Genomic DNA, 144179 nt, shown 5'->3' with positions numbered 1-144179 from the left:
TGGTCTTCTAGTTCACTATAGGAGAACAACTCCCTATATGATATGTATGCCTCCACTGTACTCTTGCCCCAGCCCTGCAAATGTTAGGGAAAGATGACTTTCAGTCTATGGGCATACTTTTGAAAAACAATCAAAGGTATTTCAAAAAAACATACAACTTAAAAATTTTTTCAAACTTATCTTCTAATAGCATTTGCTTACATTGTTGTGAAGTTTTTAGAATGCTATATATATATATTGGATCGGGAAGATGCTCTGGAGGAGGGCATGGCAACCCACTCCAGTATTCTTGCCTGGAAAATCCCCAGGGATGGAGGAGCCTGGTGGGCTACAGTCCTTGGGGTCACAAAGAGTTGGACACGATTGAGCGACTAAGCACAGCACACATACACACATGCACACATATAAATATATATTACTAGATTATTTATATGCCTTCATTTTTTTAAGAAAACCATCTTTTTCCTATGCTATTTCATTTATCAGAAATTTCTTTTCCTCTGCCATTCCCTGTGCATTGTATGCATCCCCAGTGCTGTTCTCCCTCTCACTTCTCATACCTTTTACTGTCACAACTTAGCGATAAGATCGCTCATCCCTAGAATTGGCCAAATCCCCCAGAATTCTGCTTCCTTCAGTTTTGTTCTGTGTTTTATGGGACACTGTTTGAAGTATTATTTCTTAATATCCTTCTTTTCAATGTCACTCTTTTTTTTTTTTTTAATTTCATCTCTATCTTGAATATGCATTTGTTGTTATTGCCCAGTCACCCAGTTTTATCCAACTCTTTGCAACTCCATGGACTGCAGCAGCCAGGCCTCCCTGTCCCTCACCATCTCCTGGAGTTTGCCCAAGATCATGTGCATTGCATTGGTGATGCCATCACCCATCTCATCCTTTGAAGAGACATATGTATATATTCAGATATTTATATGCATGTAATTTCTTTTTATATTCATTTATTCCTCCTTAGTTGTAAGTTTCCTTCAGGCCAAAAACTATATCCAGTTATTTCACTTATTCATAGCACCTAATATAGTGATTGTCACATAGACAGTGAATAATTTATACTGTTTAAATACTATAATAAAATTGTTATATACTAAGATTGTTATATACTGTTAGAATAATTTGAGCCTCCCTGGTGGTTTAATGGTAAAGAATCCACTTGCCAATGCAGGAGATGCCAGTTTGATTCCTGGGTCAGTAAAATCACATGAAGAAGGAAATGGCAACCCACTCCAGTATTCTTGCCTGGAAAATTCCATGAACAGAGGAGTCTGGAAGACTACAGTCCATGGGGTTGCAAAAGATTCAGACACAGTGACTAAATAACAACAACAATTAGAATAACTTGCAGAGAGAAGGAGTTGCCTGGATATTTAAGATTCTCAACACGTATTTCAATAATAAAAATAGAGCATAGAAAAGTCTATAGGAAGTAACAACATTTCTTCTTTACCTCTGATAAAGTTGAATGTCAAACTAAAAATTAAAAAGAAAAAAGCCAATAAAGAAGTAATGTCTTAAAACTCTGGAGAAGCATTAGAATGGGAAAATAATTTTTTATTGTCTTTGTCATTGTTTTTCAAAAATGGGTGTCTTCATTTTTAAAATGTATTATTTTAGGATCTACGGGTTTCCTGCTAATGCTAAGTTATCTTTTTTTATATATACTTAAATCTGGCTTACCATTGAAACCATTCATTTATTCTGTTTCCATAAAACCCCTAATAACTATTTAAATTTTTTCTGTTCTTGGCTCTTTTCAAAATCATAAATACCGGTTTGAAAACTAAATTTGATTTCTGTGCAAATAATTCTCCTCCCTGTGTCCATCCCCACTAATTGCTAAGGAACTGTGACTATGTCCATCAGTTTTATTTATGATAGGCTTATTCCTCTCATCTTATTCCCCAGGAAATGGAAAGCTTGCTATGGATCAGATGATACTGAATCATTGTAACTACCTTCTCTCCAACTTAAACCAAAGAAAATATGTGAAAATAAGAGTGAAAAGAAATTTGCTTTTAAGTCAAGAAAATTAAATGTAATTTTCAAGTGCCTCTATTATGCTTGCTTGTTTGTCATATCAAACAGCTAAATATCCCATTTTTTAGGATATTTATAGCTAATGTAAAAGCAACTCATGAACAAATTAAGCTAATAATATGCTAATTCTTATGTTGTTTTGTTTATTAACTATTATATGGTCAATTTTTTCCACAAATATAGGTGAATTTCTTAGGTATAAAGTCACTGTTAAAATTTATATATACCAGACAGAACAAGATGGTGGAGGAGTAGGTGGACATGAAATACATCTCTCTCCACGGATACATCAGGAATATACCGTCTGACACAAAAGTGCATGCAGAGTATCAGCTGAGAGTGGGCAGGAGTACCTGACCAGTGGAAAAGAATGTATAGAACCACAAAAACTTAGTAGGACAAAGGAACTAGGGGGGAATACAGGAGTGTTAGTAAGACTAAACCTGCCCTCCGCTGGTGGGGGAACTGACGCAGGGGTCCAATCCCCACACTGGGGCAATTGTCTGAGTCAGAGGAGAAACATTTAAGGCTGAGAGTGAAACAGCTGATCTATGGCAGCCTAAATGGAATGAGAATCAGACAGTCCTTGCCGCAGCCATACATATACCAGACAAGAACTCTGGTCCCCTAGAAGGCACAGCTGCTGGAAGCTGGAGTTTAAGGATTGTGGAGCAATCCCCGGGCAAGGGCTGCTGTTGACTGTGGAGAGACGGGTTGAGGGGATGTGAGGAAGGAGATCCAGAGAAGGCGATGGCACCCCACTCCAGTACTCTTGCCTGGAAAATCCAATGGACAGAGGAGCCTGGTAGACTGCGGTCCACGGGGTAGCTAAGAGTTGAGCATGACTGAGTGACTTCACTTTCACTTTTCACTTTCATTCATTGGAGAAGGAAATGGCAACCCACTCCTGTATTGCTTGGAGAATCCCAGGGACAGACGAGCCTAGTGAGCTGCTGTCTACAGGGCCACACAGAGTCAGACACGACTGAAGCGACTTAGCAGCAGCAGCAGAGGGAGGAAATCATGGTAGGAAATGCTGGTGGAGGAAAGCCAGGCAGCCATGGAAGCAAGGCGGTTCTGCTGAGTCACACGCAGGGGGTGGAGCCATCACCATAACCTCTCTCCCCACATGCCAGCATTGGCAGCTGAACAATAGAGAAGCTAGGCCATCAAACACCTGATGCACAGAGTAGGATCCCACCCAGGGTGCCCCTTTAAGTGCCTGACATGCCAAACAACAGAGCAGGACCCCAGGAAAGGGAAGCCTCTAAGTGCCTGAACGGCAGAGCTATGGAGAAAGACTGGTCAAAGAGGCCTTCTGATCGCCAGCTATAAGAGGCTTGAGAAAAGACTCTGATAGGGCCATAACTCCTGTGGTGGAGGCAGTCGGTGTCCCTGAACACTTGGTGCCACCAGGGTCCCTGCAAGCCAAGCAGTTGCGCCACTTTCATGCTCAATCTCACTGGGGCAGAGCTGCCACAGGCAAAAAATATCTTACATCTACGCAGGCAGGGCCACTTCTGTCATGTCCAACTCTTTGTGACCCTGTAGACTGTGGCCTGTCAGGCTTCTCTGTCAGGGAGGGGGTTCTCCAAGCAAGAATTTTGGACTGTATTGGCCAATACTGGTTGCCATACCCTTCTAGATCACTATATTTCCTGCTGCCCTAGCCGCCAACCCTCCTGAGTACCTGGTGCTGTCAGAACCCCTGAGACCCAAGTAGCTGCACCACCTCCATACTTGGCCCCCACAGGAGCAAACCCTAGTTGACAACCCACATATAGAGGTGGAAATAAAACCACAGTTGAAACCCAGGAGCAGTGTGGCTAAGAAAGAAGATCCAAAATCTTTCCACCAGCTGTACAAGCTGCAGATTAAATCCACATGATCAACTAGGCAGACTCTGTGTCTATGGAATATATAAAAGGCCATTGAGAGCTCCCACAAACGAAAACACACTAGTTCTGATAGCTGTGGACATTGGAGGCAAGAACACACAGGAGTAGGACCAGGTTAGAATCTGAGCTGCCCCCACAGCAGGTCTAGAAATCAGCATAGTATTAGAGGGCGTCTTAGGGAGGTGAGGTGGACTGTGACTCCCAGCGAGGGAAAGGACTCGGACAGCAGTGACTCAAGAGAAACATTTATTATTCTTATGTTCTGACTTGTTCTGTAGATTCTTTTGGATTTTTTTTTCTTTTTCCCCCCTCTGTTATAGTTGTCAATTTTATTGGCACTAAGAAATCCAACTGAGCTTTTGAGCTTTTTCAAATTTCTTTTCTTAGTCACATTTTTATTATTGTTATAAACTTCTGCCTCTACATTGGGATTTTGCAGTTCTGTGGAGTTTTCCTTTTTTTTTTTTCTTTTTCTTTTCTCTTTTTTTAATTTTAATTTTTTAAACCTATTATTTTTTCTACATTTATTCCTTTGTTTGCTTTTCCTACTGTTCTTTTCCCCTTGCAGTTAATCTTTAATGTATATAAATCTTCATCTGCCTCTTTAGCTTTGCATATCTATTCTTTTTTTTCTTTTCTTTCTTTCCTTTCTTTCCTTTCTTCTCAACATATTTGTTAGTTTAGTTTTCATTGCTTTTTTCCCCATTTGTCACCTTTCTTTAGTTTTGTTTTCCATTTTGTGCTTTAGTTAGTTTGTTCTTAACAGGTAAATATAATTTTTGATTTCCTTTGTTCACCGGGTCAATCTACTGTACTTTATTTTTGTTGGACTCTTTTGACTTTGCTCATGGGTGTGTATGTATATGTGTATATTACATTATTTCAATTATTATTTGCCTGATTTTGTAACTGCCATTTGTCTGGGGTTCATCTTTGCTTTCTCATTTGTGGATATTTGTTTTAATCTCACTTAATGCCATAACAAACCACTTGTGGAATCTTTGTTCTTGAACAGAGATCAAGCCCTGAGCCTTTGGAGTGGGAGCACTGACTCCAAGATGCTAGACTACAAGATAACTAACCCTAGGGAGTATCAAATAGTGAGAACTCACACAAAGGAAACCACTTGAATACAAGACCCAGCATCACCAAACCAGCAGTAGCACCCTGTGCAGGACACCTCATCTAAACAACAAACAAAGCAAAAATACAAACCCAGTCATAAGCAGCAGGATTACCACCTCACTCAGCCTTGTTCATGAGAGGACAAACAAACAAGCAAAACCTCAGTACAAACCTCATCCTATACAAGGCTTACATAAACCACTGAACCAGTATTAGGAGGGCAGAAACCAAAAGGAAGAAAGAATTCAACTTTCTTTAAGGAAAGAATTCAACTTTCCTTGAAGCCTGGGAAAATGAGACCTCAAACACAGTAAGTTTAAAAAAAAAAAGAAAAGGCAGAGACATACTACATAAATTAAGGAACAAACTAGAAACATAGAAGTCCAAATAAATGAAGAGGAAATAGGCACACTACCTGAAAAAGAATTCAGAATAATGATAGTAAAAATGATCAAACACCTTGCAAAAAAATGGAGAAAATGCAAGAATCAATTAACAGACACCTAGATGAATTAAAGAATAAACATACAGAAATAAACAGCATAGTTACTGAAACTAAAAATACTCTAGAAGGAATCAGTAGCAGAATATCTGAAGCAGAAGAATGAATCAGTGAGCTGAAAGATAAAATGGTGAAAATAATTTCTGAAGAGCAGAATAAAGTAAAATGAATGAAAAGAACTGAGGATAGTCTTAGAGAATTCTGGGACAATATCAAATGCACCAACATTTGAATTATAGGGGTCCCAGAAGAGGAAGAGAAAAAGAAAGGGTATGAAAAAAATTTTGAATCAATTATAGTTGAAAATTTCCTCAGTATGGAAAAGAAAACATCCAATCAAGTCCAAGAGGCACTAAGAGTCCCATTCAGGATAAACCCAAGGAGAAACACACCAAGACACATACTAATCAAACTAACAAAGACTAAACACAAAGAAAGAATATTAAAAGCAGCAAGGGAGAAGCAACAAATAACATACAAGGGAAACCCCATATGCTTAACAGCTGATCTTTCAGCAGAAACTCTGAAGGCCAGAAGGGAATGGCAGGATATATTTAAAGTACTGAAAGGGAGAAATCTACAACCAAGATTACTGTACCCAGCAAGAATCTTATTCAAAATTGATGGAGAAATTAAAAGCTTTTCAGACAAGCAAAAGTTAAGAGAATTCAGTACCACCAAACCAGCTTTACAACAAATGTTAAAGGGACTTATATAGTCAAGAAATACAAGAGAAGGAAAAAGATCTACAAAATCAACCCCAAACAATTAAAAAAATGGCAATAGGAACATATATATCAATAATTACTTTAAATGTAAATGGATTAAATGCTCCAACCAAGAAACACAGACCAGCTGAATGAATATAAAAACAAGACCCATATGTATGCTGTCTACAAGAAACCCACTTCAGACCTCAAGACACACATAGACTGAAAGTGAAAGGATGGAGAAACATATTCCATGCAAATGGGAAGCAAAAGAAAGCTGGAGTAGCAATCCTCATATCAGACAAAATAGACCTTAAAATAAAGAAGATTACAAAAGATAAGGAAGGACACTACATAATGATCAAGGGATCAATCCAAGAGGAAGATATAACAATTGTAAATATCTATGCACCCAACATAGGAGCACCTAAATACATAAGACAAACACTAACAGACATAAAAAGAGAAATTGACAGTAACACAATATTAGTAGGAGACTTTAACACCCCACTCACACCAATGGACAGATCATCAAAACAGAAAATTAATAAGGAAACACAAGTCTTAAATGATATATTAGATGAGATGGATCTCATTGATATCTTCAGGACATTCCAACCAAAGGCAGAATACACCTTCTTCTCAAGTGCACATGGAACATTCTCCAGGATAGACCACATCTTGGGTCACAAATCAAACCTCAATAAATTTAAGAAAACTGAAATCATATCAAGCATATTCTCCAACCACAATGCTATGAGACTAGATATCAATTATAAGAAAAAAAACTAAGAAACACAAACACATGGAAATTAAACAACATGTTTCTAAATAACCAACAGGTTACTGGGATTTCCCTGGTGGCTCAGACAATAAAGCATCTACCTACAATGTGGGAGACCCAGGTTCAATCCCTGGGTTGGGAAGATCCTATGGAGAAGGAAATGGCAACCCACTCCAGTACTCTTGCCTGGAAAATTCCATGGGTGGAGGAGCATAGTAGGCTACAGTCCATGGGGTCGCAAAGAGTCAGATATGACTTCACTCTCACTTTCTTAACAGGTTATTGAAGAAATCAAAAGGAAAATCAGAAAATTTCTAGAAACAAATGACAATGAAAATAGGAGAACTAAAAACCTATGGGATGCAACAAAAACAGTTCTAAGAGGGAAGTTTATAGCAATACAATCCTACCTCAAGAAACAAGAAAAACATCAAATAGACAACCTAAATTTACAACTAAAACAACTGGAATAAGAAAAACAAAAAGCCCCAAAATTAATAGAAGGAAAGAAATCATAAAGATCTGAGCAGAAATAAATGAAAACGAAATGAAAGAAACAATAGTAAAGATTAATAAAGATAAAAGCTAGTTCTTTGAGAAGATAAGCAAAATTCACAAACCTTTAGCCAGACTCATCAAGAAAAAATAAGAGAAGAATCAAATCAACAAAATCAGAAATGAAAAAGGGGAGGTTACAAGAAACAATGCAGAAATACAAAGGATTATAAGATACTATTATGAACAACTATATGGCAATAAAATAGATAACCTGGAAGAAATGGACATATTCTTAGAAAAGTTAAATCTTCCAAGACTGAACCAGGAAGAAATAAAAATTATGAACAACCCAATGACAAGCACTGAAATTGAAGCTGTGATCAAAAATCTCCCAAAAGACAAAAGCCCAGGACCAGAGGGCATCACAGGAGAATTCTAACAAACATTTAGAGAAAAGCTAATGCCTATCCTTCTAAAACTCTTTCAAAAAATTGCAGAGGAAGGAACATTTCCAAACTCATTCTCTGAGGCCACCATCAGCCTGTTATCAAAATCAGAGAAAGACAACACAAAAAAAGAAAACTACGGGCCACCGATGAACATATATGCAAAAATCCTCAACAGAATTTTAGCAAACAGAATTCAGCAACACATCAAAAAGCTCATACACCACGATCAAGGTGGGTTTTTTCCAGGGATGCAAGGATTCTTTAATATATGCAAATCAATCAATGTGATACACCATATTAACCAATCGACAGATAAAAACCATATGATAATCTCAATAAATGAATAAAAAGCCTTTAACAAAATTCAGCACCCATTTATGATTAAAACTCTTCAAAAAATGGGCATAGAAGGAATCTATCTCAATATAGTAAAAGCCATATATGATAAGCCTACAGCAAACATTATTCTCAATGGCGAAAAAATGAAAGCATTCCCCCTAAGATAAGGAACAAGACAAGGGTGTCCACTTTCACCACTATTATTCAACATAGTCCTGGAAGTCCTAGCTGCAGCAATCAGAGAAGAAAAAGAAATAAAAGGAATCCAGATGAAGAAGTAAAGCTCTCACTGTTTGTAGATGAAATGATACTGTACATAGAAAACCCTAAAGATAGTATCAGAAAATTACTAGAGCTAGTCAGTGAATTTAACAAAGTTGCAGGATATAAAGTCAATACATAGAAATCACTTGCATTTCTATATACCAACAATGAAAACTCAGAAAAAGAAATTAAGTAATCAATCCCATTCACCATTACAGCAAAAGAATTAAATATCTAGGAATAAACTTACCTAAGGAGACAAAAGAACTGTACACAAAAAATTATGACACTAATGAAAGAAATTAAAGATGACATAAACTGATGGAGAGATATTCCATGTTCCTGGGTAGGAAGAATTGATACTGTGAAAATATCTATACTACCAAATGTAATCTACAGATTCAATGTGATCCCTATCAAATTAGCAATGGCATTTTTCACAGAACTAGAACAAAAAATTTTCATAATTCATATGGAAACTCAGAAGACCCTGAATAGCAAAAGCAATCTTGAGAAAGAAGAATGGAGCTGGAGGAATCAACCTTCCTGACTTCAGATTATACTACAATGCTACAGTCATCAAGATAGTATGGCACTGGCACAAAAACAGAAATATAGACCAATGGAACAAGATAGAAAGCCCAGAAATAAACCCATGCACCTATGGGTACCTTGTTTTTGACAAAGGAGACAAAAATATACCATGGGGCAAAGATAGCCTCTTCAATAAATGATGCTGGGAAAACTGGACAGCTACATGTAAATGAATGAAATTAAAATATTTCTTAATACCATACACAGAGATAAGCTCAAAATGGACTAAAGACCTAAATGTAAGACCAGAAACTATAGAACTCTTAGAGGAAAACATAGGCAGAACACTCAATGACATAAATCAAAGCAAGATCCTCTATGACCCATCTACTAGAGTAGTGGAAATAAAAGTAAACAAGTGGGACCTGATTAAACTTAAAAGCTTTTGCACAGCAAAGGAAACTATAAGCAAGGTGAAAAGACAACCCTCAGAATAGGAGAAAATAATAGCGAATGAAACAACTGACAAAGGATTAATTTCCAAAATACATAAGCACCTCATACAACTCAATGCCAGGAAAACAAAAAACCCAATCAAAAAGTGGGGAAAAGACCTAAACAGACATTTCTCTAAAGAAGACATACAGATGGCTAACAAACACATGAAAAGATGCTCAACGTTGCTCATTAATAGAGAAATGCAAATCAAAACTACAAAGAGATACCACCTCACACTGGTCATAATGGTCATTATCAAAAAGTCTACAAACAATAAATGCTGGAGAGGGTGTGGAGAAAAGGGAACACTCTTGCACTGTTGCTGGGAATGTAAATTGATACAGCCAGTATGGAAGATGGTATGCTGCTGCTGCTGCTGCTGCTAAGTCGCTTGAGTCGTGCCCGACTCTGTGCGACCCCATAGACGGCAGCCCACCAGGTATGGAGATCCTTAAAACACTATGAATAAAACCACGGTGTGACCAAGCATATACCCTGAGGAAACCAAAATTGAAAAAGATACATGTATTCCAATGTTCATTGCAGCACTATTTACAATAGCTAGAACATAGAAGCAACCTAGATGTCCATCAACAGATGAATAGATAAAGAAGATGTAGTACATATACACAATGGAATATTACTCAGTCATAAAGAGGAACACATTTGAGTCAGTTCTAATGAGGTGGATGAACCTAGAACCTATTATACAGAGTGAAGTAAGTCATAAAGAGAAAGATAAACATTGTATTCTAATGCATATATACAGAATCTAGAAAAATGACACTCAAGAATTTATTTACAGGGCAACAGTGGAGAAACAGACATAGCGAATAGACTTATGGACATGGGGAGAGGAGAGGAGAGGGTGAGATGTATGAGAAGAGTAACATGGAAACTTTCATTACCTTATGTAAAATAGATAGCCAACAGGAATTTGCTGTATGGCTCAGGAAAATCAAACAGGGGCTCTGTATTAACCTAGAAGAGTGGGATGGGGAGGAAGATGGGAAGGAGGCTCAAAAGGTAGGGGATATGTGTATACCTACGGCTGATTCATGTTGAGGTTTGACAGAAAACAGCAAAATTCTGTAAAGCAATTATCCTTCTATAAAAATAAATTCATTTAAAAAATTACATGTATAGTGTTCTTGAGATTTTTATTAATTTAAAAAATTGACCATAAAAGGATACATTAACTGTTCTATTAGAAAATGAATATTTTCCTAGTGTGTGGCTTCAATTTAATTTCTAGCTACTTTAGTCTATTACACTGAGAACAATTTGTAGGTAAATGTTTTTAAATCTTTAAATCTCAGAAGCAAAAATGCTCCCTGGGAGAGGGACAACACTTTTTTAATACTTATATTTTTAGTATGTTTAGAATCAGTAAAAACCTGTTAAAATATCACATTTTCATTTTATTCTTTTGCAGAATTTATTAACTTTTCCTTGCAAAATATAGCCAGTTATATGAACAGTAAGGTTTGCAACATAATAATGATGAATATTTATTGTATGCTACCATGTAGCAGGCCTAGCACTAAATGCGGTACCAACCTGATCTTATGTAACCATCAAAACTACTTTATATGATAGTCATTACCATTTTCCATATTATCTGGATCCAAAAATGAATTCTTATGAGAGCTTAAATAACTTCATAATGTCTCTCAATGTTAAGTGTATTTGTCTACTAATTATCAACTGTATCACAAAGCTGGTAGACATTTCAGTAAAATTAGGGTTAGCAAATTATTGAATGTAACTCCATCTTAAAATATATGCAATTATATTAAAATTTGTTGTTGTTCAGTCACTAAGTCACGTCTGACTCTTTGTGACCCCATGAACTGCAGCACACCAGGCTTCCGTGTCCTTCACTATCTCCCTGAGTTTGCTCAAACTAATGTCCATTGAGTCAGTGATGCCATCCAACCATTTCATCCTAATACTAAACACACTTACACTTGGGGAATTCCAAATACTTAAAAAATATTATTTGTGTTAATTCATGAAAAATATTACTTGTGTTAATTCAGGAAAATATTATTTGTGTTAATTCATGAAAATTTGGGGGCTTCCCTGGTAGCTCAGCTGGAAAAGAATTTGAGACCCTGGTTCCATTCCTGGGTCAGGAAGATCCACTGGAGAGGGATAGGCTACCCACTCCAGTATTCTGGCCTGGAGAATTCCAAGGACTGTATAGTACATGGGGTCACAAAGAGTCAGACATAACTGAGAAACCTTCACTTTCATGAAAATTGTTAATGTAAATTTCTCATTCAACTTGTATAAATGATTGTGCACTATGTATGTCATAGCAAATCATGGAATTCTAAACAAACAAACAAAAACCCTCCAAAATTCATATTTTTTAACCCCAAACTTGGGAGGAGAAAGCTTTAATTGTAATTTATTTATGTTGCAGCTGTTCCACAAATATTTGTTCTTGGCTGCTTTCTAAAAGACTCTCAGGGAAATTTTCATACCCATAACAAAGGTCAACCATAAGACTTAACTTACTTAGGGCTTTCTAATTTCTGATATAAATCTCTTTCTACAGTTTTAACATCTTTCTGAGGCTACAATATTCAATCAATTAATCAATCTACCCAATGCCATCCTTATAATAATTTTAACACACTCAGTTTAAATTTTTCCAGAATCAATTACCTAGGTCCCAGTTGGATTAAATACTAATAAACAAATTCACTGTCTACATTAATGAGATGCCATAAAAATAAAATTATGACTCAGAGTTACTTTAAAAGACTTGGAAGATTAAAAATGCTATATTTTATCATTTTTGTTTGACATACTGATGTTATTTAAATCAGAATTAGTGTTGATTATTATAGTTATTCATTTTATACTGATATAACTTTACTGCTTTTTTAGGTAGAACCAAGTCTTTGTCCTGACAAATCACAGAAGAATAATCATAAGGGCAAAAGATACTGTGTGCTAAATAAAAGCCTTCCCATTCAGAAACCTCCTGACGTATTAATACAGGAATTGAAAGCTCTTTACCAAATGTAGGCAATGAGTGAGTGAAAGTCACTCAGTTGTGTCCGACTCTTTGAGACCCAATGGACTATACAGCCTGTGGAATTCTCCAAGCCAGAATACTGGAGTGGGTAGCTGTTCCCTTCTCCAGGAGATCTTCCCAACCAAGGGATTAAACCCAGATGTTCTGCATTGCAGGAGGATTCTTTACCAGCTGAGCCACCAGGGAAGCCCAAGAATACTGGAGTGAGTAGCCTTTTCCTTCTCCAGCAGATCTTCCCAACTCAGGAATGGAACCTGGCTCTCTCGCATTGAAGGTGGATTCTTTACCAGCTGACTTACCAGGTGTATACATTGGGCCAGGCTGTATTCTAGGCACTTAGGTTTCAGCCACAAATATAACATAAAATTCCTTCTTCTCGTGGTTCTGTTGAAAAAAACAGACTTTAATAAAGTAAAATGTAAACCAGTATACTAGAATCACTGGACATAGGTTATACATAAGCTCACCTTTAATCAATACTAACAAAGAGTTGTTCAAGTAATTGTGACTGTATATTTCCATGCAATGGCCCCACTCCAGTACTCTTGCCTGGAAAATCCCATGGACGGAGAAGCCTGGTGGGTTGCAGTCATGGGATCGCTAAGAGTCGGACACGACTGAGTTATTTCATTTTCACTTTTCACTTTTCACTTTCATGCATTGGAGAAGGAAATGGCAACACACTCCAGTGTTCTTGCCTGGAGAATCCCAGGGATGGGGGAGCCTGGTGGGCTGCCGTCTGTGGGATCGCACAGAGTCGGACACGACTGAAGTGACTTAGTAGCAGCAGCAGTGTATGAGAATTCCCATTGCTCCACATCCTTACCAACAGCAAATATTGTCTATCTTTTGATTTCTAGTTGATCAGTGTGAAGTAGTATTTTATTTGATTTTCATTTCCTTTTAATTGATCACCATTTGAATACTTTGTTGTCTGTTTGAATATCCTCCTCTGAAGTGCTTAGCCAGTAATTTTATTGTCTTTTTCTTACTGAATTATAGGAACTCATCATATATTCTAAATATAAACTACACTGTCATATGAGTTACAATCATTGTATTCAATTCTGTTGCTTTTCACTCTATTAATATTTGGAAGGAATGATGCTAAAGCTGAAACTCCAGTACTTTGGCCATCTCATGCGAAGAGTTGACTCATTGGAAGAGATTCTGATGCTGGGAAGGATTGGGGGCAGGAAGAAGAGGGGACGACAGAGGATGAGATGGCTGGATGGCATCACCGACTCAATGGCCATGAGTTTGAGTGAACTCTGAGAGATGGTGATGGACAGGGAGGCCTGGAGAGCTGTGATTCATGGGGTCGAAAAAAGTCAGACATGACTGAGCGACTGAACTGAACTGAACTATGAACAGAACTCCTAAATTTTAATAGAGTTCAATTTTTCAAGTCTTTAATTCTATGATTAGTATCTTATTGTGTTTTACTTAAAAAAATCTTTGCCCATCCACAGTAATGAAGGTGTTCTCCTGTTGTTCTGTGTCATAACATGTATCGTCTTTCACATATATGTCTGCAATCCATTTGGAAATGGTAAACTCTAAGGTATAGGTCAAATTTACTTTAATACAGGTTTCCAGCTGTCTCAGTATCATTTATTGGAATAGTAAAAGCACTTTGTCCTCCATTGCTGTGGCACTTTGTATAAAAAAGACATTTGCTTAAAATGGTACAAGTGTCAGCAAGTTTGAATGCTGATAGCAAAATATCCAGTAGAGAGTAGAAGACGACGATGAGGGAAAGGGAAAACAGAATGAACTGGAGTAGGCTACTGTGGATGTGAATAGAAGTGTAAATGGAGATGGTTACCTTAGCTGAAAACATAGATAGTCATTCATAATGGCAATATTAGTGATAATAATTAGTAATGCTTATATTATTTACTATAAACCAGATAGTTACTGTTCAAAGCACTCACACACACATATATACCTATGAATTCATATAGGTATATGTATTTTATGTCTAAATGTTTATAAACTCATATACATATATTTATATAAACTAATTTCATTTTCTAGCAACACCATGTATACATGTACACAGATGTACACATACAATATTGTTAGATAAAATATATGTGTAAGTGAAATTAGCTCATATATTCTATTCTGCATTTAATTTAAAATATACTATGCTATAGACATGGATTTTATGCAAGAAGTATCTTAAACAGAGTATAAAAGTAATTTGGCCAAGAGTGGTGAAGCTGGAGCTGAAATCCTGGCAAACACATTCAAATTCTCTAGGTTTAAAATTTTATGCTATATTTACCTATAGATATATTTTTATTCAGATTAGATAATAGTAAATTGACAAATACTTATTAATCATCTGTAGCTAACAGAGATTTAGCCAAATATCTAATTTTGGCTATTTTGGCTATTTAGATATTTTGGCAAACATCTAATACCTATTTTCCTGTGTTTTGAGATGTCTTACTAAGTTTAAATTAAATCTCATTTGTAGTATAACTTTCATAAATTTAGCTGTTAAAAGTAATGGGAGAAATGAATTTGATCAGTCACTTTGAGTTTCCTATGTAATGTATTTTTTAAGGCGAATATTCCTCCTTTATCTGAAACCTGTCACTCACAAAATTACAAGCCAGTTAATAGATTCAGCATTCAAAATTCCATTTTTGGTTGCATCCTGCCACACTCTTAAAATGTAAAGTGAAAACTGTGTAGAATGAATCCAAACACCACATTGGAATCCGCTTTAAGCACATGCACAGTTGCTCTAGTGCTACTTGTTTTATCTAATATCATGTTTGGATGGAACATACACATGGTTTTTTAAACACACATTTTAGTCAAATTGTAGACACTAACGTCAGCATAATGTTTGTGTGGTTTTGCAACAGCAAATTCCAAATAAGCTCCTTAGCCCTCTAACCTCTGGAAAGCAAACTAGAGCATGATGCCCATCAGACATTATATTTCTCTGTTGCCCATGAAATCACTGGCATTTATCAGCCGGTTCTGTGAAATTCAGACCAACGCAAGCAGAATGAAACTTGAACTTGTGTTTAATGTCACATAGGTTTGAATCACTTCCCCTAGTTTCCCTACAATTTCTCTGAGGCTTTTCATTTATATGTCCTTTAAAAATGTATACATTGGTCATTGCATTTCAAGATTTAAAAATACTGCTGTAAATAGAGAGTTGCTAAATATACCACACATCCACTACTAATTTTCAAAGCAGAGAGACAGCATTCTAAGCTAAGAGAAAAGCCCAAGAAACGGAATAAGCATGTCACAGCATGTTTGGGAAAAGAGGCAATAAGTTAGCTGGCACAGTGGGTGGCTGTTTAAAACCAGAGTAGGAAAAAAATGCAGAACTTGTGTTAAGTCAGATTATAAAACTCTGGAAATTAAGTTGCAGTATTTAATTAATTAGCTAATTAATTTTAATAGTATTTGGAGTACTTACTTTAGAAGGCACATTGCTATGTACAGATGATTCAGATTTGAACATGATATGATATCTGCTCTCAAGGAACTCAGCATTTCATAGGGAAAAGATGCATGAAAACAAGGTAACACTATATGATAAGATCTATAAAAAGGACATGTTTAAAATGCAATGAGGATTTAAGGTTAAGGCTTATTCAATCTTCCTAAGGGAAATGAGAGAAGTGTTTCCCAAACAGGTTGCAGTTGGTCTGAGCATAAGACCAAGTAATGGTTTACTGTTCATTTCTTGTGGAGGGATCAGCAGTTACAAAAATCCAGAGGCAGATCCCTCCAGAGGCAGATATTTGAATTCAGATGGCACACTGTCAGATAACACTTTCTATTGCTCCCTTCCGTCTAAATATCACAATGACTGATAAAATATACATCTAAAAACTTCAAACAGAAACAGGTTTGTTTGACCAAAACAAAAATTTGCAACTGTGGACTTCAGCCAGTGTTTTCTGCGCTCTGATACCAAGAATAGACTGAGACAGTCAATTTCATCTACTACAGGGTATATATGTATGTCAGGTGACACAAGCCATGTTTATTATATTAAATCAGAAGCCAGAACTGGTTGCTCCAAGAGGAAGGCTAAACCACTGTGCCCACTTGTGATTACTTCTCCAGTAGAAATAGGTTGGTGAGAGAAAGAAAACAAAGCCATACATATAGGACATGGGTCAAGAGATCTGGTGTTCAGTGAATGGATAAGTCTTTTCATGGTTTTGTCACAGGAGAGAAGGGCCCAGTTGTAAATACTGGATCTCATACCAGACTGGGAGATGAGGATACAGGAGTGTATCTGCAAAATGGCTATATTGGATGCAAGGACTACAGAGATCAAGAGCAATATAACAAATGACAAACAAAAACCTCCTGTTCAAACTGAGCTTGAAAACAAAAGATCTAAAGCACAGAGGACTTCCCTGGTGGCTCAGATGGTAAAAGCATCTGGCTACAATGTGGGAGACCTGGGTTCGATCCCTGGGTCGGGAAGATCCCCTGGAGAAGGAAATGGCAACCCACTCTGGTACTCTTGCCTGGAAAATCCCATGAATGGAGGAGCCTGGTGGGCTGCAGTCCATGGGGTCGCAAAGAGTCGGACACGACTGAGCAACTTCACTTCACTTGAAGGAAAATTAAGAATAAGAGTCACTCTTTTACTAGAGCATAGATAGCCAGGGTGACCTTTTTAAATAAAACCACATAATGATGAAATGCACATTCACAGACATCTTTTAAAGCTAATTTTAAGGAATTTCCCTGGTGGTCTAGTGGTTAAAACTTTGCCTTCCAATGCAGGTGGTACAGGTTCTATCCCTGGTTGGGGAGCTAAGATCCGATATGCTTCATGGCCAAAAAATCAAAACATAAAAGAAGCAATATTGTAACAAATTCAATAAAGACTTTACAAATATATAAATAATAAAACTCATTTTAAAGTGATCTGAAAAATAGGAATATGTTGAGAAGAATGAACAAATAAAACAGAAATCCTGGGATGCATAGCGTTAGTATAGCCATTTACCCTGAAAGTGTCTGCCAAACCTCTGAGAAGGCACTTTGATGACTACATGTGATATGGGGGCATAAGGTGAATTTCAGGAAACTCTCAAGTTGCCATTCTTCAGCTAAAACTAGGACCCCAAAGAGCTCTACAGAAAGTAAGGGTGAATCAAAAGCAGACACATGGCACAGTCAATAAGAATTTGAATTTATTATCTCTGGCACTAGATGGAAGGGAAGGAAAAAGTGATATCCCCCTAGAAATCTTTTTTTTTTAAACATTTTTAATAGAAGATAACGTGAATATATTAAATTTCACAAATCTAAAGTGTACAGATGTTTGAATTTCACATTCAACTACAGCAGAGATGAGAATACAGAATATTTCTATCACTCCAGAAAATAACCTCGGCTTCTTCCCAGTTAATCCAGCCTTTATCCTTGGGGTAACTATTATTCTGGCTTCTAGCATTATAGATTCCTTGTTGCTTGCCCTTGAACTTCATATAAATGTAATCATACAGTGTGTCCTATGCGTGTCTGGCTCCCTTCACTCACTGTGATAGGAAGAATAATGAACCTTTAAAGGTATCATCAATCACTTCAGCTAAAGTCAAGGGCACATTTCTTGTCACCTTTTCCTGTTGAAGTTAAGATGCTTTCAACAGTGTGGAAGTCTTAGCAGGCCATTTTCCTCCATGAGGAAGGTGACAGCGGTGGATATTAAAGAAAAAAAAAGATCATTAATGTATCTCTTTCTGCTATATTCTGGAGGTTTTTATTGTTCCTTCCAGAACTACCTGGTTTATTATTTCACCATCATTGCTGCAAAGTTGGTTTATCCCATAGATATAAAACTTATTTTTCAGCAGTTACCTGTTCATGCCACACCTGTGATCAAGAGAGTTCAAGTGCAGTAAGGACAAAGACATTTTTGTAAAACTTACAGAGATTCATTATGTCATCCACTTTGGCTCTTGTACGTTACTTAGGGGCATTCAGTGGGTAGCATATTAGCATTTTGTTTTTAAAAATTGCAATTTGTTTCAATAATACATAGTTCCAAATATGCTACGCTATGCTATGCTAAGTCGCTTCAGTCGTGTCCAACTCTGTGCGACCCCATAGACGGCGGCCCACCAGGCTCCATTGTCCCTGGGATTCTCCAGACAAGAATACTGGAATGGGTTGCCATTTCCTTCTCCAGTGCATGAAAGTGAAAAGTGAAAGTGAAGTTGCTCAGTCATGTCTGACTCTTAGTGACCCCATGGACTGCAGCCTACCAGGCTCCTCCGTCCATGGGATTTTCCAGGCAAGAGTACTGGAGTGGGGTGCCATTGCTTTCTCCAAGTTCCAAATAAGAGTATCTTAAATCTGTTAATCTGTATTTCTTCAAGTGGAAGACCAAACTGCTCTATCATGGCCAACTGAACCAAATATAGCAAGGTTCCTTCAGGGGAATATGGCCAGAGTTATGAGAAAGGACTTGATTTCTGCCCACAGAGAATAGCAAACACAGGCAATTTGGATTCTCCATTTCTAGCACCTACAGTTGAATAGTTGTAGCAGCCCAGAACACACTGTTGAATAGCAGTTTAGCTCAACCAGCAGTGTACATGGACTAGGTATTTGGGAGACCTCTGTGAATCAAGGGCTTCATTAAGCTAGTGACTTTGCATGAGACAGCAGAGTGTAAAATAGACTTTCTCCCAAATGCAAAAGGTAAAGCTGAGATGCCTTTGGGATGAAGCTAGCTACATTCTTTGATATACTGTTTCCATTTGATAAGCAAGATTTTTGAATCCTTCCTACCATATTATTCATGTGTTCAAGTTGACACACCTTATCAGCCTACCAGGCTGAAGACTAACAAGGAACCCATGAGTCAGGTATTTCTATAGAAAGTTAACAGCTAATTTTCAAAGTGGACATGACAGATATGGCAGAGGGACCGTTAGTCCAAAATCTCAAGGGGAGCCTCCCAGTGGAGCTGCTTCACTTGCCTGAGTCTGTAGCTGGCAAAATCATCAGTCACAAAGTGGTCATTACGACTGTGGGACGCCAAAGGTACTAGTGCTTCTCTACATGTGACTCTGTCCAACTGAGAGAGTCCACTTGGTCACAGAGGGAGTTGGGAAATAAAAGCATACAAACATCAATCCCTGTCATATATTTAGTTGTATGATAAACAACAACAATTCATCGAGTTGGCCCAAAGATACTCTTCCACAAGGTCACCTTAGTTTCCCTTCCACATCGTGAACTCTGCCCAAACTCCCATAAGGTGAATCTAAAGACCTCCTCCCACAAGGGGACTGGGTAGGATGCTGACTTCTGGCACCTGCGGCAAATAGAGTTGTAAAAGTGTGAGTTTCTCCTTTTTCGGATATTTTTTAGCATATTGAAATCAGTGCATTTGAACTTTAGTCCACTTTGGGGACAGGGAGAAATTGTCCTGCCCCTAAGTATTATTCTTTTTATTTATTTATCTATGTTTTATTTTAATTGGTGGCTAATTACTTTACAATATTGTGGTGGTTTTTGCCATACTCTCACATGAATCAGCCATGGGTGTACATGTGTTCCCCATCCTGACCCTCCTTTCCACCTCCCTCCCCATCCCATCCCTCAGGGTCATCCCAGTGCACCAGTCCTGAGCACCCTGCCTCATGCATTGAACTTGGACTGGCGATCTATTTCACATATGATAACATACATGTTTCATTGCTATTCTCTCAAATCATCCCACCGTCACCTTCTCCCACAGAATCCAACAGTCTGTTCTTTACATCTGTGTCTCTTTTGCTGTCTCGCATAGAGGGTCATCATTACCATCTGTCTAAATTCCATATATATGCATTAATATACTGTATTGGTATTTTTCTTTCTGATTTACTTCTTTCTGTATAATAGGCTCCAGTTTCATCCACCTCATTAGAACTGATTCAAATGCATTCTTTTTAATAGCCGAGTAATACTCCATTGTGTATATGTACCACAGCTTTCTTATCCATTCATCTGCTGCTGGACATCTAGGTTGCATCCATATCCCGGCTATTGTAAACAGTGCTGCGGTGAACATTGGGGTACACATGTCTCTTTCATTTCTGGTTTCCTCGGTGTGTATGCCCAGCAGCAGGATTGCTGGGTCATATGGCAGTTCTATTACCAGTTTTTTTAAGGAATCTCCACATTGTTCTCCATAGTGGCTGTACTATTTTGCATTCCCACCAACATTGTAAGAGGGTTCACTTTTCTCCACACCCTCTCCAGCATTTATTGCTTGTAGACTTTTGGATAGCAGCCATTCTGACTGGTGTGAGATGGTACCTCACAGTGGCTTAGATTTACATTTCTCTAATAATAAGTGATGTTGAGCATCTTTTCATGTGTTTGTTAGCCATCTGTATGTCTTCTTTGGAGAAATGTCTGTTTAGTTCTTTGGCCCATTTTTTTATTGGGTCACTTACTTTTCTGGAATTGAGCTGCAGGAGTTGCTTGTATATTTTTGAGATTAATTCTTTGTCAGTTGCTTCATTTGCTACTATTTTCTCCCATTCTGAAGGCCGTCTTTTCATTTTGCTTATAGTTTCCTCAGAGAATTCAGTATTATTCTTTTTAAAGTGATCAAAAGCAGGATAAAAGGGTAGGCGAGAGCTACTATATGCCAGGAAGCAAGTGCATCCACTTTCCACTTTGTGCTACATAACAACTGCTTGCAACCCAACCAAATGAATTTCCAGTGTTTTGTCCACCCAAAACTCTATATATTGAGGGATAAAGTCATCATGGGTGACACCATCTATTCCAGCTTTGAGAGAACTTTCATTCAGCAGTCATGGCCATTTTGCTTCCATCTGAGACTAGGATTTTGGATCTTTGTCTTATTTGAACTTGAATCACATAATGACAGCTTTTCAAAAAAAGAATCTACCTTAATATGGGGCATTTGCCGATCCATTTTCATGATAGCATCTTTTCATTTTTCATCAGTTTTAAACATAAGGGCTAGAGGACCTGTTTAGTGTGGTGGATCTGCCTGCAAACATGTACCTATATTTCTTTGGGTAGTTTCTCCTTCTCCAGTGAGTCATCATCATCAACATTGTACCAAATATAGGGCAGTAAGAGCTCAAATACTAGCCAATGCCTTATTTATAATTTCCCATGTGAATTGGTCTCTATAAATTCTCCCCAAGAGGGTCAAAATTTACTTATAGCCATCAGAACTTCAAAACTGCACAACTTTGAAAAGTTTTACAAACTGTATATTAAATAATATTATTGCATTACTGATTACCTTAATTTGGAAATTATGTTTTAATGCTGGGCTGGAAGAAGCACAAGCTAGAATCAAGATTGCCAGGAGAAATATCAATAACCTCAGATATGCAGGTGACACAACCCTTATGGCAGAAAGTGAAGAGGAACTAAAAAGCCTCTTGATGAAAGTCAAAGAGGAGAGTGCAAAAGTTGGCTTAAAGCTCAACATTCAGAAAATGAAGATCATGGCATCTGGTCCCATCACTTCATGGGAAATAGATGGGGAAACAGTGGAAACAGTGTCAGACTTTATTTTGGGGGGCTCCAAAATCACTGCAGATGGTGATTGCAGCCACGAAATTAAAAGACGCTTACTCCTTGGAAGAAAAGTTATGACCAACCTAGATAGCATATTCAAAAGCAGAGACATTACTTTGCCAAAAAGGTCCATCTAGTCAAGGCTATGGTTTTTCCAGTAGTCATGTATGGATGTGAGAGTTGGACTGTGAAGAAAGCTGAAGGCCAAAGAATTGATGCTTTTGAACTATGGTGTTGGAGAAGACTCTTGCAAGTCCCTTGGACTGCAAGGAGATCCAACCAGTCCATTCTAAAGGAGATCAGCCGTGGGTGTTCTTTGGAAGGAATGATGCTAAAGCTGAAACTCCAGTACTTTGGCCACCTCATGCAAAGAGTTGACTCATTGGAAAAGACTCTGATGCTGGGAGGGATTGGGGGCAGGAGGAGAAGGGGACGACAGAAGATGAGATGGCTGGATAGCATCACTGACTCTAGGCACGTGAGTTTGAGTGAACTCCAGGAGTTGGTGATGCACAGGGAGGCCTGGCATGCTGCAATTCATGGGGTCGCAAAGAATCCGACACGAATGAGCTACTGAACTGAACTGAACTGAATGTAAATTAAATATCCTTTTCTTTGGTAATATACACTGAATTATTTAGGCGCAAAAGGACATCATGCCTGTAGCTTACTTCCAAATGTTTCATTGATAATATGAAGAAGGAAGAGCAGCAGAAGGAGAAAAACATATACATGGAGAGAAAAAAAATGTGACAAAATATTAATAGTAATTAATCCAAATGAAAAGACCATGAGAGGTTATACTTTTTTTGCAGGGCCAAAAATTTTTAGGCAAACTGGAAGGAAGGAAATATATAATATATAGCATTTAAATTTTTTCACAGATACATGAGATGCATTTGCCAAGAACACTTGATAAATGATACACAGTTAAATATTATTGTAGGTTAGGGTAAAAAAGAAGAAAAAGATAGTAATATAGTTGAAGAGAAAATTATGGAAAGAAGATGGAACTTTCACCAAGAGTTGATAGATTGCTTCACCAACTTGGGAAGTAATTTTACTACATTCCTAATTTAGAAAACATAATTCTGGTGGCAAAGAGGGTGACTGGACATATGTTGAAGTTGGAGAGAGGAAGGCAAATTAGAAGGATATTATAAAAGTTCAAGTATGATATGATGCAGGCCTACTTTAAAATGAGTACAAAAAGGGGAAAATGTCAGAGGTTATTTTAGAGGCCTCATTTTTATTTCTTTCTCACATGATAGCATTTCAGACTGCTTAATAGTACGTGGTCATCTTCTTTGCACTTGCTTGTCTGTAGTCTATAGCACCTAGATATATTAAACTTCCAGCTGCCTTTCTGGAAAGCCAGGTCTTATCACTAGCAAAAGAAAAGGTCACAGCTTAAGTGCTTTTCTAACAGTAGTTCTGTTCCTTTAGGAACAGACACGGTTGTATTTTTATTTTTTATTGGAGTATAGTTGATTTACCATGTTGTGTTACTTTCTGCTATACAGCAAAGTGAATAGTTTATACATAACAGAGAGTCACAACATATATAACTATCTTCTGGTTTGTTTTCAAGAGCCTGAAACTTAACTTCTCCACCAAATAGAATAGAAACCACTGTAAAACTTCCCATTTATAACATACACTTATTCCAGTACCAATAGAACTTTAGATCTGTGCTATGAAGTCACTTGCTTGGCTGAAATCCATTTAATTTTATTTTTCATCCAAATGTATGTTGTAATAAACACCTGAATATATATACAATATCTTCTGTATAAGAGAGAAACATTTTAAATATAATTAAAGCATATTTATGTCAGAATCATTGACTGAAAACACAGGCTACCTAGATAGAGTCTCCTTTCTAAATTTATTTTGCAAAATGAAAGGAATGCAAATATTCCTTTTTCTTCTTTAGCAGGAAGTCAGGGCAGTTGGGAATTATTTTCAGTTATGATTCTTTTCTATATAAATTTACAGTGGCATATACTGGGGAAAATAAAATACTTGCTAAAGGAAAAAAAGAAATATGCTCAATGAATTAAAAATGGGGAAGATTCACCAAACCATCCAATTCTTTCTTCCCACAGTTGAATTCAGGAAGACATTTTTGCACAGCAACCGCAAATTTTACACAATGTTTTATAAACATTGTCTTCAAACTCAATGAAAAAGTATGTGATACCTATTTTTTACTTTAAGAAATTACATTGTGCTTAGAATTTGTCTTCTAGAAGATACAAGAATTAAAACATTGGCCTAGAATTTGGGTATACATAGTCACATATGGCACCCCACTCCAGTACTCTTGCCTGGAAAATCCCATGGACAGAGGAGCCTGGTAGGCTGCAGTCCATGGGGTCACTAAGAGTTGGACATGACTGAGCAACTTCACTTTCACTTTTCACTTTCATGCATTGGAGAAGGAAACGGCAACCCACAGTGTTCTTGCCTGGAGAATCCCAGGGATGATGGAGCCTGGTGGGCTGCTGTCTATGGGGTCACACAGAGTCAGACACGACTGAAGTGACTTAGCAGGAGCAGCAGCAGTCACCTATTTAAAAAGGCATCTTCGGAGAGGACTGAAATGCATTTTTTAAAATTACTTTGGACTTTGTAATAAATAGTTTATCAAACTCTTAGCTACAGACTCTTGTTAACTGAATTTAAAAGGTTGGCCAATAGAATAATATGTTAAATTGTGTCATTTGTGGTAGAGCATTTTAAGTACCTCAGTTCAGTTCAGTTCAGTCGCTCAATCGTGTCCGACTCTTTGTGACCCCATGAATCGCAGCACGCCAGGCCTCCCTGTCCATCACTAATTCCCGGAGTTCACCCAAACTCATGTGCATCCTGTCAGTGATACCATCCAGCCATCTCATCATCTGTCGTCCCCTTCTCCTCCTGCCCTCAATCCCTCCCAGCATCAGGGTCTTTTCCAAAGAGTCAACTCTGCATGAGGTGGCCAAAGTATTGGAGTTTCAGCCTCAGCATCAGTCCTTCCAATGAACACCCAGTACTGGTCTCCTTTAGGATGGACTGGTTGGATCTCCTTGCAGTCCTAGCTTCTATTTAAACTCAGAACTAGTTTAAATCATTAAAAATTAATTTTAGCATATTCAGGCATCTACTTTCCCTGTAGAAAGAGGGCTGAATACCTGTGCCCAAACTCTGCACCTCCTCTCAGTGGGTGTGCTGCATGAGCCCATTCACACATGTGCACACACACATGCACGCACACACGTGAGCACACACACACAAACACACACACATGCATCAGCCAGGCTTGATCTAATTTCTTTTTTGCTCTCTCTCTCTTTCCAGAATGATGGTGCTGTTACAACCTCATGAATTTGCTTCTCTAAATGCTACTTTGTTGTTACCCTGGGCTTAGGTTAGTGTGGCATTTCTTCAGAGTTTTAAATAACACTGATTAAGGCCTTGGATTTCTTTGGAAGGAATGATGCTAAAGCTGAAACTCCAGTACTTTGGCCACCTCATGCGAAGAATTGACTCATTGGAAAAGACTCTGATGCTGGGAGGGATTGGGGGCCGGAGGAGAAGAGGACGACAGAGGATGAGATGAGATGGCTGGATGGTTGGATGACATCACCGACTTGATGGACATGAGTTTGGGTGAACTCCGGGAGTTGGTGATGGACAGGGAGGCCTGGCGTGCCACAATTCATGGGGTCGCAAAGAGTCGGAGACGACTGAGCAACTGAACTGAACTGAACTGAAAGAACACAGATACAGGACCAAAATGCTGGGACACGTATCTAGATTCTGCTGCTTACTAGTTGTGGAAAATTTGGAGTTACTTTTTAAAAAATTATTATTTATTTATTATATTAAGGGGGGGTGATAATGTAGTACTTCCTCATATGTTATGAGGAGTGGGTAATATTTATAAAGCAATTATTACAGTATCATGTGGCAGAGCACATGATGAGCACTATCATGGTTAAACACTGTGCTGCTACCATAGTTGTTGATTTCACCTTGGCACCTTCAGAGATGTAGTGATGCTTCCTATACAGATTTCACTGACACTTGTTCCATGAGAAGAATGCTGGTTCTACATTTCTGAAAAATAAGCCTAACTCTGAGGCCTCCATTTTCTTGATGAATGGAACACTCTTGCTTGTTGCTTCATATTTTGAGGTCTGGAAGATATGTACATATCTCAGAAAAAAGACACAGAAACCAAACATCTGCTGCTAATTGATAGGGAAGTAGTTGCATTGAGATATTGGTTCTGAACCATTTTGTGGTCACAGGGCATTCTGCTTTTTCATGGTGGAGAGTAGTAACCTACATAAGACAAAGAATTACCTATCTTTTCCACCTTTTTCCATTTTTGGTTACTTGCCATTTTGCTCTTTTGCAGGACGAGTCAGTTTGCAAACTCCTCTAGCAATGACAAGACTTCCTTTCCCCTGTTTGTGTGTGTGTTAGTCACTCAGCTGTTAAACACAGTCTGAGTTGGAGGCTTTGAAACAAGATAAATTCTCCATATAAATTAAGAAATGGGAGCTTGACTCACTTTTTGGTGACAGAAATGATTAATTAATTCATTCAGTCAGTATTTTAGCAAGCATTATTTTTAATGTCTTCTCTGAACCTGAGTTGGTGATGGACAGGGAGGCCTGGCATGCTGTGGTTCATGGGGTCACAAAGAGTCGGACACGACTGAATGACTGAACTGAACTGAACTGATTAAACCTAGGAGATATTCTGCCCTCTTCCAATAAAGGATGGTTAGTTTTAGCTAGAGAACTACTTTATTTTTCTCATCTCTATATCCTTGGTGGAAGGAGGTATCTATCAGGTGTCTATGTGTTTGAGTGAACTCCGGGAGTTGGTGATGGACAGGGAGGCCTGGCATGCTGTGATTCATGGGGTCGCAGAGAGTCGGACATGACTGAGTGACTGAACTGAACTGATGTTCCATAATAATTAGAAAAAAGAAGAACCAAGTGTAAGAATGGACTAGAATCATTTCGAAAGAGATTCGTGACAAAACTTTCTCCATTAGATGTCTATTTTATTGCTAGCTTCCTTTAATATCACACACTCTGTGCTGGCTTCATAATCAAGCAAAAATCTGACATCAGGTCAGTTTCCCAAGCACATATCTCTACTTAGAAGACAATAAACTCACTGACTGATCCAGATACATACACAAACTTTCCAAGTCCTGGATTCTTTCTACTGTATCAATCATTCCAAATTTACCAGTGCAAAAGTTTAAAATGCTTGTCACAGTTTTTCTTTAGACAAAATATAGCAATATGTTGAATATTAGGGGGTAATACTTTTCAAATGTATTTGAATGCTACTGTAATTAATAACAAAAATTACTTAAAGCATTGCTGAGAATGTAATTGCCAGAACTTAGAAGCAATCATGATGGTCTTCAGTAGGTAAATGGATAAATAAACTGTGATACATCCAAAGACTTAAATGTCATTCAGTGCTAAAAATGAGTTTTCAAGCCATGAAAAGAATTACACAAAATTCTGGAAAAATCAAACTATGGAGACAATAAAAAGATCAGTGGTTTCCAGTGGCTAGGGCATGGGTTGAGGTTGGGGGATAATAGGCAAAGCACAGAGAATTTTTAGGGAAGTGAAAATATGATACACATAGTAATTTCACATTGTGTGTGTCAAAGACATCAGTAGGGCCTACCTATTGAATGGTGAATATAGCTTTAAAGATTAATAACCTAGGTATAATTCTGAGTTTTCTTTAAAAATTTTCCTTTTCAAATATATGATATGTCAATGTTGAAATATATTGAGCCATTATTAATTATCATCATTCTATTATTTATCATGTCACTTCTCAAGGTGACAACTAACTTTGAAACAAGAATTTCAAACTTAGGATTAATTCTGACAGGAAGAAAGGAAAAGTTTCAATCTGTATCATCAGTTACAGAGAATTGTCAAACAACAACTAGATAAATGGGTGGATAGATTAAAGGAAAATAGAAGAATTTTGTTTTATGTAAATGATAAAGTAGATTCTATTATTCTAGGGGCAAAATTCTAGTGGTCTTAGTATCTAATACTGAAATATTAACAGTACTATTATCTCATGCTGAAACATTAATATTAGTATCTAATACTGAAACATTAACAGCATTAATATTTAAGTAGTAGTTAATATTTGTCTGCTTTATAAACTCTGAAGAAATTTGAAGAGTACAATAAATGATCATGATGTTGAACATACATTTAGTGTAAATACCAACTGCTTATTAGAATGGTCATAAACTATACATTATTAACATTGTACTCAATTTTCTTTGGATCTCGAAGTACCACTTATGCTTAAATATCCTATCTACTGCATTCTGCCATTTTACAAGTTCCTCTTTAGCTCCCATTGCTGTGTCAGGCACTGGGAATTCAAAAAGTAAGTCACAGTTCTAAAGCAAGGCATTCTAAACTTTGTGGTTGTGATGAAAGGGGTACCCAGCATAGCCTGAAGTGGTCCAAGAAAGACAGACTTCAATGCATACTCAAAGCATAAATAGAAGTTGGTCTTCAGGATAAGCTAATAAGTTGAAAGCCCTTTCATGCAAATATTCCTTAAATATCCGACAACCTTAGCAGTCAACGTGTTGAGTGGCTAATAACATAGACTGGACTCAGGTTGTGCTATGCTCAGTTGTGTCCGACTCTTTGCGACCCTGTGGGCTGTAGCCCACCAGACTCCTCTGTCCATGGGATTTTTTCAGACAAGAATACTGGAGTGGGTTGCCATTTCCTTCTCCAGGGGATCTTCCCAACCCAAGGATTGAACCCGAGTCTCCTATATCACAGGTAGATTCTTTATCAGACTCTACTATTATCTGTGTAACTTGAGCTGGTTACTAAAACTCTGTGGACTTCATTTTCCTCACCTATAAAATGGAGATCATATTACTAGTTCCTACATCAGAGGTATTTCTGTGAGGATTGAAAGTGTTAATGCATGTAAAAACTTAGAACAGTTCTTGCCACATAATAAATGCTGGTCAGGGATGGCTGTTGCCATTTATTTTCAGGAGCTAACTAAATACTCTTAGTCAGCTTGGGGGACACTCACAAAAGCAACCAGCCACTCCCCTGTTGCCATGAACAATCTGGCTCTGTCCCCAAGTTTTCATATTCCACACAGAAATTTATATCCCCTGCATTTGTCTGGACTCAGTGTCCTAATAAAGTAATGTAGAACTCTATCGGTTTAGGACTTTGTTCCTTGGGAGCCCCACCTTTACTCCGACCTCTAGTATTGAGTGTTACTGCAGCCTATAAACATTACTCTCTGTGGTAAAGTCATTTTTTTCTCATATGTTACAGTTTTACTGATTATGTCTAGTCCCTTACAGCCTAGGACTCTAGAAATGGTCTGACAGGTCTGCTCATCTGCTGCTGCTGCTGCTAAATCGCTTCAGTTGTGTCCGACTCTGTGCAACCCCAGAGATGGCAGCCCACCAGGCTCTGGGATTCTCTGCCGTCCCTGGGATTCTCCAGGCAAGAACACTGGAGTGGGTTGCCATTTCCTTCTCCAATGCATGAAAGTGAAAAGTGAAAGGGAAGTTGCTCAGTCTTGTCCTACTCTTAGCGACCCCATGGACTGCAGCCCACCAGACTTCTCCATCCATGGGATTTTCCAGGCAAGAGTAGTGGAGTGGGGTGCCTTTGCCTTATCCGGGTCTGCTCATCAAGATAGGCAAATCTCAGGGTGTGTGTCTCTCAGAAAGGGGAGCAAAAGGGTCTCGAGAAAGGTGGGTAAAGAGTGAAGTAGTGGGATGGAGAGGGTCTTAGCATTCTAAGGAGAAAGAACTGATTTCTTTCTTTCTTTTTTTTTTTTAAAGAAGTACTTCAACTTGGACTTAATGATTTCTTTGAGTTTAGTCTTGAAACATTCTGGTAAGTTCCTATTTGTTTACAGAAGGTAACACTTAAATTTGGGTAATTGAGTTCACATTTGACCTATCACAGCCCTCTGTTCTGTTTCTGCACCCATCAATATCCAAGAGCTATTTGTCTGACCTAGGAGCCATGCATTGGTGTGCATTTGGCTAAAATACATGAGAGAATTTTTTAAATCTTCACCAAATTAAATTCTTTGGGAGGAAGGCTTTCATATTTCTTATTTGTCTCTTCAAGCCCCATACCTAAAAGAGGTTCAGTTCAGTTCAGTCACTCAGTTGTGTCCGACTCTTTGTGATCCCATGAACCACAGCATGCCAGGCCTCCCTGTCCATCACCAACTCAGGTTCAGAGAAGACATTAAAAATAAAAATAATGCTTGCTAAAATACTGACTGAATGAATGAATTAATCATTTCTGTCACCAAAAAGTGAGTCAAGCTCCCATTTCTCAGTTTATATGGAGAATTTATCTTGTTTCAAAGCCTCCAACTCAGACTGTGTTTAACGGCTGAGTGACTAACACACACACAAACAGGGGAAAGGAAGTCTTGTCATTGCTAGAGGAGTTTGCAAACTGACTCTTCCTGCAAAAGAGCAAAATGGCAAGAAATCGAAAATAGAAAAAGGTGGAAAAGATAGGTAATTCTTTGTCTTATGTAGGTTACTACTCTCCACCATGAAAAAGCAGAATGCCCTGTGACCACAAAATGGTTCAGAACCAATATCTCAATGCAACTACTTCCCTATCATTTAGCAGCAGATGTTTGGTTTCTGTGTCTTTTTTCTGAGATATGCACATATCTTCCAGACCTCAAAATATGAAGCAACAAGCAAGAGTGTTACATTCATCAAGAAAATGGAGGCCTCAGAGTTAGGCTTATTTTTCAGAAATGTAGAACCAGCGTTCTTCTCATGGAACAAGTGTCAGTGAAATCTGTATAGGAAGCATCACTACATCTCTGAAGGTGCCAAGGTGAAATCAACAACTATAGTAGCAGCACAGTGTTTAACCATGATAGTGCTTATCATGTGCTCTGCCACATGATACTATAATAATTGCTTTATAAATATTACCCACTCCTCATAACATATGAGGAAGTACTACATTACCACCCCCTCCTTAATATAATAAATAAATAATAATTTTTAAAAAAGTAACTCCAAATTTTCCACAACTAGTAAGCAGCAGAATCTAGATACGTGTCCCAGCATTTTGGTCCTGTATCTGTGTTCTTTCAGTTCAGTTCAGTTCAGTTGCTCAGTCGTCTCCGACTCTTTGCGACCCCATGAATTGCAGCACGCCAGGCCTCCCTGTCCATCACCAACTCCCGGAGTTCACTCAGACTCACGTCCATCGAGTCGGTGATGCCATCCAGCCATCTCATCCTCTGTTGTCCCCTTCTCCTACTGCCCCCAATCCCTCCCAGCATCAGAGTCTTTTCCAATGAGTCAGTTCTTCGCATGAGGTGGCCAAAGTACTGGAGTTTCAGCTTTAGCATCACTCCTTCCAAAGAACACCCAGGACTGATCTCCTTTAGAACGGACTGGTTGGATCTCCTTGAAGTCTGTGTTCTTTACCACTGTAAAAATGAAAGTGTTAATTGCTCAGTCATATATGACTCTTTGTGACCCCATAGACTGTAGCCTTCCAGGCTCCTTTGTCCATGGGATTCTCCAGGCAAGAATATTTGAATGGGTAGCCATTCCCTTATCCAGGGGATCTTTCTGATCCAAGGATCCAATTCAGGTCTCCTGCATTGCAGGCAGATTCTTTATCCTCTGAACCATCACTATACTAAAGAAGAAATATAGTATACTCTTACAATTTGGAAAACAAATGATACCTCTGAAGCTTTTAACTAAATTAATTGATAATGTCTCTCGAGCTCCTGCCAAAAAATTTAACAAACATATATGCCAAGCAATGTATTCAGCACTCATGGTGATGGGTAAGGAATCATCTCTGTGCCACAATGAGTGATGAGCTATAAAGGGCAGGTGTGTATAACCAATGGCAAGAGGAATCAAATGAAATAAACACAATAATGGAGAAACATTTTTTGATGCAGGAAGGAGGCCAGTGTTAGAAACAATTGACAGTGGGTTCCAAGGCTTTTGATTTATCTCAGATATTTATTTATTTGGCAGTACAGCATGCAAGATCTTAGTTCTCCAACAAGGGATCGAACCCAGGCCCCCTGAAGTGGACACACAGTGTTAACCACTGGACCATTACGGAAATTTCTAAGATACTTGTTTAAATTAAGAGTCCAGCTTTTGAGGGCCTAAAACTATAAACAGAGGGTCATAATATTTGACTAGTGGAGAGAGCACAGATCAGAAATTAAAAGATCTTTAAGACTAATTCTTTCATTAATTAGTAATCTGAGTTTCAGTTACCTTATCTTTTGTATAGATATGTAAGTCCTCCTCCCATATTTATTTACCCTTTTTTTGGTTCATTATTTTAGGCAATATTCAGGTAGACAATGTGTAAGGATACACAGAGCAATCAGTAAAATACTGTGAGTGTTAGTATTCTTTGTTTTTTCTCTACTTGGTATCACGCAACAAAACTCGCTGTAGCCACATGGGATGAACACCATTCACAGCTTCAAGGTAGCATTCATATGGTTAACGGAAAGAAGGAATAGATCAAATCTCTTACTATACTGATTTTTTAAAATTATTTAATCACTCAGTTACTTACTTGAAATGATGTGGTAAAAGATGTGATACATGTATACAATGGAATATTACTCAGACATAAAAAGGAATAAATTTGAGTCAGTTGCAGTGAGGTGAATGAACCTAGAACCTGTTATACAGAGAGAGGTATGTCAGAGGAGAAAACCAAACATCATCCATTAACACATACATATGGAACCTAGAAAAATAATAGAGATGAACCTATTTGCAAGGAAGAAATAGAAACACAGATGTAGAAAACAGACATGTGGACATGGGAAGGAGGGAGGGGAGGGTGAGATGAATTGGGAGAGTTGCACTGACATGTATACACTAGTTCAGTTGCTCAGTCACGTCTGCTCTTTGCAACACCAAGGCCAGGCTTCCCTGTCCTTCATCAATTCCCCGAGCTTGCTCAAACTCACGTCCACTGAGTCAGTGACGCCATCCAATCATCTCATCCTCTGTCATCCCCTTCTCCTCCTGCCTGCAATCTTTCCTAGCAGCAAGGTCTTTTCCAGTGATTCAGTTCTTCACATCAGGTGGCCAAAGTACTGGAGCTTCAGCTTCAGCATCAGTTCTTCCAATGAATATTCAGGACTGATTTCTTTTAGGATTGACTGGTTTGAGCTCCTTGCAGCCCCAAGGACTCTCAAGAATCTTTCCCAACACCACAGTTCAAAGGCATCAATTCTTCAGTGCTCAGCTTTCTTTATGGTCCAACTGTCACATCCATACATGACTACTGGAAAAACCACAGTTTTGACTAGATGGACCTTATATATACACTATCATGTGTAAAACAAATAGCTAGTGTATATCTAAAACAGACCAAGATGTGGAGAAATGGAATCCTCATACATTGCTGGTGAGAATGGAAATATACAACTACTGTGAAAAGTGGTATGACAGTTTCTCAAAAAGATAAACATTGCATTTCTGTATCATTAAGAAAGTCTACTTCTGGGTATACACTCCAAAGCATTGAAACGGGTATTCCACAGGTATTTGTACACACATTCATAGTAGCATTAGTCATGATAGCTAAAACATGGAAGCAACACAATTAATAAACAAAATATGGTATATACATACAATGGAATATTATTCAGCCTTTAAGAAGAGGGAAATTCTGACACATGCTACAACATAGATAAACCTTGAAAACAGTATGCTAAGCAAAACAACAAGTCACAAAAAAGACAAATGCTGTATGATTCCACTTATATGAGATAACTAGAGTAGTCAACTTTCTAGAAACAGAGTACAGTGGTGGTTGCCAAGGACTGGGGGAGGACGGAATAGGAGTTAGCATCTAATGGGCATGGAGTTTCAATTGGGGAAGATGACAAAGTTCTGGAGATGGATGATAATGATGGTTGCACAGCAATGTAAATATATTAAATGCCACAGAACTGTACACTCAAAGTAGTTAATTTTATATCTGCTGCTGCTGCTAAGTCGCTTCAGTCGTGTCCAACTCTGTGCGACCCCGTAGATGGCAGCCCACAAGGCTCCCCCATCCCTGGGATTCTCCAGGCAAGAACACTGGAGTGGGTTGCCATTTCCTTCTCCAGTGCATGAAAGTGAAAAGTGAAAGTGAAGTCGTTCAGTCGTGTCTGACTTTTAGTGACCCCATGGACTGCAGCATACCAGGCTAAGTCAAGATTAGAAGACTAAGGTAAATTGCATGGCATATATTCCTCAACTAAAAATAAATACAAAGCAAAGAGATAAGTTAATACTGGTTGATGCATGTGTTGATAAGACAAAAAAATAATAATAATAAAATAAGCTACTAACCCTAACTGGAAACCTATAACTTCTACCCTAGTCTCTTAGGTATTTCTCTTGGCAAGGTTCTGTAGCACTTTATATTTGACAAGAGATCAGAATTTAGTAGTGATTCAATAACAGTTTAATAAAGAAGACTTTTTTGGTACCTAAGTTTGAGCTTTGAGCTATATAATCTATAAAATCAACTCTCTTAATATGTCCATCCTTTCAGAAAATAACTAAATAATATTACTGGCCTGTGTATGGTATAGTTGGGCTTCCTAGGTGGCTTAGAGGTAAAGAATCCGCTTGCAATGCAGGAGCCACAGGAGAAGTGGGTTCAATCCCTTGGTCAGGAAGATCCCCTGGAGGAGGGCAGGGCAACCCTCTCCATATTCTTGCCTGGAGAATCCCATGGACAGAGGAACCTGGTGGACTACAGTCCATAGGGGCGCAAAGAGTAGGACATGACTGAAGCAACTTAGCATGCACGCACACACATATGGTATAGTTACCTTGACTCGTTAATTAAATCTTCTTACCTGATACCTGTTTTCTTTTGATAGTAGATTCTTCAAAAAGCTGTGAAAATCTTTTATTCTGAGGATGGACATCACATCTGACATAGTCACATAATGCTAAATCGTTACTCTAGATCAATTGTCATTAGCAACTTTATAATGAAATTTCCTAAAACAAAATCAGATGAAATTTAAAATTGATTTTGTGACTAGGCTCTGAGTCATGCGATCCATTAAAACAAAAACTTTCTGATATTTATACCTGGGATCTAAATCTTATATACTGTCAAATGCTCTAGTCTATAAGTCTAGGTAGCCAGCAATATTTCTAACAAAATACAGCTAATACATGCATGAATGCACAGAAAAATACACATGTACAATCCATTCATTATTGTCACTTTTATCTTGGGTATCAAAAAGCAACAAAATCTTAGTTTATATACTTCCCCATATGAAAAAAAATTACTTGAAATATTGCAAAAAGCTTATGAAAAGGTTTTCCATCAGTTGTCTCTAGCGTATACTCCCTGATTATTTTCCTAAAGCCCATCTTTGATCACATCACTACATTTCACAGAAACCATCAAGAGTTCTTTATGGCCTGAGAAGTGAACCCAAAAACCTCACTCAAACAGCCCAGTGCCTGGAACAGTCTGCAACTTCCTTCTCCAAGTGCCCTGCACTGCTTTTCCTTATTCAACCTCCTCTCTAAACAAAACAGGCAACCTGCCATTCCTGAACAAACCGAAAATTTCCCGTCCCTAGAACTACTGATTCTGCTTGGTTGCCATGCAATTTTATGTGTCTATATGCCACTCTTCCACATCTAAGTGTTCTATAATCATCTTGCTTAGCTGTATACTAGCGTATAGAAAGGAGTACACATACAGATGGGCTTTCCTCCACTGGTTTATAAATTAACACTAAGTACTTTGTGGTATTTGTTTAAAACTTACAAAGCTAGACAGATATTTTGGCTTTCTAGGAATCTGGAAATCAAAGTTCTACATGATTTTATGCAAGTTTCTCTTTCTGGAAGTAAGTTTAATGAAAAAAAATGCAATCATTTTCAACTTGTTTCTCTGGGAATTTTGACCTTTGAGGAATAAAAAGAAACCACATACACAAACGTTATTTGTATATTCCACAAACATTTATTGAATACCTTCCATATGCTTCAAATTATTGAAGAAGAAAATGGAAACCCACTCCAGTACTCTTGCCTGGAAAATCCCATGGACAGAGGAGCCTGGTAGCCTACAGTCCATGGGGTCACAAAGAGCTGGACACGACTGAGCAACTTCACTTTCACTTCACTTTCACTTCAAATTATAGATGGTAATTTAAAATGATGGAAAAATATTAATACATTCTTTGGAGTAAAGAGACATAATTATAATACAGAGTAGACAGTTCTCTTGCCTGGAAAATCCCATGGGCAGAGGACCTGGTAGGCTGCAGTCCATGGGGTCGCTAAGAGTCGGACACGACTGAGCGAATTCATTTTCACTTTTCAGTTTCATGCATTGGAGAAGGAAATGGAAACCCACTCCAGTGTTCTTGCCTGGAGAATCCCATGAATGGAGGAGCCTGGTGGGCTGCCGTCTACCGGGTCGCACAGAGTCAGACACGACTGAAGTGACTTAGCAGCTTAGCAGCAGCAGACAATGACATGTTGTAAAAAAAGAGAGACAGAAAGATTGTGCCTGCTTGGGAGGATCCCAGAACGCTTCGCATTAAAGCAAGTTGTTTCCATTTGTCTTCAGCAAATGTCAACCATAATGGAAAACCATTAAGACATCTAAGTATAAAACCTTTCATCATGAATCTGTTTCCATGGTGTCAGTTCTATATGTTTATATAGACTATTTTCTTGGTCTCATGAAAAAGATTTTAATAAATTTATCCACACAAAAACAGTGAAAGTTGCATTTGCCACAAGATAATAGCATTCTTAAATATTAGTGATTTGGAATATTACTGTGTATATTCCTATCCTGGAATAGTTCTCTCTTTGAGATTTGGGGAATGTTTTCAGATTATCTTGTCCTCACAAACTATTGATGTTGTCTGAGTTCATCAGCACAAAATAGGTCCATGAGAGGAAGATAAGCGCTTATTTCAGGAACTACACTTGTCTTTCACACATGAAAAGGGCTAGAGGTGACTTTATGAGTTAATTGCAACTCATTTCAGGACTCCTCTTGCCTTTAGTGAGTATCTTAAGAGATATACTCCAGATGCACTTTCCTTCTTTAGAAAAATATATGAATTCCTGTGATGCAGGGAAAAGCAACCAAGAAATCCTGCTTAATACATGCTGGAACATTGCCATTAACGAAGGATAAATATAGTCGTTTTTTTGAAATGTCAAGCAGAGCAATGGATTTTTTTAAATATAACAAATATTTATTTAGTTCCTAAAAGTGCCACAGTGTCAGGCACAAGGGACATTGCAGTGAAATAGGCAAATGGTCCATGCTGTCCATACAAGACACGTTGCAGGTTTATGATCTATGGGTTACAAGAAGAGAGAAGGTAAGAAGTTGGAGAAGAGAGGAGATAAAATGCAACTGATTAACAAGCAAACAAATTTCAAAAAATAATTTAAAATAGTGATGAGTGCTATGAAGACAATAACTCAGGGCTATCTGATAAAGAGGAAATTGGCAGAGACCTTTGGTTAAGTGGGTATGGAAGGGAGTCATATATAAGAAGGTGATGTTGGAGCTGATGCCTGAGTAACCAATTTACAAAACAACAGCCATGTAACAATCCAAGCACAAATGCAGTTAGGGCAAAGATCCTAAGGCGGAATATAGGTTGAAAGATTCCAGGGAAAAAAAAAAGGCAGTAGAACAGAAGCATGGTGACTGAGGTGCGGGGTGCTCCAAAGTGTAATTGTGGGGTTTAGCAAGATCATTTAAGATTATGTAGGAAGATCTTTTAAATTTGTGTAGTATATGTAAGTAGTTTGGATTTTATTTTGTAAAGCCCTGATTTGAAGTCATGGTAAGGATTTCTGTATACTTTTGCATACATTAGGGAAGTGAAAGTTTGATGTTTATATTTATTCAAGCAGCAATGGATGAGGAATTCCTATGTTCTAGAGTCTGGAATTAAAGCAGAAAGTAGACAGGAGGATAGACTTAGTACTTACTCTCTAAGAATTTATAGAGTGATAGAAGAAAAGCACTAAAAGTTCCAAGCATATTATATCACATTTATAAAATGGTTTGGATCATCTAAGGACTGATATACCTTCTAGTCAGTAATATATTTTCATATAATATGGCATATAAATTGAGCCTTGAAATATAGATGAGTTGAGTATGGAAATAGAGGCACAGGGAGGTTCTGGAAAATGGATTATGACAGAAGGAAAAATACAAGACACTTTATGGAATGCAGTGAACAGCATTTAACTAAGTGTGGTTGATACTGGCCTTATATATGAGACAATGAAGTGAAATTTGTTAATTCACTCATGTATTTGGTGAATATTGAGCAAGTACTATGTAAGAGGAGCCATACTAGCTGCTAGTGAGCAGTAATGAATGAGACAAAGTTCTTGTTCTTATGGAGGGGTTCAGTTGGTGGGAGGGGTAGATAGACAATAAATAAATAAGTAAATACAGACTGCAAGGTGATAGTAAATGCTATGGAGGAATATCAAGCAGAGAGGAAGAGAAGGTAGTTTGTAGGTAGTTAAACTTTCACGAAGAGTAATAAGAAAGACTCGTCTAATAAGTGACATTATAGCAAAGACCTAAAGGACATGAGAGAGTGACTCATTCAAACACCAAGGGAAGAGAATCAGAGCAGAAGAAGCAATCAGTAGAAATGCCCTCAAGTGAGAGCATACTAGGAATGTTCAAGTACAGAGACAGGTGTAACTACAATATTGGATGAGTTGAAAGTGATAGGAAATGAGGTTGCAGAAGTGCTTTGGGAAGGAGAGGATATAGACATGAGCATCTGGTAGGTGATAGCAAGTTGGGAAGCCAGTGGAAGGCAATGAACAAAATGGTAGAATGTTCTGAATTTCACTGCCAAGAGACACAATGACTCATGCGGTGAGAAGATGAGCATGAAACAGAAGCAGTAGGCTATGGACATTATCCAGGTGAGAGGTGGTGGTGACATGGATCTGGATCTTGATGGAGGAAGTGATGAGAAAGGCCAAATTGTGGAAATACTTTGAACAATAAAGTTTAACAATGGGTCAAATATTGATAAAAGTAGAGTCAGATTGACACCAAGTTTTTTAGCTGAAGTAACTAGAAGGATAGAGTTGACATTCACTCAGAAGAGGAAAACCCCAGAAGAACAGGGATTTGTTAGACAATCTAAATGACAGTTATAAACACAGTTTAAGATGCCAATTTGTAGCTAAGTAGAGATTTTGATGGGCAGTTGAATGTATGGGTCTTGGGTTCAGGGCAAATGACTTGGCTGGAAATAAAAGTTGGGGAGTCATCAGAAGATACATGGCCTTTAACACCTTGTGACTGGATTATCTGAACAGTGGGGTAAATCTAGTGAGAAAAGATGAAGTTTGAGTCCTGAGGTACTACAGATTTAGAGGCCAGACAGAGGAGGAAAAATCAGCAAGGAGAGGAGTTCTAATGATGAAGGAAGTAAAAAGTGAGTCAAAAGGAATTAGTGTGCCAATAGATTAATGAACATAGAGTAATCAACACCAACAAATGCATTTAAGTAATATAAGAATTGAAAAGTCCCCATAGCATTTGGTATTGGGGAAGTAATTAGTGACTTAGCAAGAACAGTTAGAGTGGAGTGGTAATAATTAAAACTTCACTAAAATAGAATTAAGACAGAAAAGACAGAGAAGAATTAGTGAAAGTTAACTCCTCTGAAGAATTGATGCTTTTGAACTATGGTGTTGGAGAAGACTCTTGAGAGTCCCTTGGACTGCAAGGAGATCCAACCAGTCCATCCTAAAGGAAAGCAGTCCTGGGTGTTCATTGGAAGGATGCTGAGGCTGAAACTCCAATACTTTGGCCACCTCATGCAAAGAGTTGACTCATTGGAAAAGACCCTGATGCTGGGAGGGATTGAGGGCAGGAGGAGAAGGGGACGACAGAGGATGAGATGGCTGGATGGCATCACCGACTCAATGTGCATGAGTTTGGGTGAACTCCAGGAGTTTGTGATGGACAGGGAGGCCTGGCGTGCTGTGATTCATAGGGTCGCAGAGTCAAACACCGACTGAGCGACTGAACTGAACTGAAATGAACTGAACTGAACTCCTCTGAGTGGGGCTTCCCTGGTGAAGAATCCGCCTGACCATACAGGAAATGTGGGTTTGATCTCTGGGTAGGGAAGATCCCCTGGAGAAGAAAATGGCAACCCACTCTAGTATTCTTGCCTGGGAAATCCCAGAGAAGCCTTGTGGGCTACAGTCCACAGAGTCGCAGAAGAGTCAGACACAGCTTGGGGACTGAGCACGCACACAGATGGGATAGCAAATGTTTGTAGAAATTTTTTTTTTTCTAATTGCTTTTTGCTGCTCAATGAAATAGAAGGCAATTTTATCAGCTGAGAGTGAAGCCAGAAAGGAGGTGGTTATAGAGAAGATTTAGAGGAGACCTCTAAAGAAGTAGGAAGAAAAAATGGACGTTTCCCTAAGTGGACTATAAGTCAGTGTAAAATGTCTAAGATTAGCAGGCATGTATTTAAAAGTGGTGTCATTAAGTAAAGAATATGTTTTACTCATTATGATTGCAGAAGCAGTAATGAATTTAATCAACTTTAATTTTGTGAAATTAGTATGAAGTGAGGGGCAATAAGGAGATCAGCCCTGGGATTTCTTTGGAAGGAATGATGCTAAAGCTGAAACTCCAGTACTTTGGCCACCTCATGCGAAGAGTTGATTCATTGGAAAAGACTCTGATTCTTGGAGGGATTGGGGGCAGGAAGAGAAGGGGACGACAGAGGATGAGATGGCTGGATGGCATCACTGACTCGATGGACGTGAGTCTGAGTGAACTAAGGGAGTTGGTGATGGATAGGGAGGCTTGGCGTGCTGCGATTCATGGGGTCGAGAAGAGTCGAACACGACTGAGCGACTGAACTGAACTGAACTGAGGGGCAGTATGATGCATGGAAGAATTCTAAACTATTTGAAGACATAAGGGATATAAGTACAGTGAAAACATGATAAGATCTAAAAAGTATAGTTCCTGAAATACTGGAGTTTAGATACAAGGAAGACAGATTTGGAGCTGATAAGTTTGAAGATATTTTGATTACTCATATTTGATAAAGTCTAGTTGTTTTCCTCAAAGTGACTGGTCAAAGTTAGACCAAAAAATGAAATCATTTACAAAGCGGTAAAGAAATCAGGATAAAATGATTAATTTACAGTATATGAAATAAGGGCCACAGATTTCATCTTAGAGTATGTGAGATATGCTGAAATTTTTAGGAAAAGTGCCATGATAAGTATTTTGAAACAGGTAATCAGGGGAAGGGGATGTGGACAGAAACTGAAAGTAGGAGAGAAAAATAAGCAGTCTGATAACACCTTATGGAGTAAAAATGCAAAGGCAAAAACTGAGGAGAAGTTGGGTTGTATAAAGAAACATACAGACTGGACGCATGGTCTCAAGAATTTGGCATTCAAATCAGGTAGACAGGCTTGTAAGTAAATAATTTTGACCAGATGTGATAAACGCTGTGTCACAGATATGCACAAAATGTTATATAGACACGAAAGGGAATTAAATAATTCTGATGGTTCTGCAATGAGCAAAATTGAGGGATAAAGGAAAAATTTAACTGAAGACAAAATTGTTAGTTGAAAGCGGAGTGGTCATTTTCCAAGCAGAGGAAGGTAGAACTGGGTGTGCTCAGTAGAGAGAAGAGAAAGCTTAATATCTAAGCAGTGCAATAATATGACATGTCTAGTAGATAGTGCTGTTTTGGGTACATTTTAGCATGGATGCTAGAGGGGGCATAGTGGGAAATAAGGCCAGACTTAGAAGTTGAAGGCAGTTGTGAGTAATTTGGAATGGCAACCGAAGGGATTTGGACCCTTTTCCTATGGGTACAAAGCTAGTGGAGGTGATGGAATTCCAGTTGAGCTATTTCAAATCCTGAAAGATGATGCTGTGAAAGTGCTGCACTCAATATGCCAGCAAATTTGGAAAACTCAGCAGTGGCCACAGGACTGGAAAAGGTCAGTTTTCATTCCAATCCCAAAGAAAGGCAATGCCAAAGAATGCTCAAACTACCGCACAGTTGCACTCATCTCACATGCTAGTAAAGTAATGCTCAAAATTCTCCAAGCCAGGCTTCAGCAATATGTGAACTGTGAACTTCCTGATGTTCAAGCTGGTTTTAGAAAAGGCAGAGGAACCAGAGATCAAATCGCCAACATCCACTGGATCATCAAAAAAGCAAGAGAGTTCCAGAAAAACATCTATTTCTGCTTGATTGACTATGCCAAAGCCTTTGACTGTGAGGATCACAATAAACTGTGGAAAATTCTGGAAGAGATGGGAATACCAGACCACCTGACCTGCCTCTTGAGAAACCTATATGCAGGTCAGGAAGCAACAGTTAGAACTGGACATGTAACAACAGACTGGTTCCAAATAGGAAAAGGAGTACGTCAAGGCTGTATATTGTCACCCTGCTTATTTAACTCATATGCAGAGTACATCATGACAAACGCTGGACTGGAAGAAACACAAGCTGGAATCAAGATTGCTGGGAGAAATATCAATAATCTCAGATATGCAGATGACACCACCCTTATGGCAGAAAATGAAGAGGAACTAAAAAGTCTCTTGATGAAAGTGAAAGTGGAGAGTGGAAAATTTGGCTTAAAGCTCAACATTCAGAAAACTAAGATAATGGCATCCAGTCCCATCACTTCATGGGAAATAGATGGGGAAATAGTGGAAACAGTGTCAGACTTTATTTTTCTGGGCTCCAAAATCACTGCAGATGGTGATTGCAGCCATGAAATTAAAAGAAGCTTACTCCTTGGAAGAAAAGTTATGACCAACCTAGATAGCATATTCAAAAGCAGAGACATTACTTTGTCAACAAAGGTCCATCTAGTCAAGGCTATGGTTTTTCCTGTGGTCATGTATGGATGTGAGAGTTGGACTGTGAAGAAGACTGAGCACCGAAGAATTGATGCTTTTGAACTGTGGTGTTGGAGAAGACTCTTGAGAGTTCCTTGGACACCAAGGAGATCCAACCAGTCCATTCTGAAGGAGATCAGCCCTGGGGTTTCTTTGGAGGGAATGATGCTGAAGCTGAAACTCCAATACTTTGGCCACCTCATGTGAAGAGCTAACTCATTGGAAAAGACTCTGATGCTGGGAGGGATTGGGGGCAGAAGGAGAAGGGGCGCCAGAGGATGAGATGGCTGGATGGCATCACTGACTCGATAGACGTGAGTCTGAGTGAACTCTGGGAGTTTGTGATGGACAGGGAGGCCTGGCGTGCTGTGGTTCATGGGGTCGCAAAGAGTCAGACACGACTGAGCGACTGAACTGAACTGAACTGAATGAGTATTCACTAAAAGTTTTAATTGTGTACTTTCAGAGGTTTTGTCTGTATGTGTGTATATTTGTTTGTGTACAGTAAGCATGTTTGCCAGTGTTTAAGACAGTGAATGATGTTCTCTCTCTTTTTTTTTAATAAGTCTGAACTTTTTTGGTCACGCTGATCTCCCATAAAATGAGTGATAACTTAAATTGATGTTGTGGTAAAAATACTTGCCCATTAAGAGGACATAATGAGCCTTCCTTTCTAGTAACCCAGTTGGAAACATTGGCCTCATCAGTATTACATTCTCATAAACTGAAACTGATTAACAATTATGTGATTGGGCAAAACCAGAGCCTGGCCAATATCATCCAGCATTTAGATTCTCTTTGAATCCAGTTCCACATTTGTATAGTGGCAAGATGGATATGGACATATTTGATAATTGTAAGATTTGTTTCATGTCTGAAAGTGTGATGACTCCATACAAAGAAGGAAAAAGGCAAACTATAACTAAAATTTCACTATGAATATCCACATATCAAAAAAATGAAAGCAGTTATCCTGTTTTTCCAAATCAGGAATAAAATGTAAAATACTGTTGCCCAAAATAGAAATTGGTTAATATCCTATTAGGCCAACATTAAATAGGCACAAAATTATTAATATATTGAATGCTAGTACCTATATATTGATTTTCAAGGATAGTTGTGGCACATTGGTGTCTGGTCTGGTTAGAATAATTTTCTTGATGTTCAGTTCTTACTGGATTTATTTCATTTGAACTCAAAGGAATAAACCAAAACTTTAAAACAAAATTGGCCAGTTTTTCCTGTGTTTATACATTTTTGTAAATTTTGTGACAAAGGTTTGTAACAAAACCATAGGTCTCAGTGGGTGCATGAGGTTTAAGTGGTTTCATCTCAAACTGGAACCAGATGTGAGGACTGGTGAAGTGACCAAATGTCATATTACAAAACCAAAACAAAACCACTGTTCACTGTCTTCGTCTCTGCTAAGCACCAAAATGATGTGTTTCAAGGACCAGCAAGTCTGAATGAAATTTGTCTTCATTGGGAATTAGGATTTAATCCAAGACCAGCAAAGAGTAAAATCATCCAAGGTATTTGGGTGAAAATTTGCACCATAGATTTCAGAGGAAACTGTTTACCAAACGCTTGGAGCCTGATAATTAATGATACGGAGGTATTTTCACAATTCTACATACCTTATTCATATCCTTTTTAATATTCTTCTTTTATACCCGTAAGTGAGACAACTTTCACTTTTCCTCTCTTCCAGTTTCATCACTGCTCATCACTAGCACTTGCCATGAAGATTCCATTCTTTCATTAGAAATCACTGAATCCCTTTACAAGTGGGAAACTATGTCTCAGAGATATTTATTATATTATTATGCATAAATATTTGTTTATATAAAGGTAAATTACATATATAATTTTTTGGTGAAGTCATACCATTTATTGGAGGCTTAGAATTCCTCTAAATTTCTACAGCTTTAAGCATGTATAACCAAATAATATTTACCATAACTAGAGAAGGGCACATCCCAGATTATAAACATTCAAGCTCGAACAGTATAATCCCACATTGAACATTGAGGGAGATACCTATTAAAAATTCTAGGATGTGATAAGTGTCCCCTGAATTCCACAATGTTACCTACACTGATGCTTTCTTCATAGGTCCAGAAATATGGAGGGGAGCAGCACTCTTTTTCATGTCTCTAAATGGTTTCAAAATCTGAAACTAGCACTTTAATTTCACAGGTTCTCTACTATTGCACCAAAAGATATTTTTATTCTTGTAGCGTTCAAACAACCTAAATTTTCTAATTTCTTCTCATCAATTATTCAGCCAGAGAAGAATAGCAAGATAAAGTGTACTGTTCTTTAAACATGAGTAAAGTTTTCAAAGTAGGTAATATGAAGTCACTTGAAATCAAGTAGTGACCTAGGAGATAAAGTAATACAGTAGTCTAAAATCTTGTGTATCATATAAACCAACAACATTAAAACTCAGAAGAGGAAAAAAATTGGACAAGATAACCCAGCACCTAGCTAAGGTTGGAAACCCACTTGTTTTTGTTCAAACACTTGGCTAAAACAAATGTTGTCCACTTTCCATCTACAAGAATTAGTAGCTCTGCCAATAGCTGCAGTTTCCTAGGCCAAGATTCTCCCACATCTCATAAATCTTCTAAGTACAGTGGTGAAAAATTCCTTTTAAGGTTGTAACTGGTAAAAAATGTCTGAAAAGAAAGACAAAATAATTGTTTCTTCTCCTGAAAAATGTAAAGGGCTTACAGGAAATGGCATGAAATTAGGACACCTAAACAGCAATAAATATCTATAGATGAGTAAGCCTTTTTACATTCTGGAAGCCATGGTATGATATACTCAGGATGTTGTTGAATTGTAAAACACTCTCTAACCCAAACTTATAAATAGCTCCCAAGTGATTGTTTGATTTCCTGACTTCCCCTAAGGGTAACTGGCTTCAATACATAATCCTTCAATAAACTGGCAAAGTTTAGTAAACACAAAAGTTGGCAATAGACAAGGATATATGGATTTAAGGTAATAATGGCACCAGCATATGAGGCCTTCAGAAGCAGGGATTAATATTCTTGTAATTGGCTTTTCACCTCTTATACGATGATATTTCCATTCTCTGAATTTACAATCTTAGTAGAAAACCATTATCATCATTTATATTGACTATTATTCAAAAAATATGAAATTTAACCTGCATTCTACACTTCATCAGTTTATAGCTCAAATAATAAACATATATTGATCAACTAATATATTCCAGGTACCGTGCTAGGCTCTGAGAATATAAAATGAAAAAAAAAAAAGTGGTTTTCTTTGAGGAGTTTGCAATTCCAGAAAATGTAGAAGACTGAGGCAGAGAATTAGCAACTTGCACTTATTAATTTATAAGTAGGAGGAGCAGCAACAAAAAAGAGTAATACTTGACTTCCACAAGGCATACATTTAGTTGCAGAAATCAAATGCCCCCTGAATAAGGACTTCATAAAATAGTTTGCTTCTATCAAATTCCAAATCCCAAGCCTAGCAGGTTAAAATACATAGATTTTCATCCTCTCATATCTCTAAAGAAAAGAAGACTACAATTTGTTCTATAATGTTGGTTCCTTATGAAATTACAAATGAGCGAATGAGGCACTACTCCTTTAAACTTTATTATAATATATTTTAAAATCTAGCAAAATAGATGTTTAAAATATATAAGTGTTTCTCATTTATAGCTATATATCTATATAAACCTAAATATATAGATATAAATGAGTAATGTTTATACCAAATATGGCTGTAAAACTGAAAATTCAACACCATAGAATGAACAGGAAAGTATATTTAAAGATATATTCTGACCCAGAGAAACAAATAGGTCCTATGTTTACATAAACTTTTCTAAATCATAAATTGTAGACAGAAAACTGCTCAATCATTTTGATACTAGGTATCAAAAACCATCAACATGCACACACGCACACCCTAAATAAAATCCCATTCATATGCCTAGATTCAAAACCTCCTAAAATTAGTATATTTTAAAAAATCTAAAAAGTAGTAAACACAAAGAGCAATATATTCTGAAGAAATTAAAAAAATTCAGAAGAGAACAATAAAAATATCTTCTTTCCCTCATTTGATGTTTCTGTATTTTGTTAGACTTTGTTAAATATAGATTAGAATTTGCCTGACATATGTTATATTTTGGAGAAGGAAATGGCAACCCACTCTAGCATTCTTGCCTGGAAAATCCCATGGACAGAGGAGCCTGGCATGCTGCAGTCCATGGGGTCGCAAAGAGTGGGACATGACTGAGAGACTAACACACACACACACTATGTTAATTTTAACTTTGTTTTCAACTTTTTAAAAATTATAAGTATTCTTCAGAATAGTGTTTAATTGTTTTTTGTTGTTGTTGTTAGTTTTTTCATTAACTTATTAACCTGATTTTACCCAATTCAAAAGTGTCTATTTTTGGAAGAAGAGAATTGATCATTTTATATTTATTGTAATTCTTATCTGTTTATCTTATTTCTCCTATCTATTTATTCTGTAAGTATATGGAAATCTGGGAAAGGGTTGTGTTTTTTTTTTTTCTTTCATATATTTTGCTGAAATTTATAGAATTTTTTTCTTCAACATGTGTACTTCTGGTGATAGATTTCTATCATTGTGATATAGCTATGTATCTAGCATAGGGCCTCCTTACTTTAGTGTGAAAACAAATAGCCTTTATGAGGTATTAGTGCTGAGTCCCCTCCTGATGGCAGAAAATAAGCTGAAAGATTTCTTTTGCCTGTGTCTTTTATGTGGAAGGACTTAACATGAGAAGGGTGAATCCAGAGGAGTTTAGAGAAAGAACGTGGATAAATAGTACCACATCCCAAATTTGATATCGAGTCCCGTTCAAAGAGCAATGTAGATATCAGCTAGTGACCTACAAGCACCTGGACAAAGGGCTTGAAGGAATAACAGGACAGTGTACAATTACTCATTAATGCAGGTTTTGGGCAAAAACTCAAGCCCAAGAATGTCTCACCAAACACAAGAAATATTATAGTTGCAATTCTCATTATTCAACTTAGTGTTTGACCTTGAGTATATGTCTTTATCCTTTTATTTTTTTTCTTTTTTTTTTAATTTTATTTTATTTTTAGACTTTACAATATTGTATTAGTTTTGCCAAATATCGAAATGAATCCGCCACAGGTATACACGCGTTCCCCATCCAGAACCCTCCTCCCTCCTCCCTCCCCATACCACCCCTCTGGGTCGTCCCAGTGCACCAGCCCCAAGCATCCAGTATCGTGCATCGAACCTGGACTGGCGACTCGTTTCATACATGATATACATATTTCAATGCCATACTTTTAAACATCATCAATTAAAGTGATAACCTCAATGATGGCAACACACTCCGGTATTCTTGCCTGGAGGATCCCAGGGACAGGGGAGCCCGCTGGGCTGCCGTCTATGGGATCGCACAGAGTTGGACACAACTGAAGCGACTTAGCAGCAACTTAGCAGCTACAAAACTCAAATTCTTGGCAAAAATTATCTTCCCAGACCAAGCTGTTTTTGTTTATCACTTAGGACTACACGAACTGGAAATTCCCTTGGAGGAGAGGCCAGTTTTAGTCTATTCTAGGTTTGTTTTACCTGATTATCATTTTATCCCATATTTGAGAAGCCAGAAAAGTACCTGGTATCGTATTCACCCTTTCCTGTTCCCCTCCAGTGACTCTGAAATGATTGCACCAGACACAGATCATGGGTTTTGCTTAAGCTTTCAAACAATAAAGCTGTAATTTTAAACACAGAAGAGAAGTTACCCTATTTTTGTTCTTCAATTAGCTAGAATGATTGAGGTTGGAAATTTTTTTGGAACAATCTCTCACACCTAGTTAGTCTTGCTTGTCATTTTATGATAACTCTCTGCATGCCACAGGATCATGTCAACCCTGGAACATGATTTTATGAGGAAGCTCATTTAACATTTATGCCTTTACCAGGGCAGTTATTATTTCTACTAGTTAAACATTTCTAAATTGGATTACAATGTCAAACATCACATTTAGAATGTAAGTGTTTTGGTGGTCTGAATAGTGAATAAAAGGAGTTAAAAACATCATGTGTATGCAGTTGTTCATTGAGCTACTGGCTTGCAAGCATGGCATACTTTTGAATGTCAATTCAACTTGTAAAAATAACTTGGACTCTTAAACACTTAGGTCTGTATAATAATTTATAGACACAGATTAGAATCCCATAGAGTGCTTTGGAAATTTGTTTAGGTAGACTTTATTCCAGGAAAATCTCATCATGTAAGTTTGATAGCTAAAACAGTGTCTTAAATGTTCCAGGCAATTGCCTGCTAACTTGAAATCTTGTACACTCAATATAAAAATTATGGCCATTGAATTTTCAAGGGAAAAATGAAAAAGTTTTTTTTTTAATTTTCTTCTTTTAATTCCATAGCATATTTACACCCCAAACTCATAGATTTAAGAGCAAGAATCAGATACCATCTGGCCCACTCTCTATTTTGTATATAAGAAAACCAAGGCCCAGAACAGAGAAATGGATAATTTGGTTATGCAGACATTCGTTGCAGGTCTAGGGAATAAGACTAAAAAATGATGCTGTGAAAGTGTTGCACTCAATATGCCAGCAAATTTGGAAAACTCAGCAGTGGCCACAGGACTGGAAAAGGTCAGTTTTCATTCCAATCCCAAAGAAAAGCAATGCCAAAGAATGCTCAAACTACCGCACAATTGCACTCATCTCACACGCTAGTAAAGTAATGCTCAAAATTCTACAAGCCAGGCTTCAGCAATACGTGAACTGTGAACTTCCAGATGTTCAAGCTGGATTTACAAAAGGTAGAGGAACCAGAGATCAAATTGCCAACACCTGTCGGATCATCGAAAAAATAAGAGAGTTCCCCCAAAACATCAACTTCTGCTTTACTGACTATGCCAAAGCCTTTGACTGTATGGATCACAACAAACTGTGGGAAATTCTTCAAGAGATGGGAATACCAGACCACCTGACCTGCCTCTTGAGAAATCTGTATGCAGGTCAGGAAGCAACAGTTAGAACTGGACATGGAACAACAGACTGGTTCCAAATAGGAAAAGGAGTAGGTCAAGGCTGTATATTGTCACCCTGCTTATTTAACTTATATGCAGAGTACATCAGGAGAAATGCTGGACTGGATGAAGCAAAAGCTGGAATCAAGATTGCCAGGAAAAATACTAATAACCTCAGATATGCAGATGATACCACCCTTATGGCAGAAAGTGATCAAGAACTAAAGAGCCTCTTGATGAAAGTGAAAGAGGAGTGAAAAAGTTGGCTTAAACCTCAACATTCAGTAAACTAAGATCATGGCATCTGGTCCCATCACTTCATGGGAAATAGATGGGGAAACAGTGGAAACAGTGACAGACTTTATTTTGGGGGGCTCCAAAATCACTGCAGATGGTGACTGCAGCCATGAAATTAAAAGACACTTACTCTTTGGAAGAAAAGTTATGACCAACCTAGGTTGGTCATATTAAAAAGCAGAGACATTCCTTTGCCAACAAAGGTCCATCTAGTCAAGCTATGGTTTTTCCAGTAGTCATGTATGGATGTGAGAGTTGGACTATAAAGAAACCTGAGCACCAAAGAATTGATGCTTTTGAACTGCGGTGTTGGAGAAGACTCTTGAGAGTCCCTTGGACTGCAAGGAGATCCAACCAGTCCATCCTAAAGGAAATCAGTCCTGAATATTCATTGGAAGGACTGATGTTGAAGCTTAAACTCCAATACTTTGGCCACCTGATGCAAAGAACTGACTCACTGGAAAAGACCATGATGTTGTGAAAGATTGAGGGCAGGAGGAGAAGGGGACGACAGAGGACGAGATGGTTGGACAGCATCACTGACTCAATGGACATGAGTTTGAGTCAACTCTGAGAGATGGTGATGGACAGGGAGGCCTGATATTCTGTAGTTCATGGGGTCACAAAGAGTCGGACATGACTGAGCGATTGAACTGAGGGAATAGGACACAGATTTCCTACACCTAGTGTTTTCAACTGTGCCCCAGATTACAGTAGGCTGCTGCCGCTGCTGCTGCTAAGTCGCTTCAGTCGTGTCTGACTCTGTGCGACCCCACAGACGGCGGCCCACCAGGCTCTACCGTCCCTGGGATTCTCCAGACAAGAACACTGGAGTGGGTTGCCATTTCCTTCTCCAATGCATGAAAGTGAAAAATGAAAGTGAAGTCGCTCAGTTGTGTCCAAATCTTTGCAACCCCATGGACTGTAGCCTATCAGGCTCCTCAGTCCATGGGATTTTCTAGGCAAGAGTACTGGAGTGGGTTGCCGTTTCCTTCTCCAAGTTCTGGTATACCAAATACTAAATGAGACAAATTCACCTTTTCACTAAAATATGGTACATCAAACAACAAAGGTTTTGAAAGAAAATGAAATTTCCAACATATAATCTTCATTGTCTGACTGATTAAGAGAAAAACAACCAATTTATCTTTGAATGCTAGTAAAAATCAGATTTTTTAAATAATGAATTTTAGGCATGAAAGGAAAATAACCTAAAAAGAGAGCATACAGTTTGCCTTCTGGGGATATTTATTCAAATGTAATCAAGTACCCTTTTTTTTCTTTTTGATTTTTTTCCTTTTGATTTTTTAAATTACAAAAGTATAATAATACATTTACAGAAGACTTGGAAAATACAGAACAAATTTACATATAGTTCTTATATATATTACAATTATTTTTTAAGTAGATAAATTAAGATTTTTAGTTGGGTTTCAATATCAAACTCTCAAAAATTATGGAATTATGTTAGAAATCAATATCAGAAGATATTTGAAAATAAGCCACATATTTTCAAGTGCGCTGTGACATTTACCAAAAGAGATCTTTCATTTAGCCATTGAAAGCCTCAAGTTAGAAGACTTAAAAAACACAGATGATTATAGAGAAGAAAACATTGAAATGAGAAACTAATATCAAAGATACTTTAAAAACCCACGTATTTGAAAATTAAATATCTACTTTTAAGTGTTGGGTGGTATCTAAAAAACCATACAAAGGAAAATTAGAAAATATTTGTAACAATAAAAACAAGAGGAAATTATTAACTAAAGTGTTGCTGCTGCTGCTGCTAAGTCACTTCAGTCGTGTCTGACGCTTTGTGACCCCACAGACGGCAGCCCACCAGGCTCCACCATCCTTGGGATTCTCCAGGCAAGAACACTGGAGTGGGTTGCCATTTCCTTCTCCAATGCATGAAAGTGAAAAGTGAAAGTGAAGTCGATCAGTCATGTCCCACTCTTTGCGACCCCATGGACTGCAGCCTACCAGGTTCCTCTGTCCATGGGATTTTCCAGGCAAGAGTACTGGAGTGGGGTGCCATTGCAGATTTTCTTAAATTTCACAAAATTTCATGCTAATACCAGAATTTGAAGCAAATCATTGGAGTACATTAAAACAAATATTTGCTTTTGGAATTAAGGAGTCTACAGATTTTACTAAAAGTTTATGAGAAGTTTCTAAACAACATAATCAAGATTCTTTTGTTGGAATAATTAGTTTTGAAAATGAGAGCTATCAATGAGCCACAAGGGAAGAGAAGCAATTCCTGTTGGGTCACAAGTCACTATTTCCACTCAACAGAGTATTAGGGAAGATGAACCTATAAGAGGGACAGCACAAAGATGTGATCTTCATGTTAAATCAGCTATGCTGCCCTAAACTTAAATGACTGAGAAGATACAAATAATCATTAAATAATGGAAGAGAATTCTATTCTATGAGGGTTTGCTGTGAGACATAATGACCTTCATGAATGTAATCTGACTCAAATTAAATATATCCACAAATTATGTGAAACATGTTCTAAAAATTTACGCTAGCTGACACTGCCCCCTGTGCCCACTTCCACCCCTTCATTCTCCCACTTAGCAAATAATAAGTCTGGATGGTGAACATTCAGATGATAATAAGAAGGAAATATATATATACCATGTGAGTAATACATATTTTAGTTACCAGGCTCCTCTGTCCATGGGATTTTCCAGGCAAGAATACCGGAGTGGATTGCCATTTTCTTCTCCAGATATGAGTTATACTTATGTTTAAACCAAAAGATAAGGAAAGCAATAAAACAAGTAAACAATATGTAATAAAGAACATATTGACCTTATTCATCTTACACCTAAAAGTTTGTACACTTTTACCCACCCCTTCCCCAGGTCCCACCAAATAATTTTTTATACTCTATCCTTCTGAATTTAACTTTTTAAAAAATTGTATATTCTACATAAAAGTGATACCATGCAGTTATTTTTCTTTATTGGTCTGGCTTATTTCACTTGGCGTTTCCTCAAGGTAAACATGTAAAATGATGGGTGTGGTTAAATAACTAGATGGGAGGAATCCTTTCACATCCTTTCACTAAATGGGAGGATTTGCAGGTATTGCAAATCACCACAGTGTATCTTTTAAATAGCTTACAATTTTATATGTAAATTATATCTCAATAAATCTGAAATTTTAAAAATACATACATTATTATTTTTTTAAAGTCTTCATTATAGGGTTTTTATAAAATTAGTTGAACTATGCACTTAGAATGCTGTAGGCATAGGGTAAGTTCTCAGTAAACCTTAGTTATTATAAGTACATATCAGAAAGGAAAACATGCACCCCTTAGCAGATGGTATTATGCATAAGTGAAAGTGAAGTCTCTCAGTCGTGTCCAACTCTTAGCGACCCCATGGACTACAGCCCACCAGGCCCTCCGTCCATGGGATTTTCCAGGCAAGAGTACTGGAGTGGGGTGCCATTGCCTTCTCCGTTAACAGCGGCTGGGCATATTATATTTACTTGGAGCTGGTATACTTGGTGACAGCCTTAGTGCCCTCGGACATGGCGTGCTTGGCCAGCTCCCCAGGTAGCAGCAAGCGCATGGCGGTCTGGATCTCCCTGGATGTGATAGTCGAGCGCTTGTTGTAATGCACCAGGCACGATGCCTCGCCAGCGATGCGCTCGAAAATGTCGTTGACGAAGGAGTTCGTGATTCCCATGGCCTTGGACGAGATGCCGGTGTCTGGTATTTTGCGTACTGTTTCACTAGCTAGTAAAAAAAAAAAAAAAACACTAAGAACTACAGGTGAATTTTTAAACTAAATATGAACAATAAAAGTATAAAGGTAATGAAGTTTCTTTTTTAATTTTAAAAATATAAATCACAAGGCATATGTTTGATAAACTTGACTAGCTTAAAATTCAGAAGCTGTGTTCACGACAGATGTCATACCATGTGCCTTGTGCTCAGTCGTGCCTGATTCTTTGTGACCCAGTGGGCTGTAGTCTGCCAGGCTCCTGGGTCTACAGAATGTCCAAGGCAAGAATACAGGAGTTGGTTGCCATTTCCTCCTCCAGGGGATCTTCCAACCCAGGGATCAAACCCGTATCTCTTGGGTTTCTTGCACTACACGCAGATTCTTAACCTGCTGAGCCACCAGGGAAGCCCGACAAATGTCACAGGCAGAGTTAATAGGAAAGGAAAAGGCTAGGAGGAGATATTTGCAACATGGGCTTCCCTGATGGCTCTGCAGGTACAGAATCTGCCTGCAGTGCAACAGCCCCAAGAGATGTGGGTCCATCCCTGAGTCCAGAAGATGCTCTGGAGGAGGATATGGCAACTCATTCCTGTATTCTTGCCTGGTAAATTCTATGGACAGGGGAGCCTGGCAGATTACAGTCCATGAGGTCACAAAGAGTCGGCCACGACTGAGCACATGGCATAAAACAATCTCTAGAGTATAAAAAGAGCCCTTAAAATGTATTAATATCAAAACCCACCAAAAAAAAACCAATGATCCCAAATAACTCTAAATGGGAGAAGTTATGCTACAAAAGAAAACTATATAAGCACAGAATTATTTTAAATATTAATAATATTAAACAGCTTTTAAAATTACAGTTATTGAAGAGGATGTACCCTGCAAGCATGCCACTAAAAAAAAATTTAGATGATGGAAGCAAGCAGAGAAGGTAGGAAGATATATGTACACAAATTTCTCATTCTTTTAAAGCAAGAAACAGTAGATAGTGTTCAAATTGTGTAAACTAGGAAACTGTTTTAAATAAAGAAGTAATTACAATCAGAATACAGCTGCCCAAATTAACCAGAAAAATATAAAAACAAAAGCACGTAAAGCAACACTAACATGGACTAAAAGTAAATGAGGTCAAAAGAAACACTGAAAACAAAGTCAAATATAAAATTAGAAATCAGAACTACAGTACATGTGCTAAATTTCCAAAGCCTGTCATCTACAATATTCAATATTTTCCATGTTTCCTAATCTACTGCCAGCATCTGGAGAGCTGGTTTAATGGTTGATACATCTTTCTGCTAAGTTACGTGCACCCAAGTAAGCACTAAAAAATAAATTCTCAATTTATAATGAATGTATATACAGTTCATCCTTGAACAATGCTGAGATTATAGGTGCCGACCTTTCACACAATCAAAAATCTGCCTTTAATCTATAGTCACTCTTCCTTAGCAATTCCTTATCCACAGTTTTACATCTTCAATTCAACCAATCACAGATGCAGATGAACAATGTAGTACTGTAGCAATTACTACTGAAAAAAATCCAATAAAAGTGGAACCAAATAGTTCAAAAGTGGACACTTTTGCTCAAGGGTCAACTCTGTTTTGAAACCTAGTTAGAGGACTGAAAAATACTTTAAGCATAGCATTTAAGATTGATTAAATAGCACTGCTGATGCCAATATTTTAAAGAGGTTTGAAGAACAATTAAGAATAATGTATTAACCTTTATGTGAGTAGTTCAATCTAGAGTCTTAGCAGAAACAAAAAAATGGCACTTTCAAATTGAGTAAATAGAGGAGAGTTTCAAAATGGATTCTTGTCAAAGCCATGGATCTGATGTAGGGAAACAGTAAGGGACAGCACAATATCCTAAGGCTAACAACAGTGGAGTTCTGCCACCGTCCTGAGTCCCATGGGAAACAGGTGAAGTGAGTTTCGAGAGAGCAGGAAGGCTCATTTTTGGGAGGTGTGACCTGCTGGATAGACAGCTAGCTCATAATAACCCCTGAGGAAAACTGACTGGGGCAATAAAAACCTGAAGATACTTTTTTCCCATTCGCCAAATCTCTTGGAGGACAAGCTACCGCTCAAAATCACCTGAATGCTAGAGAACAGGGAACCAACTGATTTAGCTTAGAACTCAGCCTCTCTCCAAAATGCAAACAGAGAAAGATGAATAGAGGTTCTGGAGGGGCAAACAAACTACCCACCATGGACTCTACTTTCCAAGACTGGAAGAATATGATCTATGTCCACTGTTTTCCAAGGTAGGCAGATAAATACTTTTTAATTAGTAAATACCATGTGTTGGTTCTGAGCTTCTATTTGATCCAAAATTACAATCTCTATCTTCTGTGTATCTAGTATATTCTCAAATAAAATGGAAAAACTATATTCTATTCACTCAGATAGAGTTCTCATTCACAGGTCTTGTTTTATCTTCCCTGGTTTAGAAAATTGAGTCTATGATCTAGTTTTTGGTCAATAAAAAATAAGTCATGAATGACTGAGATAGTTTTCTATGCAGCAAAAATTTTCAGATCACTCAATTCTCATTGCAGCAAAGGTAAAGGTATATATATATATATAATTATATATATATAATATAAATCTATATATTTATACATATAAATAAATTATAATAATAATTTTTATATATAGTAATACACATATAATATTTTTTCTCAGCACAGCAGATCCAAAGAAACACCTAAAGAGTATCTTCTCTTTTGGCTTTTAGGGAGTCAATCCTTTGGCACCAAATCTTACATGATCCATTTTACCACATTATTAATAAAGACAGATGTTTTGAATTGAGAATAAAACACAAGACAAAATGTGCTCTTGACCTTAAAATACTGGATCAAACTTCGACTGTATTGTAATGTTTTTTCATCCAGAGACATTTATTTTGGGATGCATTCCTGTTAGATTTCTGTCAAATGAATTGAAGTACTTTATTTGTCCCTTTGATGGTTAAATCTGAGCACTGCAGATTTAACATTTAACTGGACTTAACATTTCAACTCTGCATTCAGATGATTATATCTTTCCTTTTCTCCTTTGCTTTTCACTTCTCTTCTTTTCACAGCTACTTGTAAAGCCTCCCCAGACAGCCATTTTGCTTTTTTTGCATTTCTTTTCCATGGGGATGGTCTTGACCCCTGTCTTCTGTACAGTGTCACGAACCTCCACCAAGGGAACATTTCATGCAAAGATGGGCTCGATAAAGGACAGAAATGGTATGGACCTAACAGAAGCAGAAGATATTAAGAAGAGGTGGCAAGAATACACAGAAGAACTGTACAAAAAAGATCTTCACAACCAAGATAATCACGATACTGTGATCACTCACCTAGAGCCAGACATCCTGGAATGTGAAGTCAAGTGGGCCTTAGAAAGCACCACTATGAACAAAGCTAGTGGAGGTGATAGAATTCCAGTTGAGCTATTTCAAATCCTGAAAGATGATGCTGTGGAAGTGCTGCACTCAATATGCCAGCAAATTTGGAAAACCTCAACATTGGCCACAGGACTGGAAAAGGTCAGTTTTCATTCCAATCCCAAAGAAAGGCAATGCCAAAGAATGCTCAAACTACCACACAATTGCACTCATCTCACATCCTAGTAAAGTAATGCTCAAAATTCTCCACTCAAAATTCTCCAAGCCAGGCTTCAGCAATACGTGAACCATGAACTTCCAGATATTCAAGCTGGTTTTAGGAAAAGCAGAGGAACCAGAGATCAAATTGCCAACATCTGCTGGATCATCAAAAAATCAAGAGAGTTCCAGAAAAACATCTATTTCTACTTTATTGACTATGCCAAAGCCTTTGACTGTGTGGATCACAATAAACTGTGCAAAATTCTGAAAGAGATGGGAATACCAGACCACCTGACCTGCCTCTTGAGAAACCTATATGCAAGTAAGGAAGCAACAGTTAGAACTGGACATGGAACAACAGACCGGTTCCAAATAGGAAAAGGAGTGCGTCAAGGCTGTATATTGTCACCCTGCTTATTTAACTTATATGCAGAGTACATCATGAGAAACGCCGGGCTGGAAGAAGCACAGCTGGAATCAAGATTGCTGGGAGAAATATCAATAACCTCAGATATCCAGATGACACCACCCTTATGGCAGAAAGTGAAGAGGAACTAAAAAGCCTCTCGATGAAGGTGAAAGAGGAGAGTGAAAAAGTGGGCTTAAAACTCAACATTCAGAAAACTAAGATGATGGCATCTGGTCCCATCACTTCATGAGAAATAGATGGAGGAACAGTGAAAATAGTGTCAGACTTTATTTTTTTGGGCTCCAAAATCACTGCAGATGGTGATTTCTGTCATGAAATTAAAAGACGTTTACTCCTTGGAAGGAAACTTATGACCAACCTAGACAGCATATTCAAAAGCAGAGACGTTACTTTGCCAACAAATGTCTGTCTAGTCAAGGCTATGGTTTTTCCTGTGGTCATGTATGGATGTGAGAGTTGGACAGTGAAGAAAGCTGAGTGCCAAAGAATTGATACTTTTAAACTTTGGTGTTGGAGAAGACTCTTGAAAGTCCATTGGACTGCAAGAAGATCCAACCAGTCCATTCTAAAGGAGATCAGTCCTGGGTGTTCTTTGAAAGGACTGATGCTAAAGCTGAAACTCCAATACTTTGGCCACCTCATGTGAAGAGTTGACTCATTGAAGAAGACTCTGATGCTGGGAGAGATTGGGGGCAGAAGGAGAAGGAGACAACAAAGGATTAGATGGCTGGATGGCATCACCGACTCGATGGACGTGAGCTTGAGTGAACTCCAGGAGTTGGTGATAGACAGGGAGGCCTGGCGTGCTGCAGTTCATGGGGTAGCAAAGAGTCGGACAGGACTGAGTGACTGAACTGAACTGAACTGAACATTTCAACTGGGCTCAAAACAGGCAGAGAGTGCTAAGGTAGAAGGTATTTTTACCAAAGTATTGAAATGTAAATCTCATGTTAAAATGAACTAGCCTGACATGACATCTTAACTCTTGTCATTTTTATAAGAATTCAAATTAAAAAAAAAAAAAACTGTGCCAAATTACAGTTCTTCACAGTGGAATTCAGAGCTTATGCTTTGTTTTCATATTCTAGTCAATTTATTTTGTCATCCACTTAATTGTCATTTCAAACAGTAATCAGTTCTCTAATTTCCTTACCTACCTCCTTTACTCTCAACCTCCATGGTTTCTCTCCTAGAATGCAGACCTGAAGAGCTAAGAGATGCCTGAATAATTCCTTAGATGTCACATGGGCACTTACAACTTCATTTTAAAATACACCCTCTTTTTTTCTGGGATTCTCTATCTCATTAAATAACCTATCTATTATCCAGTTTTCAAGACAGAAATCTTGAAAGTTTTCAAGACAAAAGTCTATTAAATCATCACTCTTCATTACACTCTTCAGCCTCATAACCAATTGTTACAGGTTGGGTTCTCTGGGAAGCAAACTCTAAGGCAGAAACTAGCTTTCAGAAGTTTACTAGTAAGTGCGACTAGGATGGGAAGGAAGGGAGGGCATTGGAGGGAAAAGAAGGAAACAAGACTGTGTAGAGGGAATAGTTGGGCTGGGATGCTGTCCCCATCCCATTCCTATGGTTAATCATGGATGAATATTTATATCCCCACACTGATTATTCACTGGATGTGGCCATGTAGGAAGGGGTACAACCTTGGGCAAGGGAGATCTTCCCAGCTGAAGCTAGGGCTTTTTAGCAGCAGCACAGTCTAAAAAGTGGATTTGAATGGCACAGTATCCATCCTACCAACAAACCACCTCATTCTGTCATTTTGTTTCTTAATTAGCTCTCAAGTGATTCCAGTTCTTCATGTCCCTACTTCTACTACTCTGATTTGTTACTAACATTCCTCCCTTATATACAAGGTTTATACGTGTTTTTACTGTATCTAGTGTATTTCTCTTCTACTTTAATCTCCTTCCAACTGTGCCATCTTTGCAAATCATTTACTGGACCACTTTTATCGTGTGCTTAAAATTTTTCAATAGTCTCCTATTGCCTTTGTTATAAAGCAATTTCTTACCAAGATCAGTGAGGCTGTAGTGATCTGTATGTCTCTTCTTTAACATCCTGAAGCCACTTACTCCTTTATGATAACCTCTGTCAATGACTGAGAATATCAAGACTTTCAAATGGATCACATGCTCACTTTTCAGATTTTCCTTACATTGCTTCTGCCCTTGGGAATACATATCACCCATGTCCGTTCTTATGACTGGTTAGCTTACTCTTCCTTAGAGAAGTATTTCTTGAATCCTCAGACTAGCTTAGATTTTTCTGCCTCTGCTCCCTTGTGGTTGGTGTTCAGTTGCTAAATCATGCCCCACTCTTTGCAACCCCATGAATTATACCATACCAGACTCCCCTGTCCTCCATTGTCTCCGGGAGTTTGCTCAAATTCTTGTGCATTGAGTCAGTGATGCTATCTAACCATTTCATCCTCTGCTGCCTGCTTCTCCTCCTGTCTTCAATCTTTCCCAGCATTAGGGTCTTTTCCAATGAGTCAATTTTTCACATCAGTTGGCCAAAGTATTGGCATCAGTCCTTCCAATGAATATTCAAGGTTGATTTCCTTTAGAACTGACAGGTTTGATCACCTTGCAGTCCAAGGAACACTCAAGAGTCTTCTCTAACACCACTTTAAAAGGACTGGTGCACTGGGATGACCCAGAGGGATGGTATGGGGAGGAAGGTGGGAGGGGGGGTTCAGGATGGGGAACTCGTGTACACCCGTGGCAAATTCATGTTGATGTATGGCAAAACCAATACAATATTGTAAAGTACAAAAAAAAAAAAAAAGACAAAAAAAAAGTATCACTTCTTTGGCGCTCAGCTTTATTTACGGTCCAACTCTTACATCCCTATATGACTACTGGAAAAACCATAGATCTTTGACTATACAGATCTTTGTCAGCAAAGTGATGCCTCTTGCTTTTTAATATACCATCTAGGTTTGTCATAACTTTCTTTCCAAGGAGCAAACGTCTTAATTTTGCAACTGCACTCACTATCCACAGTGATTTTGGAGCCCGAGAAAATAAAATACGTCACTGCTACCACTTTTTCCCCTGCTGTTTGCCGTGATGTGATGGGACTGCATGCCATGAGCTTAGTGTTTTGAATGTTGAGTTTCAAACAACTTTTTCACTCTCCTCTTTCATTTTCATCAGGAGGCTCTTTTGTTCCTCTTTGCTTTCTGTATTTTTCCTATCATAATACTTTCCTATCATAAAAATGGTTTATAATTTTCTATCCTTACTAACTTAATTTGTGCCAATTGCCTGCCAATACTCTCATAAAAGCAGAACTTGCATTTGCCATAATAAGCAATATGGCCCAATATTGAGTCTTCATCTGCAGTCTTACTCTTATATAGCACCTGACTCCTATACATATTCCTAATAAATAAGAAAAAAAGGAAAAAGTTAAAACCAAGCACACAATAAGCAAAACATAACTCAAAATCTTTTGAATAAGTAGGTTTGAAGAGAGAATCAGTGACCTTGAAGGTGAATCAGAAGAAATAAACCCTAATCAATCACTGAGCAAAGTGAGTGAAACAGGCGTAATAGTTGGGTAAGACATAAGGAAGATCTAGTGAGATAGTCTCAGATAAGTATAATTGAAATCTCAGAAAAAGAAAAGAGAGAAGAAAAGCAGCAGCAATATGTGAAGACATAATAGAGGAGAATTCTACCATGATAAATGACACAAAAGTTAAGAAGGTATGTTTGATCCAAGAGATCCAAGTAATTGATCCAAGTGACCCAAGTAATTCTGACCTAATTACATTTAACTGATATTCCTAAAAACCTGAAACAATAACAGAGCATAAAAGAAGCTAAAAACACACACACACACAAATATTTTCAAAAGAGCAATAATTGGACTGAGAGCTGAATCCTCAGCAGAAGTAATAAAATAAAATAAAAACAATAACATATACTCTTATAGTACTAAAATAAAATAAATAAAACTTTAGATTGCTGTACCCAGAAAAACAAAATGATAAAAACAAGCATCTTAAAAAATTAATGTGAAATAAACTTATCTTCATATAACTAAAAATTATGAGAATATTATCCAACAGACAAAATTAATTACAAGGAGTATTTTTTAAGTGGAAGGGAAATAATTTCAGATGGAAAATCATAGATATAAGAAAGAATAAAGAGCAATAAAAGTAGTCAATATCAAGGTGAGTCTAAATAAAGATTGACTATATCAAACAATAATGTCTTAGGCTAGATATATAGAGAGAAATAAAATTAAAATACTTATCAACTGCTTATAGATGAAATGTAGCAGTAAAAGGAGTTAAAAGTATTAAGTCCCTTAGTTTTTTAAGGTATAAGTGCCAATTAATTTAGACTAAGTCAAGGATATCGTATTCCTAAAGTATTTACAAAAATAATAATAAAAAGTAATTTTCACCTAACAGAGAAAAAAATGGAACCAGATAAATATGTATTCTACCCCAAAGAAGCAGAAGGTGAAAACAAGATAAGAGAGAGGAGAAATAAATAGAAAGCAAATAGGAAAATGACAGATTTTAGAACAACTATATCAATAGAATTAATGCTTATAAGTGGACTAAGTGTTCTAATTTAAGGTGACTCACATGGTAAAGCATCTGCCTGCAATGCGGGAAACCTGAGTTCGATCCCTGGGTTGGGAAGATCCCCTGGAGAAGGAAATAGAACCCACTCCAGTACCCTTGCTTGGAAAATCCCATGGATGGAGGAGCCTGGTAGGCTACAGTCCATGGGGTCGAAAAAAGTTGGACACGACTGAGAGACTTCATTTTTTTTTTGTAAGACTCAGAAAATAATAATATACAACCTACAAAAAGCATTTTTTACTTTTTTGTTTTTTTTACAACAGAGCTCCAAAGAGCTAATCTTTTCAAATTAATCAATTAATTTATTTATTTGTTTTTGGCTGCATCATGCAGAATGGCAGGATCTTAGTTCCCCCACCAGGGATCAAACACACACCTCTGCAGTGAAAGTACAGAGCCCCCAACCACTGGACCACCAGGGAAGTCCCACAAAGCATTTTTAAAAATATATAGGTCCTGCAATGTTGAACTTAAAAATTTGGAAAAAGATATAGAATACAAACACTAACTGAAAGAAAGCTTTTAAGTTATATCAGTATCAGACAAAGCAAACTTTAGTACAAAACAATCATTATTAAAAATAAAGTCAGACACATCAAATGGTAAAAAGTTACCCACTAGGATTATAAAGATATAAGATATACATTTGCACACAATGTTATTGTCTCAAAATTTGTGAGACAAAAAATAACATATGTATGGAAGAGAAATAGACAAATACATGATAAGGGGATATTTTAATGCAAGTTATTCACTAGCTGATAGAATAAATATAAAAGAGAAAACCAGTAAATATAGAAAAAAATTTAACAATGTGGTTAGCAAACTTGATCCAACTGAAATATTTGCAACACCTGTAGAAATACCTTCTTTCAAAAATTCTTGGAATATCCATGCTTAGTCACTCAGTCATGTCTGATACTCTTTGTGACCCCATGGACTGTAGCCCACCAGGTTCCTCTGTCCGTGGGGATTCTCCAGGCAAGAATACTGGAGTGGGATGCCATGCCCTCCTCCAAGGAATCTTCCCAACCCAGGGATGGAACCCAGGTCTCCCACATTGCAGGCAGATTCTTTACCAACTGAGGCACCAGGGAAGCACTGAAATATCCATAGAAAATGATTAAACAAAGTAATTTAGAGCACACACTCTTGGCATTTCCTACTAAAGTTGAAGTAACATGTCCTACTTTATGACAAAGGAATTCCACTCAGTATTACAATGTTTTAAAAATCATACAGAGAAGCATCAAAAAGATACATGCAAAATTACTCATAGCAGCAGTATTCCTAATGGTCAAGAACTGTGGAGAATCCAACAGCAAAAGGATGGCTATTAACTGAGAACACATTTATATATTAGAATAGAGATCCAACCAGTCCATTCTGAAGGAGATCAGCCCTGGGATTTCTTTGGAAGGAATGATGCTAAAGCTGAAACTCCAGTACTTTGGCCATCTCATGCGAAGAGTTGACTCATTGGAAAAGACTCTGATGCTGGGAGGGACTGGGGGCAGGAGGAGAAGTGGACAACAGAGGATGAGATGGCTGGATGGCATCACTGACTCGATGGACGTGAGTCTGAGTGAACTCCGGGAGTTGGTGATGGACAGGGAGGCCTGGCGTGCTGCGATTCATGGGGTCGCAAAGAGTCGGACACGACTGAGCGACTGATCTGATCTGATCTGATATGGTAATGAAAATAAACAAACTACAGCCAAAAGCAACAACATATTTAAATATTACCAACCTAATATTTATCAAAAGAACTCAGTCAGGGATAATGTATATTAATACTATATGCTTCCATTTGTACAAAACTCAAAAACTAAAGAATAGTATTAGAAATTGGCATTATCATCAGTTTTTTCAGAGGCAGGCACGAAATAGTGAATGAAGGTAGAATGGGTGCTGGTAATATTCCATTTCTTGAACTGGGTGATGATTACACAGATGCTCTCTTTGTGATAATTCAACTCCACAAATAAATTTTTTCTACATTCTTTTCATATATGTGTTATATATTAGGTTTATATATAGGAATGTATAATTATATATAAGGGAAAATATATATGCATAATCAGAATATGGAGTATGCTATGACACGACTTTCATTAATTGAAATAAGCATACTATCAACCTCTATGGCAACTGACAAATTTTTTCAGCACTTGACCTTGACAAATAAAGGTGTCTCAATCTCTTCCTCTTAAAAATAGTCTATTTTGCGTAGTTAGATTAGAAATAGTACCAGCTGTTGTCTCTTCTTTGGCCCAGATCCCTCCCCTGACACAATAATCAAGCATCTCCTCTAAATTAATATTGAACAAATATTTAAAGGCTATGATATTTAACCAGTGCTAAAACAGTAGACTTCATAATACATCTACATGACTTAATTGAGACTATATGTATAAACGATCTCATGTACCTATTCTATTCCCCAAATCAATATTATTTCCCTTAAAGTGCAGGTTTCACATCTAACTTTCCTTTTATTTTTATTTCCTTGCCTAAAATAATTTACTCTACAGACTAGGTATTCATTAGGTTTTTGTGAATATTAACCATTATCATATGCTTATAAGGTAAAATATCAGTATTTACAGGCTTCCCTGGTGGCTCAAATGGTAAAGAATCTGCCTGCAATGTGGGACACTCGGGTTCGATCGCTGGGTCAGGAAGATCCCCTGGAGAAGGGACTGGCTACCCACTCCAGTATTCTTGCCTGGAGAATTCCATGGACAGCTACAGTCCATGGGGTCAGAAGAGTCAGACTTGACTCAGTGAAATCCATATATATCTCCAAGTTAAATAAGAGGAAAATAAAATTTTGAGAGCTAAACTAAACTACCCATGAGCACACAGATAGAAAATGGCAGAGTTCATATTCAGAGTCTGACTCTATAGCTAAAGTTCTACCCAGCAAGTTCTGCACTGTCCCTAAGCAGAAAGTTAGGGACTCAGATCTTATTTTTTCTTTATTCCTCGCGTTAAGACTCAAGAACATGTTAACAAGAGACAGTCAAAGAAAAATCCCCTCTCCAAAAGAGATTTGAATCAATTTTTTTACACATCTCAACCCACTCTGATACTCAGAGTTCTTTCTTGTAAAACTGTTTGGTTTATCATGCGAAGAATTTCCAGATGAGTCCCTACTATTGATCTCCAGACATGTCCCAGACATATTCAAATCTTCAGTGACAGTTTATGCTAAAATATGTGAATCTCTCACACATAAAAAAGAAATTTGTTTTTCTACCCCCAGAATAGAAATTTAACATTGCCTCATGTGAGTTATTCTTATATTCTTATTAAAAAATCATCTTTGTATGTGTGTCTCTCTTTCCCTCTAACTGGTGAATTTCTTAAGAGCAGAATGTTTATTCTGACTGTCTAATCATATTCAAAGCACTTAACACAGTGCCTAGTACAAATAAGCACTCAGTTAATGTTTTTGTTCAATCTTTCATAGAAATGAAGAGAATTAAATCCACTCAAAAGAACAACAGGAAAATCCAGTGTTGTGTCTTTATTATTAAGATTAATTTATTTGGCTTAGTTTAGGCTAAATAATATAGGTCATTTTTCAATTTTCACCTGATTATCATGTTTCAGCATATTAAAAAAAAGAATGCTGAAGATTGCCCCTAGTAATATGTGTGGAAATATCTCCTTGAGCAATTATACTTGCAAGGTTTTTCCACTTTTACCCTAAGATTTGGTAGCAGATGGAAAAAAGAGGGCCAGTAATAACAGTTGCTAGTGGTAACATATCATGAGGACAAACAAGAAGGAGATCCTGGGAAGTAGCATGAAGAAAACCAAAGAGTTAAGAAAGGATATCAAAGTAAAAATAGAATAATTTAGAAATCACCATCTTTCATTCAATGGATATCCTGGTAGTCAAAGTCCACAAACAGAAGCTGCTTGAGCCAAGACTTCCTTTGAAACCACATCTATTTCATGGAAACTAATTTTTTAAATGCTCAGTGGTTTAGGAACATGAAGAGTCAGTTTACAAATCATTATCCACTTCATGAAAAGAAAAAGAAATCATCAAGAACCTAGGTTTTTAAAACCAAATAATGGAGTTAGACATTAAGTCATGTGACAAATTAGAGGGGCACCAGAGTAATTTCAACACAGTCAAATCATCAGCCTTCAGTCCTCATAGTGATTATGCTCTCAGCTTACATACATCTCCACATTACTGTGGTGTCTTAATAACATCTGTTAAAAATCCTGACATGTTAGTAATGTGAGGAGAGAACATCCTTCAGTGTACCTATGCCAATAAGCAAATGTCTGTTCTAGTTACTGAGGTTTTTAGCCTTTCCAACTATATATAGCTCATACTTCTCTGTTCTCCTGACTTCAGAATGGAGTGTATTAGGTAGCTCAATGAAAATAAGCAAGTTGTGATTATTGATCATTTCATAGGTTGATTTGAAAACCCAGGTCTATGATAAAATGTTCTAATATCCATGAGGCAAGCATGCATTAAATATGGACTTGGTATGAGAGGTGCATTAAATTTATCTTAAATATTACATGGCCATCTTGTTATTTGTTAAGATTTTTTTATTTTCCATTGCTGATATTAAGAAATTATACAGTTATTGTATATTCCATCCCAAATATAATAGCGCTTTCCCCTAGAATGCACACTTTCATCCACAGATACCTCTCTGTGGTTCTCATCACTGAGTACTGTACATATCCTTCATATCTTAACTCATGTACCTCCTACGTTATGAAACCACCCTCCACCCTCCAGGCAAAGGCAATTAAGTGACTTCCTTCATGCTCTCCCTGAATTTACAGCAGCCATAGCACTTGTTATAAGAGTGTGCTTATTTTTCTCTTCTCTTGGATTAAGTTTCTCAAATGCAGAACTGGCTTGTTTAGCCTAGCTCTGGAACATAGTTGAGAAATTTTTTTTAGAATTTGTTAAATGAGCCAATCTGCCTTCTGGATCTTATCTCATAATACCTCACCCCAGTACCACATATGCATTTCATTATGCTTCAGGCACAGAGGAATAGTTACCATTTCATATTTTTTGTTACAGTAGTTTGGTTCAAAGAGGTGTTTCAGTCTGCGTGGCCCATCTCTTGGCTATGACAGAAGACATTCATTGATAGACAATACAGAACTGTTCTCTTGTCTTTAATGAACTCTAGGGAGTTGCCTCGGTTGCCAGAGTCTCTTCCATCAGAGTGTCTTTATTTGCATCACTGCCTAGTCCTACATTAACTTGCAGTTACTTAGAAAAAGATCAACCATTTAATTTCTCTGCTGATACTTTCCAATGTGCACATTATCTGAGAGAGAGAACAATTTGCTCAAAACTCAAAACAATCTCTACACTTTACTGGGTATGTGTTTTGGAGCTGATCATTTATCTTCACTTTGTCTCGAGTCCTCAATTGAAAATTCATGAGATAATTTGATTAATGAGAGTAACCACCTCAAAATACTACCTATTTTATAAAATTCAATTGAATGTGAAACTATCATGATAGTCATCATTTTATTGAATACATACTAAGTATTTACGTTTGCTTTACATACATTATTAAATTTAATCATTCCTACAGTATTACAGAGTAAGTATTGGTATCCACTTTCTACAGAAATACGTGTATGTGTGTGTAGGAGACTATATCTTCTTGAGGATCTAGTCTTTTCAAAAATATTGATGTGCTGTATTCTATTTAATGTTTATCCAAAAGATACATCCCCTCAAGATGGAATTCAAGGCAAATGTAAGGTATTATTATCATGTGACCAAAATATATTAATCATCAGAATTTAAACCACAGAACAAAATCCTGTTTCATAATTTATCTAAAAAGTACATCCCCAGATAGAAGTGAAACCTGTAAAGATACAAATTTAGCTCACGATTTGCATTTTTTCCTGAAATTCAGCCAAGTCTGGAGTGCAAAACAACCATACCTGGTTTCTCTATTAATAAGATCTATGTAATAGGAAGTAAGACAACTGTTTTTTTGAAGGCAAATTAGTTATGGAATTAAACGAAATTCCATCAGTCCAGTTCAGTTGCTCAGTCATGTCCAATTCTTTGCGACCCCATGGACTACAGCACTCCAGGCTTCCCTGTCCATCACCAACTCTAGGAGTTGCTCAAACTCAGGTCCATTGAGTCGGTTCCATAATTCTAATTAAATTCCACAATTATAACTTAATATTTAGTTAATAAATTAAGCTTTTCACATTAGTTCTTTCCAAACCCTACCCCTGTACTTTCTTCACATATCTTACTCCATACTGGTGAAGAAAACAATAACTTCTATCCCTTTGTCAGAAGGAGTATGAGTGAAGGTGATTCCAGATAGGACACATTCCCTGTAACTGAAATAGAGCTAGAAATGGGAAACTTTTACCTTGATAACTTGCAAATAGAGGAAAGATCCCACAAGTCAGGAATCAAAGATTAAAATTTAATGAAATTTAAAAACCAAATAGTCTTTCCAAATAATAAGGTGACCAGTGACAATGAGTAACAAAACTAACTTGTGATTTGAGAAACCAGAAAAACTAAGGATAAAAAGTTGTGGAGGAGACAAAACGGAAGTGATCTGGAAATGCTCCTGAAATGGAGCAAGGTTGAGGTCTGGTAACCAAACCCAAGGCAGGTAAGGGTTTTGTATGTCAGCAGCATCTGATAGAACCTCAGAAGAACAGAAGAAGAACTCATTCTTCTTATTAGGAGATATGAGCAATATGCCAGAAATAAAACCACCTTTTACATTTGTTTCCATGTATTAGTTTAAATCTACTTATCCTATTTACAGGGTCCTTAGAAGCAAATTCCTTCTTATAGTAGGTGCAAACCTATCTTTTAAAATAAGCATTTGGAAAGTCAAAGTTTTTTCTCTGCCCCAATAAGGGCATGTTGATAGAGAAAACAAGGTTTTTGAGAAAGTAAAAGCCATTTTTTAAGATATTATGTTTTGATCCCAGAATCAGTATTTTTAAATGAGCTAAAAAAAAGTCCTAAATTAAAAACCAATTTTTGCTTACTGAGTTAATTCAATCAATAAAACTTTAATGTTAAGACAGTAAATGTAGAAAAACATTTCCAACAGACACATTTCAGAGTAGTTTGATATACCAATAGCCCTTGCATCGGTAGAGAGCTTTCTCCTTGGGATCTTGAATTCTTTGGACCAAAGTAAACAGACACTGGGCCAGATTCTACAGCCCTGCCTCCAATTTTTCCTTCCTTAATCTAGCCAGCCCTGTTTCTAAAAAGAGATTTTTATACACATATGTGATCAGTATATCCTCTTCCATATACTTTGTCTTAATATTTGCAGATGCTTTCTTCATCCTAGCAAGTTTCCCAAAAGAAAAGAAAGAATGAAAAGATACTTTCTAGATAACTTGCTCTAGGTAAAAGGGTGAGTAGAAATTATTTATATTTAAGAGGCTTATGATACGTAGTTAGAATATAGACTGTGAACACATCAGGTTTGAATCCTCCCCCTGCTCCCTCCACCCCACCACTTACCACTTACTAGCTGTGACCTCTCTTAAGGCATTTAAACATTCCATAGCAAAGTTAGTGCTTTGCAAACTTATGGCTAATAATAATAATATCATCTCTTAAAACTACCTGAAGATGAAACAAGATAAAGAACTTGACACTATTAGCAGAGTGCTGACTCTGAGGAAGAATTAAACAAATGTTAAGGATTATTATGATTATTACTAGACACCTATTTTGGTAATATGGAAATGAGCTATTCTTTGTTCCAATTTCCTTTTCCTTAATCAAAATATCACCCTTCGGTCCACAGGAATGGGGATGGGGGATCATGAGGCTTTTAAATAATCATAACCAAATAGATAATTAGATAGATAATTTTTCTTCAATGAGACAAAGTTCAATAAATCATAATTATTTAATAAGGTTGTGCTCAAAGATCCATGAATAAAATAATTAAGAGAAATATGTTATTGGAAGTTTTGTTGCTTAACAAACTCAAATCTTGAAAAAGTGTTTTAAAACTTTTAATAACTGAACTAGCTAAACATTATTTTTAATTTTTAATTAAGTAATCTTTAATGCAGTAATAGTTAACTTCAATGTTCGTCATTTTGAGTGATTTTTACTTCACTCTGTTTTATGTAAATAATGAAAGTAATTTTTCTTCCAATGATTTAACCTACTTTTGTTGTTATTTCATACTAGACTTTAAATATAGTAAAAAATAAATATGAGATTTTAGTGCCCCAGTACTGCTCAGAGAGGACTGGATAAAGCTGGAAATTATTATGGGACAGACTGGGAACAAGGATGGCTTTGCTCACAGCCTTGATTTCCACTGTCAACTCTGCAAAATGAAATTCCACAACTTAATTTTCAAGTTCATTACCATTTTCACAATTATAATTAGATTTAAGGCTAAAGTGTATGCTTTAGTGAGAGGTATATAGTTCTGCTTCACATTGACAGGTAAGTGAATTCTAATATCTTGCAGACTAGTGAGTGAGAGTTTATTGCAGATAATGAACAAGATTCACAAATGCTGAAACAAAGGCTCAATGTGAAGAGTAAGAAAGAACATTTGGGGACTTCCCTCGTGTTCCAGTGGTTAAGAAGCCACACTTCCAGTGTGAAGGGCACAGGTTTGATCCTTGGTCGGGGAACTAAGATCCTACATGCTGGGTGGCATAGACAAGAAAATTTTTTTGAAAAACAGAATTTTTTAATATACTAAAAAATATAAAGGAAGAAGGCTAAGCACATTTTATTTCTTTTTTAATATAAATTTATTTATTTTAATTGGAGGTTAATTACAATATTGTATTGGTTTTGCCATACATCAACATGAATCCGCCACAGGTATACACGTGTTCCCCATCCTGAACCCCACTCCCTCCTCTCTCCCCGTACCATCCCTCTGGGCCGTCTCACTGCATCAGCCCCAAGCATCCAGTATCATGCATCTATTCAAGAAAATAGCTCATGGTGATAATTATAAGTAAGATATATTAAGAATGGACTTTACAGCTTCATTTTTTTTTTACATCGACGGACCCTGAAAAATAATATGGATCTTGAATATTAAAAAAGTTACTTTTGTTCCTTTACAATCATAATAGCATAGACCTTGAAGGCTTTTTCTAGTCTTAACTTGCAGATGGTAAGATACATCCTTATTCAGAAAACATGTGCACATACTTAATGTTAGGGTGAGACCCGTCAGTCACTCTTCAGGCACCCTGGAAACGAAAATAATATGACAGAAGGTAAATCTCTCAAATCATGTTTAAAATATGCTTCCATAAAACTGTTCTTACACTATTTGTATAGCACTAATCACATTGAAATGTCGTTATTTTTCAAATTAACACTCTTCTCTGCAAGACCTTAAGTTACTTGAGAATGCGGGCTATCCCATACAAATTCTTTATCCTACACTTTGACTTTCTAAGGACCTGGTCCACAAAAGACTCTAAGGAAATATTTGTGGAAATGAACACCCTACGCTGTAGTCAATGTAAGCACATTTGCAGATAAGCGGTTACCTGACTTAGTGAGTCAAAGACATTTGAAAACTGGAAAATGCCGTAGGGGTCACTTGAAAAAGCTCCTTATTTCACAGAGAAGGAACTAGAAGCCCAGAAAATATAAGACTTGTCCAGGGCCTGTACAGGACAAAGACAATCTTACTCTTCAATCCCAACTATGCCAGTCCAAGGAAGACCAAATGGTAGCCAGGGGTAATTTTTCCAGGGAGTATCTTACGTCTAATATGCAAAGGGAAAACCTGTGGGATATTCCTAAATTAAATCATGCTAGCAGCTGGAAGTTCAGTTTTGTAGAGGCCGTTTTGTAGACGTAAAGATTCTGTGTGTAGAAAAAGATAACTTACTTGCCTCCACTAAGTATCTACTGGCCTCCAGTGCACAAAGTTATAAAAACATTAAAAACGCTAGAATATGTGTTTGTGTGTCTAACAGAAGGAGAGAAAATGAAAGAAAGAGAACAAGACTGGATGAGAAATATTCCCCCCAGAGTTATATTAATTTTGGGAAAACATAAAAATAAACAATAGCATTTAGTCATAAATATCTTTTAAAAACAAAAAGGAAAATATTACCTTTACTAATTCCTAATTTTTATGGCTAAAACCTATTGCTATTCCAGCTAAAATTGTCACTTGTCACTTTCTTGGCACAATGCACTTTCTCTATCAATAAAAAGTGACGGCCAAGAATCTGGCCTCTGAACCAAACTGAATCTGTTGACTAACCTAAATATATCTCAGTTTCCTTATTTTCAAAATGAATATAATAAAAGAATTAACCTCAGAGTATTGTTGTGATGATTTTAAGTAAGCTGATACAATCCCAAAAAAGGGCAACGCCAAAGCATGTTCAAACTATTGCACAAGTGCACTCATCTCACACCCTAGTAAAGTAATGCTCAAAATTCTCCAAGCCAGGCTTCAGCAATACGTGAACTGTGAACTTCCAGATGTTCAAGCTGGTTTTAGAAAAGGCAGAGGAACCAGAGAGCAAATTGCCAACATCCGCTGGATCATGGAAAAGCAAGAGAGTTCCAGAAAAACATCTATTTCTGCTTTATTGACTATGCCAAAGCCTTTGACTGTGTGGATCACAAGAAACTGTGGAAAATTCTGAAAGAGATGGGAATACCAGAGCACCTGACCTGCCTCTTGAGAAACCTGTACGCAGCTCAGGAAGCAACAGTTAGAACTGGACATGGAACAACAGACTGGTTCCAAATAGGAAAAGGAGTACGTCAAGGCTGTATATTGTCACCTTGCTTATTTAACTTATATACAGAGTACATCATGAGAAACGCTGGGCTGGAAGAAGCACAAGCTGGAATCAAGATTGCCGGGAGAAATATAAATAACCTGAGATATGCAGATGACACCACCTTTATGGCAGAAAGTGAAAAGGAACTAAAAAGCCTCTTGATGAAAGTGAAAGTAGAGAGTGAAAAAGTCGGCTTAAAGCTCAACATTCAGAAAACGAAGATCATGGCATCTGGTCCCATCACTTAATGGGAAATAGATGGGGAAACAATGGAAATAGTATCAGACTTTATTTTTTGGGGCTCCAAAATCACTGCAGATGGTGACTGCAGCCATGAAATTAAAAGACGCTTACTCCTTGGAAGAAAAGTTATGACCAACCTAGATAGCCTATTCCAAAGCAGAGACATTACTTTGCCAACAAAGGTCCATCTAGTCAAGGCTATGGTTTTTCCATTGGTCATGTATGGATGTGAGAGTTGGACTGTGAAGAAAGCTGAGTGCCAAAGAACTGATGCTTTTGAACTGTGGTGTTGGAGAAGACTCTTGAGAGTCCCTTGGACTGCAAGAAGATCCAATCAGTCCATTCTGAAGGAGATCAGCCCTGGGATTTCTTTGGAAGGAATGATACTAAAGCTGAAACTCCAGTACTTTGGCCACCTCATGAGAAGAGTTGACTCATTGGAAAAGACTCTGAAAAGAGGGATTGGGGGCAGGAGCAGAAGGGGACAACAGAGGATGAGATGGCTGGATGGCATCACTGACTCGATGGACGTGAGTCTGGGTAAACTCCAGGAGTTGGTGATGGACAGGGAGGCCTGGCGTGCTGCGATTCATGGGGTCGCAAAGAGTCGGACACGACTGAGCGACTGAACCGGACTGGATACATGTAAAACCCCTTAGAGCAGTATATGGTTCATGGTAAGTACTTAATAAATTTTAAATATGTATTTAACCTTTATTTAAATATTTATTTTCATAAATAAATACAGAGTGTATTTTAAAATGTATGTCTGATTCCTAAACACTGAATTCTTCAATATACCTCCTAATTTGAAATTTGGAAGGAAAGAAAAGGAAAAGAAATTTAGTGTTTAAAGAATTTCAAAGTCACTTGTAAGTCATCCCCTCCTCCTTCCTCAATTTGAATTCATTATTAAAAAGACAGAGAAAACTAAACTTATATACTTTTTTGCTTGAGAAAACAATTAATTAAAAACCAAAAAATGATTACTGTAGAACCATCTGCCTGAGGTTAGAATAAATTACTTTTATTTAATATATGGCGGTAGTAACTAGGGAGATGAGTGAAATCTGATGAGAAATATTCTTGACAAGGACTTACATTCATGCCTATACCTATCTACTCCCATTTAGAGTGAAAATATTTATAATTTTGTGAGCAAATATAATAAGAGAACTAATTCTGAAGCAAAAGAGATTAATGATTGTATCACATATTACATGTATATTTTATTCAACCAGTGTATTTGTTTAGGTAATAAGATATAAATTGATTTTAGGGCAAAGATGGGCAATATCAAGTCAAAGTTTATTTTAACTTGTCCAATATGTCTGGCAACCACACTAAGGAGAGTGCTTTATATTTAAAACTTACACATGGTAATAACTTTGATCAATATATGACAGATGATATAAACAAGTCACTCTGTATATTTGAATATATGTTCATACCAATATATACTTTTCAGTTTTTGTTAAGAGAATCACAGGTTTAGAACCTTACTAGTCTTCTAATCTAAGGGATTAGAAGTGCAATCCTTTCTTCAACACACTCAACAGACTCACTTTTCTTTTTGATGTAGGGACTAACTGTTCTTTGAGGGAAATAATTCTATTGTCAAAAGATCTAAATAAAATGTAGACAGTGCTTTGTTCCTATTGAATTAAAATCTCTCTTCCTGTGTTTTATGACCCATAATCAATATTAGGACCCTCTATAGTTTGTTTGCTTGTTTTTATTTTTTGCCCCTCAAATTAAACTTATGCATTCTTCTATATGGTCTTTAAAGCAACTGTCTTCCAGATACCACCCTGAGCTGGGTCCTCATTTTGGGACACTAATTTGTCTGCAACTCTCTCAAAGTACAATACAATCTGACACGCATAGAGTAGAGTAGGATGATTACGTTCATCCTTTGGATACTGTCTATGTTAGAGGTTTTTAAGCATTCATATTATAGTTAATTTGCACTGGATATCTTACTTGAAGTCTTGCTTTATTGGTGCTTTTGAATTGTGGTGCTGGAGAAGATTCTTGAGAGTCCCCTGGACTGCAAGGAGATCAAATCAGTCAATCCTAAAGGAAATCAACCCTGAATATTCATTGGAAGGACAGATGCTGAAGTTGAAGTTTTAATACTTGGGCCACCTGATGTAAAGAGCTGACTCATTGGAAAAGATCCTGACACTGGGAAAGATTGAAGGCAAAAGGCGGCAGGGTTGGGTTGGGGGAGAGGGGAGGTGCAGAGGATGAATTGGCTGAATAGCATCACCAACTCAATGGACAAAAATTTGAGCAAACTCCAAGAGACAGTGAAGGTCAGGGGAGCCTAGTGTGCTGCAGTTCATGGAGGTGCAAAGAGTCAGATACAACTTAATGACTGAACAACAATCAACAAAGAGAATTTAATAATCTTGTTACTGGCTGTATAGTCAGGCCACCCAAGGTGGCTGTTCTCTTGCTCCCCATACAACCCCTGCTCAACCAGTGCATGCCTCACCTATACCCTGCTCACAAGACTGACCTTTCTACACACTTGCCCCAGGCCCCCACTAGTGATAATTCTTACCAAAAGGAAAGGGTGAGAGGTGTGCCTCTCTCCTGGTTTTCCAGTAACCAGTGAGCCCATTGTTGTTGCTGTTGTTGTTCAGTTGGTAATTTGTGTCCTACTCTTATGTGACCCCATGGACACGTTTTTGTGATCTCATAGACCCTGCCAGGTTCCTCTGTCCATGGGACTTCCCAGGCAAGAATACTGGACAGGGTTGCCATTTCCTTCTCTAGGGGATCTTTCCAACTCAGGGGTTGAATCCATGACTTCTACATTGGTATGTGGATTTTCAACCACTGATCCACCAGGAAAACCCAACATGTAAACCTACTTGATGTCTATTCCTTCAGAACTGGTAACTTCTCCCCACCCTCGAGAGAGAGAGAAGTCTCCTGCCATGCCCTGCACCATCTGCCACACACAGTGGGGTGTCACTCTCGGACCTTGTTTCAGACATGTAAGCTCCTCCATCCATTAAGCCGTTGACCTCTCAGTCTCAGACTCCAGGCTCTTTTGTTGGTCCTGAAGCTGGGCAAGTACAGGAATGTAAGTCTGACGGGTACAGTCCAGCAGTGGCATTTCCTACTTACTTGCTGCTGCTGCTGCTAAGTCGCTTCAGTTGTGTCCAACTCTGTGCGACCCAATAGACGGCAGCCCACCAGGCTCCCCCGTCCCTGGGGTTCTCCAGGCAAAAACACTGGAGTGGTCTGCCATTTCCTTCTCCAATGCATGAAAGTGAAAAGTGAAAGTGAAGTCGCTCAGTCGCGTCCGACTCTTCGTGACCCCATGGACTGCAGCCTACCAGGCTCCTCCGTCCATGGGATTTTCCAGGCAAGAGTACTGGAGTGGGGTGCCATCACCTTCTCTGTCCTACTTACTTAAGAGGTTCTAATTTACTTGTCTTATTTCCTATTGCATATTGAGCAAAGTTTATTTATATTTTGATACCTGAGTATCCTTCCCAGTGTGAATTTGTAGAGATGAATTTAAAGGGTATATAATTCATAAAGACATGACTTCTCCACAATGATGAAAGTTGATGGCCTAAATAGATCATTCCAGAATATCAGGGATACCCAGGACTGTCAAGCTGACTTCTCAGCATCATTGGTATAGCACAGTGGAAAGCAATATTGAAGAAGTTTTAAAGAAAAGTTTTGGAGGAGTCACTCACAAGCACAAATCCTAGCTCTCACCTTTATACCTGCATGACTTCGAACATATTCCAAATCGTATTTCCCGATGATTTAATTATGGATAATTCCTACCTTGTAAGATGTGTCCCTTATGGCGGAAAGTGAAGAGGAACTAAAAAGCCTCTTGATGAAAGTGAAAGAGGAGAGTGAAAAAGTTGGTTTAAAGCTCAACATTCAGAAAACGAAGATCATGGCATCTGATCCCATCACTTCATGGGAAATAGATGGGGAAACAGTGTCAGGCTTTATTTTTGGGGGCTCCAAAATCACTGAAGATGGTGACTGCAGCCATGAAATTAAAAAACGCTTACTCCTTGGAAGAAAAGTTATGACCAACCTAGATAGCCTATTCCAAAGCAGAGACATTACTTTGCCAACAAAGGTCCGTCTAGTCAAGGCTATGGTTTTTCCAGTGGTCACATATGGATGTGAGAGTTGGACTGTGAAGAAGGTTGAGTGCCAAAGAATTGATGCTTTTGAACTGTGGTGTTGGAGAAGACTCTTGAGAGTCCCTTGGACTGCAAGGAGATCCAACCAGTCCATCCTAAAGGAGACCAGTCCTGGGTGTTCATTGGAAGGACTGATGCTGAGGCTGAAACTCCAATACTTTGGCCACCTCATGTGAAGAGTTGACTCATTGGAAAAGACCCTGATGCTGGGAGGGATTGGGGGCAGGAGGAGAAGGGGACAACAGAGAATGAGATGGCTGGATGGCATCACTGACTCGATGGACGTGAGTCTGAGTGAACTCTGGGAGTTGGTGATGGACAGGGAGGCCTGGCGTGCTGCGATTCATGGGGTCGCAAAGAGGCAGATGCGACTGAGAGACTGAACTGAACTGAAATTTAAAAAATTTTTAATCACTAAAAATTATTGACTTTGTAAAATAAATATAGAAAAAAATAATTGGGTTTATAAAAGCGAAAATTAAAAAGTGTGACAATAATGCTACAAAGGATAAAAAGAATACTATGAAATTATACTATTAAAAGATGGTTACCCTATATGTGAAGTGGAAAAATATGACTTGAAGGAAAGCTGTGTCAATATAATGATTGGCATATTGTAAATCTATAGCAACAACTTAAACATAGGTATTAACAATAATCCAAATTAAAGTAGAATAGTAGAAAATAGATGAAACAAAAAACACCAGTTTTAAGATTGTAGCTTTAAAAATAAGTATATCAATAATTGCAGGGGTTTCCCAGGTGGCTCAGAGGGTAAAGAATCTGTCTGCAAGCAGGATACACTGGTTTGATCCCTGGGTCGAGAAGATCCCTTGGGCAAGGGCATGGCAACCCACTCCAGTATTGTTGCCTGGAGAATCCCATGAACAGAGGAGCCTGGCGGCTACAGTCCACAGGGTCTCAAAGAGTTGGATTGAGCAACTAACACTTTCACTTTTCATCCTAACCCCTAATGTGATAGTATTAGGAGATGGGGGGTGGGGGGGTCTTTGAGAAGTGATTAGGTCATAATGGTGGAAGCTTCGTGTATAGAATTAGTGTTCTTACAAAAGAGACCCAATGGGTTTCCCAGATGCCTCAGTGATAAAGAATCCACTTGCCAATGCAGGAGACACAGGTTCGATTCCTGGGTCAGAAAGATCCCCTGGAGGAGGAAATGGCAACCCATTACAGTATATTCTTGCCTGGAAAATCCCATGGACACAGGAGCCTGGTTGGCTACAGTCCATAGGGTCTCAAAGAGTCGGACACAACTGAGAGACTGAGCATACATGCAAAAGAGACCCCACAGATGTCTCTCACACTTCCTGTTATGTGAGAAAACATTGAGAAGTTCATCATCTATGAACCAGGAAATACGCTCCCATTAGACTCCAAATCTGCAGGCACTTTAATCTTGGACTGCCCAGCTTCCAGAAAATTAGAAATAAATGTTTGTTGTTAAGCCTTCCAGTCTATAGTATTTTCATTATAACATCCTGAATGAACTAAAACAAGGGTATAATTCTTCCCAATTATTTTGTAAGACCACCATAATTCTGATACCAAAAGCTGAAAAATACATTTTAAGGAAATAAAAAGCCTACCTCCCTCATCAATAAATACCCTTAAATGTATTCATTGTGATCAAGTAGAATTTATCTCAGAAGAGCAAGGTTATAATTCACTTTCAGAAAACTAATAACCGAAGGGAACTTCTGCAACCTGATAAAGGGCAGTTATACAAACCCTACATTATCATATTTAATGGTGAAAAATTAATACCTTCTTAACCACAAGATCAGGAACAAGGTGGGGATTTTCACCCTCCACTTCTATAGACTATTTCACTGGAGGGGCTGGATAAGGCAATAAACAATTACAAAAATATGAGAGACATGCAAGTTGAAGATTCAAAACAGGTTTCCTACCTGAACCAGGTTTTTTATGTACCTACATAAAATCCTGTTTAATCTATAAAAACCTACTAGAACTGATAAATAAGTTTAAGAAGGTCACAGAATAAAAGATCAATAGACAATAATCAATTGTATTTTTGTAAACTAGAGATGTCCACTTAGATATTGAAATTTTAGAAGCTACATTTGTAATAGCATAAAAAATATCAAACAATTAGTGAAATATTTAACAAAATAAATACAAGATTAGTACTCTTTGAAATTTAAAAACATTATAAGGAGAAATCAAAGAGCTAAATAAACTATGGAAAGTAGGCTGCAGTCCATGGGGTCGCTAAGAGTGGGACATGACTGAGCAACTTCACTTTCACTTTTCACTTTCATACATTGGAGAAGGAAATGGCAACCCACTCCAGTGTTCTTGCCTGGAGAATCCCAGGGACGGCAGAGAATCCCAGAGCCTGGTGGGCTGCCATCTCTGGGGTCGCTAAGAGTCGGACACGACTGAAGCGACTTAGCAGCAGCAGCAATAAGGTTATTATGATAATTAAATAATGATGTAAGTTTTTAGTAATACTTTTTCCCTTTTTCATCTTAGTCTCTCTATTACTGGGTGTTTTTTCTCCTTCAGTGTCTTCATATGCTTCTATTTCTACTCTCTCTTTTAAGTAATACTTTCTTTATTATGTATAAATGTATAAGTAATTTACATAGGGCTTTATAATGTGGAGAAGCCTGTATAAATGGCTTAAATGTACCATGGTTATGTTCCTGGAATAAACTGTTGCTATTTCTACTGCTACAGAACAGTTAAGTCAAATTTTTGAATTAGGTCAACAAAATCCACAAATAGGGTGGAATCTCTGGACTGTCTAAGCAGGGATAGATCTGGAATAAATCAGCCACAGATATCACTTGTCAGCACTCTAAGGGAGGCCTTTCAAATAAGGGTAGAAGGTACATCAAGAATATCAGCTTCTAGTAGCATTATGACGAATCCATTAAATCTATATTGAGAGTTTTCCATCATGTGGATTCAAGTTAACATAATCGTTTTATTGCAGTAATGTCTAAACAAGGATCCACGATTAGGCTGTATTTTTATCTTGACTTGTGAACTATTGCTGCCAACTACTCAAATTTCAAGCTTGTTGAGACATATGTTATCCCTGGAAACCCTTCATAAAAATGAAGCATTTTACTGTCCCACCAATTCAGTACAGTCTGGTCAGTTCTCCATCTAGATCTAAGTAAACCATGTAATAGTTCCTACACTAGCCAGAAGTTTTGAAAATGGCTTTTAAAGTAAAACCAAAAGAACAAATTTATTTCTATTTGTGCCAATTAATCTGGTTTGGATTCTCTTTCCTAACTTCTTAAATAATGGGACAGAATGAAGTTGTGGGAAAAGAACTGGATATGGAATTAAGAAGATCTGTATTTGAAATCTAGCTCTAATGCTGCTTCCTAGCTGTGTGATTTCATTAAATCATTTACCTAGCCTCAGTCTCTATCTGTCAAGTGGGAATCTACTGGTGACTTAAGTGAGCTAATAATGATCTGACAACATATTCCTTTAAGGACTTAATAACTTATTTTTTATAACTCATGTATGTAAAGTTTCAAATGTGATTAGTGAGAAATGGGAATGAAGGAAATTTTCAGACAGAGGCAAGAATGTTTAGTTAAAAGGAAATTAAAAAACAAGAGAACAAAAGCAAGATGAAAATGAGTACAATGTATGCATTTATAGCCCACATGTCACAGTTCAGTATTTATAGGTTTGTAAGTGACAGCCTTCCCAGTATAGCAAAGTTAATTATGAAGTAGCTGTCAGTTTCAAGCTGTGTACCTGACTGAGGCTGAAACTAGTCACCATTTCCACACATGATCATTTAATTTAAGAGTCCAAAATATACACCAATAAATCAGTTTATGTTTCTGATTTTGTTTCCCTAAATCTTTTTTTGAAATGGCCTAGTGACTTTCTATTTAATGAATATTAGTGCATTTTATTTCGCAAATGTGATTTGTAATTATCAGAGCTGGACTGAAACCTCAGGAAGAGGTGATGAGTCCAAGACTGAACGCAATACTAAATGTATACTTAAATTTTCCAGAGCTGATGCTCCCGTTGCTACTTAAATTCCATGGTCAAAACAATAGATAGAATAAATATGAAAAAGAAGAATAGGAGATGGAAACAGAGAAAGAGAGACAGAGGTGAAGAAAGAGAGAGAGAAAAGAATGAGAGAGAGAGATTGAGAAGAAGCTTGGGAAAATGTTCAGTGGAAAATCTGTAGAAATGATGTAAGAGAAAGCAAAGGCAGGGATTGGAGTGAGGGGTGTATAACTGAGACTATAAAAACTCAGACAGAAAACTCACCATCAGAGCTGAGTTTGGGAGAAACTGCACAGACAGGACTCTAAAGTTAGACTCTCCTGATTTTTCACAAGGTAAGTTAAATATAAAAGCTGATAAAGAGTTAGGCTTTTTCCTTTTAACTGTTTTTTTTTAAGTTTTTGATTACTTTTCAAATGCTTTGATTATATCTTGATTTTGTTAAAATTAGAAATGTTTTGGGGAATATTATCCTCTCTAAAATGAGTAAAATACCTAAGATATTTTGTAATGTAAACTTAGGGTAGAGATAATTGTTTGCTCAGGCATTTTGTATTTATTATATTGTTTTTGCTTTTATATTCTATTTCAAAATAAAGAGAAAAGGAACTCAAAATAATGATCCTATAAGAGTGTTAGATATATTAATTTTGCTTTTATCAAATATGTCCAGTGTTAGGAAATTTTTAAAGTTACAAAGTGGCCTAAAAACCTAGGTAGAAAAGAAAGTTTCTCTCTTATCTTTATTTCTGTTAAAATTAGAACTTAAGAAACATCCCTATATTAACCAAATTATATGCTCTATGTTCTTCAAACCTATACTATCCAGTGCTTTTATTCTTATGAACCCAAATAGGCAAATATGATACTAATAACCTAGTTTAAAATAGACCTAGGTCATGTTTATTCTTCAGTATTTGAAGTACTCTTGCTATTAATGATTGAATTAAGTGTTAATCTGAAACATATGCTTGAGTTCTGTTTAAGAAAAAATTTAAAATGTTGTTTCAAGTTTTCATCTGTGGAAACAGTGTACAGTCTACAAATTCAGTTCTAGCAAAACAAAATATGACTCTTTTGAATTCCAATTATAGGTTCCATAGGTTTAGGAAAGTGACTACTATGTATTTCTGAGTTATCTCTCTAGAAATTAGATAAACAATGATTTACGATGATTTCAGTGCTCAAGTAAGCTATAGAATTGATAGCAGTATATTTAATGGTCTCCCACAAACATCAAGCACATTTTGTGTCTTCTCTTTAATTTGGTGTTACTCTTCAGCACTCTTACAGAACTTTTCTAAGGAGAGCTTCCTGTAGATACGCATTCAAGTCTCCTCTTTATAAGTTAATTGAATGTGGCTTCATTCAGCAAGTTAATTTAGGTATTTAAGGTTATTTGCTTTCTCCCTTTATTTCTCAGGGTTCTTAACTGATTCTAATACAATGAATCATGGGCAATAAAGAAGCAGTTATGCTTAAAGACTAGGTTTGGGGACCTTAGGGGTGCAATTTTAACTTATTCAAATATTTTCATGATTTGAACATTAGTTAATAAAATTAAATTGGAACAGAACTCAAATTGAGCAGTTTCAAAATATTACCCCAACTCTGTCATTATGCAGTTGTGCAGCTTCAGGCAAGCTTAAGCACAGAGTGGTGCTCCATTACATTTTGTTATCATTGAAAAAGACAAAAGAACTAAAAGGGTCAGTGATACTGAATGTGAGAATGACCTGGGAAGCTCCCACATCTATCATTTTTCCCTATATTAGAGAATGAAGAATCAGTATCACAGAGTCTTGGGGCTAATCCTTAGACATCATCTAATTTAACCTTCTTACCAACAATTCATCCACTGTGATCTGTACCCACCAGACAATCTTTGCTTAGATTCCATGTTATCAGAGGAACACAAGCTTTGGAGTCAGGAAAACAGCCTTCTAATCTCAGTCCCAGCTTTATCAGCTTTTACACAGCTTCCCAGGGGCTTCCTTCTTTCCTAGTAAAACTAGAGTTTGTGTGTATACAAATGAGGAGACACAAGTTCCCTCCTTGCCCTGGGCACCTCTCTACATGGGCCAATTTCTATGTCCCTGAAGATCTCTCTGATTAGAGATGTTTTTAACTGAGTTCTCCTCCTTTCTCCAAATAATTCTCAGGGCAGCTCACAGGAACAGTGGTTAGCATCACTGGCCAGTAATTACTGGTGCTTTGGTCGGCATGAACTGGCTGTTACTCAGTTTTGCCTTTTCTCCCTTATTGATGCCTCATCAGCTCTGGTCTCAGCACAAAGCACACACTCCCTCCAGAACCAACTCTTCTGCCATGCCTCCTTCTGCTTACCCCCTCTCCATCCATTTTATATCTCCCTTTCATCTCCTCTTGCTTAGACAAGTTAATTACCTTTGAGTCTGGCTCTCTCCATTTACTGAGACTGAAAGTGAAAAGTGAAAGTCTCTCAGTCGTATTCAACTCTTTGTGACCCCAAGGACTATACAGTCCATGGAATTCTCCAGGTCAGAATACTGGAGTTGGTAGTCTTTCCTTTCTCCAGAGGATCTTCCCAACCCAATAATCCAACCCAGGTCTCCCACATTGCAGGTGGATTTTTTTCCAGCTAAGCCACAAGGGAAGCCCAACAATACTGGAGTGGGTAGCCTATTCCTTCTCCCAGGGATCTTCCCGACCCACGAATCAAACTGGGGTCTCCTGCATTGCAGGTGGATTCTTTACCAACTGAGCTATCAGAGAAGCCCTTACTGAAAATAGTAAATTCCAGTTGCTGATGATAGCCTCCTTCTTTTCTAAAACTCTATGTTCCTAAGATACAAGGCTCTAACCATTGTGAAAAATGCACCTTTAAAATATCAGCTGGGCCACCACTGATAACTTGGCTATTGGCCCACCAAGTAAGAGCTGTGGCTTTGCATGGTCCTCTCCAAGAGCCTTTCCATGGATTTCTCCATGACTTCCCTGTGTTCCCACATTGGTGGTTGAATTTCCTTGCAAACTCTGACTTGTCCATCCATGCCAGGGCACTAAGATGTTTAAACAGTGACATCTCTTCCTCTTCCTCTTCCATAGTCCATCCCTTCCTGACTGCTCCCATGTTTGTGTACAGTCCAGTTCCTGTAGTGAAGTCCTTAACTACCATAACAACCACGTTGGCTCCACTTCCATTACACAGCCTCACTATGCTATACTGTCAACATTACAAAAACTGTAGGAAAACCATGACTGAACATAATTAGTGATTTTTTAAAAAAAAATAATAGAGATATTTTATGAACCATAAAACAAAATATAAATCATTTAAAATTCAATTAAAATTTTACTTTGGTTAATATAATAAGAGTTTGAAGAATAATTATATTTTAAGTATAACAGATTTTTCCCTTTGTTTTCTTTTCATTATGATATTGTTCATGCGTGCATGCTTGCTAAGTTGCTTTAGTCATGTCTGACTCTGCGACTCCATAGACTGTAGCTCACTGGGCTCCTCTGTCCATAGGATCCTCCAGGCAAGAATACTGGACTGAGTTGCAAGGGATCTGCCTGGCCCAGGGATCAAACTCACATCTCTTATGTCTCCTGCATTGGCAGTCAAGCTCTTTACCACTAGTATCACCTGGGAAGCCAGATATTGTTCATAGTTTTACACTAATATTTTAATAGAAGTATTATGGCTGAAATTAATGATAATACATAGTATACTATAACATTAAATGTTAAAAGTAATTGCCATTTATAACTCTTTAGTAAAATTTCCTTCCCTCAGTCAATGTTATTTCATTATATTTTATTTTCTATCACTATTCTATAATTCTAGATTCCAACGTCCAATTTTACTCCTTAAAGTGAACAAGGATAAAATTTTTTCATAAAAATAAAAGAATAAAAAGAATATTTTGACAAGTTGCCATTTTTAGAAGGCAATATCAGGATGTGGTGGTTTAGTCGCTATGCCATTTCCAACTCTTGCAACCCCAAGGACTGTAGCCTGCCAGGGTCTTCTTTCCATGGGATTCTCCAGGTAAGAATACTGGAGTGGGTTGTCATTTCCTTCTCCAGGGGATCTTCCCAACCCAGGAATGGAACCCAGGTCTCCTGCACTGCCGGCAGATTCTTTACCGACTGAGCTAGGAGGGAAGCGCCTAATATCAGGATAATAATAGCTATTATTTAATAAGTTATCACTTTATGCCTGTCCCTGTACCTGTATTATTTCTAGTCCTTACAATAAGCCTAAAAAGTAAGTTTTTGCCCCATTTTCCTGGTGAATATATTAAAAACAATGAAGCTAAGTAACATTTCCAGTCAAGAGTCATATTCAAGTCTGTGTAACTTAAGAACAACCAGTCTCTTTCTACTAACTCACTTTTTTTGGATTAGAAAGTATAACTACAATACCAGGAGTCAGGAGATGAGGAAGTAACCTGAGTTGGGTCAGTTAATCTATTAAAAAATAGAATTATAATATTTTCCATATAAATCATAGCTTGACTATTAGGAGGATGAAAGGAGATAGACAGATTTCAAAATAATAAAGTACCTTGCAGACATAATCAACTGTACTTGAAGGAAATGAAAGAATTACAGGAAGAGTCTGCTCTTGCAGGAGGAAATCATTGGCTGGGCAGAGCCAGTGGCCAAGGAGTTTTCATCTCCGCCAGGCTGTGAGCAACTGGATGACAGAAAGAGTGTCTCATTCATGTTTATATCCCTGGTGCCTAATAAATAGCATATACCCAATAAATGCATCTTGTTGAGTATTACAAAATATATTTTTGGCTTTTATTTATATTTTAGAGTATTTTTTCATCGATTATATTGTCTAATTTAATGTAATTGAAATGTAATTTACTATTTTATTAAATAGTATTCATACAGGCTAAGTCGCTTTGCTGCTTCTGCTGCTGCTAAGCCCCGTCAGTCGTGTCCGACTCTTAGCGACCCCATAGACGGCAGCCCACCAGGCTCCCCTCTCCCTGGGATTCTCCAGGCAAGAACACTGGAGTGGGTTACCATTTCCTTCTCCTAAGTCGCTTCAGTTAAGTTCAGTTCAGTCCAGTCGCTCAGTCGTGTCCACTCGGCTCCTCTATTCCTGGGATTCTCCAGGCAAGAATGCTGGAGTGGGTTGCCATTTCCTTCTCCAATGCATGAAAGTGAAAAGTGAAAGTGAAGTCGCTCAGTTGTGCCCGACTCTTAACTACCCCATGGACTGCAGCCTACCAGGCTTCTCCATCCATGAGATTTTTCAGGCAAGACTGGCATGGGTTGCCATTGCCTTCTCCGGCTAAGTCAGTTTCAGTTCAATTCAGTCACTCAGTCGTGTCTGATTCTTTGCGACCCCATGAATCGCAGCACGCCAGGCCTCCCTGTCCATCACCAACTCCCGGAGTTCACTCAGACTCACGTCCATCGAGTCAGGGATGCCATCCAACCATCTCATCCTCTGTCGTCCCCTTCTCCTCCTGCCCCCAATCCCTCCCAGCATCAGAGTCTTTCCCAATGAGTCAACTCTTCGCATGAGGTGGCCAAAGTACTGGAGTTTCAGCTTTAGCATCATTCCTTCCAAAGAAATACCACGGCTGATCTCCTTCAGAATGGACTGATTGGATCTCCTTGCAGTCCAAGGGACTCTCAAGAGTCTTCTCCAACACCACAGTTCAAAAGCATCAATTGTTCGGCGCTCAGCTTTCTTCATAGTTCATCTCTCACATCCATACATGACCACAGGAAAAACCATAGCCTTGACTAGACGGACCTTTGTTGGCAAAGTAATGTCTCTGCTTTTCAATATACTATCTAGGTTGGTCGCTTTAGTTGTGTCCAAATCTGTGTGACCCCATGGACTATAGCCCCCCAGGTTCCTCTATCCATGGGACAGAGGCAAGAATTCCAAGCAAGAATACTAGAGCAGGTTGCCATGCCCTCCTTCAGGGAATCTTCCTGACTCAGGGATCAAACCCACGTCTCTCATGTCTCCTGCACTGGCAGATGTGTTCTTTACCACTAGCACCACCTGGGAAGCCCATTAAATAGTATATGCAATTACAAAGTGGAGTAAAAAGTGAAGGAGGTGGTAATAGTCCATATTATCCTGATGCATATATATGCCATATTTAACTACATTTATCCAACTTTACTCTCTGAATGCCTTTTCATACCACATAAAAATGGCTTGTATCAAATGACCAAATAGCATGTGTATGTGCAAGTCTATCTACATTTCCCTGTCTCTAGTTTTGAAGATTCTTTTTTCTCCCATTATTAACTGTTAACAATCATACATGAAGTTCTCTTCTATTTCTAGAGGATATAATTTACTATGAAGAAATTTACAATATTTCACGGATCAGAATGCAAATTAGTGTTTGATAAGGAGAAATCTTAAACTTTACTGGAATAATGATTAGGGAATAAGGACACATGTCCCTCTCATTAGAATGAGAATCTGTGATGTGAAATATGAACAGACATACCCGGAGTTTGGCATAACTTCATCACATATTATTGTAGGTATAAAAGTTGGGCAAATCTCTTCCCATGACTAAGCCTTAGTTTCCATATCACTTAGTATCTGTCCCTCCTTTCTGTTTACCTACCACAGAGGGCGGCTTCATTCATTCATTCTTTCAACACATAATACTGACTCCCTGCCAGGCATTATGTTGGGTGCTGAGATAAAATAGTGAACATGACATAGTTCCTGCCCTCAAGGAATTTACAGCAACATTTAAATAATTTACTTATCTGGGCTTTTTAATAATGTGATCTTACTAATATCATGGTAGGTTTCTAACTTCTTAAATGTGTGCAAGAAAGATACTAGCAGTATGGTTGAAAATTCAAAATGGAAAAAAAATTGAGGTTTAACAACAAAGTTTTATGATTTTGGAAGACAATAGTGTCTGAAAAAGAACAAAAATGGTGCCAGACAGAATAAAGTCACTTAACACATGTATACTAGTAAATTATCATTCTTCCTGATTTGTAGTACTCAGGGAAAGTCATTTTAAAATGCAGGTGTCTGCCACCTTAAGAACACCTCATCCATACACATCTGACTTTATAAGCAATTTGTTTTGGAGATGGGAAAATGCTTTATACTTCCACAAATAAGTTAAACTTGAAGAAGCATGAAACTGAGAGGCTGAAAGCATTACGTTGTTGTTCTGGCTCTTCTAACTGGCTTTGTGACTTCGGAAAATTGACTACCGCTGATGGAAGAACAATGAGAAATGAGAAAGAATGCATTCCTGACATTTTCATTTTTTTTTTAAATGAAATGTTAAGTTTCTCAGTCTCAATTTGCACCTTCTTTTCAAAATCATACTCAATATATCAAGCAAATGCCCATCACACAATCTACTAAAAAGAGCAAATTTTACACAGAGAATTTTAAATAAAATAAACACCAAGTATTTCTCAGATGTATTTCAGTGAGAATGATATAGACAATGTATATGCTAGTGATAGAAGCAACCAGCTGTAGTTCAATTGCTCTTGGGTGAAAATCCTCAATGACTTTAAATTAAGTATTTGAGTTTAAGAGGATCTGAAAGTAATACCCACTCCTGAAGTTCTAAGTGCCTTAGCCACGATTAGTTCTCTTGTTTGTGGAGCCGACTGCACCAAAGGTTGTGGCATGGCAGCACCAATAAAGGAGACATTCCAGCGTCCAAGTCTCTGCTTTCCAGCAGGAGAGTGTCTCAAGTACCTGGTTTCTTCCCTCATCAGTGAAAACTAGAAACAACCTTAATGCCTGTTCGAATGTCATTCATTGAAACATTAAGATTATGCCTATAATGTCAAACTGTTCTGTATCCTCTTGATTTTTTAACATAGACTTTGCTGATTGACGTCAAAGATGGCCCCAAGTCCCCTAAGTCATTGTGGGTATAAGCTTTACTTTCCCTGGAAGGACTTGACTTCAAATACCTGCCTTGGGCTCAATAATAATTATTTTTATACAAAATGGTTTCAGGCAAAATTTAGAGTTTCCATTGAAAAATTTTACCTATGATAAAATAAGAATGATGCAGTGTTTTTTTACAGATAAATGTATATCTTTATACATTCTCAATAAAAATATTAAACATAAAAGTACATGTTTTTATTGCTCTTGTTCAGCAAACAAGGCAAATCCATAATGATTTGTGCCATTTGTAAATTAAACAATTCTAAATTAAACAAATTTAATTAATTAAAATGTGAGATCATACATGAGGTTTATTAGACAACTTGACAGTTTAGGCATCTTGCTCAAGGTTAACTAGCACAACAAGGAGAATTATCCCTATCCTTCAAGTCTGATTCTGAGTTTTCCTCACCGTCACAGAAATATATGTTTTCTATATATATCTGAAATTTCCTATTATCAAAAAGTCTTACTTTTGTATTTAAAATTATTTTGTATTAATTTTGTATCCATTAATATATGAAGTAGGAAACAGCAGCCCACCCCAGTATTCTTGACTGGAGAGTCCCACGATCAGAGGAGCCTGGTGGCTATATACAGTCTATGGGGTTGGTGGAGTATAGTTCATGGGGTCACAAAGAGTCAGACACAACTGAAAAGACTGGGCACATCCACTAAAACTAAGACTTGTGAGTACTCTGAAAAGAGTCAAATGATTATTTTACCTTGATAGACACACTATTAATAACAAATACAGAGGAACAGGAACTCAGTCAAATCTTTAAATTTTTTAACATTATGTGATTTTAAAAAAATTTAGTCATTTTCTGGCTGCATCACGTCTTAGTTGCAGCATGCAGGATCTTAGTTGGGGAACACTGGCTGTGCCTGGGCAACACTAGTTGCCCCGAGGCAAGTGGGATCTTAGTTCCATGACCAGAGATTGAACCCACGTCCCTTGCATTGTAAGCTGGATTCTCAACCACTGGACTACCAGGGAACTCCCAACATTATGCGATTTTTTAAAATTTACAGCTAATAATGCATTAAATATTGCACAATCCTTTCTCTCACTCCCAAAAAGCAGACGTAACTGCTGCATACCAGGGCATCTGGATCCTCCCTCAGCTCTAACATCTTTGTTTCTAAAGTGTGGGGGAACTGAGTATACTGTCTTAAGAATGATGAGAAAAAAAACTTGAAGTAAATATTTGAAAGTAAATAGATATAGCTTATTTCATCCCTTCTGTGCACCTTGAACCTCTCTAAAATTGGAACACCTTACACTTGATTGCTGTTGTTGTTGTTTAGTCGCTCAGTCTTGTCTGACTCTTTTGCGACCCCATGAACTGTAGCCTGTCAGGCTCTTCTGTCCATATGATTTCCCAGGCAAGAACACTAGATCAGGTTGCCATTTTCTTCTCCAGGGGATCTTCCCAACACAGGGATCAAATTTGTGTCTCCTGAATTGGCAGACAGATTCTTTACCACTGAGACACAGGGATGCCCTTACACCTGATTGCATGTCATAACTTAATTGATAGCATTTTTTTCTTTCTTAAAATACACTTATAAAATCGAATCACTGCAAATGAAATCTTAAAATCAAAGACTTGAAGGCCCTCTCTTTTCAGTTAGAAATACTTTAAATTAATGAGAAGTATTTTTATGTGAAAACCTAAATGCAGTCTTATGCATAGACCCACCTGATTTGAGGGAGGGCAGAAAGGTTTTCTCAGCCAAACCTACACCAACAACATACAGTGTCTGTGCTTCCATCAGAAAAGAGTCGGATTCAGCAACAGTCTTTACAAAAGCTAGAAGCAACTTTAGAGGTCATTTGCCCAAAATCGTATAGTGAAATAACAGCCAAGCAAGAGCAGGGCCTGAGTCTCAGAACCCCTAGCTCAGGTCTCTATCATACAGACTTTGTGTTAACCATTGTCCCTTAGATGCACCTTTACAATAAGAAAAAAGGTAGTTACTCTATTATCTGCTATACTGGAAGCTTTCCTCCATTACTAAAATGACTCGGGTGAGCATGACTTCATGGAGAAGGATAAACGCTACACTGTAGAAGTAGCCTACAATATCGGGCTTCCCAGGTTACAACAGTGGTTAAGAACCCACCTGCCCAACCATGAGACATAAGAGACTCCCTGGGTTGGGAAGATGCCCAGGAGAAGGGCATGGCAACCCAGTCCATTATTCATGCCTGGAGAATCTCATGGACAGAGGATCCTGGCGGACTACAGTCCACAGGGTCACACAGAGTCGGACACAACCGAAGCAACTTAGCATGCAAAGGGTATGCTTTCGAATTTACTCTGCTTTTCAGTTTTACTGTGGGACCAAGGTGACCCACCACTTGCCTAGAAGACCATGCCTGTTTTCAGAGAAAGAAGGTTTGAGGAGTGTTATGTGCAGGCTCACAAGGCCATTTCCCAGTGATAGAACTAGGGACCTTCCACAACATGTCCTGTTAAATCTCACTTAAATGCCTGCCATGTCACAGTGGGAGAGGATTTTTAAGTTTAATTACTTTTTTAAGTACTTTATCTTTAATTAAGCCTTTAATTTCTGTTGAAAGTAATGTGGGTAGAGTCTATTTTGTATATTTCCAATTAAGAAATTAGTAATATAAAACATCCAAAGAATTATCTAGACTAAACCTAAAAATTTAGTCCTCTCATGAATTTCTAATGGTTAGACCCACTATATCTAAGTCAGACCTTGTTGAGAAATTGCCTTAGTAACCTGAGTGATTTGGTTTTCTTCAATACCAGCCCTCAAAGAATGGTTGCCAATCTTTTCCTAGCCCAGTCCACTTTAGAGATTATTTTTCATAATAACGATGACTCACTGCAGCACTGATGGTCAATAATGCAAACATCTTTTTTGTTTTAGCAGACTTCTCATTTAATCTTATTTTAAATAAATTATATCAGAATTTTTAACATGTCAGTGTGCACTGTCAATGTTTTAAAGAAATATATATGAAAGTGAAAGTTGCTCAGTCACGTCCGACTCTTTGCAGCCCCATGGACTGTAGTCCGTGGAATTCTCCAGGACAGAATACTGAAGAGGGCAGCCTTTCCCTTCTCCAGGGGATCTTCCCAACCCAGGGATCCAACCCAGGTCTACCACATTGCAGTCAGATTCTTTACCAGCTGAGCCACAAGGGAAGCCTTGTGGCTATAATAAATGTCTATCTGCAACCCAAACTTCAGTGACAAACCATCAGGTCTTCCTCCTCCCACCACAACTCCAGCCACAGATTGGATGATCCCTTCAGGGTATAGTGAGTTCTTGCATATGAAAAATCTTTGAAGCAAAGGTTAAGATGTTACACAATGTAAGACGTTTGTTTATTCAATAGCAATATCATTAGTGACAATATGTAGACATGGTAGACCAATGGACTGAAAATGAAGTACACGCCTAATCTTATAAGGTAGAGCTCATGCCCACTGTCTATTTGGAAACTCCTCGCGTTGGAGAACTGTTATTCAAAAATTTCTCAGTGAAAATTATGGCTGTACAAAAAATAACTCCAGGTGCCTCCACTGTCATATATTCACACAATGAACATCCTCTGAATGTTCTTTCTGGAATTCGCAGTGTACATGGTGCTGAGTAGATTTTTAGTCATGGACTAAATTTATCCACTATCAACAAAATAGGGAAATGGAGCTCAACCTGGTCTTTTCCTTCCCTCCCTATAATTTCCTGTTTCTAATTTTGTAGCAATCAAGTTTCAACAAGTTAATCAAATGTCTTTTGTGTGGCAGGTGCCAGGGTGTTTGTTTTCATTAGTGTACCAAATGCCATATTTAGGAACTTGGCCTTTTGGTTAACTGGCTACAAGCATGGCTTTAAACCGTTAAATGTGTGTATTTAAACTCAGCATTTATTTTTATTTCTCCCTATCCAAATAATCAGGATGTGGTTATCTATAAGATGACACATTATGACTTTTTTCCTATATACACCCAAGAACAAAAATATATGCCTCAGACATAATCATCAATATTATAAACACCCATCATCCTGTGCCATTTATAAGATTGCAGAGATGAAGAGAAACCTGGTTAGTAAAATGTGCATAAAAATAGATGAAGAAAGTCCACACAGGAAAGCTTATAAAATTGAAAAATTTTGAGACTGTTTAAAAAAAGAGTGGAAAGAAAACATCACAATTATAAGCTTATCTTTGAGTGAATAGAAGAGTTACTTTTTTAAAGATATGCCAGAAATATGAGATCATTGTAAAAAAATGTTATATTTTTAATATATCTTACCTTTTGCCGAGGAAAGTCAAACACATCAGCAAAATCAGAAGGAAAAATAAGATTCAATGCCTGATTTTCTAAAAGAATAAGTAATGCAGTTTTTGGTTGGTATTTTTTACCAGATAACTTTTACATTTCTTCCTGTTAGTTTTCTTCTGTCCTAATTTAGAGAAATAATCATGATCAGCTCTATTTAGAAGAGAAGCTATGGGGCAAAGGAGAAAAGGAAAGATACACCCATCTGAATGCAGAGTTCCAAAGAATAGCAAGAAGAGATAAGAAAGCCTTCCTCAGAGATCAATGTGAAAAAATAGAGGAGAAAACAATAGAATGGGAAAGACTAGAGATTTCTTCAAGAAAATAAGAGCTACCAAGGGAATATATCATGCAAAGATGGGCACAATAAAGGACAGAAACAGTATGGACCTAATAAAAGTAAAAGATATTAGAGGAGGTGGCAAGAATACACGGAAGAACTATACAAAAAATATCTTAATGGTGTGATCACTCACCTAGAGCCAGACATCTTGGAATGCAAAGTCAAATGGGCCTTAGGAAACATCACTACAAACAAAGCTAGTGGAGGTGATGGAATTCCAATTGAGCTATTTCAAATCCTGAAAGATGATGCTGTGAAAGTACTGCATTCAATATGCCAGCAAATTTGGAAAACTCAGCAGTGGCCACAGGACTGGAAAAGGTCAGTTTTCATTCCAATCCCAAAGAAAGGCAATGACAAAGAACGTTCAAACTACCCCACAATTGCACTCATCTCACATGCTGGCAAAGTAGTGCTCAAATTCTCCAAGCCAGGCTTCAACAGTATGTGAACCATGAACTTCCAGATGTTCAAGTTGGATTTAGAAAAGGCAGAAGAACCAGAGATCAAATTGCCAACATCTCTTGGATCATAGATAAAGCAAGAGAGTTCCAGATAAAACATCTACTTCTGCTTCACTGACTGAGCCAAAGCCTTTGATTGTGTGGATCACAACAAACTGTGGAAAATTCTTCAAGATATGGGAATACCAAACCACCTTACCTTCCTCCTGAGAAATCTGTATGCAGGACAAGAAGCAACAGTTAGAACTGGACATGAAACAGCAGTCTGGTTCCAAATTGAGAAAGGAGTACGTCAAGAGTGTATATTGTCACCCTGCTTATTTAACTTCTATGCAGATTACATCATAAGAAATTCTGGGCTGGATGAAGTTCAATCTGGAAACAAAATTGCCAGGAGAAATATCAATATTCTCAGATCTGCAGATGACACCACACTTATGGCAGAAAGTGAAGCAGAACTAAAGAACCTCTTGATGAAAGTGAAAGAGGAGAGTAACATTCAAAAAATGAAGATCATGGCATCCTTTCTCATCAATTTACGGCAAATAGATGTGAATACAATGAAAACAGTGACATACTTTCTTTTCCTGGGCTTCAAAATCACAGCAGATGGTGACTGCACCCATGAAATTAAAAGATGCTTGCTCCTTGGAAGAAAAGCTATGAGCAACCTAGACAGCATATTAAAAAGCAGAGACATTACTCTGCCAACAAAGGTCCACCTAGCCAAAGTTATGGTTTTTCCAGTAGTCATGTATGGATGTGAGAGTTGGATTGTGAAGAAAGCTGAGAGCCGAAGAACTGATACTTTTGAACTGTGCTGTTGGAGAAGACCTTTGAGAGTCCCCTGGACTGCAAGGACATCAGACTAGTCCATCCTAAAGGAAATCAGCCCTGAATATTCATTGGAAGGACTGATGCTGAAGCTGAAACGTCAATACTTTGGCTACCTGCTGTGAAGAGTCGACTGATTGGAAAAGACCCTGATGCTGGGAAAGATTGAAGGCAGGAGGAGAAGGAGACAACAGAGGATGAGATGATTGTATGGCATCATTGACTCAATGGACATGAGTCTGTTCAAGCTCTGGGAGTTGGTGGTGGACAGGGAGGCCTGGCGTGCTGCAGTCCATGGGTCACAGAGTCTGACACAATTGAGCAACTGAACAATATATGCGGTGGAGAGTTTATACATGAATTAATCCAACCTCTCAAAGTTCTTTTGAAGTCAGCATTACTCCTCATTTCACCAGTATGGAAAATAAATTTCAACAGATTAAGTAACACACACGCAAGGCCATACTATTACTAAAGCAAATATGAGTCTCAAATCCAAGTATTCAGATTGAATAATTCTTCTTTTTGCTCCCTGCAGGTTTCCAAATGATTTTTTTTCTTTTTTAAGGAAACAGAAGTTTGCTGAGAATTGTTATTAATGATGAACTGGGGGACTTCCCAGTGTCATGCGTTAAGTGGAGAAGTCGAGTCGCTTTTATTGGTAGCCCAAAGCCAGGGATCTTTTCCCAGCAGGACAAGGCCTCCCATTTTAACCAGCTGTCAGACTGGCAGCCAGAAGGTCTAATCTATATTGTAAATAAGCTTTAATTGGATTTATAGTGCTTTATTAATGTAAAAATTCATAAAAGTATCAATGACACACGTTTGTGCTTACTACACAGAATTAATAAATGCAACCTTTTGACTTATTTGCTTTCCTGTGTATATACAGGTAAAACCTGAGTCCCTTATGTTTTCTTCATAATCTTATATTCTCCCCCACTTTCCCCAGAAGCAATCAGTCATGAATCAACTTCCGTTGGTCTCTATTTTAATTATAGGTATAGATTTCAAAATACAGGAAATTGCTTTATGTATTTCCAATTTAGGTAAATGGTAGCATGGCATATATACTGTTCTAGAATTTCTAATCTCCCCTCAAATCTGCTCTGTTTTAAGTCCATGCATACAATTACACATAACATTTACATCGTTTGTTTGAACTATAGATAACACATATATTTAAATCGTTTGCTTTAAGTCCACAGTATGAATGTAACTCAACTGACAAATCCATTTCCTTCTGAGTAAGGTACTTGGGTTGATTCATTTTTTCACTGCTATAAACAATGAGGCTATGAACTTTCAAATACATGTTTTCTTATAAACTTTGGCCCATTTTTATTTAATTGTGTCTGTTTTTTAAATTTTATTTATCAGTTACTTAAATGTTTAAAATGCTAATCTTGCTTTTTTATATCTGTTCAAAATACATTTCATTTGTAATTTGTTATTTATTGCAATTTGTTTACTGTACCTTATCATATGGAAAATTTCAATTTTGATATAGTGTAATTTGTTAATTTTTTCTATGAAGTTCACCTTTTGAATCTTGCTCAAAAAAATCCTTTTAAATCACAGGACATAAAGATATTCTACTATTGGAACAGTGGTGTTTTTGAAATTTCATATAAAATTACTTTCAGACGCAGCACATTCTGTCTTGTTCACTGCAAACCCCAGCAGGGGTTGGTTTATCATACCTAGTCAATTTAACACATTTCTCCTTAGATACATGATGTTGTAACCTGTGGATTACAAAGAATAAGGGTCCACAAACTAGATTTCTCAGACTCGGGGTTTTTTTAGTTAAATTATGATTATAGCTGTACGACCCCAGTCTAGGTTTCCATGGAAATGAAGCCTTGATAGAATTCATTCTGGGAGATTGACAGCCTCTATTAAGTATAATTTAAGTGTTGCAAAGGTGCACTCCAATGTAGAGAAGCTGAATAATTTAGTTTATTACCTGCCTATAACAAGCTTTACAGGCATTTTTGTTTCCTATCTTTATATGTCAAACTAATGAATGTTAACCCTGTTGTGTGTGGCCCTTAGATGCTGGACTGGAGATTAGCAAGTGCACATTTTATCCTGGCTATGACACTGATGCTCTGGAGCTCAGGAAAAGTGTTCTCAGTGGGTGTCACAACAGAGGTAATGGAAACTAGGGGCCATGTTTTTTAATGAACTTAAATCATTTTTCCTAAGGTCAGTAGCAGGTGCTGCTGACAAATACGGAGAAGTTTCAATAACACAAAAATCAAGTAAATAGACATTTCTTCCTATGCTGTGTCCTCACAATGGATTCAGAGAAAACCTGGTATATAAATCTTTAAAAGAAAAAAAAAAAAACTGTAAGTCACAACAAAGATTGGTATTCCATAAACCAAAAACTTTAGGAGAAAATTCATTATAATTTCAGCCATATACATACATAATTGAATGAATTATATAAAGATGAAGTACTTTTACGTGAACTTTAAAGTTGTTTACATGTCAGGATTTGAGTCACTTGGCCAAAATTTTATCACACTATAAATATTTTCTTGCTGCCAATACTAAACTACAAAGGAAAAGAAATGTGAGGACATCCTGACACAGAGAAAGGTTAACTTGGATCATTTGATCTTAAGAGAAATATGCATTCTTTGTACTTGCTTACATAGCATGCAGTGAGAATCTGAAACGCATTTTACTGAAGGGCAAGTTTTATAAAAGGTTTGTGCCTTTTTTCTGGAGGATTAGGAATATCTTTAAAACGAAAGAAAACTTGACTTTGTATGTATATCAGTAGGAAGAATTAACACATATTTTTCGGAGGACTCTCAGAGATAATAAAAGATCTCTTAACTTTGCCCTGTGATTTTTCTCTTGATCTTCATCATTTCTTTCTCATGATTATTCCCTCTTTAGTTTCTATGCTTCCAAGCTTATGCAGGGAAGTAATTGAAGTTAAGATTTTTTAAAAGGAGTTCTGGAGTTTGCACTGTAAGTAACAAAGGGTTATACAGATTTTTAATTTTTTTATATGATGAAAGTAGTGTTTGGAGATAATTTACTTCATGGCAGTACTCAGGACAGAACAGAAAAGAGGCAGAGAGAGGGAACAAATGAATTATATGAGGATTCAGAGTGTGCACTGAGTGAAGAGGTTGTTGCTGTTGTTCAGTTGCTGAGTCGTGTCCGATTCTTTGAGACCCCATGAACTACAGCATACGAGGCTCCCTTGTCCTTCACTATCTCTCAGAGTTTGCTCAAATTCTTGTCCATTGAGCTGGGGATTATATCTAACCGCCTCATCCTCTGCTGCCAAGAGGATCTGATGTCAATCACTCCTGATAGGAATCAGAAAGAGCAGGGCAAGAGGAGTTTTCCAAGAAGAACTAGCCATATTTAGAGCAGATTTGACTTGTTTAGGAAAGAAGTTCAGCGGCCATTAGTATCAAGAGCTTTGAGGCAGACTGCAAGTATTCCAAAAGAAAAATGTTTGAGTCGACGATGAAAAGGTTTAGAAAGTGCTACTCTTTCATTTTATTGCAGAAAAAAATGAACGGAAGAGAAAGAGAATGAGATAAACAATTCAAAAACAAAGACAGGATGTGAAAAAAGATAAGTCCTGCTCACACCAAGAGTCAGCTGTAGTTAATGTTTCTTCTCAGAGGGGAATATTCTCAAACTCTTAGGAAAGAAGTTATATCCCCTGGACTACAGAATGACTCCAGATTGTTAATAGGAGCATTTTTTTTAAATGTTGTGATTGGGCCTGAGAAAGGAAGATAGACTTCATAAACCAGACACTTACACACTTTTATGACTTGGATGGACTACCAAGTGGCAGTATGTGTAAATAAACAAAGAAATTTGACATGGGACAATAAAATTCTTGGGATAGCTCTGACTCGCCGTAGATACTGATTGCTATTTGTTAGTAAATCACACTGGTAGAGATGGTAAGCTCCCTCAAAGCACAGATTGGATTTTTCTTATTTTTGTATCTCTTCGGTCAAATACAGGACCTGCATAGTGGATGTTTAGTGGTTTGAATGAATGAATCAGTAGTGAAAAGAAAACAGCAAGAGGTTTATATTTTTTTGGAATTCATTCAATAAATATTCATCAGAAATGTACTAATTAGTGCAATAATAATGAGAAAAATACTGAAATAGGGAATGAATAGCACAAACAAAAAGCTGATTAGACATAGTCTTTGACTTCAAGTTACTCACAATTTAATATGCAACATACATATGTTTTAGTTAATATAATACAGGGGAAAATGTAATAATTGTAGAGATGGAAGAAGTATAGATAAAACGCTGTTAGAGTAATAAGAATGCAGTTGTTACTGGGAAAGAATCTGAAAAAATAATTAGTTAATATACTAAATTTTAGAGGCAGGTCTGGAGTTCATCCTTTTTTTCTTTGTATATATGTGTGTGTGTGTGTTATTTTCATTTCTTTTGGATAAGCTTCAACCCTATGTGTTTTTCTCCTCAAAAGTCTTTCTCTCTGGATCATAGCTCCGTGAGAAACCAAGTTTTGAGACATGTCAGCTGAAAAATAGTAAAATCCAAATATAGATAGATGATTGTATGCATACTCTTTCTCTTAATGAATGGACTCACCTTTCTTGCCCAATAGGCCTTTGATTCTGGAGTCTTAGGTGTTCAGTCATCACCCACAGTCAGAGAAGCGAAGTCGGCCACTGACCTGGCAGCAAAACTCTTACTTCTTGATGAACTTGTGTCTCTGGAGAATGACGTGATTGAAACAAAGAAGAAAAGAAGCTTCTCTGGGTTTGGTTCTCCCCTGGACAGACTCTCAGCTGGCTCTGTAAGTCATAAAGGTAAACAGAGGTAAGTGCATTCTTGGAGAAGGAACATTTTCATTTTCTAATTTCTCCACACTGGGTTGAGAAACAGGGAGAATTCTACCTAGAAAAAAGTACAATGAAAGTCTTGTAGGTAAACAGATTTGAAAGTATCTTAGCTCATTTCTGAGTTTAAAGGCATCATTTTGGAAATAAAGTTTGGGAAGCAAAATGACTGCCATTCTTGAATTATCAAAGTACTTAAAATTGAATTTGCCACTAATATGCACAATATGCACTAATATTTTTGTCAAAATATTTTCTGAAGAAGATTCTGTTGCATGTAGATATAAAGTAATTATTACTAAAGACATACAGCATTTGGGAGGTAAGAGCAGAAGTATACACTGTGAGATAAATGTTCCAGTCAATTAAGTTTTCTCTTTAATAGAGGTAACTAGAATTCCATTTTTATTTTTACCCTTGTTACAAAGCTTTCCAAATGATATGAGTAAGTCTCCTCTCCTATACCAAGAAGGTAGTGAAGATCTCTCAGGATCTAGAGTCAAAACAAATATGTCTATGTCAAATTTCTTATTATTTCTAGCCATGTGATTTGTATAAGGATCTTACACTCTGTGATCCTCAGCTTATTTATCTGGAAAGTGGGGATAATTACTTACTTCCATAAAAATCAAATGAGAACTTTGCAAACTGTTAATTATTATAATAAAATTAAAGTAATTAAATCTCTCTTTAATCAGTGAGCAATTGTCAGTACTTTAAAGCAGTCATGCCAAACTTAATTAATTTTATACCTCTTCAAAATCTATTCCTTGTGCTGCTGCTGCTGCTGCTAAGTCACTCCAGTCGTGCCCCACTCCGTGGGACCCCATAGACGGCAGCCCACCAGGCCCCTCTGTCCCTGGGATTCTCCAGGCAAGAATACTGGAGGGGGTTGCCATTTCCTTCTCCAATGCATGAAAGTGCTAGACACTTCATATTAGCAGTGGCCCAAGAGACTACCCAGTTCCCATAGTCTGGAATTTGGGGAATATACTAGGATCACAAGATTCCTCACAGGATTCCTTTTGCTCACAGGATTCCTTTTCTGCACTTGAAACACTGCGTTTATCACTAAATTCTTTAAATCTTGTTTGTTTTATATGTTAAATATCTCCAAGATAGCCTTTCACATGAAGACTTTCCTAATTCTGGCCTAAATGATCTTTTCACCTTTTCTTTCTCCAGTCTTCCCTCATCTCTTCTTCCACCACCATCCTCACTTTTTTAGATCACCAATTGTATCTTTTACTACCAGAGGAATTATCTAACACTTCGTGAAAAGTTCCCATTGCTTACAAGATAAAAGCAAACTCCTTAGGAAATCCTGTGCAGAATTTCATTTACTGACACCTCATTTCTTCCTGCACTCATCTACATATCCTTTAGTCCAGTTTTCTTGGTCACTTGGAATTCTAGGACTTGTCACATTTGTTCCTGGTGAATGATTTTGCTTTCACTTTGATTTTCAACATACAGGATGCAATTGCTAGGCTTCTGTTCTGAAAGATTCTCAAAGCAACACTAGGAAATAAAATCACTCTGGGACTAGATTTATCCTACATATACTTGACAAAAATTTCACACCTGTATTTTGAAATTCAGATCCTATTTTAATTTAACAAATACAAGTTAGTTTCACTTATGTTCTAGGCACTGTGTTGGACTATGGTGGAAAAAAGTAGAAAAATATAATCTCTGTCCCTCAAATAAATCACATGCCAATTAAAAGCAGAAGTATTTTTAACCAATTATAACACAAAGCAAGAAGAGATACATTTAAAAGCAATTTATAAAGAAGAATATGGAAGAACAAAGGATAAGTGGAGAAAAGACTGTGCCTTCTAATAAACAGAATTTCTCTGATTCCTGGATCTTGCAGCAGTCTACAAAATAATTTGAAAATCAACATGTAAATGTTTATGTAAAACTTGTATATGAATTTATAATATTGCATAAATATAAATATATATAATCTACATAGAGGTTTCATCATAACAATTTCTTTAAGATATCAGGAGATATAATCTACCTAATATAGCTCAATTTATAGGCAATAAGGGGAAATTGGTGAACATTTAATATTCATTTAAACAGCATTTCACATTTGAAGGCTAAAAATAAACTATTACAACTGTTTAAAAGATTAGGGAATATTGTTCACATGAGTAGTACTTCCTGAGGAAGTTACTAGATGAATTTGTTCAGTCAAAATGACTCTAGAGTTATGCTCATAAGAACTGGTGCAAGCATAACTTTAGAATTAGAGTGTAATGATGGTTGCAAAACAAAAGAGTGCCACGTATTATAGTTATGCAGTCTGACAATATAGATATAGCAAAATATCAAGTAATTTAGGGACAGTAGTGAAAGCATATAAAATGTAGAGTAAGTTTTTGATTGCTTCATGGCTATTAACTGAGCATAAAAGGATATTACAACAAATAGTTGCTTGCAAACACAAAGAAGAAAAGGTGGAATTTTCTCTTTATAAAATTTGTACAGCTAAAGCAATGAAGAAACAATACACATAGTAGATGAGGTCGAAATTCTCCTTTATATAATTATTCCAGCTAATAAGTGAAGGAAGAACAAAAGTATTAGAATGTCTCCATCTTGCAAACCCTAATGAAATGATGGCTCTAGACAATGACTGTCAATTTTCTGCTAGCATCACAAGAGAAAAAAGAGCAAGTCATGATACGCCCTATGTTGGACTAACTCAGTACTACTTATATAACAGAATTGCAAAAGAAAATTCTTGCCTCAAGTTCCACCTGCCAATTTTCAGGAAATATGAGAAGACAGAGAAATGACCAGAAACAATACAGGGAATCTGGGACTTCCCTAGCAGTCCAATAGTTAATAATATGCTTTGTAATGCAGAGTGTGCCGGTTCTATCCCTGGTCAGGGAGATAAGACTCCACCTGCCTTGCAGCCAAAAAAATAGTAAACATAAAACAGAAGCAATGTTGTAACAAATTGGTACATGACCCCAGATTTTAAAGCTCTGTCTCAAGCATATGAAATGCATTATTTTATTTTCAGTTACTATAAAATATTCAGAAAAGAAAAAATTTTAAATCTGCTTTTGGAAAGGTCCATAAGAGATGGAAATGGAAGAATGAATGAACACCTAGAGAAAAATAAAAAAGAAAACAAGCATAGAAAACAGGACAAAGTCTACGTCAGATCATAATAAAATGAAGCAAAGAATCATCTGTTGTTTCCTATTTTATATTATATTCAATATTTATTCCACCTGATTATGATATTAGCTTCATTTTCAATTGAATGTGCAAGTTACTTTAATTCTCAGAGCAGGGTTATCTCAACTATGCTTTGAAATCCAAACTATTTTCTCCATTCAGTTCACTTGTTTAAAGCCTGAAGAGGCCATTCAGTTTATGAAAAATAAGAGGAAGTAGCTTCCACAACTTCCCTAGGAAAATAATAGCTACTATTTGAATGACCTTTAATATTAGAAGATATTGGAATTTTTCTAAAAAGTGGTTTCTCTCTCTTTTTCACACAAAACTGAAAATGCCTTGTAAAATATTAACAATAATAATACTTTATATTTGAATTTAATTAGGGTAAATATTTTCACAACTGTATTGTTCTAATTCTCCCATTAATATTTTGAGGTCAGGAAAGGAAGTAATATCATGGTGTCAGTCAGCGTTTCCAGAGGAAACAGGCAGGACATTTGAAACAGGAAAATTTGAGAAGGCACACTACGAAATTCTGGGAGAGGCACATCATACCGTATGGCACAATAGCCCAGGAACCTGGTCTTTGAAGAGTCAGATTCCCTGGGAGAAGCTATGACCTCCAGTTAAGAGGAAGTGAGCTTGCAAGGAGGGAGCAAGTGGAAAAGTATCCTGATTTCACTTCCTCTCTCCTTCCAGTCTCTTCTGCCAAGGTTGCCCATTGCCTGCCCCAGACCAAAGCCAGGGAGTACAGGAACGTTTGTGGGATCCAGAAAGGTTAATTTCCTAGACTGAAAAGGCAGAGAGTGTATCTGAAGAACAGATGAAAGTTACCCAGCACAGTTACATACATTCTATAGATTCAGGTCAATAAACACTTTGCTTTTAACATTGTTTCTATAATCACTTAATTGAAAGAGAAGGACTTTATAGAACATAAATAGAAAAGCAACTTTATTCCTCACCCACATGAATTCAAACACATTCAATAGGAGTTGTTATTTTCTATCTTTTGGGTAAAAATAAAAGAAGGTGCTATGACTCTGTGGGTCACATTGAAATAACAAAAAATTTTCTGATCACTTATATTAGAAAAAGAATCTTATTTCAGTAATTAAAATAACTATTCATATGTCTTAGCTGTTGTTCAGTCACTAAGTCCTGTCTGACTCTTTGCGACCCCATGAACAGCAGCATGCCAGGCTTCCCTGTCCTTCACTATCTCCCTGAGTTTGCTCAAGTCGGTGATGCCATCCAACCATCTTATCTTCTGTCACCCCCTTCTCCTTTTGCTCTCAGTCTTTCCCAGTATCAGAGTCTTTTCCAATGAGTCGACTCTTCACATCAGGTGGACAAAGTATTGCAGCTTCAGCAACAGTCTTAGACCAAACTATAAGTATTAAAATGTTTCTCCTTTTCAGGCTGGAAAGCTGCAGTGGGAAAGAGTTTGTGTCAGTCTGCCCTCACCCCTTCCCCTACCACTCTGGGCTGTAGAAGCAAAGTCTTACTTTATTGATACTATCATGACTTGACATTTATGTTCTCTGCCCTCAGTGAATGCTCAAAGTGACTCCTCACCATGGGCTGTTTTTCTGGGGTCACTGCATAACCACCGTGAACACTGACAATAAATACCCTTGCCTCCAGCAATGCTTCTCTTTCAGCAGATCAGTTTTGCTCCTCACCTTCATCCTATTCGCTTGGTTTCTTCATTTGACAGCACCATCACCAGCGTCCTGCTGAGGCCACATCACCCATAACCCCTGGCCAAAAGCAGGGGAAGTTTCCTTTTATAATTAACCTAGGCCAACTCTACCCACATGCTTGCTCTACATCTGTTCCACAGAAAACCCACATCCTTGACTCTGGTCACTGAAAGTAAAGCTGTTGCTTATGTAACCATCTCTTCACTCTGGAATTGAGCCAATTCTCACAGCTTCCTGCCCTTTAGATTTCAGTCTGTTCTATGAGGTCTACCCTGCTTTAAAGGGTATTTGTTGTTGTTTAGTTGCTCGGGCATGTCCAACTGTTTTGCGTACCCATGAACTGCAGCCCCCAGGCTCCTCTGCCAAAGCATAGAGACTGACTGAGAAACAAGGTTTTCTTGAAGCCCTTTCTCCATATGAAAAAAGAGGGAAATGTCCCTGTTCTCCAGTAACTTGCTCCAGAGAAATTCTTATTTACCTCTTCAGTATCAATCTTTTTTTTTTTTTTGGAAAAATAGTTTATAGCCACCTTCTTTACAAATACTGCATAACTCTAGCACCCTACTTTGGAATGCAAGAGGAAATACCATCCTTTTATCCCCCTCAGTTTTTCTGGGCCACAGCCAAAACTGTGACAGAAAGAATCCCATTTTAACGTTCCAATACACTGGGTTTTTAAAATTCCTAACACCCTAAGAAAATATTATCCCCTATTTATTGGTATATTTTCACAGATATAAAGTGACTTCCTGGCTATAATCTAGCTAGAACGCCAGGTTCTTGAACCTCAAGTCCAATGACTTTCTAGAGAAACAAACTGCTTATGATAAAGAAATTAAATTATGTGTGAATAAGGCACTTGTCCAAGGCCAGAAAAAGTGAGATTCACTTAGAATGACTACATTAAATAAATCATTTTGGAAAAACTGTACCAATGATACATATGATTCTATCCTAAGCCAGACATAAAGTTTAAATTAAATTGAGAAGAGCAATTCCAACTTCAATTTTTCAGACACAATTGCTCTTCTTGACCAAAGATTAAAGGTGAAAAATCCTAAGATTTCACCTTTTTAATTCATTGTAAAACAATGCCACAGACTAAGGCCAATCCAGTTACTCCATGAGTTTTTACTTCTTTCCAGCTTTTAATTGTTAATGTCTAAAGCAGATAGTTCAAAATGGGCTCCATTCCATGGTGAAGAACACAGAGAAAGAACTCAGAATGTGATGCCCTATTTTCATGTTTCCTTCTTTATATTCAAAAGTCTGTCTGTTCTATAGGAAATGCCCTTGAACATTGATCTTGGGCCATTTCCCCCAATAATTGTTCTTTATTGCTTGCCTCTTACACCCCAACTCAGGTCCATGAAAAGAAACAGTTCCTTTACCTTTTACTTCTAACCTAACTCATGCATGAAGGTTTAAAACTTTCCCCCAAAAGGGATAATGCTTAATTCCATATATGGGTTTTGAAATGTACATTATCCACTCCCCACAAAAGAAAATTATAGAAGACATTTTTGTGTAAATTCATTTGCTGGATAGAAATTCCAAGTGTCATTAGTCCCTAAAAGAGGCTCATGAGCCAAGTAAATGAAAATCCTTTCCGCCTAGTCCTACAGATCTACAGTAGCTTCCAAATCAGGCATGTCTGATTTGGAACCCTTTAAATCTCGCTATTTAATTCCAGAGCTCTTGGTTTATTTCTGAATGCCTGTTAATATGGTCCGTTTGGGGAATAATATTTCAGAAGCTGACATTATGCCTAGTCAGCACCATCATCAAAAATTTAATAGAATCTACTCAAGATTGAATTACCACTTTTGAGGTAGAACTCCAAAAGTCGTAAGTCAACTGTGTGCTAATGAAGTAGCAGTTTCTTTCATCATTCCAAACATATCCCATTTATTAAGTCATATTTTCCAGCCTCATGTTTCCAAGTAGAAGAACTCCAGTTAGAAAAATACTGACCCCAAGCATTAATCCTTTATTCATTCTTTCCCAAAGGAGAAGTAATCATGCACCAGATAGGTTAATTTGGGAGGAAGAGTTGAGCATGTTCAGCTCATCCTCTTCTTCTTGTTTTTACTTGATAATTAGGACTAATTGTGTAAATCAGTCTAATCCTCAGAGGAAATGTAGGAAAGTCATTTAAATGCAAATTGAAGTTTTATTCTACATTCAGCTTAAACAAAATGATGTTTTGATTTCTATGCATTGATCATTCATATCATTTCTACTTTGTGTCTAAAGATGGATTCAGAAAAAAAAAAGGGGGCATTATGTATTGGTCCCTAAAAATTACATCATCACTCAGATTTGTGTGGTCTTTCATCAGAACATTCTGGAATTTGAATTTGAAAACCCAGTTGTCTCTTTTAAATTTAAAAATCCATTTAAAAGTTAACCTTTCATTCATTCTCATTTTTTACAGGCCCTTGCTGAGTCTCCTTCATACTAGTCTGTCTCATATATTAGTTTTTCTAAGCTCTTATATTTATATCTAACTTCCTATGTCATTTATTAATTCTATAATTTTAAATTGTGATAAACAAGATTGCAGGACTCGGGGGTCACCGTTTGTTTTATTGTTTTCATATGTTCCATAAGTTCCTCCTGGAACCCTCAAATTTGGCTATGATCTCTTCTCTTGTGGAATCCCACAGCCCTTTGAGTCTTACTGTATTAGGTGTCTATTGCTATGCAAGCAAGTTACTCAAATACAGCAGCTTAAGACAATAAGGAAATGGCAACCCACTCCAGTATTCTTGCCTAGGGAATCCCATGGACAGAGGAGCCTGGTGGCTACAGTCCATGGGGTTAAAAAGAGTTGGATATGACTCAGTGACTGAGCAGCAGCAGCAAGACAATAATACACATTTATGTTCTCACTCAGTTTTTGTGCATCACAAATCTAGGAAAAGTTTGCCTGAGTGATTCTGGCTTAGGGTCTGTCCCAAGGTTACAATGAAGAAGCTGACCAGGATTGCAATAAACTGAAGGCTGCATGGGGACTGGGGAGCTCCATTTCCAAAATGGCCCACTCACAAGGCTAATGGCAGGAAGTCTCAGGCCCTTGCTAGCTCTTGGCAGGAAGCCTTAGGTCCTTGTCATGTAAACCTCTCTGAAGGAGCGTAGGATGGCCTTAGAAAGTGGCAAGTGATTTCCCCTAGAGATCCAACAAAGCAAGGCAGAAGCTGCAGCATTTTTCATTACTTAGCTCTAGAAATCATTTCCACAATATGCTACTGATGACAGAGGTCCGTCTTGTTCAATGTGGAAGGAGACTGCATTATAGTAGAATTATGGGAGTTTATCTTGGAGCATGGCTACTATATGCACCTAAACTTTATACATATTTACTTCTGTGTTTTATTAATTTAAATTATTGAACTGTTTATTTGGCCACACCACACAGCATGCAGGGTCTTAGTTCTCCCACCAGGGAGCTAAGTGGAACCTCAGAATCTGCAGGGAAGTCCAATTACTGAACTATTTAAATGAGCATCCTCTGTTAGCCATTACTGTATTTTCCCTTTTTGATGTTACTCAATGTTGGTGGAGCTATATGCCCTTCTTGAAAGAGTCCAGATATTTTATTGTCCTTTTAAGATGTAGCAGCAAATCATTGTTTTGTGAGAACACTCTCTCCACTAAACTTAATTCCTAAGTTTCTTTCTTTGAAACTCAAAACTTTAAGCAGAATCAATAAAAGTTCTTGTGTATCCTACAATTGGTGAGAAAAATTGATTAAGTTCACATGAAACAACTGTTAAATAAGTATCTGTTCACAAAATAAGCCTTAACATCTTTAAAGTCTTGATTTTCATACAGAACATAGTCTCAGAGCATAAAACAATTAAATAAATAACAAAATAATACCTAAGAAAGAAGGTATAGTTCTCAATTCATTTCACGAGATTAGCATTATTTGGACACCAAAACCATGTGTGTAAAAGAGTAAGAGTAAAGTAAGTAAAAAGAGTAAGAAAAGAAAATTACAGTATAACTCCATCAATAATTACAGATATAAATTTACTGGCAAAATTAAAAGTCCACAATGCAAAGGCTGGCACAGATTTGAAACAATAGAAATTGTCATACACTGCTCTCTGGTGTGTAAATAGGTACCATTTTGAAAAACAGTATGGCATTATATAACAAAATTAAGTATAAGAATAGCTAGCAATTCTAAGAATTTACTATGGAGAAATCCTCAAATGTACATTAAAGGCATGTAAATGAAAAAAATTAGCTGAACAGTACATAACAATAATAACAAAAAAAGGAAATACCTCAAATTACTATCAGTAAAATGTGTTAATAAGTTGTGCATATTTATTATCCATACAATGAAATACTATACAACAGTGAACATAAAAGAACTATATCTACACAAGTCAACATGGACAAATCTGAAAACATGAAACATTTTTTGAAAGAAGTCAAGAAGAATTCACACATCATTTCTTTCAAATAAAATTCTAGAACCGTCTGAACTAACCAAGAGAGTTTTAAAGAATACATATAGATTATAAAGAAAATCAAGGGAACTATTAGATAAAAATTCATCCTTCAGATTACCTCTGTGACCAAGTTATGGCGGGGAATCAATTTGGGAGGAAGAACACTGAGGACTTCTAAGTAATGGTAATATTTTATTTCTTAGTTTGGTGCTATCAATAAGGATGTTTGTTTTATTTTTTTACACTGAACATAGATAAATTTATAGAATCTTTGATATGTGTGATTCTAAACAAAAAGTATAAACACAAGCTTTCCAACAGTTGTTTTAGAATGGTGAACATCTTTAGAAATTGAATTATCAAAGAATATAAATGACTCTGTCTATATTTTAGTGTGAAGTTTAAAGTTATATTTAAAGTAATCCATCCTCATTATATTACTTTGCTCTATATTCTGTATCCTTAAACTACTTTCAGAATATTTTAGAATGGAAAAGATGGACTGTTTTCAATAAATATATAAGCCGTGTCATTCCATTATTTTGTCACAAGAGGGACTAGATAGTTAGAAAGTATGGCTTTCCCTTTTGGTCCTAAGAATATTTTTCTGTGTTAGCATTTAAGTTTCACACACTCTTCATTCATGTCAGTGTATGTGCTAAAGAGTGTAGTATTGTTATATATATTTCATATCAGCAAAAATGTTAAGATAAATGTTAGATTGCCATTTTGCTTCTGAATTGATAGAAAAGTATATAGAAATTATTTGACTTAGCTATTCTCATTTTTGGTAAGTAGAAGAAATAAATAGAATACAAGCCAATATCTCCTGATTTCTAATACTTTTTGGATCAAATCTGGGGGAAAGAAGGGAAGGAAAGAACAGGGACTGAGGGAAGATGGAAGGAGAAAGAGTTTATTTTCTTTTTATCACACCATTGTGTGTTTTAGTTGCTCAGTAGTGTCTCTGTGACCCTATGGGGTGTAGTTCGCCAGGGTCCTCCTTTGGTGCGATTTTCCAGGCAAGAATACTGGAGTGGGTAGCCATTTCCTTCTCCATGGAATCTTCCTGACCTAGGGATCAAACCTGGATCTCCTGCATTGCAGGCAGACTCTTTACTGTCTGAGCCACCAGGAAAGCCTGTAGCGCCCTCCCATCTACCTGAGCAGGAAAAGTAGATTAACTGTAATACAGAAAGAAAAACATGTTATTTTCATTTTTTTACTTTCACTTTTGAAAGTATATATCGGTAATATGGACCCATACATGTTCTGTTCTAATTTATAATAATGCATGAAACCAAACCATCATGCTATTGCATTGTGCTGTGCAGTGATCACTCGTGTCTGACTCTGCGGCCCCATGGACTTCAGCTCGCCAGGCTCCTCTGTCCATGGAATTCTCCAGGCAAGAATACTGGAGTCGGTTGCCATTTCCAACTCCAGGGGATCTTCCCCACCCAGGGATCGAACCCACCCCTCTTGCATCTTCTGCGTTGGCAGGCAGATTCTTTACCACTGAGCCACCTAGGAAGCCCTGAAACCATCACACTTCTCTAGAAAAGTAAAAGGATTATTTCTGGTGACAGTATCCACTCCACAGAAGCTTTCAGAGGTCAGCTCACATGTGGGCCACTATTCTTTCCCCAGCTGCCATTTCCTTTCTCTTCTCATCAGTCCTTTAAACACCTGGAAGTGCTGGTTTCTCACTTCCTCTTCTATCGTCTGGGACTTCCCCAGAGCATTCTTCTCTATCCCAGGATGGCTTCTACCTCATCTCTTCCCTGGAGTTATAATGGGAGTTGTTCATGAAGGAATTTGAGGACTCAAGGAATAAAAATCACATTTGCTTCATGTTTTTAGGCATTAGCTGTAATACACTCAGACATCAACCCTAAATCATACAAACAAACATGTTCAGTTTTTTATTGCTGTGGTAATGAATTAACACAAACATCTGGGTTTAAAAACCCACAAATTTATGTATTATCTTACAACTGTTTAGGTCAGAAGGGCAGTATATCGTCTTACTCAGTCGCTCAGTTGTGTCCGACTCTTTGAGACGCCATCGACTGTAGCCTGCAAGGCTCCTCTGTCCATGGAATTTTCCAGGCAAGAATACCTGAGTGGGTTGGCATTTCCTCCTCCAGGGGATCTTCCCAACCCAGGGACTGAACCCACATCTCTTGCATCTCTTATACTGGCATTTGAATTCTCTACCGCTTTTCCACCTGGGAAGCCTTTATAGATGATGTAGTTTTAGTGTTTAAATTATGTAGTCTAATACTGACAATATAATGCAAGTAATTAGAAAGAACCAAAAAAAAAACAAAACTGTTGAAAATGCTCTGAAACAAATCTTGAAACTCTTTAAGCTGTTGAATATTGACGAAGTTGTCTTGAGAGGCAATTAGATCTTCTTCATTGAGATTTTCAAGTGATAAGCTGTGTCATCGCTGATCAAAAGTTGGAGTTGATATTCTTATGTTTGGTGTAAGAATTAACTTTAAGACTCTTTCCTATTCAAAAATATTTGATTTCTGGTAATGTTCTATTTCTTGATCTGGGTAGTAATTATGTTTATAATCTGTATATATCTCATATTGTTCACTTACAAAATATCCTATTTTCTGTATGCATATTATGTCAATAAAAAGTCCAACAAATCTGTTAAGTCAATTCCCCTTAGCTGTGAGACAAGTCACTTACTTACATGGCTTTCTTAGTTTCTCCCTATTTCTATCTTTCTTAAGAAGATAAAAACGTCTTTAAAATCCAAGGCCAGTGAAAGTTATGCATTCACAGCTCTGGGACCTTTCCTGTTAGCATTTTGACTTGATAGAACTAAGTAATGGCAATAACAAATCAAATTAAAATGTGTCTTTTTAAAGAGATAATTCATAAAACACACAAATTGTAAGGCCTCTTGTAAAATTTTTGACTTTATTTTAATAACGAAGTTTTTTTCCCCAAAAACAATATTTGAACATATATAACAAATATAGACTATCACACACAAAGCTTCTCTACGTAAAATCTGAGTGAAGACCTGAGGGGCACACTTACTCCATATCCAGTCTTGGCTTCAGCATCTGTCCCTCTTCCACCAGCATCCTTCCCCAGGAAAACCATTGTAAGGAAGAGGTTAGGGAAAACGACTGACCTGGTGCAACCTCCCTCAAGTGACAGAGGAACACACCAAAATCTGAAGAGGGGAAAGGGACTTACCCAAACTAAGCACTTATCAGATTGGTATGCTGGTAAGATCTTATTTTTCATCTGGCTATTTGATTTTGAATAAGTCGTTTAATTTCTCTAAGCATCCGTGTCCTCAGATGTAAAATGGAAGTGGGCATACCTACTTCAACAGATGTCCAAAAGATAAGAGATAGTGTCTAACACATACTGGGTGCTGATGAATAAGAACTACTAGTCATTCCTACTCCAGAAGAAAGCCCCCAAGTCTGCGGGAAATAAAAGAGCAAAACTAATTGGACATTAGCTTAAATATGTTATTTTTGGTTTATTTCAGGAAAGTAGTAGATCATCCAAAAAGGCGATTTGGTATCCCTATGGATCGGATTGGAAGAAACCGGCTTTCAAATTCCAGAGGCTAATGGATTCCAATCGTGAGTAAAATTTGAAGAAATAACAATACCTGCAAGCTTTGATTAATATTTCAAAGTGGGCTAATTGATCCATCTTGGTTTATAAATCCCCCTTTGTATCTCTTGGCTTATAAACTCAGTTTTTCAAACATTTCTGTACTTGATTAGTACATTGATGTTAAATAATTTAAATGATGTTAAAAAACAATGCCTAGATCTACTTTGCCCTAAAAAGAAAACTTATTCTCACAAACTTGCATATTAAATACTAATATGCAAACAAAGATTAAAGTCCTAATTATCATTAAATCATTTTCATAAATATAAATAAACATGTAGCAATCCCTCTATTATTAAGAAGACACATTCTGGTGATATACATCTTGTTGCTTATAACTAAACTACCCAATTATCATCATGAACCAGGAGAGAAAATGATATAGCAGAAAGGGTATCAGGCATGAAATCAGGACATGTAATCCAAATCCTGGTCTGTCAGTCATTATCTCATTTCCATCAAAATAATTTATTTCTCTGCAGCTTGTACATTTAGATAATAACATTAAGGGTGTTGTGAAGATTAAATTAGATGCCTGTACTAATTCTAAATTGTATTAGACACATAATATGTGCAAGTGAGAAGAGCTTATATTACAGTTCTGAAAATTAACTCTTTGCTGAGCCCTATACTTAGTTTTATTTACTCATCATGTTCCATAAAGTAAGTACTATTACTATTCCAATATCTTGAAAAGTAGTACAGTATAAGGGGTAAAATACCAGGTGGACAGGTCCGGTTTTGTGGCTCATATCCTAGGTCATCTATCTATTAGCTGTGGCAACTTGCTTAAATTCTGAAATCCTCCTTCATAAAATGAGGATAATAATAATTTCAACCACATTGCATTGTCCTGAGGATAAATGAATTGGTATACATTAAGCACCTAGAATTGTGCTCAATAATAATTATTATTATTGTACAAGTAAGTGGAAAGCTTATATTAATTAACTCACAATGCCCCACAGCTAGTAAGTGATACAAGTAGAATTCAATTCCAGAAAGCTTAAATCATTAGCTTATATTTTAAATGTATTTAATTGTACATATTATATGTTTTAAACAGTAAATATTTTTTGGACACACAATGTAGGCACTCCCAATAAGGCTTACAGAGAGGGTGCATCCTATCTCCCAAACATATTAAGACAGCTCAGAACTGTTTTGACAATTTCAGACTACAGAGAGAAAACTCTGCTTTTTGCTTTTCTCAAGATAATACTCAGACCAATGATGAAGAGGCCCAGGAGCATCACATTAACCTTGACCCTCTTAATTTGTCATGCTGTTTTGCCTCCTCATCAAATACTGTCAATCACAATGAAAAATCAGTATTTTACCTCAACTATCTCATTCACAGAATGGCAATTAAAATAATTTTTCCCTGTATGGAATCATTGGTCAGTGAAGTGGCAAAGTTACTGAATGTCCATAACTACTGGAGGACTTACTGAAAATAACCAATGACACTGCCTTTCGAGCAGCACCATCTTCAAAACTCAGGTTGAAATTTTTTTATTTCTAGAGATATACTAAGAACGGTTACTCTTCAGGGATGTTAAAAAATCACCACATTATATTTGAGTAGGAACTAATTGCTATTAAAAGTTAAATAAGTCCTAGAAATCGGGACCACAACCCTGCAGTTTCTTGATATATTGAGAACATTATGACACTGAGATTAAAATAATTAAATTCAGTTGGTTTCCACATATATCCCATCACCTTTGCAACTCTGGGTTATCACCCATTTTAATATTTCTGAATTTAACCAAAACTCATGTATGACATAAAAGTCATATAGGAAGTTCATTTTTCCTATAAATTTTACATATGTTTTAGACCATAAAAACTCCAGAGAGTTATTAAACTATGCAAAGGGAGTTGAATTAATGTTTTCTGAATCATTGCTATGTGAAATCCAAATTAATATATTATGTCCCTTACTTAATAGATTTTATAGAGCATCAAGGGGTTCCCTAGTTGGTAAAGAATCTGCCTGCAATGCAGGAGACCCAGGTTCAATCCCTGGTTAGGGAAGATCCCCATCACTGTCCTTATTATTAAAACCTAAAGATAGTAACATCATAAAAATATGTTGAGAAAAGAGTTTAATATCATACATTTTTCTCTTTCCCTTTCTTCAATCATTGTGGGTTCACCTGCTCAACCATTGTTTCTATTCTTTACTGCCTGCCACTATCACCAAGATTTCTCAGACATTTTTTGACTTCCTCATGTAAAGTTTCATGTCTTTATATTTTAAGAATAATAAAGGCTATGAAAATACATTTTTAATTTCCATTTAACTTTTCAAAATTATTTTTGCTGTGTTATTTCTTATTGTCACAATATTCCTGTGAATTAAATAGATGTAATATGTGAATCATTTAATAGATAATATGAATAATTAAATAATTTTCACATAATCACGCAATGAAATCATTTGAGATTCAAGAGTATAAAGTCTCCTTCAACCTAAATCATTTTTGTAAATGAATAAGAACACAGGCTTTGAGAAGAATCTGATCTGCCCAAAATTTTACACACTTTTGGACAAAGCAAGCTCCAGGTCTCAGCCTCTGGACTTGTAAGCCAACATTTTCTTCATAGCCCATAAGATCTGTGTGCTAAATTGTTATTGTTGACTTCACTGATTATCCATCTCTTAAACAAACAGAAATAGTATCTCAGACTTTATGAAAATCTTTGTTTCACTTCTGTGAGAGCTGATATACACTCTTTGGGGGCAGTTTTATTTGTGGGTTTTCACCTTCTGGGTTTCACTGTAAGTCTTCACACTAATAACGAAACTGGTACTAACATGGAAGTTTTTCTTGGTTTGAGGTCAAGTCTAGATACAGCTGCTGTGTGTTACTTAGTTTCCAGAATAAATGTTCGTCTCTTCCTGATACACACTTTGGAAAGGATCCTAATCTGCTTTTTACACAATGTCCTTCTCAAATTGGTAATATATAGGACCAAAGTTCTGAGTTTTTAATAGGTTTCAGTTCTAAGCAACTCAAATTCAGAGTGGTAAGGCACTGTAGCTTCTCTAGCTGCAGTTAGCAAAGTTCTAGGTCTCTGCTGTTGAAACAGGATGCCAACTTAATGAAATGTGGTAAATATGATCATTAATTGTGCTACCCCTTGCTGCCACAGTGCCTTAAGACTTTTAATAATGTAAAACACATGTTGTTGCAATATACTGACAATTTTTATTTTAGAACAATATTGACACACTATCATTCTGACAAAGCAACATACCTCTCAAATAACAGAAATATTATGTTTAAATGCCAGCATATATTTGGATCCTTTAAAAAGAGCAAAATATACAACAATTATCGACATGTTAACAATAAACAGAAAGTAGTAATCAAATTTTCTTTATCTTTCCCTTGTAATGGCAACATCCTTTGACCTAAGATTGGAAACTCAAAAGAAATAGAGGTAGGAGAAGAAAGGAGGTGTGGGTTCAGCATAAGCACCTACTTGTTACATTTAAAATACACTTTTTAATAAATTTTTATCTGAAATTATCATTTTACATTATTGTCTCTGCAATAAAAGACATGGCACTTAAATAAAAGCTATAATGAAACCTCATGTAATTAAAGTTTTAGCTCTTCTCAAGTTGATGGATTTCCCCTTATGCAGAGGTCTCATTAGCTATAACATTTTCAACTTTCATTTTTGCAGACACAACTTCCTTGGGTGAAATGTCACAGAAACATGGAAGATATTTTGGTGAAGTTCTTCACACTTCTTAATGATTAAACTTCTAAGGAAACTTCTGTCATCCTTTCCAGAGCTTGAACTTCTGTTTATCACATCACAGTATTGTTATAACTTCAATTAAATTGTGCAGATAATTTCAATGCATGGATATTTTTAAAATATATATTTTAGTTATTCATGAGTGGTTACTATACCCTAAACATTACTTTTTAACAAACACAATACAGTGATAATGCTTTCTGTGTGCCTTTACCATTTACATATATGAAATTGAGGAATAATAACTAAAGACTGACAGATTTATTTCAGTAGAATTTAGGTACAATCCATTTGATCATCACTGGGGAACAAGGAAAGACAATGCTGTGTATTTTCTCTTGAAGACTTTTATTCCTCTCTTATCTTTTCTCTGTGAGCCTCTTGGGTAATGATTATGAAATTAGGCTTCTTTTACATTCAAATGTCAATTCGGTTCAACCAACTAAAACACAATCCCAGTTCCAGATATAAGAGAAAAACTCTCTGAGCAAGAAAAACCAGCAGTAATTCAGCCCATAAATTTTATTCTCCCAATAAATTGAAAAACACTGCAGGTCAGAGCACACTGACTTAGAATCAGGAATCAAATAATATTATTCATTTGCCAAGTTTGGCTATCTCGTGTCCCCTAACAGCTTTCCATTTCTCTAAATTATAACTTACAGTTAATTAAGAGTAGCGGTGGCTGATTAGGAGAGCTATTTACAGAAATAACAGATGAAATTGTGGAGGAAGTCAAATAGGAAACCACCAGAGCTCTTGGGGCCAGTTCAATTCACCTAATTGAAGCACAGTACATTTTAGCACATTACAATAATTCTTCTTAATGTTAACCACCCATCTATGAATCCATTTAATCTGTTTCATATATTGTGTTTAATAAAGCATTGAAGAGTATAATACATTTGAGAATGATTTCTTTAAAATGATTCAAATTATTTTTAATTCGCCTATGAAAGCACAAGGTTTGGTATTCTGCAAAGCAGTCCTCAGCAAAAACTGCATTGTTGCTGTAATTTAAGTGCCTAAGTCCATTATGCATTGTATATGCTTTAAAAACATACAGAGAATTTATCACTTGAACAGGAGATTTAGCATAAATTAGCAGAAGTTGAAAAAGCCTCTAATGCTTCTTTAAACTCTAGTAATCACTGTCAAGCAGACCTGATATGTGAGAAAAAAAAAAAAAAAGTTTGACCAGTAGAGAAAGGTTTATTTTAGCCAAAAAGGAAGAGTGTAATGAGAAGGTTCAGTTATACTGGAAGAAGAGAGAAGTGAGTAGTTGTTGATCTTAACTAAAAATAAATCAACATACAATCCAAAGAATAAAATAAACTCAAACACAGAAATGACCATATATAGTTAGCATTGTACACAAAGTGATTTTGTATGTAGTTTCTTTGGGGGAGAAATTTTCTAACTGCTGAAAATCTTTACATTTAATTTAGGCAAAAAAAAAACTGAAAATGAATTATTCTTTGAATTGTAAAAGAGGAACCTTAGCAAAGAAAAGTAAATTTTGAGAAAGCTCACAGATTCTTTGATTTCTGTTCATAGTCTTGCACTAGAAATTTAGCAGTGGTACACAGACAAAGATCCTGCAGGACTTACTATTTGAAAGAATTATTTAAGTTATAATTTATCTTGCCCAACTTTGTGATGATTTATAGAAATGTATCCTATTCCTTAGCAACTCTTTCATTTTTCTTCCATTTGGATATTTGTCAGACTCTGCCTGCAATGCAGAAGACCTGGCTTTGATCCCTGGGTCAGGAAGATCTCTTGGAGAAGGGAATGACTACCCACTCCAGTATTCTTGCCTGGAGAATTCCAAGAGCAGACTGGCAGGCTACAGTCCATGGGGTCACAAAGAGTTGGACATGTCAGTGATTAACACTCCACTCTATTCCAATCCAACTGGGTGCTGCTGCTTCATGCTTTGACAAAAGGTATTAAAACCTAGTGTAGCCTAAAAATTTCTCATGGTAAAGACTTAAAGTTGGATTAAAAAAATTGATTTCCTATCTACTTTAATTTTTAAATTCAAAATTATGCTTATGGGCTTCCATTTTAACTAAAGTAAGAAGTCACAATATATTGATTTACACTTTGTTCTAATGTGTAATGCATTTGTCTCATAGCATATACACCAGACTTACATGAAGAAAAAAAGAAAAATGTTTTCTCTATTTGTAACTATTTGATTTCATATTTTAATTTCTACCACTACTTTATATAGAGTAGAAAATCATGAGCGGTATTCTAGTTTAAAATATTTGTTTAACATACCAGGAAATTAAGTCATAATTTCTCTTAAGAATATGACAAGTCATCTCATCAATTTGTATAATGTATTGTGTATTACTAAACCCAGCTATATGTCATTGAAAGTTACCAGCTTAAAGGGACTTTTCATCTAGTTTCAAAGAAATAGATTACCTTTTCTTCCTCTTTGTTCCTGTGTGAAGCTTCATGGAGAAGTGAATAGGGATTTCTGAATTTTGGTGTTGATTACATAACTAATTTTTCATGGGGGATATTAATTGCTGACTACAAAAACAAAAAATATCTAGGGAATTCTACCTTTACTTTACAGATATTGTTGGGGAATTAAACTTCTTAAGGCAAATTTAAAAAAATAACAAATTATAAGAAAAACTATTAATAACTTTCTCTAAAAGGAAAAAGTATCAGAAACTTTTTAAATAACATTACCCATAACGTTTAAAAATGCTTGAATATCATTCAACTGCACCAAAGTTAATAAACATGAGATGATGAAAACAGACATTTTATCTTTGTTTACAATAATATCATGCTTGTGTTCACAGCAGATGTAAATATGTGAGAAACATTCAGGCATTATTAAGTCAACTGTGTATTTATGTACATTCAAGTGGCTCCTAACAAGTTTATTTAAAGCACTACAGGTATATTACTCAACTTGGTCTGATTTATGAATTTTTAAATTGTTTTTCACTTAATATCGCTCATTCTAGGTCATGAGATAGTTTTATTGTTAAGAACCACACAATTAGCATATGTAGATAAACTACATTTCCCTTGTACTGTGATATAAAGGAATGCCCATAGACTATCTGGCCATTGATAGTCTACCATTGATATTTTTTAATTATAAACTTCCTTTGACAATGTTTTGGTGTCAAATAAAAGTGACAGGTGGCAAATAAAAGTGAAGTTGGATTCCCAGCCTTGAACTGATTAAATAAGTTTGTTCAGAGATAAATAAGAGCAGTTTAATGTGAAGATGTGAGAAAGAAATGAATGAAAAAAACTCAAAGAGTTTTATGTTTTGTTTGATGTTTTTAGTACAGTGAATCTAGTCTCTCACTGACATGCTAAAAGTCTCAATTTCTGATACTGTGGTGAAGGCAGAGATAAGAATTAAGGGGCCCAAAGGCAAATTGTTATGTAAGAAAATTTTCTTAATATCTCTCTCTCAAACACCTAGTACTACTTTTTCCTAGAGTCCGATAAACAAGACTTCTGCTTCCTAGTAATGCAGTCATTTGGTAGTAGGAGTCTTATTGACAGTTATCCTAATGAACAGAAAAGAGATAGTAGCCAGCAGAATCACACACACAAAAAAGGGAAAGAATAAAGATACATATTTTCCACATAGGTTCAGACAATATAATATAATTTTCCAAAGCAATTTTTAAATTTTTTAATTGCTAGCTCAACAGCTTAGTCATCACTGAACAAAATGACATGTAGACAATGAATTTATGGAAAGCATACAATAGATACAGCACTCTCAACTTTAGCTCTACAGAGTCATTCTGATAGTCCATGCCATTCAAGTGCAGCTAATTTGTCACTACGATTTGCAACATAAACTTTGAGCATGTAACAAACTTTATAGACTGCCACTATTTTTTTATGCTTAAAATAGCTTCAATCTTTAAACAGTAGAGTGGGCAGATATATAACTTTTTCTAATTCTTAATCCTTTTTTGCACCCAGAGCAAAAACTTTAGACACAGTATTTCCAAAAACAAGCTGAAAAAGAAACAAAACAATTCTTCATTAGAAAGAGTTTTGATAAAAATATTACATTTAAATAAAATAGTTTAAGTATGCCTGAGTATGAGGAAGTTTTCTAAAACAGATATTTAGTGGTAGTCAGCCTCATATGGATCTTTAAATTAATTAAAATTAAATAAATTTTTGAAGATTCAGCTTCTCTATAATACAGACCAACTTTTAAGTGCTCAATAGATGACCATAATGGACAGTGCAAATTTAGAGAACGGTCACCTCATTAAAGAAAGTTCTAATGGACAGCTCTGTTTTACATTATAATGTATGTAATACAATTCAAAAAATACAATAGGCCATCCTACTAGAGGCACTCCTCTATTTTAGAAGGGCTTCTCTGGTGGCTCAACTGGTAAAGAATCTGTCTGTAGTTGGGAGAGACCTGGGTTCGATCCCTGGATTGGGAAGATTACCCACTCCAGTATTCTGGAGAACTCCGTAGACTATTCCATGGGGTCACAAAGAGTCAGACATGACTGAGCGACTTTTACTTTCTATTTAGAGTTGGCATAAATCACTTCATGGGAAATTGATGGGGAAACAGTGGAAACAGTGTCAGACTTTATTTTTCTGGGCTCCAAAATCACTGTAGTTGGTGATTGCAGCCATGAAATTAAAAGACGCTTACTCCTTGGAAGGAAAGTTATGACCAACCTACATAGCATATTCAAAAGCAGAGACATTACTTTGCCAACAAAGGTTCGTCTAGTCAAGGCTATGGTTTTTCCAGTGGTCATGTATGGATGTGAAAGTTGGACTATGAAGAAAGCTGAGCACCAAAGAATTGATGCTTTTGAACTGTGGTGTTGGAGAAGACCCTTGAGAGTCCCTTGGACTGCCAGGAGATCCAACCAGTCCATTCTAAAGGAGATCAGTCCTGGGTGTTCTTTGGAAGGATTGATGCTAAAGCTGAAACTCCAATAATTTGGCCACCTCATGTGAAGAGTTGAAAAAAGACTCATTGGAAAAGACTCTGTTGCTGGGAGGGATTGGGGGCAGGAGGAGAAGGGGATGACAGAGGATGAGATAGCTGGATGGCATCACCGACTCAATGGACGTGAGTTTGAGTGAACTCTGGGAGTTGGTGATGGACAGGGAGGCCTGGCATGCTGCAATTCATGGGGTCGCAAAGAGTCGGACACAACTGAGTGACTGAACTGAACTGAAGTCCCAAAGAGGACTAAGCAAATAAGCAAAATCAGTGATAAATACGCTTCTATTTACTGGAGGAAAAAGAAGGAAGAGAATTTAAACTTCATTTTGCAAACCACCAAATGATATTTATGTAATTTGATTGTCAAATTGAGTCTCACATTCTGATCATAAAGTGATTCTTCAGAAAAAAGTCAAACTAATTCAAGCAGCATTTTAATCTTTAAATGCATGAATGAGTGATTTTAAATCTTCTGTGGATTGTTCCCAATCAATTGTCTGACTTAACGTCAGCTTCATCTAATTAATTACAAATTTCTCTAATTTCCTTCAAACTAAATGTTTTATAAAATGAAGACCTTGGGGAGATAGGTCTTTGATTCACTATTGATTAATGGGATGCACAATAAAAACGAGTTGAAAATTCATAGGACAGTTAAGACACTTTTTGCCATAAATAATAAAAGTCTATCTTCTTGCCCGGGTATCTCTCCCTAACTCCACTTACTCTTTAAACTGTTGCCTTAGTGCTCATGACCACATATATACAGAGTGTTACGATAGTACTCAGAGTTTACTTTTCATTCCTAAAAGAGCCAGAGTTTTCTTTCAACAAAACACACTCAAATCCTATGAAAGCAGAAATTTATTTTCAGACAGTAAATTGAGGAGCTTGGTCCTCTAATCCAATATTCTTTTTATATTTTGGAAAGTCCCTTTCTGTCCCTTTGGATATCTTTGGATATCTCAATCAAGAAGGAAAATATAAATCTACACATATCCAAGACTTGCATCTCAAGAGCAGCTTGGTTCTGGTGCACTGGAATATACTTCCCAGTTGAAGGAAATCATGAATGATATCACCAGTAGAACCAACTCCTCACTGCTTATCTATCATTTATCATTTATGTTGGGGGCGGGGGGGACACCCTAGCCAGCATTCTTGTGGTTCTCTCTTCTAATTCCTGTTTTAGCATGATGCTTGGTGTTGGACAGTTGTATCTTTAATGAAAGGAAGGATTTACCAGGTGTCTGTCAAGTATATATTAAATGATTAAACAGATAACATTATTTCACAGACATTTAAGATACTCTAGCTTTAAGCTGAATCTCTGAGTTCATTTCACCTTCATATATTGTTGTTCATGGTAGACTGTTTCTAGTTATCCCAATAAAAATGACAGATGTGATGTGGATTGCTCCTGTCACCCAGCCTGGGCATCTAATTCATATGTTTATCACTACAAATATTTAATTTGTTCCTAGTACATGCATAAATGCTTTAATATCTCCTTGCTTAAAAATAATCACAAAGCTTCCTTGACCCCTCCAAGTTACTCCAGCTAATATTCCAACTTTTACTACCCTTCAGAACAAAATTCCTCAAAAGAGTTGTCTGTTGTTAGTCATTTCTGTTATTTTATCATATTCTCCTTAACCAAAAGTCCATCAAATAATTCTTGTTGAAATAATTAAAACCCTTCCCATTCCTGTTCAGATGAAAAGTCTCAACTCTCATTTTACTGGACCTACCATAGCTTTAGGAACAGCTGAACTATGTCTTTCTGGAAACAGTTTTTCTGTTTGACATCTGAGGCATTTTTCTCCTTGTGGCCTTTTTCCACGGTAGCTGCTCCTTCTCAGTCTGTTTTGCTAATTCTCTCTCATCTGCCCAGTCTCTAACCTTGGTGTGACCTGGCACTTGTCCTCAATATCTTCTGTTTTATATCTACCTAGAGTGATTCCCTAGAGAGTTTCATCACAATACCAAGCCATGCTGACATGCAGGTAACTGTCATATTTAGATCTCCAGTCTGGGCTACTTCCCTAAGCTCCACATTTATATACTCAGGGGTTTACTCAAATTACTACTGGGAAGATTCTGTTATACATGGCATAACAAGCTCAAAATGTCTATAGTAGAGATAGGATTCTCCAACTGTTCATTGTGTTTCTGAGCATTTTCCAGGTGCTCCCCTAATCCCATTAAGTTAGACTGAAAACATGTGCCTAATTTGGGAAGGTAAGGATGCGTTTTCCTCCATATCGTTCCTATCCTGCCATCAGAACACGTGGTGCAGGCACAAAGTGAAGGAAAATAACCAAGGTACACAAGGCTTCATGTAAACATGAAATAAATCTTAAACCAAGTTACACCACTGAAATATTAAGGTTATTTTGCTGATGTGGTTTGCCTAATTTATCCCAAATATACCTTAATAACTTGAAGGAGGGTGCTACTCTAAGAGGAAGCTAAGTCATGGCACAGCCTCAGCAACTGATTAATGGCAGACAAGGAAATTGATGTCACAGGCTGGAAACAAGAAGAGTCATTTTTCAAAGTAGCAAAATGTGTGGTAAAACTGACATCTATAACAGTTCAGATTCAGAATGTGTTCCTCTGGAACTTCTAGAAGAAAAAGGTAAGGAAATAGAACATTGGCAGTATGTTTAGGTTTCTGGTGGATACACTTAGCCAGATATTACAAGAAATAGTAAGCTTAGGGGGAAATGGTGTCTTTACAAATAAATAAAAATGAAACAAAGGTAGTTCAGAAATATAAGACCTTGAAATATTTCAAGAGCTGTTTCTAGATACCAAAACTATAAAAGGGATTTAAAATGATTCTGAGTGAAGTCAGGTAAGTATCAATTGAAATAAGGAATTCAGGGCAAAAAATTAGATTAAGTGTTACTTTTCAAAATATATTCTTCAAGGCAACTCAGTTGGGGGTGATAATACAAAATAGTTAAAATAGTTTTTTAAAAACTGTGTAGCAATAATTGAGAGGCTGTCTAAATTGGTACAAGAAATCATTGTCAAAGACACCATAAACCCTAGAACTAGAAACATCTTTGACACTTTAAAATGAAATAAACCTTGGGCCTCCAACTTTGTGAGAGTAGGAAGAGGCCTGAGAAAACCATTCAGGCCTCAGAGAGAATACTTCCCTAAACGCACATAAGCTGTGTTGAGGGATGAAAAATGAAAAAAAAAAAAAAAAAAAAGCAAAACTTCGGAAAAGATGGAGCCAGGGGAAACAGCACAATGGACAGAAGACTCCTCCTACACACTAGTAGGTCCTAAGCAAGAAACTTTTCTCCATCTCCAGAGTAAGAGACCTGTACAATATTTGCCCTGTGGGATTTCAGAATTGCTAGAGGTTACCACTCATGTCTCATGTTCTTTTCCTTTATGAATATGATGACTGATTGTTGTTATCCTTTCCCTATTCCCATGCTAATTACTGAATTTGTCCTTTTAGCTAATAAGTCTGTGAATGAAGTGGAGCCACATTGTATTTGACAAAAATTAGTATCTCCTGGAGAGCCTGTTCTTTGTTCAGGGTGCAGCAGTGAAAGGAATTTGGGGTTGTCTCTAATAGAGAGTCAGTTGAGTACAGTCTATGTGGTTAAGAAAAGACCAAAGGATTGACTGTGGTGGAGGTGGTACTCCCCATGTACTTTTATAAGTGCTTTCTAACTTTTATTAGCTTGTTCTTCCAATATGTTGGTGGCAGCTCAAGTGACTAATTAAAGGCAGTGGATCAGTAGAAGTGATGCATGTCCCTGAACTGAGGCAACTAAGGGCTGAGATTCAGCCTCTATCCCTCTCCTTCATCTTGGTAATCTTGGAGGCAGTCAAGTTACAGCAACAATCTAGATGACACAGTCACAAAATAGAAGAGGCTTGTATTAATACTATGTACATTGAACTTTATGGATTTCCTTATATTAAGTCTCTGAGATTTGGACTAAAATTTGTAACATATCATAGCCTAGGCCATACTGACTATGAAAAGATTCAACAAATCTCTATACCAACTCTTTCCATCACCAAACCCTTGCACCATGTTGCCTCCTCCAACTCTCTGTCCATGGAATTCTCCAGACAAGAATACTGAAATGGGATTCTCCAGACAAGAATACTGAAATGGGTAGCCATTCCCTTCTTCAGGGGATCTTCCCTGATGAGAGATCAAACCTGAGTTTCCTGCATTGCAGGCAGATTATTTACCTTCTGAGCCATCAGGGAAGCCCTCAATAAACAGAAATTGCCCTTTTATCCCTAGTCACTTAGAACAAAACCTTGGAGTCTTTTACAAACCTTCCTCTTTTTTCACAACTCATATATAATTTTAGAGCAAATTTTGTTGACTTTTTTTTTTCAAAGTATATCTAGTATCAGACTCCTTCTTATCAATTCACTACTGTCACCCTAATTAAAGTTACCACCATTTATTATCTAGATCCTTAGTTAGCCTCATTAAAGGTCTCTGCTTGCATTTTTGCTCCTTTTTGCAGTGTATTCTGGAGAAGGAAATGGCAATACACTCCAGTGTTCTTGCCTGGAGAATCCCATGGACAGAGCAGCTTAGTGGGCTGCTTAACATGCATGCATGCATTGGAGAAGTAAATGGCAACCCACTCCAGGGTTTTTGCCTGGAGAATCCCAGGGACAGAGGAGCCTGGTGGGCTGCAGTCTATGGAGTCGCACAGAGTCAGACATGACTGAAGCGACTCTTAGCAGCAGCAGCAGCAGTATATTCTCCACTAAACATCAAGATTGGTTCTGTTGAATCTTAGCACTCACTTGCCCCAAATTTTCAGTGATTTCCCATATGATAATTGTTCAGCCACTAAGTTGTGTCCGACTCTGATTATATGAATTGATTATAAGGAATGAGAGAAGCACACCAGACTCCTCCATCCTCCACTATTTCCTGAAGTTTGCTCAAATTCATGTCCATTAAGTCCATGATGTCAACTAACCATCTCATCCTCTGCCACCCCTTTCTCATTTTGCTTCAGTCTTACCCAGTATGACCGTTAATAAAAGCTAAAGTCCTTAAAAAGCCGGAAGATTCTCTCCCTTCCACCTTCCAATATATCCTCTACCAATGTCCTTCAGGCTCTCTGGTTAAATCACTTAGTAATTGGGTTATTTTCAGCATGCTACTTAACCCCTCTGAGATGTAATTTTCCCATCTATAATATAGGCATAGTAATAGCTATCTTATGGTGATTATGATGAAAATAAAATAATAATTATAGTAATAATGATCAAAATGAATTTTTAAAGTAGGGCTTACATAGTACTGATTACATGCCAGATATTGTTCTAAGTGACTTTCATATATTAACTTATAAAATCCTCCTAACAATCCCATAAAAATGATTATTATTATTTGTATTTGGGGGCAAAGAAAATGAGGCACAGGAAGTTAGATAATTTCCCAAGGTCACACATATAGGATATATCAATATTACAATTTAAACCCAGGCTGTCTAACTTTAGACTCTATATACTTAACCATAACAACCTGAGATAGTAAAATATAAAATGTCTGGTATATGCTGTGTCTAAAGAATGCTGTTTCATCCTTTTCCATGGTAAAAACCGCTTTTTTACAGCAGTTAAAGACAAACCTGAGAGGAAGGGGACAAGTGAAAATGAATAAAACATGCCTTAGCAAATCTCATATCACAACATGAATAAAGAGACATATATGCAATTTTTTCATAAACAAGAATTTTCCAGGAATGTTATAAAAAGAAATAGGGATCCAAAAGACAGATCTTTCTAAAATTAAATATTATGAATCAAAACCTGGACTAAGTGCTATAGCAATGAGAGTACTCTTTACTCTCCAGTGTTAAAGCAAAATAGCAAGGGGGAGACACAGTTTTAAACAATGAAAGTCTAATTTTACTTAAATCTGGAATATATGACCTTGCTCACCATGTTGTATGCGTGACAGAGTTCACAGACATTTAATGCCTTCATTTGAATGTCTGTGTACTCAGTCACTCAGTCATGTCCTACTCTGAGATCACATGGACTGTAGCCCGACAGGCTCCTCTGTCCATGGAATTCTCCAGGCAAGAATACTGGAGTGGGTAGCCATTTCCTTCTCCAAGGGATCTTCCCAACCCAAGGATTGAAGCCCAATCTCCCACATTGCAGGCAGATTCTTTATCGTCTGAGCCATTGGGGAAGCCTTCATTGGAATTTTTTTTTTTTTTAATAAGAGCTTTGATCTGATCATCAACATAAGATAAAGAAGTGTCAACTTAATTTCTTCCCTTTCAGAAATACTTGCAAAAGTAATCTTAGAATTCAATGTTAAGACTTTGAAGTGAAAACTTACCTCGCTTATTAGGATGGGAAGAAGATAGACCGTCTATCGCATAGGACATCTCAGCATCCTTTGCTTCCATGAGCTGCTCTTTCAGCTTTTCCAGCTTTTAAAAATCGAATATGAAAATTATTAGTCTTTAATAACAACAATACCATTTTCTATGAAAGAAGAAAGAGCAAGAAAAGGAGGAAGAAGGAAAGATGGACAAAAGGAAGGAGGAAAAAGCAACAGAAAAGGAAATAAGAGTAATAAAAAAATAAAAATAATTAAACAGAAAAATAAAAGGAAACTTGCATTTAGAAACTGACTGGAAAGGTCCATGACTCAACAGACAATCAGGAACAAACAGGTTTATGGTGAAGGAAGTCAAGTCTCAGTGTTCATTAATGGGAAGCCTGTAAACACAGCCTGTGTAGCTGGACTTGATTTGATGTCACCCAAAATGACCAGTCCTTTTCAAGGAGTTTCAAAGACTTTATGTGTATGTTTGAATTTCCTGAAATATTTGTCCTTCCTAGTGGGAAAGGAGTATTTTAAGACCCTAAGGTTTCCATCCAGAGTGTAAGCCAAGTTGATCTTTATCAAGATCACTGATTGCCTAAACCCTGGAGATCTAACTATCAAAACAGAATTCAGCTTGAGCTTCTGCATGTATCCGTGTCCTAGCTGCTAATAATTGATGGGGCATACTTCTCTCTCACAGCCACATGGTTTATATGATAATGAATTTGCATGCAGTTGTGTTTGAAAGAGTTAAGAAACAATCTAATGCAACAATTTTCCAATTTTCCTCATAGAGAGAAGTTGGGGGATAAGGTTGCTAAGGGGTTCCCTGTACCAAGGCCAAAGACAGGTCAAGAATGCAGCACTTCATTCCCTCTCCTCCCAAACTAGCTGCTTCAAGCAGAACAGCTCCACTTTTATATGTTTCATTTACTGGGAACACATACAATTTTGTTTGGAGAAAAATATTTCCACTTTGCAAAGTAATAATAGCTTTTGAAAACCACCAATCTAATTATAGTCTCCTATTTTACAGATGAGGAGATTTAGATCCAGAGAATTTTAATTCTTCCATGGTCTCCTAGGTAATTGGAGAACTGGATCTAAAATCCAGATTTCTAGACATTTTATCCCATGATCACTTCAGTTATAGTTTTGTCTTGTTTTCCTTTTCTTCCTTTTTTAGTAGAATTTGATTGTTTTTCCTAGTGAATTACTTCACTCTTTTTCTAGCAAGAATAATAGTTTTAAAATACAGTTATTAATAATTTTAAAAACTACTGTTTCAAAATAAATTGTCTTATAATAATTATGAAAATTGAGATTTTATGTGTTTCACATTCTCACCTGGTTAAGTTCCTCCAATTTGTCAGCCAGTTCTATATCTGCAAGACACATTTGTCATATGAAAAGTATACATTGCAAGTAATATTTAATTCACTTCAGGTCACACATTCAGAAAGACAAGGTATTTTTTTTTGTATGATTTGAGATCACCCATGTATCTCTCATACAAAGCCCCGAATATGTTTTCAGTGTCTGTAATGTTGAAATATAATCAGTACTATAATGAGCAAGCATTTAATTTCTATCATAAATACAGAGTTTTCTTAAATAGGGACTTTCCATAGTTCTAATAAGGACTACTATTTAGAAGTAAATTTTTACACTGGCATGGGGACATTCTCATGAAAAAATCTTAAGTAAAAAAAAAAGGCAGGCCACAAATCTTTTCTGTAAAATTTAATCAAGAGGGAAATTTCCCAAAATACTAATAGTAATGTCTCTGGGTTTTACAATTTGAGTACAGATTTTTCTTTTTATAATCATGTTCAATTTCCTCAATGAAACATCTTATTTCTAATTTTTAAATCCTGTATTTTTAAGTATTTATCTTTTAACCAGTACCCTGTCCCATGAATAGACAGTTTTTTTAGAACAGATGTTTTCTGAGAGAGCACTACATTATCATATTGTCATACTGTCTCTCGGGTTAGACTTGCTAAATTTCTGACAATATCTATCATTTCTTGGAGACCAATCTGTTGCGTAATTGTAAATCAGATTATCCTGTACTTCAAAGAAAAAAAATAAATAAAAACTTTGGTGGAGCCTAAATTTCTCAATGGTTTCTACTCCAGTCATTTCCCAAATTGAAAGAATCTGATTGCAAAATAAGTGCCACAAAACCACAGTTAATTTGAGAGATTTCTAGTGGAAACTTATTTCAAAACATTTAATAATACCCTGGAAGCATTTAGTAAAAGAAAATATTAACTGTACCTGTGGGGAGTAACATAGATGAGAGGGAAAAATATAAGTAAAGATAACTGTTTTGTAACTCGACAATTACTAATCCCATTAGAATACTCTAATTGAACAAAACAAGATTTTAATGTTTTTTAATAACGCCATTGTTTTTAGCATGAATATGAAATAACAGACACTTGAGCCTTTAGTGCAGCTTTAAATCAGTAATTATTGCTTTCTTTAGTATAAATTAACATGTAGAGAAAACAGGTCAGAAGATGGAATAAATAATGTTTGACATTATTCTTAACTCACCAATGTTGGAAGGTCTTTGGAAGCCAAAATTTTTATTCAGTAGAGCCAGCAATAGTTCTTCACCATCTGCATCTTCTTTATCTGGAAGCAATTCATTTCCTGTAATAATTACCTCAGTGTAGTGAAAGCTCTTTTCAATCTGTGTCACTTGAATGTCTTTCTGATTAAATAGATTCCACAGGTAACTATTAAGGTGTATGTGTGCTCAGTTGCTCAGTCACGTCCGACTCTTTGCGACCCCATGGACTATACTGTAACCCCCTAGGTCCCTCTGTCCATAGAATTTTCCAGGGAAGAATAATGGAGTGGGCTGTCATTTCCTCCTCCAGAGGATCCTCCTGACCCATGGATAGAACCTGAGTCTCTTGTATCTCCTGCATTGACAGGCAGATTCCTTGCCACTGCACAACCTGGAAAGTGTGTGTACTTGCCAATAAAATGTGTATAGAGAGAGATGTGTAATATAAAAAGACAAGCTGTTTTAAAAATCATTGAATGTATATGAACACTCAAAGAGAGATTGTGAGAAAGAGAAAGAAGCAGAGATGGAGAATATATCTGGAAGTTTACAGTCTAAAATTTACCCGTAATTATTTCTGCCTTCGTAGAATTACAGAAAGTTGTACTTTCTGTTTTTTCATCTGTATTTAAAATTTTTTTCTACTATTGTGTTTAACATAAGAAATATAAATTAAAAGTTGTTTTTAAGATAAAAATATAAAATTTGACTTTGAGATTTTATGCACATATAAATATGAGCCATTTTGTATTCTGGGAATTGCCTTGAACCATCGAAGGCAACCTTGTGGAAGTGGTCAGATGGCGCCTAGTTTTTCTGTGATCATAGCTTTACATCTCTGTCCATTTACCTCCTAACCCACTCTCTCAGCACTCTAAAAACAGAAAAATCAACCAAATTTTCCTAAATATTTTGATTCTGGAGTAAAAATCAGGACAATAGACTTTATTCAAGCTATAAAAAATGAAGATTCAACAGGATTGTAATGCAATTAAAATAATAATTAGTGCCTTATAAACAAAATGAACTTTGTAAGGTGGCCTAAAATAATCAAACCTTTATTATATAATTTTTATAGGATCAGTCTTCCCTCTCTTTTTCTCCTCATGTTACCAAACCCAGGTCTAGCTTCTGCCACTCAAAAGCCATTTAAAGAGGCCAGCTTAGTGGAAGGAACGTTTGTTTTATTTTGGATGCCAGCAACCAGGAGGGTTGGGGAGGGCAGAGACCTGTCCAATGTCTGACTGCCCCCTGATTGTCAGGAGGCATGAGCTTTAACAGGCTGAGGGAGGGGGCTACGCGCATAAACATGTCAGCTCTGATAGTCATTTTGAAATTGGTTATCAGTGGTCTGACCAGTGTAATCTTGCTTATTTTAGGTACTGTTAATCTTCAGTTCCAGCATCAGTTTGTTTCCATTTCTTTGAGGCCAGTTCTCAGAATTGTGGCTGCTTATCTCATGACTACAGTCTGGTCGTCAGGTAGTTAATTTCTCCACCTGATATTTCAGTATCTATAAGACAGCTCACAGGATATGGCTCAGAATATTATCTATAGCCCTTGAGAAGGAACTAAAGGTCCTTGGTTATGCTTAAAGACTACATTATTATTATTGGGCTTCCTTTGACTGTTTCCCTTTGTTTCTTCATTTTCTCAGTTCTCCGACTAAACTTATTCTTTGTCTAAAGTTTTTCCATAAAAAAAAAGGAAGTCTGAGGACATGGGCAAGGGGGTTGGGGGTCAAGGACCACAAGGTCCTGCTCCATTTCAGTCATAATAACTGATATTGTGTGGATAAAAGATAGATTAGTGAGTTTAAAATTTAAAAGCGGGAATATTGAGGCTTCAGTTAGAGAAATGGCTCATAATTTAACTAGACTCTTCCTTTAAATTGTCTCCTATTCCCTGCATCTCCAAAATGTCAATTAATGAACTCAAATAACTAAATGGCTAATTAAAGGAATAAACGATTTGCTGAGAAAGACAATACAATGACTTGGGGTAGGTGGCATCATCAAAAGTTTCTACACTGACAAACACATTTATTGTTGCTCAATTTCCTCAATTTTAAAGTTCCTCAATTTCCATTACTTCATAGGCATAGAAATTATTTGTGAAATTCTGGGGTACTCTTTTCTTTGAGTAGTTAAAATAATAGACTATCAGTGGAACTTTTGCTTAACATCAATTAAACAAAGACCCTCAGGAATAATTTAGTTTAAGAGAAAGATATGACTATGCAATAGTGTAGCAATTTTTATTATAGCTATTTATTAAAATGTTAAATTATAATTTTAAAATGCTTTCATTGAAAAAATGAGGAACACTGTGTAGCCAGGTGATAATGATTATTTGTTTTATAAAGAGAACTGTGATAAAAGAAACAGACTCCTCGCCTTCAATTTAGGGAATTTATAAAACTAGGAGGAAGGTAACTAGAAAATGTTACCTTCTGAACCTTTTGTTGGCTTAATTTACAGTCCCCTTCTCTGTGTGTTTAAGTGGAACATTTTTCAAAAGAGAAAATTAATGTATTTACCATTCTTTACCCATTTGGTTTCCAGTGATTACACACTGTCCTCAGTAATTCTTGTCACTACCTTTTAAGAAAACCACCTTTTGTAGGAAACTCTGAGGAGAAGTTTTTTCAAGAAATTAAAAAAAATTTTTTTTTCTAAAGTAAGACATTAGAAAGATAAGAAAAATAGTAGAAAATAAGTCTTTTTTCTCATTTTTATTTTTAGTCTTAAAACAGATACAGCTTTAAGAGAAAAAATGCATGTAATTTTAATATTTCTGTCTTTGAACTAAAAGTTAGCATTGATAAAGAAACTGTTTGAATAAAAACCTGCCCAAGTGCCGATGTCCCTTTAGCAAAAAGGATGGCAAAGTTACTCAGAAATGAGAGAGTGATTACTTTTGCAATATATAGGAAAAAAAAAAAGAAAAGACTCATTACTACCTGAGACACTGAAGCGTAAAAGACGCAGTTGTATCCTTGCTTGACATTTGAATGTGATACTTTTTATGAGATATAGATAAGAAATTTTGCCAGAAAGAAACCTGGAACACCCTCAAATGATAATATACCAAAAATTTTTAAGTAGTCTTTCTAGTCATGACATTCACTGCTGTTCATTTCACAGTGGGCAATTTGTCCAGTTTCAGGCTTATGAGTTATGCTTTCATGTGACCCCAAAACCAGAGGAAAGCTGGCAGACTGTGTTCTTGGTCTTGGATGGTATCTGACACAGAGGATGGTGACCCCACCTTTGTGGTCTGTCAGTGGACAAACGCTTATTTGAAAACAGTGTGTTAAAAGACTAAAATAAGTCAAACGTTTAGTTGCTTTGAAAAACGGTGAGAAGTTCACTCTAATCCTGGACAATTTAGATTAGAAAATAAACTTCCCAATAACTTGCCTTCTCTATTTACGTATAATGAAACTGAGATCAAGGGGTCCCAGAGAGAAACCTTTCCTATATGTTGCCAATGATATATGGACATCAGTGTGTGGTATTCTGGGGTCAGAGATGTTATCTATTTGTAATCTTGTAAAAAGTTTGAGTTGGATTTTTCTGTATTTCACATACATGATATCAGAAGTTATAATACTGTTACCACTAACATCCTCATTTTGCAGAGTCTTCTGTGAGTGGCCAGATGTTTCCTTCCTCACACATTTATGCTGTGAAGAACATTGAAAATCCCATTATTTCATAGGAAAAGCAATGAAGGCCTACCAAGTACAATGATTTTGGCTGGCCAAAGTCAAAATGTGAGTGCCAGGGATAAAATCCAGATTCTTTCATCCCCAAGCTTGTATTTAGGTCTTGCAGTTAGGTCCCAGGCTTGTATTTGTTTTTCAAAGGGAAAATCCCTATAAATAAATAACAAGGGTTTATGCAATTTTATTTCCACTCTCAAAAGAACTATTCTAATTTCCATTGACTTTTAAAGTCTCATTTGAGGCAAAATGGTCTAGTAAAGTTGGATTAGATCTGAAAGAGGAAACTTAATTCCTTTCCTCAACCCAGAGTCATGTAAACAAAATTTATTAAATTCTGTCTTGGTTTCCCTAAGAAAGCAAAAGCAAAGGCTGTCTCCCTCCCTCTTCCTGACAAAGAGGTCAGTTAGATGATAGATTCAAATTGGATGAGATATTAAAGAGCACTATTTTTAAGTTACTATTTTTAAAAGGTAAAGACATATATAAAAGTTTCAATGAGGTTAGGTTGTTTGCCTAGTAAGTCAGCATTAAATCTAACTCCACTGATTGCCAGATTAAAAGCTATTTCCACTACAGAATGCAATGAAAAATTTTTTTAAAAGATCAAGTTCCAATATGACCAGAATAGAAACTTATTTTCTCTAAATTTATCATGGTATTTGTAGATGTCAAAAATTACATTATTTCATTTAATATAAGTACCCTAAGTATTTAGAAATCTGATTACAGTCAGTGAATAATGTGGGTGTTAACATTCTCCTCCTGAAAGTACTATATAAATTTCCCAATGTATCATTCTCCCCAGGTCTCTGCACATACAAGTGTTATCTTGATATGTTCTCAGAGTCATTCTCCTTTTTAAGTGGTTTATTAGTAATCTCACTGGATGAAACTCTTTTTTCCCCCTGAAGATATACTTTTGAAATATGCATTGCACTATATTACTATTTATACATCCCTGTCTTTGATAATGAAATAGAAATAAGAAAAAGATTTCCTTTGATTAAAGACAAATGCAGTTGAAATTAATTTAGTACAGTGTCAGTTAAAATTAATTAACTTGAGAACAGCATCACAGATTACATTTAATTTAAAACAGCAACTACTGAAGTGTTGTCTGAAGATTAAATTATATTGATGTTTAAAACATTATTGCCATAATGATAGAAAAATCAAAGTAACGCAAATAGGATAAGGATTATTTACCTACCTGTAGAATTTTACATTCATGTGTACATACCTTGAACAAAATATGGCACCCCATGCACCGATTCTAAAAAGATCATTACAGATAACAAAGTTAGGAGTCCAAAGGAAAGAGTGGTTGATAAAATCACGTTCATGTTAAAAATCTTCTTCCGTGCTAGCAGAGAAACTGACTATCCAGGTCAAGACGAATATTTCAATGGCTCTGGAATGCTGCAGAGATCACTTTTAAAAGGTGGCAAATGTGCTTCAACTACAAATGATCTGAACAAAGGAAAAAAAAAAAAACCTTGTAAAATGTATTGCTCTCTGTCAACATGATTCACTACTTGGAGAAGTGACAGGTTTTCTACTCAGGCAATGGCAGGAAGAACCCAATCAATATATCTCATATCTGCCCATTTCACTAAAAGCAGGCATTCCTGTTCATGCACACGCACTCAGACACATGCACCTCATAAAGCTAAAACTAAGACTAGAGAACCTGTCAGTTAGATTTTCATAACAATGAAATGGGAACAACGCCTTTCATTTGGCTAATTTAGAACCCAGTATAGTCTTCTGGATACTGTTGTTATTTGCAACCATCACTTCATTTTTAACCAACCAAACAGATTTGAGCTGGGAAGAGTTCAAATTTGAAATGAATCATAATGGGAACATTAATGTCTTACTCTATCATTTTGCTGCAGCCAACACTTTTAAAAATTAAGACTGAATCTAATTAATTCAAAGTTGGCAAATGTCCCATCAATTATTCTCTTTAATACTTGCTTTAATTGTACTTTTTTTTTTTAAGTAAAAGTCTTTCGGTATTATCTATAGTTACAATTTTATGACTGAAGATGCAGTAGTGACCTCTGGCCTTGGCATTTATTTTTTCTCCGAAGAGACTTAAGATGTATTTGCTTTAAAACTGTATTAGAGACATGTTCAGCTCATGGTTCCCTAATTTAAAAAAAAAAATGTTTTTAAATGTAAATAAGGTTATTCTGAATTTTTTTTTTAATACAAACTTCTGTTATACAAAACAAGGAACCCTGTTCTCACAGGGTTTGCCTTCTAATAAGAGGCTAAATAATTGACTTGTCTTCTCAGATAAGGTTGGGTACTGATGACTTCTTCCTAAACAAAATTATGTTTGGTTTCTTTCCACAAAGGCTTTTTCAGGATATCTGATACAACTTTCTGAACCTTTTCTTCTGTTATGTTTTAGTTGATGTTGGCAATTTAATGACACATAAGTTCCTTATTCACAACCATCCATTCACTTTGGGAAAAAAATTTACAAAGACCTTTCATTAAATCATTCAATCCTCTGTCCCTAACAATTAAATTATTTTACTAAATTCTTCTCATGAGTGTTTAGCCAAATTAATTGTTCAAAGAAAAACAAATTTTCACTATTGACTGTGTTAGATAAATGAAGTTAGCATGTTTGTTCCTGGAACCATTAGTATGCTGCTGCTGTGGCTTAGTCGCTTCAGTCGTGTCTGACTCTGTGCGACCCTATGGTCTGCAGCCTGCCAGGCTCCTCTGTCTGTGTGATTCTCTAGGCAAGAGTACTGGAATGGGTTGCCATGTCCTCCCCCAGGGGATCTTCTTGACCTAGGGATTGAACACAGGTCTCTTGCATTGCAGGCGGATTTGTTACTGCTGAGCCATCAGAGAAGCCCACCATTAAGTAGACACAGTAATAATACATACTGAGGTTATTGTTGCCATTCAGTAAGCAGTCATCCCATGTCAGCTCCTGTTCTAAGCACTTCACAAACTGTATCTTATTTAATTCCCACCTCAATCCCTCAATAATTATATAATTGTTGTAACATTTCACCTTTTTCAGCAAAGGGAGAAAGTTGTGGAGCCAAAAGTGAAACCTAGATCTATCCAACTGCAAAGTCACATTCTTAACTCAAGTTGTCTCTTTCCCATAAACAGGGAAAAAAAGATTGTTCCAATAACAGAGACCTGATCTTTAAGAGAGGCTTCCCAGGTAACCTAGTGGTTAAAGAATCCACCTGCAATGTAGGAGACACAGGAGATAAGGGTTCAATACTTGAGTTAGAAAGATTCCCTAGAGAAGGAAACGGCAACTCACTCCAGTATTCTTGCCTGAAGAATCTCATGGATAGAGGAGCCTGGGGGTTACTGTCCATGGGGTCACAAAGAGTCGGACACAACTGAAGCGACCGAGCATGCACACATGCAATTTTAAGAAACTTACAACACTTTCACTTCGCATTTTCAAGAGCTCTTTTTTAATCACTTAATCTGTATTTCAATTACAGCAGATAAATAACATTTTTATTTTGTCAGTAAGGACATTTTAAAGTTATAATTTACAGATAGCTTTAAGATTCACATACATTTTATCTGTTTCTCATGATGAGCAACAGGAAAAGAGCAGAGAGTCAGGGTCCATATGGTGACTCTAACACACTTGAATAATCACTTTTGACTCTATTAAACTCTTGGGTTTTTTTTCCAGTAAGTAGAAAAATTGAACAATTTCATTCTGACCTCTGTCTGACCCTGGTAGTTCTTGGTAAAATCCTGACACATCAGTTAAATGAGTGAATAAAAGCAGCAAGCAGGAGGAAGCAAGCAAAAGCAGAGACTCTCGAATTCTGACAAGTCAGTATATAGATTTTATTAAGAGTTCAGAATGACCTTTATTTGTCAAAATTAAATAGAAATGTCTATCCAAATACGTTAAAAATTTTTTTAATTGAGTTATTTGTCTTTTTATTATTAAGCTGTAAGTCTTCTTCATATTCCAGATACTAGTGCCTTATCAGATGTATAATTGGCAAACTTACTTTATATTCTGTCAACTGTCTTTTCACTTTGTTGATAGTGTCCTTTGAAGCACCAAAGTTTTTATTTGGATAAACTCCAACTTATCTATTTTTTTTTTTCTGTCGTTTTGTGTTTTGAGTATTGTATCTAAGAAACCATTGCCTAATACAAAGTCATGGGGCCTTTTTTTTTTTTTTTTTTTTTTTTAGTTTTGTAGTTCTGGCTCTAAAATGTAGGGATTTGATCCATTTTGTGTTAAGTTTTGCATATGATGTGAAGAAGGGGTCCAGCTTCTTCTTTTACATGTGGACGTTTAGTTGTCCCAGCACCATTTGTTGACATTTCCCCATTGAATGATCTCAGCATCGTGTCTCTATCAACTGACTATGTTATTGTTGTTCAGTCACTAAGCTGTGTCTAACTCTTTGTGACCCCATGGACTGCAGCATGCCAAGCTTTCTTGTCTTTCACTATCTCCCAGAGTTTACTGGAACTCATGTCCATTGAGTTGGTGATGTTATCTAACCATCTCATTCTCTGCTGCCTTCTCCTTTTGCCTTCAAGCTTTCACAATGTCAGGGTCTTTTCCAATGAGTTGGCTCTTCACATCAGGTGGCCAAAATATTGGAGCTTCAGCTTCAGCATCAGTCCTTCCAGTGAATGTTCAGGACTGATTTCCTTTAGGATGGACTGGTTTGATATCCTTGTGGTCCAAGGGACTCTCCTTGCCATCTTCTCCAGCACCATAGTTCAAAAGCAACAATTCTTCAGGACCCAGCCTTCTTTATGGCCCAACTCTCACATCCATACATGACTACTGGAAAAACCATTGCTTTGACTATATGAACCTTTGTAGGCAAAGTGGTATCTCTGCTTTTTAATATGCTGTCTAGGTTTGTCACAGCTTTTCTACCAAGGAGCAAGTGTCTTTTAATTTCACGGTGGCAGTCATCATTCATAGTGATTTTGGAGCCCAAGAAAATAAAATCTGTCACTGTTCCACTTTTCCCCGTCTATTTGCCGTGAAGTGATGGGACTGGATGCCATGATCTTAGTTTTTTGAATGTCGAGTTTTAAGCCAGCTTTTTCACTCTCCTCTTTTACCCTCAGTTGACTATAGATATATGGCTTTATTTCCAGATTCTCAATCATATTTCATTATTCAATTGTCTTTTTGTTAGTACCATATTGTCTTGATTAATGTAGCTTTGTAGTAAGCTGTGAAATCAGGGAGTGTGAGACTTCCAACATTTTCATTTATTCTGTATCACTTGTACTTCTATATAAATTTTTGGATTAGCTTGTCAGTATCTGTGGGGAAAAAAAAGCAACTGCGATTTTGACAGGAAAGGTCTTGAATTTGTAGGATCGGTTTGGGAAATATCACCATCAAGTCTTTCAATCCATAAATCCAGGATATCTAACTATTTATGTCTTTTATTACTTTCAAAGTTGTCTCATCATTTTCAGTGAACAAGTCTTACAGTAATTTTGTTGAATTTACATCTACATAGCTTTTTGTTGCTATAATAAATGGAATTATTTTCTTAACTCAATATTTGCACTGTTCATCGCCAGCGTATAAAATATAATTGATGATCTTATTTCTCGCAAACTTGCTGACCTCACTTATTAGCTCTGACATTTTTGTTTGTTTGCTTGGCAGATTTCTGCAGAGTTCCTAATTAGAAGGTCATATCATCCACAACTACAGTTGTACTCTATCCTTTCCAATCTAGATGCCTTTATTTACTTTCCTCACCAATTTTCTGGCTATAATCTTTAGTACAATGTTGAATAGAAGTGATGAGAATAGATTTACCTTGTTCTGATCTTAGATGGAAAAGCTTTCAGTCTTTCACCTTTAAGTCTGATATTAGTTCTGGACTTTTTGTAGATGCACTTTATTAGGTTGAAGAAATTCCCTCCAGCTCCTAGTTTGTTGAGTGTTGCTATTATAAAAGAGTGTTGGATTTTGTCAAATTTTTTTCTCATCCACTGTGGTTTTTCACATCTATTGTGGTCCTGTGATTTTATTCTTTATTCTTCTGGTATGTTGTATGACATCAATTTTTGTGTATTAAATGACATTTGTATTCCTGGGGTAAATTCCATTTGGTTGTGGTATATGATTTTCTGACTATGTTACTAGATTCAGTTTGCTAGTATTTTATGGGGTTTTTTACACCTATATTTAAAGGGATATTATCCTGTAGTTTTCCTTTCCTTGCTATGTCATTTTCCAGCTTTGGTATGAAGAGAACAATGATGCCATTGTTAATATGCTAATGTAAATATGTTAATAATTAATATCCCAATTAAATTATTGGGAAGTGTTCTCTTATCTTTTAATTTTTAAAAGAGTTTTTGAAGGATTAGTGTTTACTCTTCTTTAAATATTTGGTAGAATTTGACAGTAGAGTCATCTGTTCCTGTACTTTTCTTTGTGGAAACTTTTTCTGAAATACTAGTCAATCTTACTTCTCATAGGGCTATTCTACTTCTTGATTTAGTTTTAGCAGTCTGTATTTATCTAGGAATTTGTTCATTTCATCTAGGTTATCTAAATGTTGGCATAAATTTTTTTCATAGTATTCTTTTATATGCCTTTTTGGAATAAATAATTTGATTATACATGTTTTAAATCTAGAAACAAAATACTGAGATACTTGTCACTTATCAAGAAGAGCCATGAGATATAGAGACCTCTCTGGCAGAATCTAATGCAGAGTAATAGTAATAATAGTATATACAACATATATTAAACAGCAATAAGAACCGAATCCAGAAAAGGCTTTACTACAGTGGATAAGCATGGCATCAGGAATTTCTGCTGCTGCTGCTGCTAAGTCACTTCAGTCGTGTCTGACTCTATGCGACCCCATAGACAGCAGCCCACCAAGGCTTCTCTGTCCCTGAGATTCTCCAGGCAAGACTACTGGAATGGGTTGCCATTTCGTTCTCCAATGCATGCAAGCATGATAAGTCATTTCAGTCGTGTCCCACTCTGTGCGACCCTATGGACCGCAGCCCACCAGGATCCTCTGTTCACAGGATTCTCTAGGCAAGAATACTGGAGTGGGCTGCCATTTCCTTCTCCAAGCAGGAATTTCTAGATACCTGCATAATATAAAGTAGGAGTTTAGCCTGTTTTCAAGTAGCATTTTTGATAATGATTGACAGCATGGTAAATATTTGAGTAGAAGTAGAGGCTTTGCCAACAAGGTTCGTCTAGTCAAGGCTATGATTTTTCCTGTGGTCATGTATGGATGTGAGAGTTGGACTGTGAAGAAGGCTGAGCACAGAAGAATTGATGCTTTTGAACTGGGGTGTTGGAGAAGACTCTTGAGAGTCCCTTGGACTGCAAGGAGATCCAACCAGTCCATTCTGAAGGAGATCAGCCCTGGGATTTCTTTAGAAGGAATGATGCTAAAGCTGAAACTCCAGTACTTTGGCCACCTCATGCAAAGAGTTGACTCACTGGAAAAGATTCTGATGATGGGAGGGATTGGGGGCAGGAGGAGAAGGGGACTACAGAGGATGAGATGGCTGGATGGCATCACTGACTTGATGGACGTGAGTCTCAGTGAACTCCGGGAGTTGGTGATGACAGGGAGGCCTGGTGTGCTGCGATTCATGGGGTCGTGAGGAGTTGGACACAACTGAGCAACTGATCTGATCTGATCTGATCTGAGAGGCTTAGATTCTGGCCCAGATTGGGGACTTAAAATATATGCTTCCACATCTGTAGTACTTGATGCAAGACAGAGCATCATTCAGAACTGTAACCAAGGTGAAACCACAAAAAAATCATATGAAATACAGCCAATGGGAACAGAAAGAGAAAAATTGGGTTCAAAATCCAGGATCTTCCAGAGGATGTAAAATTAAATTAGCAATCTTTGATTAAAAAAAAAAAAAAAAAAGTAGTTAGACTCTTAGAATTGAGATGAGAGGGAAAAAACTCAAGAATTTTGGGCCTCATTTTAGGTTTGGGCCTCCTTCACGAACAGGGGACCTGGGTTATAAAAAATGTCTCAAAATTCACTATCTTCCTTCAGTTTCCACAGAGATGGTAGCTGTGAAGACAGTTTATCCTTCTATCATGAATCAGGAATTCCATGTGCCATAATCACTTCAGTTCAGTTCATTTCAGTCGCTCAGTTGTGTCCGACTCTTTGCAACCCCATGAATCGCACCACACCAGGCCTCCCTGTCCACCACCAACTCCTGGAGATTACCTAAACTCATGTCCATTGAGTCGGTGATGCAATCCAGCCATCTCATCCTCTGTCATCCCTTTCTCCTCCTGCCCGCAATCCCTCCCAGCATCAGGGGCTTTTCCAATGAGTCAACTCTTTGCATGAGGTGGCCAAAGTATTGGAGTTTCAGCTTTAGCAGCAATCCTTCCAATGAACACTCAGGACTGATTTCCTGTAGTATGGACTGGTCAGAT

At 36.9% G+C, this 144179-nt stretch overlaps 3 protein-coding genes across 6 annotated transcripts; 1 reads left to right on the top strand and 2 right to left on the bottom strand.

Moving 5' to 3' along the window:
- Positions 1 to 46683: 46683 nt before the first annotated feature.
- On the bottom strand, positions 46684 to 106256 carry LOC109562705 (histone H2B 1/2-like). 3 transcript variants are annotated; one of them, XR_011566732.1, is made up of 3 exons: positions 106106 to 106256; positions 100960 to 101165; positions 46684 to 54464 (listed from the first exon to the last, which is right to left on the bottom strand). XR_011566732.1 is itself a non-coding variant. In XM_070790051.1 (3 exons), exons 2-3 carry the CDS (start codon positions 95749 to 95751, stop codon positions 54211 to 54213), a joined length of 309 nt encoding a protein of 102 aa, XP_070646152.1. In that variant the 5' UTR covers positions 95752 to 95872; positions 100960 to 101096; the 3' UTR covers positions 46684 to 54210. The 3 variants fall into 3 exon arrangements, 1 of the variants encoding a protein (XP_070646152.1); XM_070790051.1 differs by lacking the exon at positions 106106 to 106256 and adding an exon at positions 95697 to 95872 and having other exon boundaries at positions 100960 to 101096; XR_011566731.1 differs by lacking the exon at positions 46684 to 54464 and adding an exon at positions 62662 to 72389.
- Positions 82689 to 118943, top strand: OSTN (osteocrin). Its single transcript, XM_019958127.2, has 5 exons — positions 82689 to 82770; positions 98390 to 98488; positions 100976 to 101190; positions 114128 to 114224; positions 117964 to 118943. Exons 2-4 carry the CDS (start codon positions 98390 to 98392, stop codon positions 114210 to 114212), a joined length of 399 nt encoding a protein of 132 aa, XP_019813686.2. The 5' UTR covers positions 82689 to 82770; the 3' UTR covers positions 114213 to 114224; positions 117964 to 118943.
- A 2771-nt stretch (positions 118944 to 121714) lies between these two features.
- On the bottom strand, positions 121715 to 137193 carry UTS2B (urotensin 2B). Of its 2 annotated transcripts, none has more exons than XM_019958113.2 (5): positions 136956 to 137193; positions 131967 to 132065; positions 130749 to 130786; positions 129408 to 129501; positions 121715 to 122064 (listed from the first exon to the last, which is right to left on the bottom strand). In XM_019958113.2, the coding sequence occupies exons 1-5, from the start codon at positions 137056 to 137058 to the stop codon at positions 122039 to 122041; spliced, it is 360 nt and encodes a 119-aa protein (XP_019813672.1). In that variant the 5' UTR covers positions 137059 to 137193; the 3' UTR covers positions 121715 to 122038. The 2 variants fall into 2 exon arrangements, with proteins under 2 accessions (XP_019813672.1, XP_019813678.1); XM_019958119.2 differs by having other exon boundaries at positions 131967 to 132047.
- Positions 137194 to 144179: the final 6986 nt, after the last annotated feature.

The sequence above is a fragment of the Bos indicus genome, chromosome 1, assembly GCF_029378745.1.
Source record: "Bos indicus isolate NIAB-ARS_2022 breed Sahiwal x Tharparkar chromosome 1, NIAB-ARS_B.indTharparkar_mat_pri_1.0, whole genome shotgun sequence".
NCBI lineage: Eukaryota > Metazoa > Chordata > Mammalia > Artiodactyla > Bovidae > Bos > Bos indicus.
Note: the sequence above shows the minus strand (reverse complement) of the source record. Positions and strands in the feature narration are given on the sequence as shown.

Coding starts and splice junctions, on each gene's coding strand:
- LOC109562705 (XM_070790051.1), bottom strand. CDS start 95,751: ATGTCCAGTTCTAACTGTTGCTTCTTGTCCTGCATACAGATTTCTCAG. Junction 54,465..95,696: donor ACAGATTTCTCAGGAGGAAG/GTAAGGTGGTTT, acceptor TTTTTTTACTAG/CTAGTGAAACAGTACGCAAA.
- OSTN (XM_019958127.2), top strand. CDS start 98,390: ATGCTGGACTGGAGATTAGCAAGTGCACATTTTATCCTGGCTATGACA. Junction 98,489..100,975: donor CAGTGGGTGTCACAACAGAG/GTAATGGAAACT, acceptor CTTGCCCAATAG/GCCTTTGATTCTGGAGTCTT. Junction 101,191..114,127: donor AGTCATAAAGGTAAACAGAG/GTAAGTGCATTC, acceptor GGTTTATTTCAG/GAAAGTAGTAGATCATCCAA.
- UTS2B (XM_019958113.2), bottom strand. CDS start 137,058: ATGAACGTGATTTTATCAACCACTCTTTCCTTTGGACTCCTAACTTTG. Junction 132,066..136,955: donor GGTGCCATATTTTGTTCAAG/GTATGTACACAT, acceptor TAATTATTACAG/GAAATGAATTGCTTCCAGAT. Junction 122,065..129,407: donor TTCCCATCCTAATAAGCGAG/GTAAGTTTTCAC, acceptor TTTCTTTTTCAG/CTTGTTTTTGGAAATACTGT.